Source organism: Rattus norvegicus, chromosome 10, assembly GCF_021556685.1.
Source record: "Rattus norvegicus strain SHRSP/BbbUtx chromosome 10, alternate assembly SHRSP_T2T, whole genome shotgun sequence".
In the NCBI taxonomy this organism is placed as follows: Eukaryota; Metazoa; Chordata; class Mammalia; order Rodentia; family Muridae; genus Rattus; species Rattus norvegicus.
Genome location: NC_141543.1, coordinates 74,583,252 through 74,727,055, shown reverse-complemented (window position 1 = coordinate 74,727,055; position 143,804 = coordinate 74,583,252). Strand labels below are relative to the sequence as shown.

General features: G+C 46.9%; 1 protein-coding gene and 3 long non-coding RNA genes across 32 annotated transcripts; 1 reads left to right on the top strand and 3 right to left on the bottom strand.

Annotated features, from left to right (window-relative positions):
• Nucleotides 1-25,627: 25,627 nt before the first annotated feature.
• Nucleotides 25,628-80,755, bottom strand: Hnf1b (HNF1 homeobox B). 24 transcript variants are annotated; one of them, NM_001308148.1, is made up of 9 exons: nt 79,135-79,629; nt 74,492-74,691; nt 68,745-69,009; nt 66,574-66,809; nt 47,770-47,930; nt 41,945-42,080; nt 37,887-38,081; nt 35,172-35,290; nt 25,628-26,564 (listed from the first exon to the last, which is right to left on the bottom strand). In NM_001308148.1, exons 1-9 carry the CDS (start codon nt 79,476-79,478, stop codon nt 26,544-26,546), a joined length of 1,677 nt encoding a protein of 558 aa, NP_001295077.1. In that variant the 5' UTR covers nt 79,479-79,629; the 3' UTR covers nt 25,628-26,543. The 24 variants fall into 24 exon arrangements, with proteins under 24 accessions (NP_001295077.1, NP_037235.1, NP_001295078.1 ...); NM_013103.2 differs by having other exon boundaries at nt 41,945-42,077; NM_001308149.1 differs by having other exon boundaries at nt 68,745-68,931.
• Nucleotides 79,777-101,741, top strand: LOC148003015 (uncharacterized). Of its 6 annotated transcripts, none has more exons than XR_015631267.1 (4): nt 79,804-80,018; nt 81,886-81,948; nt 95,354-95,805; nt 100,900-101,738. It is a non-coding gene; the product is annotated as an uncharacterized LOC148003015 (long non-coding RNA). The 6 variants fall into 6 exon arrangements; XR_015631268.1 differs by lacking the exon at nt 95,354-95,805 and adding an exon at nt 83,335-83,436 and having other exon boundaries at nt 79,951-80,018; nt 100,900-101,739; XR_015631264.1 differs by lacking the exon at nt 95,354-95,805 and having other exon boundaries at nt 79,796-80,018; nt 100,900-101,741.
• Nucleotides 101,742-106,555: 4,814 nt separating this feature from the next.
• On the bottom strand, nt 106,556-109,839 carry LOC148003014 (uncharacterized). The gene is made up of 2 exons (XR_015631269.1): nt 109,462-109,839; nt 106,556-106,923 (listed from the first exon to the last, which is right to left on the bottom strand). It is a non-coding gene; the product is annotated as an uncharacterized LOC148003014 (long non-coding RNA).
• A 26,544-nt stretch (nt 109,840-136,383) lies between these two features.
• Nucleotides 136,384-139,485, bottom strand: LOC148003013 (uncharacterized). The gene is made up of 2 exons (XR_015631890.1): nt 139,289-139,485; nt 136,384-137,410 (listed from the first exon to the last, which is right to left on the bottom strand). It is a non-coding gene; the product is annotated as an uncharacterized LOC148003013 (long non-coding RNA).
• Nucleotides 139,486-143,804: the final 4,319 nt, after the last annotated feature.

Here is a 143,804-nt window from a genome sequence, read left to right as displayed (position 1 = left end):
TGGCCTCAGCTACACAGTGCCATGTTTGCTTCTCCTTATAGTCCTTATAGTTCTTGGTTTTGATTATGCAACTGCAGAAAACCCAGGTTCGCAAAGGTCTGACCTCATTAGATGGAGAGCAATGACTGGGTATGGTGGCCCGTGCCTTTGATGGTAGCGCTTAGGAGGCAGAGGCAGGTGGATCTCTGTGAGGCCAGCTGTCTACATAGTGAGTTCCAGGACAGCTAGAGCTACATAGAGAAACCCTGTCTCAAAACAAAACAAAATAATGAAAGATGAAGAACAGTCTGCTGCTGAACCATAATGTGTTCTATTAACCAGTGATTTACACAATTCCCAGCAGGCATTGACCGTTACTGTGCCACCTCTCACAGATTTCAACACAGTTTGTTGCCACAGTAGACTTATTGCTGTGCCACCCCAGGGTGTTTGGGGGCCATGACTGTATAGTCACTGGAGAAAAATTCTCAGGGGAATATCCAAATCAGATTGCCCTATTTGATATTATATAATTAGTGTTAATGAATGATTTAGTGCTTTTAAAATCTCTCACATGCATCTTCTCTGTTTCACTTAATTTGCTCTGGAATAGCCTTCTATTTTATTACAACAGAACAGAAATGGAAACATTCAGATGAAACACACACACACATGAGGATACACTTAAACATCTCTCTGCTGGGTGTGGTAGCGCACGACTGTCATCCTACCATTTGGGAGACTGAGGCAGGAAGATTACACATTCAAAACCAGCTTAGTCTACAGTGATGAGTTTGAGGACCACCCAGGTAAGCATAAGGAGACACAGTCTTTAAACAACAACAATTGTTTGTTTTTCTATGTTGCATTTTGAGTTTTCCGTCTTCTAGGATGGGGAGCAAGCATCCCCTCTGCGTGTTTGAAAGGAAAATGAAGATGGAGAAAGATGGTTTGTTTGTGCAGCAGCACTCAGTAGGAAACAGTGGTGTGCTTACCTGGACTCTCAAAAGTCAGGTAATTAACATCTAACATCCAGACCTCTTTGCAATAAGGTGATGTTATGGAATAATCCCTAAGCAAAGTCAAGGGGCCCGTGTTAACATGCTCTTATATCAGCATTTAACAGGTGTGGTTTCCCCCAAAGAACTCAAGTCAGTATGACTGTTAAACTAAACGGTCAGGATGACGGCAGTGAACGCGGCAATGCACGAGTGCCGGAATCAACTCGGGAAGGAGAGCCAAGGATGTGGCTCAGTGGGTAAAACCCCTTGCTGGGCGGGCAAAAGCCTGAAAACCTGAGTTGACTCCTTGACTCAGGTAAAAGCTGGGTCTGTAATCTCTGTGTCCCTGTGGGGAAATGGGAGGCAGAGACAGGAGACTCCTCAGAAGCCAGAGGACAGTCTGTAGAACAGAGCAAAAACACAGCAACAACAACCACACAACAACAATAACAGACTACCACCACCACCACCACCACCACAACAACAGCTCAGGCTGAAATAGGTGGCTCTCTGGACCTCCATATATATGCTGTGTCAGAAACATGGCCATGTTTACACAGAGATGTACACACACACACACACACACACACACACACACACGAAAACACACACATGTACACAGTAAAAATGATTACTTCGATTTTACTCAAATAACCATGATGAAAGTTATTTGGATTTGTTTAATGTCAGCTTACATAATAGGAGGCCTCAAAATATTTTACTTTGGGTTGGGTGCATGTTGTAACTCAGTGAATGAGAGAGCACTTGCCTAGCACATAGGAGGCTCTGTGTTTGATCTCTAGAACTGAAAATAAAATTGACCCAAGAGGGGGGGAGGGCGGCAATGGGGGGAGGGTTGGGAGGGGAACACCCATAAGGAAGGGGAGGGGGGAGGGGGATGTTTTCCCGGAAACCGGGAAAGGGAATAACACTCGAAATGTATATAAGAAATACTCAAGTTAATTAAAAAAATTAATTAATTAAATTGATCCAAGAGAGCTGGAGTTCCTGGGGCACTGAGTAAAATCTATCTCCGGGTTTTCTTTGTGGTGTGGTTTTGTACCCACCCCACCCCCCAGGCCTCATGCATCATCCGTGGACTCAGTACTGCAGTTCCCAGGCAGCTGCAGAACTCGCCTTCAATCCGAGCCTGATAGCTGCATGCTTTTCTCTTTATGATGCTCTGACTGTGCGCTGGATCCTTGGAGAAGCAGAGAAGCTTACGATAGTTTCAACAGTCAGGTGCTCTTTTTCATTTTTAGATCTGAACACCAGGAGTGGTGCGAACAATTGTCCTCAGGACTGAACCACAGTGCACCATCCCAGGCTGTGTTGAAAGACCATGATGAACTGGCTGCAGAATAGAGGGGAAGGAATATGAGAAGATTTGTATAACAAAGCACTATCAGTCATCTCTGGTACCCTCATCACTCAGCCTGGAGGAACTTCAGGGAGGAAGAGAGAGATGAGGGAGAAAGAAAGGGGGTCAAGCTTTGGGGTTGCAGTTCCCTCTAAGCCAGCAAGGCCACCAGTCAAATCCTTCTCAAGGTACCCTTCACTAGATTGGTTGGGAAGTTCCTGTCAAGAGCCTTGTTTGTATATGGCTCTATGCTGGGGCTATTGGGGTGTGATGGACAAGAGGGAAGGGTAGATCATGGTGAATCAGATACAGTCCCTGCCTTATTGCAGTTGGACATGGTTACCACAAGGATGTGGCTTGCTTCTTTAGCATCAACACAGATACCGAGGAGGATGTCCCCATATATTAGCATTGCTAAGCTCTCCTGGCAGTGAGTTCCATCAAGAGAACAGATGGATCTCTAAAGTCCCTGCTACTCTTGATGCCCTCTCTTCCTGTTACCTTATGTATTATTATATTTTCCACAGGCCTTTTAAAAGCATGCATTTACCTTTATTTTATGTGCACTGGTGTATTGCTGTATGTATGTCTATGTGAGAGTGAGATCTTGCTGTATGTATGTCTATGTGAGAGTGAGATCTTGGAGTTACAGACAGTTGTGAGCTGCCATGTGGGTGCTGGGATTTGAACCTGGGTCCTCTGGAAGAGCAGTCAGAGCCTTTAACCGCTAAGCCATCTCTCTAGCACCCTTGAGAAATGTTTTTTTAGAGTAGAAATTGGAAGAAACACAGGATTTGGGAAGTCATGTTCAGATTAGAATCTTAGTTCCTCTACTTAGTAGCTATGTGTGGCCCGGATTGGTTTCTTTTACATTTTTTGAAAGTTTTAATTATGAATATATATGTACAGGTGACCATGTGGATTTGTGCATGTAAGTGCAGTGCCCATGGAGGCCAAAAGAGGGCGCACATTCCCTGAATTTGCCGGCAGTTGTGACCAGCAGGATGTGGGTGCTATGAACAGAACTTGCAAGAGCTATGTCTCTCCACCTACCTGGGTTAGATTCCTAACCTCTCTAAGTCTTAGTTTCCTTCTCTGTAAAATGGGGGAGTACAGCTCCTATGTATGGGAAGTTGTGAGGGCTGACAATAAGGTTTATCAGATGTTTTGCTAGTCATTGCTACCTGATGCTGTCCTGGGTGATTTATGGGGAAGAAAACAGCATCCATCCGTCGGGGTTAAACGCCTTACATACTTTATAAATTGGAGGAAGCATCACACTGGGCTTCAGAGTTCTGGAGCAGTGCCTGCCGCGCCCATGTTCCCTAACTGATCACACAATCCTGAGCTGGGGCGATGACTCAGCACTTAAGAGCTCTTCCTGCTCTTCCCAGCTAACATGAGTTCGCTCCCAGCTCCACACCAGACAGCTCATAACCGCCTGGAATTCCAGCTTCAGCAGATCTGACATCCTCTTCTGGAAGCACAGGCTCATTTATGTATAAATAAAAAACAGTTCTTCAGGGAAAACTCAGAACCAGTAACTTACTTTTTCTTGTGAAATGATTATTAATCATGACATCACCTCATTGTTTATTATGAGAGATCAAGGTGTGTGGGAAGGTGCTCTGTACAGAACATACTCTGAAAATGGGAGGTCACCCGCTTAGCCAGGACCAGGGTTTGGAGTTAAAGTGCCCACACTTGCTGTTTTCAGCTAGGGTGACACTACCAGTATCTTTTCATTCCCAGCTGGAAATCTGAAGGGCTAGTCGGTGCTGTGAACACTTAGAAGGTTTTAAGCAAGAGTAATAAAGTGAGCTGACTTTATTGTTTCGATTATTGCTTTATGCTTAGTCACAAAATATCTGCCTATATGCATAATCTTGAGCTGGATTTCCCCTTTCTAATATCATATATACACACACACACACACACACACACACATATATATATATATATATACATATATGAACATTATATATAAATACATATATCCAAGCTTCACAGAAGCTAAGCCAGGATTGTGATGGGACAATACCGTGGACTTCACCCAGATAGATACTTCAACACATTTGCTTTTCAAAGAAATCATCCTCCCGGGGAGGACGTTACAGCATTTCAAGAAACAAGATCAAAACTTGTTTGTGGAAAGAAATCTAAGGAACAAGGGGAAGCCAAAGCTGGCTCTCTTCCTCCCAGCAAGCCCTGCTTTGGGATGCAGCCTCTCTTCAACCCCAGGAGGGTCGAACATAGGGTCAAGGAGTGGTGACCAGGTTAGAAACAAGGACAACAGAGGGAGGGGACAAAAGAGCAGAGAGTAGAAGCTGTGGGCCCAATGCCTGAGCATGTTTCTTTGCTGCAAGAGAATGGCCAGACAACGGCTCAAACTGTGAGAGAGGAGGGTGGGGAGGGAAGGGGACAGCTAATGGATGAGGTGTCCCAGCAGGGGTCAGAGGTCATGAGGGCACCACAGTGAACTAATTGGTTCACTCTGCGTATTCACTTTCTGCTTCCAGCCTACAGCTGGGTCCTGAGAGAAAGGCCTGGGGAGAAGCTGGCTTTATTTATTTATGCTCCAGATGTGAGGCCAACTCAACTGGTGCCCGCTTGCTGAGCCCCCGAACGGGGGAAGAAGAGAGGCAGGAAGGCTCTTCGCCCTGTCTTAGGCCATCTAACCAAGGGCAGTGTTCTGAAAGGGAGAAACATTCCACTTCCTTCATCCATCCAATCGCTACCACCACCAGCGTCACCTCCGTATGTCGATTGGATGCCCTGAGCATGTGACGGTGGTCCGTACCAGATGGAAGTATTGATCTTTTTATCTTGGAAGCTAGATCACCAGAGGTAAAGCAAACTGATTTGGAAAAACTTGTGCAGGCTTGGTGTGGCTCCAAGTTTGCCTCTGAGCTGAAAGAGCCTGAGGTAGAAGGCCAGCTATTAGCCCCATGGCCTCTGAATAGTGCTTTAATTTTTCAAACATCATTGTGTTCTACCGTTTAAAATAAAGTCAGGTTGTTATGTGGATCAAGCGGGAATCAGGTTGTTATGTGCACCAAGTGGGATAAGTACATGTAAAGTTAGAACATACTTCGAATGCATGTTGAACCATTATTACTTTAGAGGCCAATATGATAGACTTGTGGCACAGGGAATACCAATTGTCTCGTCTTGTAATCTCTAGGATCCTTCTGTCCCAAGACAAAACCTCCTTACCTCTTTAATAAGGCTTCTGAGAGTAGGAGGGAAACCTCAGAGTCTATTGTAGGATTTTGTCTGAACTTCATATAAATCAAGCTTCTTGGAGCAGTCCTTTATATGAACTTAAAACTGGTCCAGGTGCATAGGTAGCCGTGAGGACCAGTCACCATCAGGGTTACTGGGAAGTGGGAATCCCTCTGCCAGCAGAGGGGACCCAAGCGTCTGATAGATCAGCTTATGCTTAGTGATGCGTAGAGAGATAGCCACAGGTGGAACAAGGCGGAGTCTGGGTCTGAGAGAACTTTCTAGCTGCTGTGCGGCTTAATAATATAGAGTGCCCACGTTTCCACAGAGACTCTGACTCTGGAGCACACAGAGAGAGGCAGGGACATGTCAGCCTGGCTATGAACATGGGTCTCCCACCCTGTGTTCTCCATCACAGACATTGCAGGCACAAAAGAGAGGAGACCCTGAGTTCCTACCTAACACTGAATTCTGAAGCTGCTTTTGTCACAAGCTCTTCCCACTTCCTTTCATTTACTTAGTCATTCATTCATTCACTCACTCATTCATCATTCATTCACTCATTCTTGATGTCTAGTTTCTTTTTACTTTAAAATATTTGTTTGTTTGCTTTTATGTGCATGAGTGTTTTGTCTGCATGTATGTGCTGGGGTGTGTGGGGGGTCCATGGTGGAGTTTCAGTCAGTTTTGATCCACCATGTGGGTGCTGGGTCCTCTGCAAGAACAGTTAAGTCTTCTTAACTACTGAGTCCTCTCTCCAGGCTTCTTATTCCTTTTCAAAACATGTCTATTAATTCTTTGAGGATTCCATGCAATGTCTCCTCATCACATTCATGCCCCACTTTCCTCTATCGCCTACAGTTACCCTCACCTCTCCATCCACCTTGGTTTCGTGTCTTCTTAGGTTAATAACTCATTGAGTCCAATTTATGCTGTCCCTGCACTCATGCTTGTGGGGTCACACACCAGAGTGTGGTTGACCTTTACTCTATGGCCCACACCCTTAAAGGAAACCGATTCTCCCTCCTCGAGAAGCCATCAACTGTCACTAGCTTCTCAGTAAGTAACCAAGACCCCCCTGTTTCCATACTAGGATGTGAACTGGCTTCATGGTTTTGTTTTGTATTTTATGTATTTGTTTTTTGTATTTTATGTGTGTGTGTGTGTCTGTGTGTCTGTGTGTTTGTGTGTCTGTATGTGCATACATTCATGCATGTATCATGGCCCACGTGTGGGGGTCAGTTCTGAGTTGGTTCTTTCCTTGCACCTTGGGAATCTAGGGATCAGGGTCAGGTCATCAGGCAAGATCAGCAAGTATCATCGAACTATCTCTCCAGCCTGTGTTCTAGATATTACTTTTACCATTAGCCTTTGCTTGACAGAACTCACATGGCGTTCCCCTCCTTTTCCAAATGCCTTTGCAATCATTTTGTTATTGTCTGGGATTAGGTAGTCCTGCTGTCCTGGAACTCACTGTGTAGAACAGGCTAGCCTTAAACTCAGTGATCAGCCTGCTTCTGCCTCTCTGCCTCTCAGATACTGGGATTAAAGGCCTGGCACTATGCTTGCCTTGTCTTTGCCATTCTTGTTCCCATTTCTAGTTCATATTTTAAGATTTACTTTTAAGTTTCCTATATACTGAAATATCAAAGCTGAGATTTCTATTAAAATTACATCGAATTTATAAATAAATTTGTTTTTTTTAAATAATAATGGATCGCTCCCCTTTTTAAAGAGTCTTTTGGATGTCCTTCAGTGAAGTTTTATGATTTTCTCAGTTTCTGTGAATGCTTCTCTTAGTGGACCCAGTGCCTATAACATTTAGCATTTGTGTATGCAGTAACAGGAGCTCCTAAAGATTACTTTTTCTGCTTGTTTTGCAGGTGCTTAAGAATCCTTTGGATTTGGGGGGCGGGTGCTGTTCCTCAACTCAACAACCTTGCACAACAATTTTAATGGTCTTGATAGCTTGCCTATAAGTCTCTCTGATTCTGGCAGGTCTACAGCATTGAGAGCACAGAGGCTGCCAGCAGGTTACTAGGAAACACCTGCTCGATCAGGGGTGTGTGAGGTCACTGGGACGGCCCCCAACAGAGTAAACAGTCTTCCAGTGTCAGAGCACCCATTCTCTGGGAATTTTTACTGTGGAGCTGAAATTCAATTCTTTACACGAATTAATGACAAGTCTTGCAGTCTTTTCAGACCTTAACTGATAATGGGAGAGGCCTAAGAAGGGACTGTAGAAGTTGGAGGGCTGGGTTTAGCTCAGCCCAGCTTAAGAATGCCTAGTTTAGTAGAGTAGCCTTCTATCCTTCCACTGGATTGGCACAAATCAACTTCCAGGTGCCTCTGAGGCTGAGATTCTAGCTACCCCATCTCCATAACGCCCACCCTTCTTATAACCATCCCTGTGGCTTCATGGACACCCCCCAACTCTAATGCGTGTTCACAGCATTTACCCAACGCTTCAAATTTTACCTGTGTCCTGCACGGTGTTTGTAGAAGCAATGGTGTAGACATCTAGTTTGGGAATTCCATAATAAGAATTGTAAATGTTTATATGGTGCTGTGTGTCACACACACCACTTCTGAGCCCTTGATCTGTGTTAATACATTTCGTTGTAGCCATAGTCCTTTATGGCTGATGCAGTTTTGATCTTTGTTTGATAGATAAGGAAACAAAGCACAGAGACAATGTTTAGTGAAGGGCTCAAGTTAAAATGGATGGACTCCAGGGAGCCCAGCTACAGCATCTGGGCTCTTGGCTGCTGGGCTACACTACCTCTAGCTTCGAAGTCAGCTACTGTGGAGGCCCTCTGTGTGGGGTCTGCAGCCCTCGACCGGGGATTCTAAGAGATATTTCTTATCGTCTTGTTATAATTGTGCTGTATTATAACTATCACATTCAGTACTTTTGTTTTTGTTGTGTGCTTTCTGAGACAGAATCTCATGTAACCCACGCTGGCTTCCCATTCACCATGCAACAGAGATTGACCTTAAAGTCCTGACCTTCCTGCCTCTACCTCCCAGTGCAGGATCATAGTGGTGCCCTCGTTAATTTTTTTTATTTTATTTTTTTATTTTTGTATTTAGAGCATCTAGAACAGTCTTCTAGAACGTCCCAACTCTTTAAAGATGAAGACACAGGGTTAGAACGTTAATGCTCAGCCAGGCAGTGGCAGCTCATTCCTTTAGTCCCAGTACTTAGAAGGCAGAGGCAGGCAGATCTCTGTGTTCGAGGCCAGCCTGGTCTAAAGAGCAAGTTCTAGGATGGTCGGGGCTACACAGAGACACTCTGTTTCAACAAAACAAAACAAAACAAAACAAAACAAAACAAAACAAAACAAAACAAAGGAATGTTAATGCTGTGGGAATCACATGGGGAGTAAGTGGCAGTGTCAGGGTAGGAACCCACTTTTGGAGTGACCCTTGTGTCCATGCACCTCCAAGCTTCCTATCCCACATTTCCTTTATCCTGAGCACATCTTCACAAAGGGCTGGGACACTCTTAGTGCTGCCTTTTGCATGGAGTGGCGAAGGCACAGAAGGTGAGACCTTTTTTAGGGAAGAATTACATCATTATAATCATATAGCTGAGCGCTAAGTCTAGGACACTCTTCTTTCTTTTTATTTTCAGTGTGTGTGTGCGTGTGTGTGTGTGTATTCCAGTGTGGGCACTGGGAACCAATCTCAGGTCCTTTGGAAGAACTTTGAGCTAATGATCTCTCTGGGCCCTAGAACTGCCTTTGCCTTCCATCCTTAAAATAAGAGTTCCTAAAGGATGTATGCTTCGTCTGCTGTTCAGAAGTAGCTGGGGGCGGGGAATAAGCCTATCTCCCGCCTCCAAACAGGTTTCTTCATTTCCAACACTGACTACTGACTGGACTCTCTCTCTCTCTCTCTCTCTCTCTCTCTCTCTCTCTCTCTCTCTCTCTGTGCATGTGGCTGTGTGAGTTTATATGCACTATGTGAGCTCAAGAGCTGGGAAGTATAGGCAGTTTGAAGCAGCCTGATACGGGTGCTGGGATTTGAACTCAGGACCTCTGGAAGAGCAGTAAGTGCACTTAACCACTGAGCCCTCTCTTCAGACCCTGTGCTGTTCTACCACACCCTTCTCTGGCCTTTAAGACCAAGCATGAATATTAGCTTTCAGAATAGAAGTTAAGATCACACTGGTGGCTCTTGGGATGACCGGGATCTGTAGATCTTCACATGCTCGTTTATAGAAATCACGCACGGGGTTGGGGATTTAGCTCAGTGGTAGAGCGCTTGCCTAGGAAGCGCAAGGCCCTGGGTTCGGTCCCCAGCTCCAAAAAAAAAAAAAAAAAAAAAAAAAGAAATCACGCACACCTGGCCCACATCGCCATGTCCCCCAGAGTCCCTGCAAACGGGAACAGCAAGTGCATGCTGTGGTCACCATGCCTGGGTGTGTTGACGAGGCCAGTCACAGCTTGCTTTGGAAGTAGGTGTAGCATGCTCTCTCTGTTTGGAGTCCTGACTAGAGCAGTCTTCTCTAAGGTGTGGGATTGCCTTTCCCATCAGGCCTGACTCACACATTCTCCTGTCCTTGGGTCAGCAGAGTGAGCTATGGGGAATGCCTACCTCAGAGCAGGCTTCCATGCTCAGGTCTGGCCTCCTCCAGTAATGATGCCAGGGATGCTTTCTCAGGTCAAAAGGGAAAGCATTGTTGCTGCTCGGTGGCCAGGCAAACACATGGCTGGCTTTGAAGTCTCAGGGGGGATTTGCTCAGGCTGGAGTTGGGAGGCTGAAGGAGAGGCCTTGCTGTGTTTGTTAACTCCTACTACACATGAGGCCTAGCGTGTTTGATGTCTCTGAAGAGCAGCAGGAGGAGGGAGGCGCACCCTGGGGGTCCCCCTCGTGCTGGGCTCGAAGTCCACCTAGGAGTAGAACATAGAGAAGGTTCAAGTCAAGGACGGTTAGGAACAGGCCTTCACCTGAATGGCCTTTCCCTTTCTTCAGGCTGCTCTGTAGGAGTGTGGTTCAGGGTGAAGTGCTGCTTCCCTTGGACTCTGGAGGCATGAAGTGGGGATGAGGATTACGGGAAGACCTGAAAGCAGAGAGGCAGCAGCAGCTTGTCCTGGCAAGGGACAGACAGATGTACCCACTTTGCCTTGAGGTCCCCACTTGCCATCTCCTTTCCTTTCCCACCCTCCACCTCTCTAACTGTAGCGTTAAGGTCCCCGTCCCTCTCTGCCATCAGTACTGCAGCCTGAGGGGGAAGTTCACCATTTTCCAGGATCTCGCCTCAGTAGCCCTGCCTCAGAAGAGGTAGGTAATGACCAGAAGCACTTGCCAACTGCACGTAAGTCAACAATAAGTAGGAGGCAGGCCAGGACAATGCTCCTATGGCTGGCTCTCTGGGCTTGTCCAGGATCTCACCAGGTGCCAAAGCGTGTTTACCACCTTTGCTTGTGGGAATGGAGCAAGAGGAAAAGCATTGTAATTAATTAGTTCAATGTCCCATAGGACCATTTAGTCAGAAATATCTCCACCCCACCTCCAGCTCTCCCATCAGTGTATCCTCACCCTACGCATTGCTAGATTCTCCCTCCCACCCCCATTTCCAGGCTGCTCCTACCCGTACACCCCTTTACCCAGATGCTGCAGTTGAGAAAAGCTTGTTTACGATAAGGCCTTGGAATCAGGAGTTATAAATCCTGCCCAGGACAGCTGCCCTATCTCTGTAGTAAGGTCTATAAGGAGGCTCACCTGCTTGTGACCCGTTCCTTGCCCCCCCCCTCCAGCTCCCTGCAGCTCCTCTGCAAACACGGGACAATGAACAAATGGGAGTTACCTGTCTCAACAGGTGTCTTCTGGGCCTTACTTTCCTACAGGGTGATGGGAGGGTCACCATCAGCCCACCCACCACGGGCATTCCTGTGATTGTGATGATCTACCTTTGAGCATGACCTTTGCTCCTCCTGATATCTTTAGCTACAGGAAACCGAGCCCGCCTTGATAGCTTTAGGGGTCTTCATTTTGGCTACTTAATCTGAACGAGCAGACAGCTACCGTACTGTTTGTTTCAGAGGTTCCTCTGTTGTGGCACTTTCACAATGGGCACCAGGTAGTAGTGCCCACTGTGGTGCGTGCTTTCTGTGGCAGCTGTAATCCTACTAAACTACAAGGCCCCTGAAGACAGAAACTCTGGGGTGTGTGTGTGTGTGTGTGTGTGTGTGTGTGTGTGTGTGTGTATGTGCCCATGTGAGTTGCTGAGGTCTTCAGCATACTAAGCACGTATTGTACCAGTGAAGCTACATCCCCCAGCCTTAGACTATTTCTTCTCCATCATTGAATCCCTCTGCCCAATGGAATGCCTAAATTATAATCATATAAATATTTGTTATGACCAGATGAACACTGTTGTCTCAGTACCCACAAATAGTTACCCAAAGTGTCCCTGTGTAGTGACTCCACTAAGCAGTAGGGGTACATGGGTTAGTGAGATACTGTTTTATCCTTAAGGAAACCCAGTAGCACTTCACTTGCCTGAAGGTCAGAGGAGGAAGCTGCCTGGGGCTGGGGACCCCAAGGAATATGCTTTGGTGGTCAGGAGTCTGGAATCTTAAGAACATTTGTTTCAGAGTGAACTAACTTAGACAAGATACCCTTGAGCCAGACATATCTACTTATTCCCCTCCTTAAAACATCCCAGAGTAGAGCTGATTTCAATGTTATCCTCTCAAAAATATGGGTAAAAGCCATTTCTGGGGCTAGGGAAATGGCTCAGTGGGAAAACCACTTTCTCCAAAAGCATGAGGACCTGAGTTTGAACTCTTAGCACTCACATAAAGGCTGGGGCATGGCTGTGTGTGCCTGTGTCCTCAGCACTGTGAAGAAGAGACGGGTAGATCCTGGGGAGCTCCTGAGCTAGCAAACCTAGGTAGAGCAACTCAGGTTGAGTGAAGGATAATGTTTCAAGGGAATAAAATAGTGAGAGAGGAAGAGACTCAACTCTCTCTCTCTCTCTCTCTCTCTCTCTCTCTCTCTCACACACACACACACACACACTGAGAGAAACACAGAGGTACACACAGATAGACAGACAAACACAGTCATACAGTCACACCACCAACACCCATACAGACATGCACAGACAGACACACAGACACTCACACACACCGACACACAGACACATACAGACACACATAGACACACAAATACATGTACAGACATACACACAGAGACAAACACACAGACATATATACACATACAGACACACACAAATATTCCCTCAAACACACAGACACACACAGATAAACATATATATAGACAGAGTCATTTCAAATATCTCTACTTGGGAAGAAATTGTCTAATCTTTTGATCCAGGAACCAAAATAAGTGTTAACCTAATTTACAGAGTGAGTTCCAGACAGCCAGGCCTGAATAGTCAGACTGTGTCTCCAACAGCAACAACAGCAACAACATCAATAACAGCAACAACAGCAACAATAGCAACAGCAACAACAGCAACAGCAGCAACAGCAACAACAATAGCAACAACAGCAGCAACAGCAGCAACAACAACAGCCATAGCAGCAACAACAGCAGCAACAACAGCAACAATAGCAACAACAGCAACAATAGCAACAACAGCAGCAACAGCAGCAACAACAACAGCCACAGCAGCAACAACAACAGCCACAGCAGCAACAACAGCAACAGCAGCAATACCAGCAACAACAGCAGCAACAACAGCAACAACAGCAGCAACAACAACAGCAACAACAGCAACAGCAGCAGCAACAACAGCAGCAACAACAACAGCAACAACAGCAACAATAGCAACAACAGCAGCAACAACAGCAACAACAATAGCAACAGCAATAGCAGCAGCAACAACAACAACAGCAGCAGCAACAACAGCAGCAACAACAACAGCAACAACAGCAACAATAGCAACAACAGCAGCAACAACAGCAACAACAACAGCAACAACAACAACAGCAACAATAGCAACAACAACAGCAACAACAGCAACAATAGCAGCAACAACAGCAACAGCAACAACAACAGCAACAACAATAACAACAACAGCAGCAACAGCAGCAGCAACAACAATAAGCCCCCAACACAAACAAAAAACTAAATCAGTGAAACTTCCTTCCCTGGGCCCTGGTTGCCCCTGTCCCTGTCATCTGTACCCATGCTTCCTTGTCTGGGCTTCCTGTCATCTGGAGGCATCAGGAACAAGAAAGGGGAGGTGTCTGTCTGGAGCTCATCCCAAGGCATGCTTACCCAGTGTCTCATTCATGTGGAGAGTTGCTGTGGCCACTGAGACAGGGACTAACACAAAGGTGTACACGACATTACACATGGGAACCTGGGAGGCGAAGGAAAGCAACACTCAGCTCAGATGATGGAGGGGATTTTTGCTCTACCAATGGCATCAGTGCACTGAGGGAACCTTTCCAGTGTGAGGAGAGGCTAGTGGTACATTACATCATATTTTCTGTGTGGCTCCTTTGAGCCAGGGCTTCTGAGGGAATGCCTACTTCTCAATGGACCCAGAGCACTGCAGAAAAGAAATGTCTTTGAAGCTTTGTAGTTTATCTTTAAGGCAAATTTAAACTTTATGTCTTCTTACATAACATATCAGCTTGCTTTTACTTAACAGTATGGCTAAGGATTACTTTGCTCTGGATCAAATCCATAGTCCAGGAAGAGAAGCAGCTTTTCCTGTGGCTTCTTTTTGTTTGTTTTGTTTTTCCAGACAGGCTTTTTCTGTGTAGCCCTGGCTGTCCTGGAACTTGCTCTGTAGACCAGGCTGGCCTCAAACATAGCAATCTGCCTACCTCTGCCTCCCTAGTGCTGGGATTGATTTCTGTGGTTTCTTGGAGACCTTGGCTCACTGTCCTGCACCCTCCCTCGAGAGGCTCACCATTCGTGACATTTGGCCAAATCACATGTACTACGTGCAGGAGTGGGACTTTAACAACTTGAAGGGGCTGCACCTTTGCCTCTCAGACCACATGGTGATTTGATGTGTGGTGGGTCATCAAGACTATACACTCCTCCGGCTGGAAACTACAAGATCATCCCTTTACCTGTGGGTTTATTCTGGTACCTTTAGCAGGGTATAGGAATTACGTGTCCAGGAGGAACTCTGTTCTTCAAATGCCTGGGACAGTGGCTCTTGGCTGTCTGGGTTTGGCGGCCTGTGATCTTAACCCCATTTATGCAGGAAGCTGAGACAGGAGGATCCCTTGAGCTCAAGAGTTCAACACCAGCTTAGATAACATTAGGAGACCCTCCTCAGTCCGTAATGAATGCGTGAACGGATCTTTTTGTGGGGTCTGTCACAAGGAATGAACAGGGCAAGTTAATAGCAAGTCTCTGGGATGCTGAGGAGAATGAAAGCAGCTGGAGTGGATTCTGAATGGATAATTATCTAAGAGTCTTGGGCTGCGGACTGTGCTTAGAGCTACTTTGGTGGGCTTTTTTTTCTGTTGTTTTTTGTTTTGTTTTGATTTTTGAGACAGGGTTTCTCTGTGTAACCTCTGCCTCCTGAGTGCTGGGATAAAAGATGTGTGCCTGGCTCCTTGGTGGCCTTCTTCATGCTTTGCTTTGTCTGACATGGCAGCTTTATATACAGAAGGAAACTAGGAATCCAAGCAGCCTACTTGTTTGAGTCTGTGGAAATTTGCTTTGAATTCAATAGGTCAGTGCTTTAAAATATTAAATATATGCACGCACGTAATCCATTTGTTTATTCATTCATGCATTAATGCATATGCTTATCCACTCGACAAGTCTTCATAGAGAACCTACTACGTAGTGGGCATCATGAGGTCGTAGAGACAGTAAAAATGGCAGGCTGTTAGGTTCATGGCTCAGCCATTAAGAACACTTTTTCCTCTCGTAGAGAATCTGGGTTGAATTCCCAGCACCCACATGGCGGCTCACAACTATCCCTAATCTTAGTTCCAGGGGATCAGATGCTTTCTTTTGACTTCTGTAGATGCCAGGAGCACACATGGTGCACATACATATCAGCAGACAAAATGCTCGCACACATAAAGTAAAAATAAATAAATCTAAACAACAACGAACCAAACCAAACAAACCAAAGCCCAACCCACATGGTCTGTGTTCCCTTATAATTTGCAAGGGAGAGGCAGAATGAAATGGGCAGTCTCCAGGGAAACAGACGACATTTCAGTTGAGAATCATTTCAAGTTCTTCTCCAGGCAGCTGCTCCTGCTTCTGGGTATTCTTCTCAATAGCTTGGATGCACAGATACTAGGTCCCAGACTACGTCAGGGATCATGATAAGTTGTCCATGATTAACCATACAAAGATAGAATTCTTAAAGCAAAATCCCCCCCACCCCCAAGGTCCCCTGCTGCCTCTGCTGTCCCAGAGACCCTTAGTGAGCCTGTGTCCTTACGAATGAGAGTTGTCTTCACATTTCTTTCTTGTGTCAGAGCTGGGAATCGACACAGAACCTTCCACAGCACATATACAGAGCACAAGGCCCAAGAGAACAGAGGGACAAGGCTGTGGCTCAGAGCCCATATAGGACCAAGAGGGGAGCTGCCAGTAGGGTGATGGGGAAAGGTTGAGGGTGTGATCCTTGATTCTACAGAAGGATGCTGGGCTGCCAGCTGCCAAGGACCTGCCAGACAGACCCCTGTGGCTCAGGAGACTCCAGTCATGGCCTCCTATCTCTCCTCCCCATAGCGAATGCAGATTAAACATCTTCAGGTGCTGAAACCTCTGGACTCTGGAACTCAGCTATGGGCTCTCAAGGCTGCTGGGACAATGGAAACAGGGGATTTGGAACATTTCCAAACAATTCACACACACACACACACACACACACACACACACCCCGCACCCCCCACCCCCCACCCCCCACCCCCCCACCCCCCACCCCCACAGCCACCAAGCTGACCAATGGGCTCCAAACCAGGGACAAGCACGGCTCTTGTATCTACTTGACAAAGGATCGCCGACTCTGACACACCTTACTTTCATCTGAGCCCTCACGGCACTAAAGGAAAATGCAACAGAATTTGAACCGAGTTTGGTCGTCTGGCTACTTATGTGGAAGGTCACCTTCCTATGACATTAAGGCCTCCAGGAGGGCCATCACAGCCTGTGCGGTCTGCTAATTCTACTGCAAGCAAGGAATGTGTTTATTCTTCCAAGGGGCAAAGATTCCCCCACTCAAAATGACGCTGCCACATTGTGCAACCAGGAACACCGGCTGTTGCTGATGTAAACAAGTGACCAGGGCAGACTCACCCAGGGTCAGCCACTACTTTTCCCAGAGGTGTTTCTTATGAATGGCTGTGCTCAGTGAAGCAATTTCCTGCCTTGTAAACTTCTGCCCACCAAACCACATCTCCTATCTATCATGGCCTGGCTCAGGGTCATAAAACAATTTCCCTCAAACCAATCAGGGCCCGATCGAGAGTCCTTGAGTAGCAGGAAAATTACCTCTCCACCTGCACATGTAATGACACTCTGCAAGCGAGTGGCTTGCAGTTTCTGAGTGTAAACATCATGCGCCTTACCCCATGCCCTGCCTCTCTGCTCATTTGAGATGTGAAGCCCCTGGATTCGATTCTCGGCCCTTTCGTTGTTCACTCCACCGAGGCGCTGGCTGGCTTGTGACCCCATTACCTTGACCTGAGGATCCCACAGCTGGGAGAACACAATTCACTGTGTTAGATCATGATTTACAAGAGAAGTTCATGTAGGGGCACCGGGCCAGTGGGGGTGGGTGTCAATGTAGACATAAGAAAACAGGTCAAAACAATTTCAGGAGCCCTTTGGTTTGGACATGCACTTTGTAGACTGTGATTCCTCAAGCTAGAATGTCTCCTCTGTTGCCTGTTTTCCTGATGGGCTGCCACTCATTCTATATGGCACAGTCTGTTGTCTACCAAGGAACCTTTTGTACTTCTACCCAGGCAGGGCTTCCTCTAGGATGCTGCTACTCTACTTCCAGAGGTCTACACTTTTGCTCATTTGCCTGTTCTCCTGCTAGGCTAGGACCTCTTTCAGATCATCCTGGAATCCTCTGCCTGATTCAAAGTCAGTAGACACAAAAGGGTCACCGAATGAGTTTGTGAATGAGCGCCTACTGTATGTCTCCTCTCTACACCTACGTAATTTGCATATTGAGCAAGTATGAAGAATATGCTGTAGTCGAAGGAATTAAGACCTGGGTTAGGCTTGTAAAGCAAGGTATAACAGGTTTTCTGTCTTTAAGAAGCCTGGAGAAGGGGTGGGGGACTTAGCTCAGTGGTTGAGCGCTTGCCTAGCAAGCGGAAGGCCCTGGGTTCAGTCCCCAGCTCTGAAAAAAAGAAAAAAGAAAAAAAAGAAAAAGAAAAAAAAGAAGCCTGAAGAAATGGCTCAATAGTTAGGAGTACTTGTTGCTCTTCCAGAGGACCTGGGTTTGGTTCCCAGCACCCGCATGGTGACTCACTTTCTAATGCACATTTAAACATGTAGGCATAGGACTCATTTAGAGATTAAATAAATATTTTCAAACAATACTTTTTAAGAAAGCCTGAGAACCAATCATGTTTCTGCAAATGGTAGAGATGGGATTCAAAGATTGGACCTGAGAGTAGGTGGAGGGTTTTTTCCTTTCTTTTCTCCCTCTTCCTCCCTGTCCTCTTACCCTCCTCTGAGTTGCCTGAACCTCAGGCTTAGAAGTTGATGTAGATTTGAGAGAGGCCATTTTCCTTGTTAGTTCTCCTTATGCTCTGAACTTTCACTTTTGGACTGTCCTAAATAAGTCACAGTTGCCACAGTACTACGGTAGCCATCAAGCACCCCCTAGAACCACCATTTTCCTCTCTCTTGTCTCCTATCCCCATCTACAGAGGGAATAGCCATGACAAGCTCCTTTCTCTGAGTCCTGGAAGCCTCCAGAGAATGGAGGTGTTGGCAGTGGCGACACGAATATTTGCATCAAACTCCACGGCATACTTACATGCACACATTATTACCGAGTGCCTGTTATGTTCCAGGTGCCAGCTGCTGGGGACAAGAGTGAAGAACACACCATGTCTTTGCCTCACTGAGCTTCCTTTCTAGCAGGGAGTGACACCCAAGGTGGGAGGGATAGGGCCTAGCTATCACGACGCCTCCCTTGGTCATCCAAGTGCAACGAGATGCAAAGAGCTTGCATTACATGACACTTTGCTGTGAGCTGGCTGGCTCTATGCACCTGTATCTCCACCAACTCGGTTTTTAGACGTTCAGCTGCCTTCCAATGACCCCTCGGCTAATACGTGTAGAGCCAAGATCGAGTAATCATCTCAGCCTGGGATTATTTATTATACCTTTGAAAGTGTTAGAGATCAGGTCCAGGGTCGGGTGCATGTTAGGCCAGCACCAACCACTGTGCTACCCAAGATCAAGACTCAGCTTTCTGGGGCAGCGGTAAATGTTTACTAGATGAACAAATGAGGGATGAATGGTTAACCCTAACTCCCTCCCATGGCAGCCTGCTGTTCTGTCTCCGTGATACAAGCACGAGCAACATCCTTGAGTTTTTCATTTGCGTACTGATTTGAGCCATTCTTAAGTATTTGGGGCTCCTGACAGATCTCATAAAGATTAAGAAACAAGTACTTTTTTTCTCTCCTTATCAACCCCATTTCCTAAGCCAAAAGAAAAAGAAAAAGAAAAAAAAAAAAAAAAAAAAACCAAACCAGATAAATCGTAATGGGAAGCACTGTAAAAGGAATGAAACGAGCTTCTTAGTTCTCCTACGTCTGAGCTTGGAATTAAAGTCCCCGCATGGGTCTAAATGGTGACCCTGGGAAGCGGTGACTTGTGGACCCTAGTACCCTTGAATGTTAAGAAGAAAAGGGTCCTCTCAAATGTGGTCAAGAAGCTTATCTCAGGTAGTGCTTGTGGACCCTAAGTATACTCAAATATACCTTTAAAATGTGGAAGGATGGACCTGGAGAAGTGGCTCAGTGGTTAAGAGCAATTGTTACCTGGGTTTGGTTCCCAGCACCCACACGGTGGTTCATAGCCATCTGTAACTCCGGTTCTAGGGGCTCCAAGTCCTTCTGACCTCCTAAAGCTCGAAGCTGCAGCATGTGTCATGCAGACAAACATTAATGCAGGCAACACACCCACACATAATGAAATAAATTCATCTAAAAAAGGAGAGAGAGAGAGAGAGAGAGAGAGAGAGAGAGAGAGAGAAGAAGAAGGAGGAGGAGGAGGAGGAGGAGGAGGGAGAGAGGAAGGAAGGAAGGAAGGAAGGAAGGAAACATGAAAGGAGGGAGGTTACAGGGGTAGAGATTGGAATTGTGTGACTACAAGCCAAGAAATGAGAACAGCCACTAGCCTGAAAGGGCACTGAAGGGCACAGAGCTACAGGGCTGCTGGAGGGGAGGCATGCAGCCCTCCTCCTCACGGTTAGCTTGCTGAGGGCTGGTGCACAGCAGTGTGTGCTTATAATCCTAGCTGCTCAGGAGGCGAGGGCAGTAAGATCACCAATTCGGGCCATCTTAGGCGACACAGTGAAAGTCCATCTCAACAAAAGACAATATCAAAACCTCCAAACTACAGGTCTGGGAATATAATTCAGTGCAAAGTGCACAGGACCCTAGGTTGGGGTCCCAGCAGAATACCTCTTCCACCTAAAATCACTCCCCACTCCCAAATGTGATAGCAAAACTCTTTTGTTTCAAGCCATTGCTTCATCTTTTGCTTGAAGCCACCATTCCAACCCCTTTGAGGAGAAAGGGGAAGGGATATGTCTTCTTCAGCTGCCCCCTCAGGTGATCGTTAGTTATTATTTAAATTCTTTATTAACGCATGGGTGTGCATTATGGTCAAAGGGAAACTTTCAGGAGTTGGCGCTCTCCTTCCACCACGTGGGTTCCAGGGAATTGAACTCACGTCATCGCACTTGGCAGCAAGCCCTCTCTTACTGCCTGAACCATCTCACCAGCCATGCACACGACTCTGAAACACACTCAGATCTCTCCCTGGTGGGATGGCCAACGAAGCCCCTGTTGGAACATAAAGGTAAAGGGAGTCCCATTCAGAAATGGGTCCCTGCCCTCCCCTCTCCTTTCTTCTCTGCAGTCGCACTAACACCTGCCGTGCTCATCTACTTCGTGTATCTTTATTATGATGATTATCCAGTTATGGTTGCCTCCCATCCCAGTCCAGTGGAAACCCCAGGGAGAAGTGGCCTTTGAGTATGTTTGAGTGGACCCATGTGCAAGTGACAGAGGTTGGCACTAACTTTTCCCCACTTTTTTTTTTTAATAAGGTCTTTTTTTGTAGCCCTGGCTGTCCTGGAATTCACTATGCAGACCAGGCTGGCCTCAAGCTCAGAGATCCGCCTATCTCTACCTCCCACGTGCTTGGCTTAAGGATGTGCACCACCACTCTGAGTTCTACTAGTTTTTTTTAAAAAAAAGATTTATTTATTTATTTATGTTTTATGTATGTATTTTCCCTGTAGGTGTCTGTGATTGTGGCATGCCAGCAAGAGCCAAAAGAGAGTGTTGGATCCCCTGACACTGGATCTCTACATGGTTGTGGGCTACTGTGTGGGCACTCTGCATTGAGATTGGGTCCTCTGGAAGAATAGCCAGTGCTCCTTTTTCCCATTAATTAACATATATATATATCATATCATATATATAATCATAATATCATAATATCAGCCCCCTCTTCTCTCAGTGCTCCCTCCACCCCTTCCCAACTTCTTCTCTGAGAAGGGAGAGCCACCCAGTATCACCCCACCCTGGCACATCAAGCCACTGCAGGACTAGGCGCATCCTCTCCCACTGAAGCCAGACAAAGCAGCCCAGTTGGGGGAACGGGATCCACAAGCAGGCAACAGATTCCGATTGCTCCAGTTGTTGGGGGACCCCCATGAAGACCAAGGTGCACATCTGCTACATGTGTTGGGGGGGCCTAAGTACAGCCCATGCTGGCTCTTTGGTTGGTGGTTCAGTCTGCGGGAGCCCCCAAGGGTTCAGGTTAGTTGACTCTGTTGGTCTTTCTGTGGAATCCCCATCCTCTTTGGGCCCAGCCAGTCCTCCTAACTGCCGAGCCATCTTTTTAGCTCCCGTTTTAATGTTTGAGAAAGTCATTCACTGAGCCTGGAGCTAATTGATTGGCTAGACCAAGCAAAGCTCCAGGGATCCTCCTGTCTCTGTCTCCCTATTGCCTGGCTTTTTACGTGAGTGCTAGAAATTCAGTTTCAGGGCCTCATACTTGTGTGGCAAGCACTTTAGCAACTGACCTATCTCCCCTGCCCAGAAAATATTTTTTGAATAAATGTAAAGGGAAGATTATTTTGGACTCTATGTTTTCAAAAGCAAAGCTATATGTCAAACGCCCCGGCCTGGCCCAAGAATCACACCCTTTTCCCTTAGGTGGTATTGATTTTGGTCTTAAAGAAAAACAAACCAGGGGTTGGGGATTTGGCTCAGTGGTAGAGCGCTTGCCTAGCAAGCACAAGGCCCTGGGTTCGGTCCCCAGCTCCGGTGGGGGGGGGGGGGGGGAAGAAAAGGAAAGAAGAGAAAAGAAAAACAAACCAAAAACTTTGTATCAAGCTTGGTAGTGGACACCTTTCATCCCGGTACTCAAGAGGCAGGGGCAGGGCAGAGGCAGAGGAGGCAGGCAGGTCATTGAGTTCGAGGCCAGCCTGGTTTACAGAGCAAATCCCAGGACAGCCAGGGCCACACAGAGAAACTCTGTCTCAACGAACAAAAACAAAAACTGCAAATAAACAACCCCCCACCCAAACCCTTTGTATATCCTTTTCATAATGAGTTCTGAGTAGCTTGTATTGTTTTATGATGGATGTTAAGACAATAGGACACAGGAAAGAAATCTTCCTTTGGGAATTTAACAGTATATATAGTGAAAGAAAATAAGATACAAATGAAACATCTTCAACGTTCTTCTGTGATGCGTTGGCATAAATATACATCTGTAGGCCTCAGGGGACTGGTTTTGGTGACCCTGCCTTTGATGTAGCTCCTTCTGTGTTTGCTCTGCCTGCCCTCCCTTAGAAAGTGTTTCTTCTCTCTACACTCAGGAAAGAGTTCATCCAGGTGTGTGTGAAGTCCTGCACACGCCAAAGGTTCAGTAATAAATGGTCATGCTGGAAGTCTCAGCAGACAATTCGGTATTTGCACAATGGAATGACCCCTGCACCCAGGAGGCAGAGGAGGGGAAGAGAGAGGTAGAGACAGAAAGGGGGAGGAGGAGACTTCAGGCAGTCAGTTCAGCTGATGACTATGTTATCAACACGCGGCCTGTGTGATGGGTTGAGGAAGCAAGGTGCTCCCTGTGCAGTCTGCTACTGACAATTGCCCCCTTTTTCCACGGTGGCTTTTGAGGCCTCTAATCCCTGCTACAAAGGGAGCTATCAGCCCAGCTTTACCTCCAGCACAGCTGGCTCCTGTCTCCTCCTGACTTTGCCTTTTCTGGCTCCCTGAGTCTTCCTGGGACCCCTGTCCCCTACCCCCACCACCCTTAAGGGACAAGTTCCAGTCTTCCAGAGCTCTCTGTAGCTTCCCGAGTGTACCATTTTATCTCCTTTTCCTGCAGAAGACCAAACCTCCCCAGTCAAGCCTTCTCTCCTTGGGTTTGCTCTGCCTAAGCCTCAGTTTACCATGTCATTTGCCTTATACCACAGAGACAAAAGCGTTTGACCAAACGCCCAGCACCACACAGGGGATGAGAAAAGTCTTGATTGGCATCTGGAAGCATCAGCCCAGTTCAGGAAACTCTACAATGCAAGAACGCACATCAATACAGTGTGTACAGGTTTCCTAGCTCTCAGCCATTGACGTTAGCCCTGTCATTCCTCAAAGGACCTTAAGAGTCAGGCATGATTATTACCGTGGGGGAGGGGGGTTTTACATAAGAAAGTGGAGCTGATCCCAATCAAGGTATCTGGACTCCAAGAAGCCTACCAAAGTCTGCCCCCCAACTGTGAGTGAAGGACTCAAGACTCTCAGCTGCATTGTGCTCTTATCCACTCGAATTCCTCAGCAAACAGGACGAACTACCTATCTGTACCTTTGGAGGGGAGACGCCACAACCACCCGACTCAGAACGGTTTAGCACAATCTGAGGCAGATCATTAAGGATCTCATTTCATTTCATGGATGTTACAATAAAGAGCATCTGGGTTGGGGATTTAGCTCAGTGGTAGAGCGCTTGCCTAGCAAGCACAAGGCCCTGGGTTCAGTCCTCAGCTCGGGGGGGGGGGGGGGGGAAGCTATCACAATAAAGAGCATCTAACCCAGGACTCTCTCCGGAACATGAGCGGGTCCTGAGAGAGAAGTTTGTGCTCTGTGGGTAAGGAAGGAGCTGGTGTGTAAGGGTGAAATGGATGAGGGTTCTTAGTTGCAAACAAACCTTCAGAATGGGCAGTTTACATCTGGACTCCCACACAGTGGATCCCTTTCTTCATCTTTCCGCTGGTGAAGGGATGTTAGGAAGGACCTGCCAGTTGCCTGGGTCTCTCTCTGTTCTATATATCTTGAGTCACATAGGGTTTGCTTAAGAAAAGTTCCTTAAGACTGTGCCTAATCCACTCTCCCTCCCTCTCCTCTGCCTGTGTTCAGATGACCTCTTGGATCAATAGGACCTCTAGGTTCTCAAGGCTATTGCAACAATACTGAACGATTTAAACCAGCAGCCCTCAACCTGTAGGGTGTGAACCCTTGGGGGGGTGTCAAACAACTCTTTCATAGGGATGCCTAAGACTATCAGAAAACACAGATATTTACATTACAACTCACGACAGTAGCAACATTACAGCTATGAAGTAGCAACAAAACTAATTCTATGGTTGGAGGTTACCACAACAGGAGGAACTGCAGTTAAAGGTTGTAGTATTAGGGAGGTTGAAAACCACTAATCTAAACTCTGCCAAATGCTGCTTGCTGTTCTCCAAAGAGTGTGACCCAGTTACTGGGCTCCAGCCGAGGCATAGGCTTGATGCCATTCCTCCTTGGCTCTTTCTGGAACTGGACATGCCCTTTTCATTCTTTTAATGGAGATTTTATTTTTGTTAGCTCTCCTGCTTAGCTGTGTGCACAGCATCTCACCCGCTGAGGTGACAAGAGGGTGTTTGGTCTCATGGACTTGTATTTCCAGGTGGTTGTGAGCAGACTGATGTGGGTGCTAGGAAATAAAGCCAGATCCTCTGCATGAGACAGTTGAAGCATCTCTCAAGACTTTGCACACCTTTAGGTCTTCTCAAATAGTTTGAAGGCATCTTTGCTGTCTATGTGTGTATGTGTGATGCTTGCCCTTCTCCTGGATTCACCTCAACCTAACTATGAACTTCCTCTTGACTACTTTGGCCTCAAATTACACTGTCTGAGAAACCCAAGAACCAGCAGGGACCAGTATTTTATATCTGCTCCTGCTTTGGGTACACAGGTCTTCAGCAAATTTTCTAGCTCTCTGAGAATGGCCATCTTCTGCTCTATTGGGATATATGAAAACCCTGCCCACCCAGAGACTGGTCCCCATAGTTTTCTTGGCTTTACAATCTCTGGAAATAGTGTGTTGGAGCATTGAAAAGCACTTAGGGAAAAGGAGGCAGCATTGAGCCCAAGGCGAGGTCCTTCCTCCCAAGTTAGCACTGGATTCCTTAGCATCCTCAATAGAGAGAGGACCAAACAACCATAAGAGCCCCTTCTCTAGGCCCAGATAGTTCCATGGGAGGGCAAGAAGGTAGGAAAAAAACCTAGAATTAATGCTTAAAATGAGATTTCAGAAGTATCTCACTGCATTTCTCTCCCTTATACTTTTTGTCTCTGTGACCATAAGTGACCCAGAATTGGGGCCATGATCTTGACCTTGTCCTTGACCTTGTGATGTATGATGATGCAGTCAACGTTTTCCACAATGAAGTGTGAGAAAGCTAACATGAGTGCTCCAAGAAGAAATGAAAGTAGGCCACCCCAGAGGATAACATTTTATCCAGTGGACTCACTGGAAAATCTCAATGAGACCAGGCCTGGGGATTCTTGGCAAAGCCATAGCAGAAGAGATATGAGACTCTAAGCAGTGACAAAATAAATTGCTTTAATGGGAAGCTTCCTGAGATGGCCATCAGCCAGTCAGTGTCCCCGCCTAGGCCCACAGGAAGCTAGGGCGTCTTGCTTCCACCATGTCCCACCCCTCTAGGGATCCAGAGATGTGTCTTAACATGGGGGTGGTGGGTGTTAGCTGGCAGTCTGTCCAAAGTATGTCAGAGGCCTGTGGCATACTTTGCCTGTGGCCAGAGGGGTGCTGGTGAAGAGATTCATTTCCCACTTTGGGTGGTTTTCGGTGGAGAAGGGGGAGGGAGCAAGTCACTCTTGGAATTTCAACTCTGACCTTTACAAAGAAAAGTGATAGACACTTTAGTATTATATACAGGGCAGGGGTAGATATGTGGAAGGAAAATTGCACTTAATTACAGTAGTTGATAGTTTACACCCATTGGACAAATTTACTTCTTTAGAAGAAATCTTGAGATCATCTGGGATGGGAGAGGGGGGTCTGTCAGTTATTTACAGTGTCTGGCTCAGTTCAGTAGCACACACCCTCCTCGGTCCTCATCTTATTTCAGTAACAGATTCAAGTTTTTGCATCAGTTTGTTCAATGACGGATTGCAGTGGAAACTCCATGGGCTTCTCGATTCCTGTTGCACCATTTTGCACCGGCCACCTCTGGGAGAAACAAGGGCACTTGGCATCTTGGGAGAGGCATTACGACAATACTGCAAAGAAGAGAAGCTGGGCTTCGGGCTGCACCTCCTGAGAGTGGCTTGGGCTTGTCGGAGGTCCCCGGCAGGATGTCAGGTAAGCAGGGATCTCTCCTGGCTTCCCAGGTGCCTGTCAGGTCGCTGGACTTCTCTATGACAGATGCCCAGAAACTGATGGTGTGGAAAATGGGGTCCTCGTTGCTGTGCACAAAGTGAGTGGTTATGTGGGTATCACCAGGCTTGCAGTGGACACTGTGGGGGAAGAGAGAGGGGAGAAAGAGCTTAGCTGAATGCACACAGACCATTAGTTGAGCTTCTCCAAGGGAGCTGACACCCAACTGGGCCAGTAAAGTTCTGGAGGTGGAGGGCTGGAATGGGGTGGGCACTTGACTGTATCGTGGATTCTTCTGGAGCTTTCTTTTTAGGAAAGCTTCCCTGGGTACTTTTCAGAAAACCAGCGTGTTGCTGGGGAGCCTGAATTAGTTCTGATTTACTGAGTCTAACCCTGAAGTGGGGTTTTATGAGAATGGCATTTATATAGTGCTCAGGGTCATTACAAAGCATCAGGGTGGGAACTACAGGCCTCTTGTGGAGTAGGTCTCCTCCTTTCCAAACTTAGATGGAATGACCAGGAACAAGGATCCCAGTAGAACATAGATCCATCCCTGGTCTGGGTTAGACCTAGGAGTTTGTATTTGTAGTGTAAAAATTATTTACATTTATGTGTGTGTGTGCGTGCGCACATACACATACACACACACACATGCACACATGCACACACGCACACACGCGCACAGTGGAAGTCAGATGGTAGCTTGTAGGAATCAGTTCTCTCCTCCCACCATGTGAGTTCCATTATCAAACTCCTGTTATCGGGTTTGGCCTCAAGCTCCTCTATTGGGTGAGCGGCCTCACCTGCCCCAGGACTGTGCATCTCTAAGAACTCCTCAGGCTCTGCTCACACCGCTGATCTACCGGGAGCAGCAAGGCCACAAAGTGAGTGAGGGAATGCCCTTTTACTCAAAGTTTCCATCAGGGAGAGGGCTTTGGAAATCCTAAGGAATTTTCTCAAGGGTTGTTATCATTGGGCAAAGATATGAAGAAAAGAAGTCAAAGATTAAAGGTGTTTGATGCCATACATCTGGGTGGACCAGGGAAGGAGACCTCAGAGTATCTGGAGCCACCCTCTGGGAGGAGCCATAGGACCCATGTAGGACAGTTTCCCTCCCCTTTCAGAGCCCCAGGCTTTAAGTGACTGTTTCAGAAAATCATGGCTCCGCTTTCAATCTCTAGAGTCACCCCAATAACCCTCCCACCCACCCCACATGTCTTTTTCCTCATCCTTTTTCTTTTGTCAGTGCTGAAGGTTTTCCTTTCAGCCTAGTAGCTTGTTCTCTCAAGGCTCTCCCTTCAAACACACATGTTCACATGTATACTCACATGTCCACATGTATGCTCATACAAACACAGGCCTATTCTTCCATTATTTTCTTACGATTAGGACTCTCAACCATGATCCCATGAGATAATTGTAGGTCCACTTGACAAATTAAGAAAGCAGGATTCAGAGTGAGCTGGGATGGGTCAGTGGTTTGGAACTGAGAAAACTGTGAAGCCAGAGGCTCCAGTTAGCTTTGGGTAACCTCCTGCCTGTGTCAGAGACCAAGAGTATTCCTTCTACTTAGCTTCGTTCTCAGCCGAATTATTCTTTGCCCTTCAGTTCTTTCCTCCACAGAAAGGAAGGCTGCAGTGGGCTTGGTTGCATTGGTACAGATTACTTTGCCTCAAAGATATTCATGTGGCCATTCTCAATAGTGTCCAACTTGTGGCCCCTTCCTCTATCTTGATGCTGTTAGGACTCCTAAGACTGGCCCCAAGCTGTGCATTTGTGTGAGCAGCTGTGTTTCTGGTCCTCCTACATTCTTGAGGTGTTGGTCAGGACCCTGGGATACCCTTTGCCCCTCTTCCTGCCTCTGCCCACCCCCACTCTCCAGTCTCTTAACGCCCCACTATCAGCCCCTCCTCCCTCTTTTTCCTTCCAATTTTCAGATTTCAGGTGGAAGAGAGAGAAAATGGCTTGTGACCTCTCAGCTTTCAATAGGAGAGCAAACACGAAGGGCCGATAAGGAGACGCCAGTGAGATTCTATGACCTGTCATTAGGGATGGGCTTCCCAGCTATCAGATGTTTGCTCACATAATAAAATGGTGGCAGAGCCCTAAATGTGGTCAAGGGACCTGGAGTTATTTGCTCCTTTCAGAGTCTAAACATAAACATCTGATAAGGTATACACTGGGGTGCCAGTACTCCCAGCTTCATGGGGGTTCAGCCCAGAAGGTCACTGGGTAACCCTCTGTCTATAAGGTGTGGTAACTGGTGACCCTCATCCCCAGAGGACATGTTACATAATGGTGCACACTGAAGTTCCATTGTGTGCAGACACCAGGTATAGGGCTTTGTATGCACAACCCCTATCTATCACCGTTTCTTTTTACATGTATTCATTGCAAGTGTGCGGGCATTCACACGCCACAGCTTGTGTGTGGAGGTTCAGAGGACACCTTGCAGAAGAAGTTAGTTGTCTCTTTCCATCATGTGGGTGCTGGGGATCCAACTCAGGCCACTGGTCTCTACCTACCGAGCCATCTTGCTGGCCTCCATCTACCCTTTGAGGTAAGTGGCTGTTATTAATTTAACCCATAGTTGGGTGCCTGCTAGGTGTCCAGGGCATGCAACAGTGAATACAACCTGCCTATGACTTTACACAGTATATATTCTAGAGAGTTTGGACAACACGCTACTAAACATCGCGTGCACATATCATATGCAAACAGCTCTTAGGTAGAGGTAAATTCTCTTGGAGAGCAAGCATGTTAAGTTAGGCTGACTTGAGGGATCGTTTAGGGAGGTAGTGACATTTGAATTGTGTTCCTGGCAGAAGAGACCCAGTGCACAGTCACTTGCTGGCTGTTGTGAGTCCCTGGTTCCACTTAAGCCCAGGGAGCGAAGGAGGATGGAGTTAGCAGCCCGATCACTTATAAGTCTCCTTCATTTGATTGCAATGAAAACTATCAGGGAATGTTGACAGGGGAAGGATGTGCTTAGTTTCTCTCTTGGGGTCTCTCTGGCTGCTGCAATCAGACTACAATGTTGCACGTAAGAGCGGAAAGGGGAGGGGTTGGGGATTTAGCTCAGTGGTAGAGCGCTTGCCTAGGAAGCACAAGGCCCTGGGTTTGGTCCCCAGCTCCGGAAAAAAAAGAACCCCCCCCCCAAAAAAAAGAGCGGAAGGGGGAGTCAGGGGTCACTTAAAGAGATCAAGTAGAAACAAGAGAAGCCTGGGCTTGAGCTATGATGGTGCCTGGGGTGTGGTGAACAATGTCAGATTTTGGATGAATTCTAAAGGTCTCCTAGCAGAACTTAACTGATGGACAGGATGTGGGGTAATGAAGAAGAGAATTAAAGTCTCTTGAGAGAAAGGAGGGCAGGGGGTTTTAGAAGTAGAATTATAAAACAAGGAAGTGATCTGGGTAAGGAGAAACCCGGGCAAATAAATGAAGAGTTTCTGCTTTAGGTGGGCTCAGTTGGAAAGGTGTGCTGTGTGTATCAGGCATACATGTGTCTCACTAAAGATAACGCTGTCATTGCCCTCTGTGGGCAGGACCAGGACCACCTTGGGGACAGATCACATGTGTCATCAGCCCATGCACTTGGCCCAAAGTCACAGGATTGGTGTGTGACTGAGTGTGAAGAGGCCAAGGAGGGATCCTTGGGCCCTTCAGTGCTCCGATGTTGAAGAGATAAATTGCCAGCTAAGGGTAGGAGGAGTGTTGAATACTACAGAATGAGGTGATGCCTTAAAATCCAAGAGGCAAGGGAGGGAGGGATTGGCTGCAGCATGGTATCAGAAAGCAGCCACTGAATCTATAGCATGGCGGTGGTGGTAGTGAGACACAGTGGAGGGCGAGGCCAGAAGCCTGCACTGGTCTCGAGACTGAACTGGGAGTAAGGAAAGAGAGAAGATTGGTGGGTGAAATAGCTCACTTCTATTGGTAATTTGTTAGGCTAATTGTAGCTCTACTGTGTGAAAGTAATCATTATAGTTATAATTTTAGAGGGGAAGGAACTACAATCTATACAGACTATAAGCAAAATCCATAGGGACCTGTAATGGCAAAGCTATTACACTTAGCTATGGTGTATAATCATTGCCTTGGGGCTGGAGAGATAGCTCAGTGGTTAGGAGCACTTGCTGCTCTTGCCGGGACTGGAGTTCAGTTCCTAGCATTTATCGAGCACTCACAACCAGCTATAACTCCAGTCCCAGGGAATTCAACATCAATTCTGGCCACCTTGGGCACCACATGTACACGATTCACAGAGGTACACATAGTCAGAGCTACAGGAGGAAATAGATGGTATTGGTCATTTATAAACCTCTTTCTCAGACCCAGGAGACACTCGGGGTTACTAGCAGCAGAAACCAGATGTGACCTAGCTTCCATGGACTAGATGTTCCCCTGGATCAAACATAGAGAGGCATGTTCTACTAGGAACTTCTTGTAGTCGGTCCTTGCAATGATCTCATGAAAGAGATTTCAATGTATACAGAAGGAAACTGGAGCTTGACATATTTCCCTGAGGGCTTATGGGTAGAAGGTAGTAGAATTCTGAGTCTGGGTCTGGCCAGCTCCCAGCTCCTAACCATCAGACCTTGCTTCCTTCCCTAACCCCAGCAATGAAGGAAGTTTGACAAGGAGGGGCTGCTGCAGGGGGTTCATGATGAAACAACTCACTTTCTCTTGTTAGCACCTCTGGGGACTTCTCTTGACCTCTCTATAAACTAGGAAGGGAAACAATGGGTAGAGTGTGTTATGTGAACAGGAGTCAGCTTACAGCCTGCCCACTCTGGTTCTTACGGCAGTCATTGCTTGGTGCAATCTTATTCCGAGGTCTTCGGGCTGTGACTACGCAGGAGCTCAGGCACAAACCCTCTCAGAATGTGGCTCGAGACACCCAGGTGTTGAAGAAGAAGAGGCAAATTCTCTGGAAAGGACAGGTGGAAGGAGACTCTTGGCAGCCTAGGAATCCTGAAACTTGATTCTGTTAAGACCCTGAGGCAGGTCTGTAGTAGCAACAGTAAGTCCTGGGATGAGTGACACAACTACGAGTTCACATCTAGATCCAGCCGTGTGCTTGCACAACCCCGCATCATCATTGCGGTGCTTAAGAATGCATAGTTATTGGAAGCCAAGTATGGTGACACACACCTGCAAATCCCAGACCCTGGGAGGTAGAGACAGGAGGATCAATGCAAAAGTGATGCCAGCCTTGTTTGAACAGTGAGTTCCAAGCCAGCCAGGGATCGTCCCTCTAGGATCTAAGTTTCCAATCAGTTTCCTTTCTGCACATAAGCACACTCTCTCCCGCCTTCCAGGAAAGCAGCGACTGGTTCAGAGGCTACCCGAAGGACCCCAAACTGTTACCTCAAAAAGTAAGTTACAATAAAATTAAGAAGAAAGGAAAAGATATTGGGAAGTGAATGCTGTCAGCGAATCTGAGGCAGAAAGATTACAGTCTGGTAGAAGTCTGCTATGGGGTTTATCATTGTGTGAAACTGCTCATCTCCCTCTTCACCTTAGAGCCTTAGTTTTATGCACAAATCTACTTAGCAGGAGGAGGAAGAGAGTTAGCCAGATAATATATGGTAGGACAGCAGATTGAATGCTTGTTGGAAAATTGGAGGTACTAAAAAAAAAACCCCAAAAACAAACAGCATTTCTGAATCCATCTATCCACCTGTCCATCCGTCTGTCCATCCATCCTTCTGCCCATCCACCCACTCACTCACTGAACATTCACAGTGTCCAAGCATTTGGCAAAACACAAAAGGCTCTGATACTGTGGGTGCTTCCTGATCCACTCGCTTTTTGGGGGTAAGGTGGGAAGGTGAGTATCTGTCTGGTAGCAGCAAGGGAAACAGTGATCTAGAGCATACACACAAAACGTTGGGCCTTCAGGAGCAATGGCCCTAATCTTGGGACATTTTGCTGCCAGGGCCTCCTATGACCACATGTAGACCAAGCACTGAGGTGGGTAATAAAGAAGGCAGAAGGGGAGAGAATGGCCTCATAGAGGAGCACAGAGAAGGAGGAATATAAGGGAGCTTCTCCCTGCACCTGACTAGGCACTGGTGAGACAGGGTAGGGTTTTCCTCATTTATAAAGGAAGCAACAGTCCCAGTGAGGAGAAACTGCCCAAGGTTGCACAGCAGGGGCTGGTGGAGTCAGAATTAACGCAGCAGAATAGCACCATCCCGAGTGTGTCCCCAGGGTGTGTCCCTGTGACCCGAGCTGGTTTCACACACATCAGCACATGGGCTGTCCTGAGAAGCCCTTTCCAGAAGGCTCTGCTTAGCCTACAAGTTCCCCTAACATATATGAGCAAGGACCCGTTCTCTCCCACATTTCTCATGGGCCCCAACACCTAGGCATGGTTTTGAAATACCTCGTGGGAAGCAATGCTTTAAAATGAAGAAAGAACGAAAGCTGCTCACATCCTGATGCCTCAGGGAACAGAGAGTTCGTAGATCGTTTTCACTTCAGCTTGCCCTTTCCCACTCTTCCTTCTGCTTTGGTTTGCAGGAAGGAAGTTTTCTGTTTGAAACTTAGCATACGTGTTTAATGTTCGCTCTGGTTCCTAACCACTTCCAACCAGAAAAGGCATTGGTGATTACAATGGGTATTTTTTTCAAGAGAGGGGAAAGGTGTTTAAATGGAAAGAGGTCAGGATTGGAAGCCAAAGACCAAAGTCTGGAGGCCAAGTTCGTCTGCATGACCTTGGGTAGGTCACTTTCCACTCTGGGTTTCAGTTCACATCTTTGGACTTAGAAGGTTGCAATGGAATGAAAACAGCAACTCAATACTATAAAGCCTTCCATTTGTCTTGTGGGACAGTGCTCCTCCCGCCTCAGCCTTCTGCATCCTGCTATCACAAGTATTGTAGCATCATGCCCACCTGAGGCTTTTTATAAAAAAAATTCTTATTAGTATTATCATCATATTCAATGTTGCAGAGATGAGGGTCGGTCACTCATGTGATGTCCTGGAATACAGAGACACCTTCATAATATGTCAAGGAAGCTGCTCAGTCAACTTCATGGTTGACTAGCCACTCTGCCCAGCGGAGGGCAGAAACCACGTGGGGGTTGACGGCAGCATCTCTGGGAGCTTCTTGAAGCAGGTTAAGGGACCATTTCCCGAACCCAGAGGACGCGTTTCAACAAGCAGGCATCAAAGTCAATGTGGGAAAGACAGCGATAATTAATCACTGCCCTGTCCAGGGCTGCCCAAGCAGCAGATGGATTGATAAAACTTTAAAAGAGGAAGGTATTCCCAAGGAGGGCTGCTGCGCCTGGCTAACCCCTTGATTGAGACTGGTGAGCACAGATAAATGTTTTCCCTGATGGCTACAAAGAGTGGGAAATGGCACGGGAGTTGGGAGTCGAAGGGCAGGGCAATGGAGGGTGGTCTTTTAATCTTCACTTGGGTGAGAGAAGACTGGCAGAGCGGGTCCCACACACCTCTCCTTCTCCCTCCCTGACGTCTGAGTCCAGCGACCCAAGCTAGGCACTTAGCATTCGAGATAGGCCAGACACTTAACATACACAACTGCTCCAAATCCTCGAAACAAGTAGACGCTACAACTGTCCTTTTCAAGATGAAACAAAAGTTAAAGTGAATGGCAGAACCTGCCCTACTTTGCTCTAGGGCCTGAAGAGTCAAGGGGAGAGTTGGGACTCCTGAGCCCGTGGAAGAGTCTGATCAGAAGCTAGTGGCAATGGGTGAGGTATGACTTATGGGGGTGTCTGGGGGTGGGGGGGTTACAATCAACACAACCAAACCTTGATGAGTGCTTCTGACACCAAGTTCAAGGTTGTCACCTCCTTATCTAGCAATCGATAGAAGCCAAACAGTTCCCACAGTCATAGACCCCAGCTACTGAAAGGTCTTATTGTGTTCTCTGGAATCCACAACCACGTTCAGACATCTTGTCCTGTTTTCTGGTTCTCGGTATCCTATAGTAGTAGTAGTCCAGCTCTCTGAGCTGCGGCCCTCCCTGTTGGGTAGCTGTCTTTATGACTCCAGCACCTCTTTGGGAGGTGGGAATTACTCATCCACTGAGGCAATGACTAAGCTGCTGTGAATTACCCCGTGCTCTCTGCGCCAGGAAGTTGAATTTAAGTTTCTTGATAAACCATCCAAATGGGCATAGACCTCTGAAAAAGTCACACTGTCCACTGGGGAGTCCTCAAAGGGTTAACATGATTAGGCTATTCCTTGGGCTTCTAGTGCCTGTGGTGGTACGGGTCCTAGACTAAGAGAATCAGTCCCAGGAGCCCTGATTTTCCTTTCCCTTTCCCCACTGACCACCTTTGCAAATCTGGCAGCTCACCAGACATCCCAAGCTTCCCATCCCATTCTGGAAAAACCCTTTGCATGGATCATCAACCCTCCCAGTCAGGAGTGCTCAGTTCCAGTCTAACAGCATTACGTCATCCAGACTCCAGTGACCCATCCAACCTCAGTCTTATTTAATACTCTAGTTGGGGAAAAATAAGCTCTTTTGGTCTGTGGCACATCTATTTTGTCCTCTGACCTCAGGGGTTGATTCATTTTAGGGGCTAACTGAAGAAGAATTTCCTGAGAATAAAATCATGGCTGAGTATGTACTCACTCATTGGTACCTTGAGAGTCTGAGTTATGAGCACATACATGCACACACACACACACACACACACACACACACACACACACACACACACGTGCATACACACACTCTGGCCCCATCCTGCTGGCATTACCTGTTTACTGGAAGACATGCTGGTGAGGGTATTGATGCTACTGGTATCTGTGACCACCATTGCAGATGGGAACCGGGAGGTGTGGGAATACTGAGGGGGCTCCTGCTTATGTGCATACACTGGAGAGACAGAGAGAAGACAAGCTCAGTAAATACACACATTCACATACCCACATAAACCACCCTGTAGCTCCCACTTCCCCGGGGTGGTGATTGTATTTGGGAAAGCATTGTATTAAGGAGACATTTGGCTTCTTAATCAAGGTACTTGATCTTTGCTTGGTTTCCTCCCTTGCAAAATATGGATACCTATTGTAGGAAAATATCACTGCTTTGAACTAAATATTTAGCCTTGTGCACCATTCTGTTTCCCTGACTTTGGGTAAAATATTAGGAGCCTAAGGATCAACAAGTGACCTTATCTATATGGAGAGCACCTGCTGGCCAACATGAAGCATCTGCCCACATGTGTGCATGCTGTTTCTGATACAATTCAAACTCCTTGTTTTCTCTGGGAAACAGTTGTAGACTGATTAATAATTAATAATTAGATATACTAACTAACTGTATAATTCTGAATTATTCCAATTTTCACTACAATGATACCAAAGTCTTATGATGTCACATAAATATGAGGGATAAACAAAAGGAGACAACTGAGATAAGACCTCTAAGAGCATGTGACTCAATATTTAGTTGTTTTAATACTTGCCTACCACATCTGGAACCCCCGTGACTCATGTGAGCTATCCAAAAGAATCATGTCGATTCTAGGTCACCTAGCAAATGAAAACATGTGGATGCTTGACCACGAGGGAGGGACCAGCATGTTCCCAAAACATGGACCCTACCAAGGAGGCCTTCAGTACAAAGTAGAGGTGAAGGTCACTGGCTGCTGGTTATTTCCTGGTCTGGCCCCACTGGGCTCTCTCTTCGTGGCTGGTCAGGTCTACTGTGTCTGGGCAATCTCATGGATCATGGCGACCATTGTGATACTATTCCACCCAGGCCTGTGAGGGGAGGAGGGATGGGGAGCACAGATCCCACAGGAAGAAGAATGAGGCCCTTGTGGGTCCCAAACTCTTCAGGCTGTGGCAGAGTTTTAAAAGCCAAAGATATGTAATTGGAGTGTAAGGTGCTGCTTAGAAACCAGCCCTGCAGGTCCGAGTCAGGACTGAGCCCTGAGGACAGAAGGCTGAATGTGGCTGTTCGACCTCAGAGCATTGTTTATCCAAGGCAGCTGGAGGAATAGCTCAAATCCCCTTTGCCTTCCTTGCCTTTTAAAAGTGACTGAGTAAACACTTGCATTTCTGCAACACTTCATGTTTAGGAAAGGCAGATCACCCATGTTTTTTTTAATAATTTGTTTTTTTATTTTATGTGGTTGGGTGTTTGGCCTTGTAGGTATGTCTGTGTGAGGGTGTCATATTGGACTTACAGACATGTAACTGTGGGTGCTGGGAATTGAACCTGGGTCCTCTGGAAGAGTGCTCAGTGCTCTTAATCACTGACCCATTTCTCCAGCCCGATCACCCATATTTTTATTTCATGTTCATAATGGCCTCATGAATGTACTATTCCTATTGTATGCATGAAGCAAATGAGGCTCAGAGCAGTGGCTATGCTATTTAAGACGAGTCTAGCCTGGATACTTCTTGAAGCAGGCAAGATATCCATCCCTTCTATAACTCCTTCCCAAACTTGGAAATTAATACTACAGCCAGGCTTGGCCAGAACAGTGGAGGCCTGGGTTCAGGATGGAAGGCAGGGGTAGGCAAATGTAGGAGAGGCAGAAAAGCTGAGTGTGGGGACCCTCTGTGTAAGGAACAGAGACTTCTGCTCCTTGACTTGGTAGAGGATAGGTGGTATTTTCTGTGTATGTTGATGGCTTTAATTTGCTTGGTTTTTAGGTTGTATATGTGTTCATGTGTATGTATGGGTATGTGTGCCTGTCTGCATTTGTGCATATGTATAGGTGTGCCAGAGGGTGACCTCAGTTATTGGTCCTCTGGTGAGCTTCACTAACTTAAGCTCACCAAGTATGCTAAGCTATTGGCCAGTGAATCCCGGGGACCTACCTGGCTCCATCTGCCCAGAGCTTGGGGTATAGGTACATGCCAGCACACCCAGATTTTCTATGTGGGTGCTGGAGATCCAAACTTAGGTTCCGATGCTTGCATACCAAGCACATTCCTGATGGAGGTCTCTCTCTAGCCCTGTTTGTTTTCTCCTCAGTGTCAGGGATTGGACCTAGGACCTAATGCTGTTGGGCAAGTGTTTTAGCAAGGACTGTCTTTCTAGTTCAAGTTTCACATTTTCTGATTAGAGATTTTCAGTGTGTATAGACCTTGGGCATGAGGACTCTTGAAAATTCATTTGTTTTAGAGAGACAAATAGATCCCAACCAGCATGCCAACTCTGACCTGTTAGGGATGGCTGCTAATGTTATGCTTAGGGGAAGGCACTGACTGACTGCTGAGACCTTCAAGGGGCTGGGATGGGAAAGTGCCATGTACTCCGTGTGCTTACTGACCCCCTTTGATTATAGGCCTGTACAAACTTCTCCCTTGGAGCCTTGGGGCCAGGGAAGAGGACAGGAAAGCAAGAACAACACTCAAGAGCTGAGCTTGAAAAATGGCCCCGGTTGCTGACAGATAGGGAAGACTAAACCAATAATCTCCCAGGAAACTTGCCACCCCGGCACACGCATCCTTACTGTGGGAGTTCTGTAGCTGAGTCACCGCAGCCATGAAGGGCTGCTGGGCCATGTGACTGCCTGGGCTCTGCTGCATGAGGGGCTGCTGGTGAGGGCTGTGCAGCTGTTGAGAGAACTGGACGGGCTGTAGGGCTGCCAGGCTGCTAGCCACACTGTTGATGACTGGGACACCCTGGGCTTGGGAGGTGTTGAGGCCTGTGAGAGCAAAGGAGAAAAGTCAGAGTGGCACCAGGGGTGAACAGAGGTGATGGGATATCAGTCACAGATGGAGACCCCGCCCAGCGTGTCTATTATAGAAGAGGTCACATGGAAAGTGACTTTAAAAACAAGGGGACTAAGATCTGGAGAGATATACTTCTGAAGCCTAAGAGTCTGCCCAAATCATTCTATAACCTCCCAAAGTCAGCTCCCTGCGGTCACTGGAGCCTTGGGAATGCTATTTGCTGTCTCCATCCATGCTGGGGGATGAGAAGCCTGCCCTTGTGTCCTCTGGCTTAGTTAAGAAGATCTTTTTTAGGGTGTGGCTTGTTACCCACACCTGTCTTTCTAGAAGGAGCAGCAGCCTGCAGCATCTCCTTGTTTCCCACCCTTCCCATCCCCCCTGACTCCACCAACCAATCGCCTGTTGGCTTCCAGTCAAGGAAACCAAACCTTCTTCTACAATCCTGGAAGGAAGAGGTCCGAGGACACACAGCAGAGCTCACAAAGCCCCTGGGGTAGGTCAGATAATGACTCTGTGCACAGTAGCAGAGAGGAAGAAACTACAAGATCTCGCCTGTCTGTGAAGTGGATAGGTACTAGGGAGTTTGGTACCTGAAGAACCAGATTTGAGGAAGAGGAGGAAGCAGTAAATTAAAGACAAGGCAGTAGGCCTGGCCATCTTTCTGCTCTGGGGCATTGAAAGTCTGAGCTTTGGTGTCACGCCTATATCCTGAGGCTTCTTTGAACCCATCCTTCTTCTGAAAGGCCTGGGTCTTTTTGTCACCATACTCTGGCTGCTCCCTGACATGATCATGGGGAGGCGAGAAAAGATCAGAGTAGAGGTCAGAGGTTAAGGACAGAAGGTATCCCAGTCGCTGCCCTGGAGCTGCCAATATCCCTTAGACCCTGCTTTCTGGGAAGTCGGGGTTGTGATGAAGACATCCAGAGAAAGGCTTGTTGTAGGTAAGTGCCAGGTGTTTTGTGTGTGTGTGTGTGTGTGTGTGTGTGTGTGTGTGTGTGTGTGTGTGTGTGTGTGTGAAAGAGAGAGAGAGAGAGAGAGAGAGAGAGAGAGAGAGAGAGAGAGAGAGAGAGCCCTTTCTGAAAGGGAGAACACTTTGAAAGCATAAGCAGGATTGTGGGACGTCCTCCAGGGAGATAGGGCAAAGTCTTCAACAATTGCTCACTTGGAGCTCTAGAAGATACTATTATCAGAAACTTAAAAGGTGAGACTCTTGAACAGAAAGGAAGAACAGATAACCCTCTTCCTGACTCCCTTGGGTGGGACTGGGGGGCTTGGAAAACCTGATCACCCTCAGAATATCACTAGAATATCACCCCCTGGGGGGACACAGATATGCTGAAAGTCCATTTCAATTTCCGTCCTCTTACTGCTGGTTCCTGGCTCCCAAGAAACCTTGAATTTATGCTTATCCAGGAGCCCATGCCCACTGTTCTCTTAGGAAAATCTCTGCCTAGAAAAGAATTTTAGCCTGTCTAGGCCACCCAGAGGACCTCTTTAAGAAACATACATTCTTGAGCCCCGCCCAAGGACTCAGAGTCAAAGCCTGCAGAGGCGGGGCTCAGGAATCTCATTCTCAGTAGTCTGAGATCCCGGTGTGCTTCTGCCCCAGGACAGAGCCTCTGATGTCATTCTAGCTCCCCTGGCGTGTGTGTGACCCTCGGCCCTTTTATCCGGAAGAAACAAGGATAGTGAGGATTTGGCAGTGGCAAGTCACTTGTCCAGGGTCCTTCAGTCCTGAGGGAAGTCCCTGTACACAAGGGAAAACAAGAAATCTCTCTAATCGACTTTCCCTTAAAGGAGGCCCTGGGCCTCAGCCAAGCTTCCTGCCGCTCCTCACCCTTCTTTATGCTCTGTCTACCCCAGTGCACATATGCACATGTGCCTAAGGTCAGTGTGCACCCTGCTTACATGGTTCAGGAGATGCTGTGAGGACGCTGAGACGCATCAGTGCACATGATGGGGAGAACAAACTTGGAAAATACAGCGTGGCCCTAGGGAAAGCTTTAGTTTAGAAAGCACCTAAAATAATACAGTTAAGTGTGTGTGTTGGTCAAACTTAGTACGGGAAGAAAGAAGTCATGTAATCTGTGTGTTAGTTTGTTGGAAAAAATAAGGAAGTAGATATCTTACCCATCCCCCCCCCCCTCTCTCTCTCTTTCTGTGTGTGTGTGTGTGTGTGTGTGTGTGTGTGAGAGAGAGAGAGAGAGAGAGAGAGAGAGAGAGAGAGAGAGAGAGAGAGACCCATGCACATATATAGATCAGAAGATAATTTGCAGGAGTCAGTTCTCTCCTTCCACCTTTATGTGGGTTCTGAGATTAAACTCGGGTTATCAAAAAGCAAGCACTTTTACCTGCTGGGCCAACTCTTCCAAGCCCATGAAATCTTTTAGAAGGTAAACAAGCTGGTTTTAGGCACCTCACTCTTTATCTAACTCCCTAGTATTAGTTTGGTTGCTGAAGTCTGAGGGCCAGTGAAATGGAAATGAATTTGAAGTCGTTTTTAACTTTGGAAATCTTCTTAATAACTTCTTTATTCCCATTTCCCCTTTGCCAATAGAAGTGCTAAGTGTGTTTGCAACCCAGCAGATAAAGACAGGGTGAGAGCTGCACACACAGTCATTCAATAAATCCATGTGCTTTCAATGGGCCCTGATCTGTTCTGCACTCAAAGAAGGCACAAGTCGATCTCTTACATGATTTCAGTTCTTAGAAGACAGGAGGGGAGGGGAGCAGAATGCATCAACAAGACAAGGAAGCAAGCAGCATGGAGACCTGACACAGGGATGCCAAGAGGACCGAGGGGCAGTGTGAAGCTGAAAAATGATGGCCCACGTGCCACCCTCAGGTATCTCTGACTCCATCTGAGGAAATTCTCCCGATGTCACAAAGATGGTCTGAGACAATGACTTTACCTGAGTAGTGACAGTGGAGCCCCAAAACATCAGAACACACAGACAACCTGTGACAGTGAAGCTAAAACACGTCCACACCCTGAGATAACCATCTGTTTCCCAGCCTGCCTCACCAACTTCAGCCTTCCCATCGTCAGCAGTGGCCCACCTCTGATGGGGCAAGGCTGGCTGCAGAACAAGGGCCTCCTTGAGCTCTTCAGGCACGTGTTAAACAACCTATTTCTTTTTAAAGATTTGAAAGCTCAGAGATACTAGGTCACTAGCCCTCTCTGGGTCCTCTCTGTATTTTTAGCACTACCCAAACAAGAGCTGTCTATGACATGAAATGACTTCTTCAGAAACCCATCAAAACCTTGCTCTATCCTAATGACCAACCTCAAGAGTTTTCTAGAGAGCACAAAGGGATAGGAATAAACAGGAAACAAATGGATAAGCCACAGTTACGAGAGGTCTTGCTTTCTAGATTTACAACCATGTCTATATTCCTTATCATTGGATGGTGTTAACAACACTTTTTATAGATGAGGAAGTCAAACCCAGAGAGGTTGAGTGATTTGACCTGGTTACACAACTAGGAAATCATGACCTGGATTCGAAGCCATTAGAACGATGTTTCTTGTGGGATACATGCTCTAAACATTGTAGAGGAGACAAGAGCCAGAGAAGTAAACGTCAAGACTACAAGTGTGCTGGGCACGATTGAGCATGCCTGTGACTCCAACGACGAGGCAAAGGCAGGGAGACAGCTGCAAGTTCAAGGGCAGCGAGATGGCGATGCCCTGTCTCAGCCACCCTACCCTGAAAAAGGTCTAGGAGCAGAAGGGGATCTCACAGGGGGCCTCTTGTGCCTCTTCTTGTCACAATGACTCGCTTTTCATTCTTCCTCCCTGCTCCCAGCCCTACTGACCCAGAGCGGAACTTACTCTGTGCAATGGCCATGACTCCGGACAGGGGAGTCATGATGAGGTTTTGAGATTGCTGGGGATTGTGGTGGGAGAGGCTGTGGATATTCGTCAAGGTGCTGACCGGGGGCAGTCCTCCTCCAGACACCGAGATCTGCTGGAGAGAGCAAAGAAGGGCGATTGAGTCAAGCAACCCCAATGGATTAATCAAGGAGGGCCGCCTTCAGGATGGTATGTATGGCTTTTCAATTTCACTCACCCAGCAACAAAAGTTAAACAGTGGAGAGGGTCGACAGGAAGGGCCCTGTCCTCATGGCACTTGTATTTGTCTGCTCTTAGAGTTGCTGGCCTACTCCAGAAGTTCTTCTGTTCATGTGTTACACGACGGTCACTTGCTCACTATTCCTGTGCCCTCTGTCCTGATTTCCCACATAGGTGACTGTTAAAAATCAGAAACGACCTAGGACTCTCGTGAGGGTAGACTGGGAGCCAGGAAGCATCCAGAGCTCTCCCCGAACCCTGCTCATGCTTCAGCTCAGTCTCAGGAGTTCTGACACGCCCACTTCTCAGAGGAAAAACCAAGGCCAAGAGTAGGTATGCAACTTCCTGAGATCCCGAGGCTTGGAAATGGTTCACCTTGATCAGTCTGACCCAGGATCCATTCTAAAATCTATTTTAGAAGAAAGTCTCCAACTAAGGGTTGGAGAAGTTAAGGTTTTTTCCTGTTTTCCAACATCCTCACCATCCTTTACAATTGTTCTCCCTCTCTCTCCTTCTTTTCCTTCTCCTCCTCCTTCAGTCAAGGAGCTGATGTCACTAAGGACAGAACAACCAGTTCACTGCATTTCACCAGCACATCTTAGTGACAAGCTCAGAGGTGAACACGACCAGTTTTCACAGACAGGTCTGTACATGTCTGTTCTCGTTCGTTCATTCATTTGTCTCCACTAATACATTCTCCTATTCTCCATCTCTCCAAGCATCACATCCTATCAAGGACTTGTCCTTGATTTAACAAACGTGTTTATATGCCCACTGACAGAAACTTTCTCACCAGTGTTAAATAAAAACTCCTATAAAAATGTGTTCTTTTTATCCTAATATTATCAGAAATATTCCTAATGTCCTTATACTAGTTATAGTCATATAAAAGTCAGTTTCATTTGCGGACATATTGCTAGTCACGATTTTAAAATAATTTCTAATTTTTTCCTTTTCTTCCTTTTTTTTTCAGTTTTTTTACAGACAAGGTTTCTACGTGTAGCCCTGGCTGTCCTGGAATTCACTCTATAGACCAGGCTGACCACAAACTCAAGAGATCTGCCTGCCTCTGCCTCCTTAGCGCTGGAATTAAAGGCGTGTGCCACCACCACCAATTTTTTTCTTAAGAAAAGACCACCTCTCCTCCTAAGCCGACCCAAGTATTGCTGAGAGAGTCAGGAACCCTGGAGAGAAGTTAGGGTGTCAGGTCTGTCATACACAAAGCTCTCTAGAGCTCTTTAGATTCTTGGTCTCAAACTTCTACCTGGAAAGATGATAGCTCCTGTCCCGTCCTTCTGGTCAACCCCACACTTTCCAAGGTTAACTTGAAAAAAAAAAATAAAGGAGGTGGGATCTTGAATAGGTTTGTTTGTGTTTTTAAAATGAACATCGAGAAATGAGTTAGAGGTCACATGACCAATAAGGAATTTTGACCACATCAAACAAGAGAGAACCAGCCTGTTTGCTGAACTTGTTTTTCAGAATGTCAGAGTCATTAAAAAAAAAAAAAAAATCTGTGCCCTGCCTTCAGACCAAATCCCTTGGGTAATATGGACTTTTAGGGAAAGTCAGTGGAGCACAGTTCACTTCTGCAGCACTTCAGTTTGATGCTGCCACAAAAATATGGATGTCAGTATAAAAACAATGCATACGTAGCTTTACTGTTTGTAAACCACTTTCCCGGAAGTCGCCAGTTCATAATGACACAAACAGAACAAGCATTATGACTTTTGTCCCTGTGTTACCTATTGAGAGAAACAGATGAGCTGTATGTCACTTGACAGTAAGTGAGGGAGACCATGCTCAAGCCAAGGTTTGCTGGGTTGTTTTAGTCTCACCCACTTACTGTGCTTGGTAACCTTGGTCAAGTGACTTCCCACTTGAAGAAGTAGCCATTACTTCCTGTTTGCTTCCGGGATGGATGGAAGCCAGAGAGTTGCCAAAGATACCATGATGACCCTTAACACAACAATTCAGAGAGCCTGAATTCTGTAATACCTTTGATTCGATGATTTCTTTATGTAGCTATAACACGTAAGGTTAGTGCCATTAGCCCTAGCTTGTGCAGAAAGAAGATAGTCTAGAGAGGTTAAGAAATGTCTCTAAACTTAATTCTTCAAATAAAAAGAAAGACAAGAAAGGCCTTAAGTGGTAGCTGAAAGCAGGTAGTCTGCTTGTAAGGTCCAACTTCACACTGGCAAAGTATTGCAGGAATTAAAAAGAAGTCAGCACACACAAACCACAGCCTTAAAGTAGCTATACCATTCTGGCACACGGTGGCAGGGAGGGTTTACTCCCAAACAGAGCCATAAGCAGTCTTTACACCAACCCTGTCACACAGGCATCATTTCTCTCAGTCTGCAGGCGAAGATGCTGAGGCCAAGCTGAGTCCAAGCAATTCTTTGACCCTGCACTGATAGAGCCAAGACCGCACATTTGTGCTCTCTTGCCCATGTTCCTGTTTTATTTATTTATTTCTAAATATGTATGTGGTGTGTGTGTGTGTATGTGTGTGTGTGTGTGTGATGCATTTATGTGATATGTGGTATGTATATATGTGTGTATATGTGTTGGTGTGTATGTACACATGGTGTGTTTGTGTGATTTGTGATATGGTGTGTGTGGTATGTATATGTGTGTGTGCGTTTGGGTATATGTATGTGTGGTGTGTTCGGGTGATGTGTGGTATGGTGTGGGTGTGGGGTGTGTATGTGTGGTATGGTGTGTGTAGTGTGTATCTGTGGGGTGCTTGTGAGATGTGTGGTATGGTATGTTTGGTGTGTATATGTATGTGTGTGTTTGTATATATGTATGTGTGGTGTGTTTGTGTGATGTATGGTATGGTGTATATGTGTGGTTTGTGAAGTGTTTCTGTGTATGTGTGCATGCGCATGTGTATATGACATGTGTGTATGACTGTGTGGTCCTTATCTTCTACCTTGTTCGAAACAGGGTCTCCTGTTGTTTGCCATTCTATGGCCAGGCTAGCTGGATGAGCTGGCTTTTGAACTTCCAGGAACTCCCTTGGTCTTTCATCTCCCTATCCCCCTACCATGCTCAGTTTTAGGTGACTTCTAGGGATCCACATTCAGTCCCTTATGCTCATGTAGCAGTCCATCTCCACATCCCACCATGTCCTTTAAACCATATTCCACTTTTGTGCCGGGGGACCACAGTTTGGGATGCACTTGTTATACATTAACAGGGAACAGACTCTTGACTTTGAGCAACAGTGACAAAACATATGAACCAGGGTGTTGGAGACAAGCGAGAAGCTGGTCCCTGCAAACAAGCTTCCAGATGTTTGCTAACACTGAGGTGTGCTTTCTTGGTCAATCATCAATCTAGCACATGGCCTAGCAAGGGTAATGCTGAGGAAAGCTTAAGAGTGTGTCTGTAGACTGTGTATGGGACAGCCTGGATGTGGGCAATGTAGCTTGTACCTCAGAAGGAAGATCAAGAGAGCACAAAAAGAGACTCCAGGGGTCTTTAAGAAGTAAGAGCTAAGACTTGGAATTTTACTTTTTTTGGTGCGTGTTCTTCTAGGTAAAGCACCTCTACCACTGAGCTACATCCCTAACCCAGAACCTGGGAATTTTATTCTGTGTGTCTTAATGTTTTGCCTGTATGTACGTCTGTGCATTACACATGTATCCATGGACATGGTATTGAATTCCACAGAACTGGGGTTCCAAACAGTTGTGAGCCACTATGTAGGTACTGAGGATTAAACTACGGTCCTCTGAAAGAATAACCAAGTTGTCCTAAACACTGAACTACCTCCCTGGTCACATTTAGGAGATTTTAATTCATTGAGAAGTAAAGGCCTCTTTTCCAAGGTATCCTGAACAATGCTTCAACCCTAACTTGTGTTTCGACTATCAAGAAATCATAAAAACTGGGGAGCTGGAGAGATGGCTCAGGGGTCAAGGAGCATTGGTTACTTTTCTAGAGGACCTGGGTTAAATTCCCAACACCTGCCTGGCAGTTCACAACTCTCTGTAATTCCAGGCCCAGGGGGTCCAACACACACAGTGTATAAAACACACACATGTAAGCAGAATATTCATTCACATACAAAAGAAACCACAAAGGCAGTGTGCACACATTGCTGTCATGGTCTCTTAGGGATTGGGGAGAGCACAGAGAAATGCTTCCTACTTGCTTGCCCCATCTGGTTTGTTTACAAAGACTCCCATGAGGGAGGCCAGCTCAGGTCTCCTGAAACTGGAGTTGTCCAGACCAGGGCTCCCCTCAAGACCTACATGTTGTTTTTCTTCTAAGGAACTGGAGACTTGGTCACCTGTGACTCACTTCTCCTGTGTTGCCTACACACCACACACGTCAAGGTCTAAAATGGCAAATGCTCCCTGCCACCTTCCAGCCCCCACCAGCCATGGTCACAGGTGGGGATCGGGCACCTTGCGGGAATGTGTGCAACTCCGCCTTCGGCGTGGAAGTCAGGAACCCTCAGCTCCTCCCTCCCATGAAACAGAGCATGACCCAGAGAATGAAGTTTTCCATTTCCTGCCCTCACGGTTAGTGTTGTAATACACCTGTTGTCTCAAAAGCCCTCTCCCGTGCCCTTGTGTGCGCAAAGCCATGAATTGGAGAGTAGGTCTAAGGTGGGGGTGGGAGGGCATAAGGAGGGGTTCACAGAGACTGGGGGTAACAGGAATCAGAATGTCCTATAATACATGTATGAAACTGTCAAAGGACAATTTCAATAAAAGTTAGGTGTGTGTGTATGACTCAGAACTCAGAACACTCAGATGAGCCTTACTGATCAGGATAAGGGTTCATCTGGTTGTGGGGCTCTGGTTAGAGCCACATAAAACTTCAGTAAAAATGCCATCAAACCTGAAGGGACAGCACAACCATTCATGAAACAGTCACTGTGCTGAGCGTTCTCATATATGCTATCACACTTCCCCAACAACCTGATGGCGGCTACCCCTATTTTATAGATGAGGAGGGAGAACCAAAGTCATAATTTGCCCAAGACTGTACCACTCTGAGGTGCCAGAGCTGAGATCTGAGAGTTGGTAACTGAACCTTTGAAGTCACTGTTTCTTACTCCAGCCACCACACCTGCCATAATGTCCTCCCTCCCAGCTTAGGAGTCCCATTTCCTGCTGTCCTCTACATCCTGACACTGTCCTCATCAGGACCAAAGGAGTCAGGAAAGGAGTTGGGGGCTTGTTTCACAGTGAGGTGCTTTCTGGGTTAAAAAAAAATCTGGTTTTTGAGGCCTTGGACGGGAAGGATGAATGAACATTTTATCAACACAAATGTCATTGGCAGCCCCAAAACAAATAGCGTCCCACCCGGCTTGCTCCTTTATGAGGCATTCAATCAATAAAACAAGAGCAGGGCTCTGTCAGATTTATTGGCTGGGTTCAAACTGAACACCTCTTCTACCCGCCAAAGGCTGGGTCACCAGCCTACCTTTTGGTTCCTGCTCTGTACAGCCCCCATTTTCCCTGGTGGGGCTACAATGGTTCATTGTTTGAGGCAGGCCTTGTGAGAAGTTCTGTTTGTCTTGCCTCTTATCTTATCAGCTCCAGTGGCCTAGGAGTACTCACCATTTTACTGTCAGGTGAGAGGAGACTGTGGCCTGGGTCCAGGCTGGCCGGGGAGACTTGTTGTAAAACTGACTGGCTGGTCACCATGGCACTGTTACCATGGTGACTGATTGTCGAAGAGGAAGTGACCTCATTGTTTCCCGGTTGGCTGTAGCGTACTCCTGCAAAACATGAACCCAATATGGAAATTAGTGTCACCAGGGCCCCTGGACAATGACTCAGTGTCTCCTGTTTTCAGTGGTGGGTGACAAGAAAACAACATTGTTTTTTCCTCCATGTTCACTCATAAGAATGATCAGCAATCTTCTCTGGAATGAGGGTGGCATGATCTCTACTTTAATTGCAGAATATAAGATTATATATGAATATCATATACAAATATAATGTTTTGCCTTTTTGGTTGGGAGCCAGCACAGTGTAAGACACTTGGGTCCATTTTGGCTTGTTCTTTATTGTATTGCCAGGGTTGTGGCATTTGATAGCCATCTAGTCAACTTCTATTGAAGGACGAAGGGGTGGGATGGGCAGATGGAAAGCAGGAGAAAGAGTTGAACCTTCTGAAAGCATGGATCTCTCTGAAGGCAGAGGCAGACCAACCCACAAGGGTGAGGCACATTTCCAACTAGGAAGAATTTTCTAGCAAGAAGGGGACAGACTTTAGGATTTATGAACAAACAGGTTCAAATCCTGCCTTCGCTCTGCACCTCTGCCTCCTCCCATGGGAATATTTCCACTCTGGGGCTATTTAAGGATTGGAGGCAACCTCTTTCCAGCTCCTAGCATTATGCTAAATGCCCCTGAACTGCAAGCAAAGATACATGGCAGGATGAGCTGGTAGTAGGATAGACCTCAAGACATGGATATGAAGATTCTCAAATTCTAGGACTCCTAAGGTCATCCTTAGCACAGATGGAATGTTCTGGTAGAGAGCAATTTTTTGAGGCTCCTGCTCTGGCAAGACTGCTTGCTGCATTACCCAGGAAGCTACTTGGCAGACCTGGCTGCTGTCCTGCTGCTCTTTCCTTTGGAAGCATCTGGACTTCACTCTGATTTCACCTGCATATTTTGACTCCCTGACCAGCTATTTACCTTCCCAAGATACCCTGCTCCCAAGAGAGCGGTGATAACACTGGGAGTCAGGTATGTGCTCACCTCCCAGCCTGTCCCCACCATCGATTTGGTCTCAAGTCAAACAGTCTCTGGACTTAGCCTATTTAATTTGGCTGAAGGAAAAGAGTCAGTCCTCTGATGATCAAATATGGGCCACACAGAGGCTTCTCCCCTACCACAGGCTACACGATTATTTATTTTAAAATAATTAACTAAGGATACCCATGGGAAACAAAAGCCTTCACAAGGTTGGTATGGTAAGAGTTCAGAACCTCTTGTTAGAGACTAGTTGGCAGAACACATTTGTCGTGTTCTAGCATTTGTATTAAGCACAGATGGGTCTCTAAATTCCCCCTTTATGATGTCTGGCTGAGAGCTGGAGGATCCCTGTTTTGATCACAGCTTTGCCATCTATCTACTGGGTGAGTCCCATGTCCCTTATCTAGAAGCTGGAGGATGGTGGCAAGGGGACTGTCATCAGTGCAGTGTGAAGGGAACCAGGCAGAAGGCCTGCCAGCTCTAGGTCCATTTACATCCTTCCTCACGGGTACTCCTCTCAGATGTTACAGGCACTGGAGTGATCTTCTAGGAGTGGGAATGGACAGATATGATGAGATTGTGCACAGGCCACACACCAGGAAGAGATGCTCTTATTAGAGAAAATAGAGCCCAGGTCTTCATATATTCCATGAATTCAGAAGAGCACTGGCAGAAGTGCTTCAGAAGAGAGAAATGGTAATGAACGAGGAAAGCAGAATGTGTAGGCTCTGGAGCTGGGTGACCTGGGCTTAAATCCTGGCTCCATCAGGCCATAGCCATGTATGCTCAGGGACATTATTAGCCTCCCTTGGGCTTCGATTTCCTCATTGTTAACAAGGTCCACCCCTTAGGTCACAATGAATTAGCGAATGTGCAAGTACTCAGGGCATATACTGTACAATGGACACATAGCAGTTGCTCCAAGTATCCCACCCACTCCCCTGCTCTCAGACTGTATTCATCCAAACATTGGAAACTTCATTAAGTGACTGTTCTTTATTTCTTCAATTGCTGTCCTAGCTCTGGCCATGGAGATAGGTGACAAGGCCTCTGGGTTAACCTTGATTTACCAAAGATACCAGATTAACTGTCACAAAGACATTTGGGAGAAATGGCTGTGGCAGACCATGACCAGAAGCCTTCCACTCGCTACTTGGCTTAAGTCACTATTTGGTCATGTTTCTATCATGGACCCTGTGGGTCACAGAAAGAACCCAAGTGCAATCTAGAGACCTCCCCAAGGTGCTGGATGCTGTTGTTCTCTGGGCATCATGGACCTAGGGTGATTACTGAATTTCCAGCAACCTATGAAACAGACAGAGTGGTTTCCACCCAACAAGACTAACTAGAAGTATCAAAAGAACATAAGAAATGTACAGTTCCAAGAGACAGCAACCCTGGCCTTGACTTCCTAGGCCAGTATCCATCTCTAGGGTACTCTTCACCAACCTGTACCCTGGGATTTCTGTGTGTATGTGTGCCATCCCATAATTAACTTTTCTTTTTCTGAGAAGGTCTCTCACCAGCCTGGAACACATCAAATATGCTAAGGTAGCTAGGCAGCAAGCCCCAGGAATCTGCCTGCCTCTGCTTCCCTCCAACTGGGCTTATAAAACTTGGTCAACATACCCAGATTTTGCACGGGGTCAGGGGAGGTAATTGGGGATCAAACTCAGGTCCTCCGTCTTGCAAGGCCTTTCTATCTTCTGCTCAGAAGCTTCTGATGACCCCTTGCTGCTTTCTGAGGGATCCCAAATACCTGTGACAGAATGGGGTCCTTACATCTATCTGCATCCTGCCGTATTTAAAATGAACCACCTCTCACCACAGTTCATGGGGTCACCTCAGATCTGATGGCTCTGCCATCGACTCTGTGCCTTGCCTATGTGGTTCCCTGTCCCCTCTACAGTTCTTTTCTCTACAGTACCTCTGGGAACAAGTTCTTCATTTACTCTGTTACTTAATGGTCCTGTCCTCAAGGCTTTGAAGGCTCTAGAGCAGTGGTTCTGACCCTTCCTAAAGCTGCAACCCTTTAATACCGTTCTTCACATTGTGGCGATCCCACAACCATAAAATTATTTTTGTTGCTACTTCATAACAGTAACTTTGCTATTGTTATGAATCAGAATATAAATATCTAATATGAAGGACATCTGATATTTGACCCCTGTGAAAAAGTCATTGGACCCCCAAAGGGGTCATGACCCACAGGTTGAGAACTGCGGCTCTAGAGATTTACATCAGGAGCCTCCCTGAGCTCCGATGCGTTTACTTTTCCTCTCAAAGGAAGAGATGCCTTAGTTATTGTTGCTAAAAGAGCATTTTGCGTATTTACAGGTTGAAGGAGGAAGACCACAGCCGCTTTGATCAAGGAACAAGCAGAAAGAGAAAGTATGGTCAGTTCTGTATTGAAGGTGTGAATTGCTCCGGGCCTGTTACCAGGGGATCGCTGGGAAGTCACACAGATTTCACAGTTGAGAAGCACTGGATGAATTCAGAAATTTGCACAAAGCCGAATAGGACCACACAGAATATAATAAACGGCCCTGTGCATGCACGCACGCCGCCTGAATATCAGCCAGCCGCCTCGATCCCTCAAGGGCTATAAGCCACATCTGTGCTCATCAGGAATCATAATTCCTTCTGGCTGCAGACAATCCTTTGTCCTGCATGTCTCAATAGTGACCTGTGACCTCCTGACACCTACATCCTTAGGCAAACTTCAGGACCCTTTCAGGCCCAACTGCCATGATTGTTATTGGACAGCATTTATGCTTTGAGCCACCCAACAACTGCAGACTCTGCTCATGTTTTGATGGAAAGCTTGCTCTTTCATAACGCATCACCGATGGTGCGATTCCCCCACCAGCCCTGTGTCTATTCTTATGCAACGTAGGTGACGTGTGTGTGTGTGTGTGTGTGTGTGTGTGTGTGTGTAGATGCATGTGCTGGTTTATATGAGACCAGCAGTGCCTCCTGTGTTCAAAGCCAACCCTGATTACCTTACAGGAGGACTCCAGAGAAGGTCCAGTATCTTACAAGTCTGTTTCAGGGGTTTCTACCTGTAGCTCATAGAGCTAACCGTAGCCCACCTCTCTAAGATACTCAAAAAACAGCAAAGACTTCAATTCTGGAAACCAGAAAAAGCATAAGTCCCTAGACATTTAACACACTCTCTCTCTCTCTCTCTCTCTCTCTCTCTCTCTCTCTCTCTCTCTCTCTCTCTCTTCCCATCTTCCCTTTAAGTCCATTATGATTCTGGATCAGTCAACTCTTTAGACTTTGGTCTTTTTTTTTTTTTTCTAAAGAACTTTAGAGACTTTCTGAGCTTTCCTACCTCTGGTGATAGAAGCTGGATTAATATAATAATGTTAAAAGAGGCAGTGGCTTTCCTGGGAGACAAAATGCTAGGTGAGGAGAAGAGCCATGCCAACCAGGAAATTGTGTCTGGAATTCCTCTCGTATAAGGAGAGAGGTGAGAGTGGGCACTCTTGGGTAATATGGGTTCTGCTTGTCCTTCACATGGCCTTTGGTACTGAAGCCTGGGGGCTCTCTTGACTGGGATCTGTAAGCTGAACCCCAAACCTGGTGGGATGCCTTCACCCCTGGCACTTCATTTTGAAGCCAGCTCCTATTCGTGATAATGGAGGAATGTTCCTCCAGTTAGTGGACCTATGCCAGCTCGAGTGAGCGCCCCAGCCACTGGCAGAGTAAACATTACTCAGCTGGCTAGGGCTCTGTCACACACATTCTTCCTCTGTGTTCCTAACCTCATGCAGAGCGCAGCCCAAACCCACTGGGTCTGAAAACTAGATATCTGAACTGGGGTAGAAGGGAGCATGAAAGGAGAAAGTTCTTCCAAACTGAAGCCATTGTGCCCATTAACCATGGGCAGACAGAACTGTTTCCGAAGAAGTCCCAACCTTGTACTGTGCCCGAAGTGGAGGGTGGGGGCATTAAACTAGTCTTGGTGGCCTAGCCATGTGTCCTCATAACCCCTCATCTCCCTCACCTAAACACCAGCCACTTTTATTGAGGACAGAGGCAAGAGAGACTACAGTCTGGTGAATTCCTCAGATACTCATTTATCATTGAAAGAATGTGAACAATTTCCTTCCCTAGCTTCAAACCGAGGACTCGAGAAATCAAAGCTTCCAAATGAATTGGCACAGCTGCCTCAGTTTCTCCATGGGAAGCAGGGGACTTTTGCCATTCTGCATACCGTTTCGCCCTAAGGATAAAGACCCATGTTTGCATGGGGTTTAGGAGATTGAAAGTCTGAAAGCCTAAGAAGAAAAAAAATTGATGTAAAATGAAAGCAATTTAAACACTAGGTGGGTCTCAGTTCTAGATCCTAAAGACCTCAGGTGGAAGCCACATTCATGGCAGGAGAGACACAGACAGGCCTGGGAGGACTGCAAACATTCTTGATTCAAGGGGTATAAAGCACTGAATGACACTTCAGGGAGGCCCACACACTGATTTCTTATAGAAATCAAAGTAAACAGGAGCAGCAGGGAAAAGAAGAGAGAGAGAGAGAGAGAGAGAGAGAGAGAGAGAGAGAGAGAGAGAGAGAGAGAGAGAGAGCAAGCAGTTGCAAAGAGGTGCTAGCATGCATGGTGCCTTCAGACATAACTTTTAGGCAAGGAGGAGGGCGGGACAGACACCCACAGCCTTCCTTTCAGAGTGTTGGTCTTAGTACTCTGTCCTCGTGTCCTTGCCAGAGAGCTGGTTTCTGCAAGCAAACATCAGGTGGTTTGTAAGATCACTTCAGCCTGGAGCCCAAGGCCATAGCCAAAAGAGCCTGGCATTGAAGAACCCTGGCAGGCCTCACCCAGATGAGTGTCTATACTGGTTTCCCAGTGGCCACAGGCCCATGTGACACACTGGACAGCAGAAGTTCTGAGGTGATTTAAAATGCCTCTTGCTGAGGGCCACCTAGCAAGTCTGACATTCTGCAGTTGACTCCCTTTTCTCTCCCCTACAATCCCCAAGTGGACTCCTGATATGGTAAGCCACTTTATCATGACCCACAGATAGTCTCAAATAATTTTATAGGTTTTCACCCGTGTTTCTTGGCTGCATTTATCATGAGAATATATGTATCTGAGGATATACACATCCTGAGGCAGGCTATAGTCCCCTCAGCAACTTCCTTTTACAGATTTATTTATTTTATGCATATAAGGGCTCTGTTTCCATGCACACCAAAGGAGGCAGTCAGGACCTCTGGAAGAGCAGTCCGTGCGCTTAACTACAGAACCATCTTTCCACTTCCTCCTCAGCAACTTTTACATGGAACAGGAACTACGTCAGGGACCCAAGGATTTGCAGAAGGAATCAATAAGAAAGAATGGTTAGACTGAGGGCTCCATGAGAAGCAACTGTGGGATATATATAGAGAGGTGAGGAGAAAGAGAGAGAGATTATTGACAGGTCTGAGCAATTTCATGTTGGGAGGCATCAGACAAGGGCATGGATGGGTATGGGGGATGCAGCAGGCTACTTTCTTCTGCACCTGAGATCTCATCCTGTGCAGAATAGTATGTATGTGTGTGTGTGTGTGTGTGTGTGTGTGTGTGTGTGTGTGTGGTGTGTATGTGTATGTGGTGTGTTTGTGTGTGGTGTACAAAGTGTGTGTGTGGTATGTATAGTGTGTGCAATGTGTGTGTATGTGTGGTATGTGTGGTGTGTGTGGTGTGTGTGTATGTGCTGTGTACGGTATGTGTGTGTGCTGTGTATGGTGTGTGTGATGTGTATATGTGTATGTGTGTGTGTGGTATGTGGTGTATGTGGTGTGTATGGTATGTGTATGTGCTGTGTATGGTGTGTGGTGTGTGTTTGTATGTGTGTGTATGTATGTGTATGGTATGTGTGTGTATGTGTGTGTGTATGTGTGTGTATGGTATGAATGTGTGTGTATATATGTGTGTGGTATGTATGTGTGCTGTGTATGGTGTGTGTGGTGTGTATATGTGTATGTGTGTGTATGGTGTATATGTGTGTGTGTATTTGTGTGGTGTGTGGTATGTGTATGTGCTGTGTATGGTATATGGTGTGTGGTGTGGGGTGTGTGATATGTGTGTGTGCTGTGTGTATGGTGTGTGTGTGTGTGTGTGTGGTGTGTGGTGTGTGGTGTGTGGTGTGTGTGGTATGTGTGTGTGCTGTGTGGTGTGTGTGTGTGTGTGTGTGTGTGTGTTTCATTCTCTAGTCTTGCTACCCAAGCTTAACATCTGATCCAGGGCTCTTTAGGACAAATGCTTTTATTAGTATAAGCTGACTGTTTATAAACTGAGGCTTGAGAGTGATGGCACATGCCCCATATCATCTTATTGCTCGGCAAGGAAGCCTCACTGCTCCTGTAGATGTCTAAGTTCATACTTAGCAAGCTAGAAGCCAGTTTGTAGTCCACCGGGTTGACTTTTGAGATAAGGAAAAGGATCTGTTTGTGGGCATTCACTGTGGCAACATGCCATGCTTTTTAAGAAAAAGAAACCAAGGTAAGGACCTAAGAAGGGTTAATGCTGGGTATGTCAGTCTAATGCCTGTGGGGGCAGACGGTGTCCTGATACAGTCTGGCTTCTGGGGTCTTGTCTTTTCTAAGAGGCTGCCTTTGCAGGCAGGGGTAATATGGCTGCAACAAAGGCTCTGGCGCTTTGCTGACAAGGAGAATGGTGATACTCCTAGTGGGCTGGGCGATGTGAGGAGGCTGTAAAGCCATCAGAGGACTGAGCCGCTGGGTGTCCACACAAAGTAAGGATCTATAAACAGACATCTGTATTGTGACTGAAGGGCTAATAAAGTTGCCTTAGAAAAGAGAGGGTCTTCCACTGTGACCTATTCATAAGCCATACGCCCACTGGGAGGGGATGCCCAGGGACAAGATCTTTTGAGGCCTGACAAGTATTAGAGCTGCCTCTCTATGGGGCCTGGTCAAACCCCAGCCTCTTTATCATTGCCACTGGGACAGTTCCATCAGCATCATCACCATCATCATCACTATCATCATCAGCATCATCATGACAAATCACCGCTGATCACCCAGCGAGCTTATGAGTAGATGCTCACTCCAGGGAGCCCTGGGTACCAGACACTGAGCCGTTGGCAGGAGGAACACCGAACACCGGGTGAGCGTTTGGGGAACACCATCAGAGATGCTCAGAGTCTGGCGGATTCTCTTCTGTCTCTTGGCAGCTCAGACACACGGAGAGTCTAGACCTCAGTCACTCAGTGGAAACTCGGAATGACTCAGTCTAACACTTTTCTTGTCCAAGGAGTATTGATTAGTAAGAGATCATAAAAGGCTCTAAAATGGTAGACCATGGTACTAACTAATACAACTAAACTAGGTGAATGGGCTAAATCAGTAGAAACAGAGCTAGGAGGACATTAGGGAGAAAGCCAAGTGGTGCTCTTGGAGAAGTTTCTGGGAGCATTTAATGTTGCCACTAGTTTATAAACTGTAAACTTGAGATAAGAGATGGGACACTGTTTCCAGATGAGAGAAGCTAGGCTTCAAATACTATTTATAGATGCCATAGAAAAATTAATGTTAAGCTCAGCTCTAAAATGGAATAACAAATCTACAATGCCTCAGAGCATTTAGGCCTTTAGCTTTTTTGTCATAACCAGACACATCATTTCATAATGAAGGAGAGTGGCTACCGCCATGCCAGGCCTAGCAGGAGAGACAGTGAAGAATCCAGCAGAGACTTGGATATAGCTCAATTCAGGGTTCTATCATTCTGAATACATGCGCAGTGAGCCAGGCGTCCAAAGGCCCTGCTTCACTATGGAAACAAGGCAGACCATTCTTGTTTTGTTTTTCTTTGACCGGAAGGGATGCAAGCTGTGAAGTAGAATTCTAGATAACAAAGAAGATAGACCGCACATCTCTGCTCCCACCTTAAAATACCTAGAGATCAACGAAGCACTTGCTTCTCACGCACTCTGCAAACTGCAGGCGTTGTTTGGAGAGTTTCTGTCCTTGCTGCTCAAGTACTCAATCAGGCTTCATGGCCACCATAGTCCAACAGGTGCTGAGCAAGAAGAGGCATTCTGCCACAGACAAGGTTCCAACGCAAGGGCATACAGATTGCCACTCAAAAGCCCCGGAAGTGTTAACCTCTGGCAGTTATAGGTGTCTTGTTTATACCCAGTATAAATCTGTTTATTGTGACGGGCCCCACCCAATCTGCCAATGTTGTAAAGCCCTAATGGTCCCTAATAAAGGTGGAAGGCTTCTAACAGCACAGAGTTCCTGAAACAGGGATGGAGTGAGGGAGAGAAAAAGAGAGAGGGAGGGAGATAGATGATGAGCTTAACAATAAAGTAGCACAATGACAAACCTCTCTCTGTACACGAGCGGCAGAGTTTGGGGCCTCAAGACTGGAAGCAACACACAGTCTCCAAGTAATGAAAGGTCAGAACCCTCAATTAGCTTAATGCTTTGTCCAAATGTTACCTCTGGGGTTCAGGGCTCCCCAACTTTAGCTGCCTCTCATTTTCTAGCTGAGTAGAGAACCACTAGAGCATTGTCAGTCCTTCAGAATACTCTCCTGTTCTGTCTGGCTGAGTGACAGGCAACTCCCGGTTGTGCATCCAGTGTCTTGGGACAGGTGTTGCAATGCTCTACATCCACATAACAACAATCTCGATCCTATAGATGTGTGTGGAGCCTACCATGCCCGTTTTTAATGAGCTCCCCAGATGACTCTGATGTGCTCTAGGAAGGAGATAGGAGAACCCCAGCTTTCGCCAGTGCTTCAGTTGCATGGTTCTGGTTGTCTCAAATGATGACCAAAGTTCATAGAAACGTCAAAGCCACGCCCTTAACAAGAACCCAATGAGACCTGCAGCCCTTCCTTGGGGAGCTCAGGAGCTCTGCAAGGGCAGTGAATTTTCCCTGCTCAGTCATAAGACGACCTGGAGTCTATGTTATCACCTCAAAGCCTTGTGACAACCCTATGTATGCAGTAGGACCCCCTACAGAGCTGATGAAGTAAAGGAACTTATTTGAGGACAGGATGCCAGGTGGTGACAGAACCTCCGTTTCGATGAACTATGTTTCGAGTATTACACCTTGCTTCTAGGCACGTCTAGCTCAGTGTGGTCTTAAGTGAGGGGAAGGGCTATCTGTAAGCAGCAAATCTCACAGCACCCCACATTACATAGATTCCTCTTGGAAAAGCAATTAAGTTCCCAAGCCCACCTCCAAGATGTGTCTCCAACATCCGGAGTATGCTGCTCTAGAAACTTAGCTCTTGATGTCCCCAGAGTTCTCGAAGGATTAAGTTTTCCCTGATGAGGCTGAAGCTAGTCTGAGGTGACCAGAGCTACCCACTGTGCTATGTTGAGGCTGCTGAGTCAGAGCACAGGGTAAGAGTACGGAGGTACTAAAGGGGAGTGCAGTGGCTTCTCAGGAATTTTGAGGCTTCCTGTGCTCACCCGCAGGCTAGAGTCCACCCTCCCTCTTTTGTGCACACTCTGCCTGAAGTTGGAGTCAGCTCCCTTTCTCAGAACAAAGGGCAGGAAGCCTCTCAGGTGCGCCTTCCATCGGGAAAGCATCCAACCTCCCTCTAATTGGGCAGCGTCCGTGGCCCAGTTATAGACAAGCAGTACATATTAGTGAGGAACTCACACCTACTTTCATTAAAGGAGAAAAATATGCTGCCAGGCACAGGAAACGTTAATCATCTGCTGCCCCTGACCTCCTGATGTATAGTCCTGAGCTTTAATCCCAACCTCAGTCCATGCATCCCAATAGCAGCTTCTCACTGTACTGAATGCCCGTGACGCTGGATACACCTTATAGGTGTCACTGAGCAGTCCTAGGGAAGATGAGAAACTGCTTCGCATCCACCGTGTGACCAGAAACCAGCCTGAGTCTACGGCAGACACCAAGATGAATATCTAGTTGGAAATACCCAAGTTCTCTGAAAATCAAGATTGAACAAGACTCCAACAGAGACAGGCACCGAAGGGGACCCCTTGCCATATAACAAACAACATCAACAAACAAACCCTCTTCCAAATAACACACAATACCAAATAACGATAGCTATCATTTATGAGAGCCGACCATGTCTGGGTGTTTTCCCTGTATACATAGGCATCACACCATTTCCTCCTTGAGCTTTTGTGCAAGTGGGTGTGTCCATTGTACACTGAGAAACTGAGGCTCAGATTCCAGAAGCTTGCCTAGGGTCACACAGAAATAAGTGACTACGGTGAGGCTGGAATTGAGGTCTCCTCCGTGACCCGTGGTTCTGTTGTAGAGAACTTTATAAAGACATATTAAGCAGGATTGTCAGCCAAGGGGAGGGTGGGAGACAGGGGGAGATTAGTTACTAATGGAGTTGCCCAGATGCTCACTACTGGTAGTGAGGCCCCTGAGCCATCCATCTCCTTTGCCAACACCGAAATACAGAAACTCAGGCTACCCCTCCTGCCCCTTGACCCCTAACCAGGGGTCATTTTGACACATACCCAGTAACAGACATGCACTTTAACATGGAGAAGCTTTAGAGTTAATTTTCAACTCATGGTGGTCACACTGGGCTCACCTGGAAAGTTTTAGTCACTACTGATGCCTGGCTTAACTCTCTAGAGAGTCTAACGTAATCAGGCTGGGCTGTATTTGCTGACCTAAGCAGCCTATTTTCATATAATGTGTGAATCAAGAATTATATGTGTGTATGTGTGTATGGACATTATATACATGTATATATACACATGTTAATTACATGTGTAAATCAGAAGTGTTGATGCCCCTGGAGCTGGGGTTACACAGCGGTCATGAGCTGCTTGACATGAGTGATGGGAATTGAATTCAAGTCTCACTCCTAATCACCGAGCCATCTCTTTAGCCCTGGTTTTTCTATTTTTAATTTTATATAGTTTGGAAAAAATCCAAAGGAAGATATGTCATGATACATGAAAATGCCATGAACTCAAATTTCAGAGGCCATAAATAAAGCTGTGTTGGGAGATAGCCACACACTCATGCATGCATAGTTGATGGCAGCATTTGTGTTATAGAGGCAGGCTTGAAAGGCTGTGGCTGAAACTGTATTGGTTGAAAAGCTCGAACTATTCCCTTTTTGGCTCTTTAGTGAAAATTTTACCTGACTCTGTTCTTTAGTACCTGTGAATAGCCCAGGATGATAATTAGGAGTAAATGCTTTATTGTAAAGATATGTTATATTATATTAATATACATTATAAATATTATATAAAATGTACACATATATGTTCATGTGTATGCACATTATATGTGTAGATATACACACATACATGCATACACATATGTGCACATACACACACAGGCATAACCACAGATACACTTGCATACACATACATATATACACATATGTGGGTGCACACACACACAAACACATTTGAGCATGCACACACACATTCACAGACACACAGGCACATATAAGATACACACTTCCATACACATACATACATGCACATACACAGGCAGGTGCATGCGAGCACGTGTATACACACACACACACACACACACACAGGTTTCCCTCCTTGCTTCCACATTTGTGTTTTTACTTCCTGTTGAGAAGTGGGTAGGTGGATAGGGTGAGCTCTTGTGCATCTATTAAGCAGGTGGCTTCAAAGGCCCTTTGCCCAGACCTCTGCTTCTCTCTGCCTCCCAATGCTTCATTCTCTCCAAGTTCCTGTTACTTCCTATCAAACATTCTACAAACAGATTCCAAGAGCACTTCTCCTGTAAGCTGCAGGCTGGACTCTATGCTTCCTGGCAGCCTCCTTCCTCTCCAAAAGTTACTGTGGTAGCAAGAAGTCCTCAGATCCTCTAAGGATCCTTCAGAGGGATTAGGCATAGCCAGCAGGCTGCCTCAGGTGATAGGAGTTTGTTATCAGCTGGGGGCCCTGTTGTGCTGAGGCCAGAGCCCACCAGACCTGCCCCCCCCACCCCCGTGTCTTTGTATTCAGACCAGGGTTGGCCCCTTAGGGGGCTGGGCAGCAGAATACCTTGAAGACTGGACCTCTTAATCTCATTAATATCCTGATTGTCTTCCCCAATCTAGTGGGAGTTGATGGGGTGGTACTCACAAGATAAAATGACCTCCAAATTCAGGAGATAAAATGACAGTCAGATTAAGTCCCCTGAGAAGCAGAACGTTGGAGCCGAGTCCACCTCTGAACCACTAGAGCAAGCCAGGATCCCGGGCAATTTTGTTTCTCCTCCTAAAGGACAATAGGACTGGCTCATTTACTCTGGGAACCCTTGCTGCTGAGATGAATATTTTTTACAGCTGCCCTCATAAACCCCTCCTCTTGTCTGCTGCCCAGGGAGGGGGTGGAGCTCCCAGAGGTGAGCTGAGGTGCCTACCCTGTCTCACAGGCCCCATTAAGTTGTTAAAGCTTTTAAGTGCCCCAGACAGGGCCCAATGCAAGGGCAGTTCAAATCCCCACACAGATAGGAATGGGCTTGGGAAAGAGAAGCCTCGGTTTCTTTCCACAGAATTCACCTTGCTCAGGGGCAGCAGCTGGGAGAGAAACAGTGAACTAGCTAGGTTCTGAGTCTTCTCCCTGCCTCAGCTCTGTCATTCAGATGAGAACAGCAGTATAGAAGGGGAGAGCTGTCTGTCTCTGTCTCTGTCTCTCTGTCTCTCTGTCTCTCTGTCTCTCTGTCTCTGCCTCTCTCTCTCTCTCTCTCTCTCTCTCTCTCTGTGTGTGTGTGTGTGTGTGTGTGTGTGTGTATTAGTATTAGTTCTCAAGTTTAAAAGTTGTGTCTGTATAGAATAAATAAGGACAGATGGACAGTGTATTGGAGGTCAAAACCTGTCCCACTGCTGACTAACTGCGAACTTGGGTAAATCACTCCACATTCTGACCATCTTTACTTTCCTTAGTTGACAGATAGGGGGAGGTGACAGCACCCATCCTAGGTCTTGGGAAAGGTTAAGTGAGATGAAGCACAGAGGTGACCAGTGCAGGGCCTGGCACCAGGAAAGTGAACATCCTAATTTCTCCTCTCCGGTCTGTGACCTGCTTCTGGCTCTGTTTGAGGTCTCCTCGGGTACAATATGCATTTTGTGCCATGGAGAAGTACACCTATACAGGCCATTTGTACCCGGGCCAGGAGTGAATCTGCTTTGTCTAAGCCGTGGGATTGGATTCCTGCAGCCATCGAGATGCTGAGGAAGAGGTAGGAGGCAGGGCTCTGTTTTCAAGTTCTGACACATGTCACGGAAGCCAAGTCTGCCGGGCTGGGAAAGGGAGGGATGAGTTCAAAGGCAGGGGAAGCAGCAGCCACAGAAACAACATGTCCTTTTAGGCTGTGGCCCAGAGGTCTAAAACTTATCCTGGGGAGGTGTCTTCTCCCTTCTGTGACTCACTGACTTTGCTGAAGAACGAGTCCCCATTTCCTTATGAAAAGATCATTTAAGAGTAAGGACATGTGTGGGAGAGCAAAGGCTGCTGGGAACCTCGTGTCCCTCCCTGCCTCCTTGGGGAGGCAGCCAGGTGACTTAGACTGGATCAAGGTGTACAAAGAGCAAGGCCACCCAGATCGGGCTGCAGATACCAGCCTTGGGCCAAGGCTAGCCCAGCTCCCATCCCCAGCTTCCTCCTCCTCTGAGGCAATCAATACAAGCACCAGTCTCCAACCTGCTCCTTTTTCTTGCCACAGCCCTGCCCTCTGACCTTTTGGGGGCCTTTTCCTTGATTCAGCTCCAGAATGGAGGTAAAGGCCATCACTCCGGGCCTGCTCAATGGCCCCAGAATGGGTTGTCATGGGGCCCTATAACCAGGGACAGCTCCTGCTGGCCAGAGCTGGAGCAGGGAGGGCAACAGATAAAGGCCTTCCAGTCTGAAGATAAATGGCCGCCTGCAGCCTTGCTACAGTAACTTTAGGCCCCCAAGAAGAAGAGACAAAGGGTGCCCCTGTGACACACACTGGAAAGATGAAGGCCCGTCAGCAGCAGCCAGGCTGGTTCAAAGCCCCGGCTTAATTGTCAATTAAGCATGCATAAGGGGAGACAAAGCCATGACAACCCTTGGCTGCATGCTGGTGTGTGATTGTAAGGGCAAAGAGGGGTAAGGCTGAAAACAGCTGATTCTGCTGAGTGTGTTTGTAGGATACCTTGTAACCGACTAGCCGCTGACAGGGGCAAAGTGCTTCTCCTGCCATCTCTATTGTGTAGGACATTCCAGGACCAGGGTCACATTGTGGTCATCGTGGGCAAGTGGGGCACAAGGAAGCATGGCTGGGAAGGAGAGGGCTTGCGTAGGAAAAGGAGGTACAACTCTGCAGGAAGAGGGCTCTGGGGAAGACTCTTCTCTTTGATGCTGCCAGAGCTCCCGGCTTAGGTGCTGGGGCTTGGAGACGGCACCGTGTAGAGCAGGGGCCTTAGATCTTGGGGTTGTGTCCCTACCCAGCTCAACCTTAGAGATTGCCAGTGTTAGGGGTAAAAGTGTCCTGTACAAGCGTGAGGACCGGCGTTCAGAGCTCCACACCTATGTAAATGCTGATCGGGGAAAGGGTTTGTCTGTGATTATGGCACAGCGGGAGATGGATGGATACGGGGATCCTCAGAGTTAAGAGAGCTACCCAGAGTAATCAAATCAGTGAGTTATGGGTTCAAGTAAGAGACTCTGGCCGATAAGTAAGGTAGGGAACCATCAAGAAAGACACTGGGCATCAAACTGCTACTTCTCTCCTAGCTTCCTTTGTATTGCATCCTTATTGGCTTGCAGCAATGTCTAACCCTGTGGCTTAGACACCACACACACACACACACACACACACACACACACACACACACAGGTACACATACATGTACATGGAGAGCAAGAGAGAATTAGCAAGACATAGTCAGACAGATAAACAGACAGACAGACAACCAGTGCTGATGCTGGTGTTGGTTCCAAGTTATCTATGTTTTTGGCATGGGACTGAGGAGGCCCCACTACAGAGTAGGTAGGGGAGGCTCTGTAGACCAAAGCCTTTTTTTTTTTTTTTTTTAGTTCTTTTTTTTTTTCAGAGCTGGGGCTCGAACCCAGGGCCTTGCGCTTGCTAGGCAAGCGCTCTACCACTGAGCTAAATCCCCAACCCCGCCCAAAGCCTTTCTTGAGCATGCCTGTCTGCCTAGACCTGGGCACAGTCCTAAGAGCCATCTTGGCAGCCTGAGAAGGGCAGGGTTCTAATTCCAGCACAGTGGTCACTTCTTTGTCGGTCCCAGGATGAGAACGCATCTCATCTCACTGCTGTTAGGATTAATGTTGAAGCGTGTGGAATTAAAAAGAAAACAGTTTTTGTTTTGTTTTGTTTTTGTGGCTGTCCTTGGTCCCATTGGCTCCAGTTATCCTTTTCAGTTACTGAGGGGAATGGGGTGGATTTCACTGGGGTTTGTTGGGAAAGGTGGCATTTATAAGGTCCACCCCTTTAATCATTGCATGCACTCAACATCCATTTGATAGATAAGAAACTCAGAATTTATGTGAATTAGTCACACTCATCACATATCTACTTAGAACTGAGGTTCAAAAGTATGTCCAGAGAATCCAGTCTCTGGGTATGAGTCCCCTGATAGACTTTGAGTAGAAAGGAAGGTCTAAAAAGCTACTAAAAACATCCAGCGTACCTCAAGGATCCTCCCGAGACAGCTGTAGGAGCTTTCTCTCCCTAGAAAAGCCCATGGTGCTCCCAGAGATGACCTTGATGCCTGCTGGTTCTGGAGGCTCCCTACAGAATACAAATCCTGGGGATGCAGGGGCTATGTGTCCCAGCATTTTCCTTTTCCTTCTTCACATTCTGGCTAGGCACACGCTCCACCACTGAGCTACATCGCAATTCATGTCGCCAGGACTTGGTTTTGCATTTAACGTGTGTTTGTTTTGCAAGAATCAGCAGACCGGATGTCTAATCACCATCATGTGAGTGTCAGCAAATTATCTCTACCTGGGTTTCAGCTTCTTTCTTTGAAGGCCTTCTGGGGTCTATCCTTTTTTATTTTAATTTTATAAAGATCCAGAGTTTCAGAGCAGCACAGAGATCCGATTTTCAGTGGACCATACTCTTCTCAGACTGTCTCTGGCCCTGTCCCTGCCTCTGCTCTGTTTCTAACACCTGGCCCTGCCACCTTAGTTCTTTGGCTCCCCAGCCAGGGCATGGAGAACCTAAACTAGCGACCCTGCAGTGACCTCAGCACAACCCCAGCTTGTCAGAAATCCGCTGGCCCTTTGTTTGGCTTGCGGGCTCCCTGACTTTGGTGTGGAGATCACAGGTCCCAGCACAATGACCATTGTCTTCTCAACAATGCTCCTTGCCCTAACCACGCCCCCACAGCTTCCAGATTCAGCTCCATGGATCACCATAGTGGGCAAATTCTCCAGCCCTGCTCAGTACCAGCCATAGGCCATCCACCACCTATCTGCTGAACCTTCCTTTGTATCACTGTAAGGGGGTTAAGTGACTCTTCAGTCAGGCCAACACTTTCTCTCCTCACTACCCTCAGCTTCTTTGCCTTTTTTATGAATAAGCCAATTTTCTTCTGGAGTGTCTGAGCCCTCCCTTACTCTCAGAGCACGTCTCAGAGAAACCCTAGCCTGGTGTCATGCTTCATGCTGATCAATTTCAGGTCTCAAAAACCATACCTGCTATGAGTCGCAGGCCTGGAACAAATGCCTGCATATTGCCCAACTGCTGGCTCGGACCCTGTCCTGATGTCTTGGATAACCCAACATGTGGGTCATCTTGCAGCTCTTGGGCCTTTCTCACCAAAAAGGTAACTCTCAGGGGAGGGGAGGAAGGGACCTCGGAGGACTGTAGATGACAGCAATGAATGGCTGGCTTTCTTTTCTCAAGCTTTCCTCCAGAAAGCTGGGTTGGGTTTGGTATACAGAGGTTTCAAACAAGCATGGGTACCAAAAATCTCATTTCTGGTGAGCCAGTTTTCTAAGGAGAATTAAGACCTAGGAGAAGACATGACTGGCACAGTGCTTAGCACATAGGGGTCCTTTTTCATGTGAGGATATAGGCATCCATCTTGACATATTCAAACCCCATCACAGAGACATTCTGATCCAGGCCAACATGCTACAAACTCTTTAGCCAACTCATCACAGACAATCTCAGATGATGGACCCCATCTTAACCCTGGCTTAGCACAGCCGAGGTTACCACCCAAGTGGCCTTTCCCTAACAACCATTTGACTCCTGCTGAAACTGGAGAGTGGCGGGTAGGATATGGTCCGACACACCGAGGGGTCATAGTGACCGGTGATACATCACTGTGATCTCCCTGCCTGCAGCTTAGACCTGGCATCCCCCAAAAGGCAGCCTTCTGAGGAGATAATCAGTGTGGCTGAATCAGCAGCCACACAGAGAGAAGGAAGAGAGAGAAGAAAAGGGCAAAGGGCTCCTTTGAGGTCCAAGCAGCTGAGCAAGGGATGGGAAGAAACCTGACCAGAGGCACACACTCTTTCATGAGCTCATTCTGGCAACGGGAAGAAACCATGTCTGTCACCATCCCAAGGCGTTCACTCCTCTGAAGCACCATGAACAGCCAGCCAGACTGGAGACTGGCGTGAAGCACCATGGTAAACAGTGAGACTGGTGAGGACAGCGGCAGCCAGTTCTGAGGCAGTGAGAGCCTGACCTCTACTTACCTGACAACTTGTTGGGTGGAGAGGAGCTTGGCTGGTGGTGAGGGGAGCCATGGGTGAGCAGGGGGTTCAAGTTGTGCGTCTGGTTGGAGCTATAGGCATCCATGGCCAGCTTCTGTCTGAATGCCTCTTCCTTCCGGCGGTTTGCAAACCAGTTGTAGACACGGACCTCCGTGACCAAGTTGGAGCCTAGGCCATGGGCTTTGGAGGGGGAGACCCCTCGTTGCAAACATTCTGCCCTACAAAGGACGGAGAGGAGAGACGGTGAATGAGGGTGGCTGGGGATTGTGTGTGTTAGGCCCCAAACGAAAAATCTAAGGGGCTGAAGGTCAGTTGGGGTGGGGGAAAAGCCTGTCCAGATAAAGGATCATCCTCACAGTATTTGAGAAGGCTCAGCAGAAGCTATAGTGCAGGCCCTGAGCAAGCCGTGTTGCCTCAAAGGCAGAGCACAGGCCCCTATGTGGCGCCTATTAAAGGAGGGCAAACCAAGGATGGGCAATTTCAAGACAGTCCCGTGATTGGCCTCTTGGCGCCTCCTTTGCTGCTTCATGAAAGGCAGAGTCCTTTGCTGGCTCTGTCTGAGTCTCTTCCAGGCACTGTGAGAGACATCTGGGGCTGGAGAGATGGCTCAGCCATTGAGATGGCTCACAACCAAAAATATAAGAGAGACATCTGGACTTTGGGGGGTTGCACCCTAAAAGGGTGCAGGGAATCCAGATCCCATATTCTTGCTCTGAGGCCAAGAACTAGCAAAGAGGAACCGGGTGTTAAGAAGGGGAGGGGTGGGGTTGGGGATTTGGCTCAGTGGTAGAGCGCTTGCCTAGCAAGCGCAAGGCCCTGGGTTCGGTCCCCAGCTCCGAAGGAAAAAAAAAAAAAAAAAAAGAAGGGTAGGGGTGTCTCTGGTTCTAAGCACCAGTGAAATCCCCAGACCACCAGGACCCCTGTTCTTGGACACACCACTTGCTGGTGAAGGCTTGCAGCCTGAAGACCTGGTGCCAAACCTGGCCTGTTTCCCCACCTGGCCTTCCTGACTTTATATTTTCACTGCCAAAGCTGCTGGACTTGGAGACTTAGCAAGGACTCCACAGGCTTCCCCTATAGCAAGGAGTAAATGTTTTTTGGAGAATCCATATAAGAATGAAAAAAAAATATGGAAAAAGAATACAGCCAAAGGATTCTCCAAGGACTTCCAGTGTTTGCATATATATATATATATATATATATATATATATATATATATATATATATATATATATATATATATGATACAAAAAGGAGTCTGTTGAGTCAGTGTGCACAGAGCGGACCAAACAGATCCAACCAAGTCTTACTCGCCTGCCAAATTTCCTTGATTGCTTGCTTGAGACAGAGTCTCATGCTGCTGTAGCCCAGATGGCCTCAAATCCTTGATCCTCCCCCTCCCTCTGCCTCCTGAGTGCTGGGATCACAGGTATGTTCCGGTGTGCCAAGCTTTCTTATAAAACCTGTGCCAGGTCCCAGATTCTTTCTGGTCTCATGGGGTTACAATTAGTGGAGGCCAGAGTTAAGGAACAGTTTAGTGTTGCCTCTGTGGAGTGGAAACATCTCTCCAGCATCATGTTTTATGTCAGAAGTTCTAGAGTGTCTTGCTTAAAATAAGCACTCACAGGAATAATAATTTAGCATTTCACAAAGGGGAGATTCCATGATTGAAAAAGTCAGTGCTAAGCAGGCTTCTTAAATGCAGGTTTTTTCGGTCTTTTTCTTCTTTTGAACATTATTTTATTTGTGTGTGTGTGTGTGTGTGTGTGTGTGTGTGTGTGTGTGTGTGTGTGTGTTGTAGCAAATATACTGAGTTTTGAGGACAACTCTCGAGACTTGGTTCTCTCTCTCTATCATGTAGATTCTAGGGATCAAACCCAGGCAGTCAGGCTTGGCAGCAAGTGCCTTAGCCCTCTAAATCACCTTGCCCATTTTCCTCAGAGGTTTTACAATACTAAAATATGCTCTGACTCCTGAAGCACTCTCATGACGTGTCTCAAACCTATTTATTAGTAAATTAAATTGGGGTTCTGTAGAATACACTTTGGGAGGCCCTGATTTAGTCGCACTTAGCTGGGTAATGAATATTTCAACATCTCAGGACCAAGGGGCTGAACCTTTGCCCTCCTGCTCCAGGGGGCTCCTGGCATTACCTGTTACACTCCTCCACTAAGGCCTCCCTCTCTTCCTTGCTGGGATTCTTTTGCCGGTCGTAGGCCTGGTACAAAATTTGCTGGGATGCGGGCCCCCATTTGAACCGGTTGCGGCGCATCTTCTTGTTGGTGGGCTCAGAGCAGGCGTCCTCCGACTGCCCAGGGCCCTGGTTCTGTTGACTGAACTCTGGAAAGAGAAATAGCAGCTGATCCTGACTGCTTTTGTCTGTCATGTTTCCAGAGCTCTGGACTGTCTGGTTGAACTCTGAAAAGAGAAAGGAGTAGACTTGGTAGAGCCTGTAGCCTTCACTCTATAGACAGACAGGCAGACAGACAGACACACTAGACAGAGACAGACAGCCACTAGACAGACAGACAGGTGGACCAATGGACAAAGACGCCTTAATTCTTCTCCCTTAAGTTTTACAGTTCACCCCAGTTTTATGTGGGGATACAGAGGGGGACACCTTACAACAGGCCCCTCCCTGCTCATCTTGTGTCCCTCAGCAAAGCCACCCTCTCCTTTCTTGGACAAATGTCACCATGTCAATGTTTTGAGAAAATTAATTATTTTCCTTTGTTTTGGCGACCTTCTGACATTGAAGTAACACTCTGAATCCAAAATGCTTGTTGCTATCTATCTATCTATCTATCTATCTATCTATCTATCTATCTATTTAGAGACGGGGTTTCCTGTGTGTCCCTGGCTGTCCAGGAACTTGCTCTGTAGACCTGGTTGGCCTAGAACTCAAAGTTCCACCTGTCTCTGCCTCCTGAGTATTGGGATTAAAGTCATGAGCCACCATCCCCTGGATCTGAATGCTTGTATTTTGATGACAGGGGGATGAGTGCAGTCAAGTCTCAGGCCAGGGGAAAATTGTTCAAAGGTACAACTCAGACTTATCTACCATATTCAGAGGCACGTGTGGGCCTTTCTGCCCTCCACTCTTCATCTACTCTGGGTACCTGCATTCTAATGTTAGGTTCTTTGAAAACCATGAAACTCCAAACCTTTAAAATCATGCCTTGAAATAAATCTACCTACATCTTTGAATTTGAAAGAGAAGATGCTCCTTAGACTTCTAGTATAGTGTGTGTGATACATGTGTCATGTGTGTGCACGTGTGCATATGTGTGTGTGTATACGCATATGTGTGTGAGGTGTCTTTGTCTCTATGTATGGTATATATGTGATATGCTTGTCGTGTATGTACGTGTGTGTGTGTGTTGTGTGAGGTGTCTGTGTGTGATATATATGAGGTATGTGTGTCATGTATATGGGATATGTTTGTCATGTCTGTCTGTGTGAGTGTGTGTGGTATATATATGATATGTGTGTTATGTATGTGCATTTGTGTGTGTGTGTGTGTGTGTGTGTGTGTGTGTGTGGTGTGTCCCAGGGGCCCTTTTATGAGGGAGTTGGCTATGATCTGCCTACACAATTTGAAAGATGGCAAGTACAAAGTCCAAAACAGAAGACCTCTGCAGGAATGACAGGGAAGGAGCTGGAGAAAGGCAGAAGGACAAACCTATCTGTCAGACTCAGGCAGAACTATCTTCAAGTCACTTTCATCGAACGAATGAAAGGCAGAAGCCTGGCCCAGTGGCAGCATGTTGACTCGTGTGGTTGGACTGAGGTTTGATATCCACTTTAAGAAGGGAGCTATGGGGGCTGGGGATTTAGCTCAGTGGTAGAGCGCTTACCTAGGAAGCGCAAGGCCCTGGGTTCAGTCCCCAGCTCCAAAAAAAAGAACCAAAAAAAAAAAAGAAGGGAGCTATGTGCCTAGGAAGTGCAAGGCCCTGGGTTCGGCCCCCAGCTCCGAAAAAAAAGAAGAAGAAGGGAGCTATGTTGTTTTCTTCCCTGTGTCTGCACAGAGCAGGGTTCGTGGGGGTGCAGGACACATAAATTCATTTCCTAGTCCCTACTGCCCTTGTTCTGGACCTTGGTGTTCTCCTTTCTCTGTCCTATTGTTCTCAGTGTCCAGTCACAACCTCCAGAGCGCTACAGGAATGCCTCTGGACATGACGTAAATTTAAAATGCTATCTGGGACAACTGGATCACAGAGTCTCACTACTTAATGTTTGAACCACAACCACAAACCCTTCCTGGTGTCTCCGGTCTGTATTCCTGGGATTTTATGACCTGTCTTGGGCTCTCTTTCTATTTTGGCCCATTAGAAGAAAATGGTGGCTTCCCGAACTTAGATCCCAGTAGTGGTCATGGTTGGCTTTTTTTAACCAGTGGCCAATGGCCAAATCAGAAACATCTCCCAGGTGGATAAATGGCAGCTGTCACTGGAGCCTTGATTTGGATGTCCTCAGGCCACCTGTGCATGGTAGCCCATGCTGTTTTTAGAAATCTGAAATGGTCTCTGCTAAATGTAAAAGCAGACTGTCACCAGCTTTCGTGAGACAATGTGGGCAAAATAACTCCTCCCACAGTCAGATAACTCCTCCCATAGTCTAACTTCTCCCACATTCAGTTAACTCCTCCCGCAGTCAGATAACCCCTCCCACAGTCAAATAACCCCTCCCACAGCCAGATAACTCCTCCTACAGTCAGATAACTCCTCCCATAGTCTAACTTCTCCCACAGTCAAATGACTCCTCCCACAGTCAGATTTTTTTTCCAGGTGTTTTCTTCACCCTTTATATTGCTTGGTCTTTACAGCAACTCTTTAAGTGCTGTTACTTGAGGGTGAAGGTGGAGACAGAAGTCCCTTGTTCAGTGGGGAGGGGACTATTTAATATCTCCTCCTCTTCCTCCTCTTCTCCCGCCTCCTCCTCCTTCTCCTCTTCCCCCCATGGGCCCTGCAGAGCCTATAGCCCTAAAGGACCTGGCCCAGCCACACCCAGTGTTTGAAGAACGAGACTCCCACAGGCCCTCCAGCTACCACCGATTTTCCTCCACTTGCTTTCAAAGTAAAGGGAACAGAAAATGTTTGATGCCCATAAGAATGACATTGGAACGTTTGCTTCAGTAGCCTTATCCAGGGCTCAGGAGCTAGTCAGGAAAGTTCTATGTGTACAGACAAGCCCTTGAAGAATACTATTTATTAGTTTGGTTTGTTTTTTTTTTTCATGAAACTTTTGTGTATAATTTTATTTTTCATATTCTTCTATTTCCACTCAATTCGTTCATTTGGTCTTTCTTTTATTTATCTCCTCTCTTTCCCCCCCTTTGGTCCCATGCTAGTGTGTCTTTTCTTTATCCTTTAAGACTTGCTACAAATGGGGTTGGGGATTTAGCTCAGTGGTAGAGCACTTGCCTAGCAAGCCCAAGGCCCTGGGTTCAGTCCCCAGCTCTGGGAAAAAAAAAAAAAAGTCTTGCTACAAATGCTACCTCCTCCAATAAGTCCTCCAGGATTTCTCCAGGTTCTATAGCAGCTGCCCTGTTGCCCGCTGCATGCCTTTTAGAGGGCTTGGAAAGCTGCTCTCACGAATTACTCGGGTTTCTCCATTCCTTCAGGAGAGTGTGAGTCTGCATCCCCCCACAGACTAGCATAGTGCTTGGGGTACCACGGCAGGTGCATGTCTGATAATTACAGGAGGAGGAATAGGCCCTTAAGTTCTGTCTCCTGTAAACTATAAGCCAGTAACAACTAATAATAACACTGAACAAAAATGTCCCTTGTAGCCTGCCATCCACTTGGTCAATTATCCCTTCTTGAGCACCCTGAGGCTCTGGGACTTGCGTCTGATTAGACCAGTGTCTTCTGTGTCTCCCTGTCTGTCCTGGGGTTGCTGAGTGAGTATCATTCTGACTGCTAAGCCGCTTCTCCCTCAGTGCTCTGGCCTTTGCAGACTGTGGCTCCTGAGGATGTTTTTAGGTTTTGCAGGAACTGTAGAGATGCCTCATGTCAGGAGGTCAGTTCCTTGAATATGACCACCATGAAGCGGAGCCAGCCCAGACTTTAAGGGTTGCTCCTCTACACAGCAAAGAGCTCCACGGAGTCTTCTACTCTGCCCATACAATGTTCCAAGTCAAGGGTTAACCTCAGCCAGAGACAAGTGCCCCAAACCTTTCCTTCCATGGATGGCCTTTCTGACCACAGGCACAACAAACTCAGACACAGTCATTTTGAAGCAGTGTGTAGAAAAAAAAAATCCAAGAGCAATTTTAAAGTGACTGACCATCCAGAAAGAAAGATTCCTACCCAGAAAATGCAGAAAATGATGGGAATGAACATGCTGGCAAAAACACAGAGGCTCACAGCAGAGGGGAGAGAGAGAGAGAGAGAGAGAGAGAGAGAGAGAGAGAGAGAGAGAGAGAGAGAGAGAGAGAATAGTTGGGGATGTTGGCAGCTAAAACAGTTCTAAAGAATGGGCTGGAACCAAAGAGTTCAAGTTTAATGGCAAGGTAGAATATCCCCAAATAAAAACAGCTCGAGGTTCAAACTCCCCTCAGTGTAAAGACCCAAGTTTCTCAGAATTCTTGGGTAGAAGGAATCTTGGGACAGAAAGAAGACTTTGGGTTAAGAACTGAAACTATAAACTGAGTATAGAGGTGCAGGCCTTTAATCTCAGCACTTGGGAGGCAGATGGATCTCTGAGTTCAAAGCTAGCCTGGTCTACAGAGCAAGTTCCAGGAGAGCCAAGGCTACACAGGGAGATTCTGTCTCAAAAACCAAAACCAAAACCAAACCAAAACAAAACAAAAACTAAAGAAAGAACCCTAAAACTGCAACGTCAACAATGACACACACACAAAATCCAAACAAATAACCCTGAAGTGATGAGAATTGAGTCAGCATACCACACCAGTCACTTCGAATCAGGTAGCCCCATAAACATTATTGTGGGTATAACAGAGGGCATTCTAAGGGCTTCTGAGTTTTACATGGTAGTAGCATTTCAAAGGTAACCTGGTAAATTTAGACGTTGTATGAAAAGTGTGTGGAATAACATGTATACAACACATACAGTATAGGGAGATGGGTCATGTGGGTTGTGTAGGCAACTTGATGCAAAATAGTTCAGAATCCCTTGTTTCCCTGTAATGATTTCTTTTAAACTAAAAACATTTCATTGAAATTATGTACAAAACAAAACAACAACCAAATCCAATTGGTCAGAGTTCTAAGTGCACTTTAACTGTATCCTGCCTCAAACAGAAAGGGTGTCTTCACTAGATGGAGTCATTCTCAGCTGAGCCCAAATTCTAATCTTGGTAAACGGGAGTGATTGCTTTAAATTGCTTCTGAACTCAGTGTCCCACCCCTGCCACCACCCCACCACCATTTCCAAGGAACAGGGTCAGGTTCTGATGATCTTAGCTACCTATACTTTAGCTAAGTATAAATTTAACTATTTATAAGGGGACGGACACCTTAGCTATTTATACTTTTTCCAGAGGGGAAGAAAATTTCAGTAGTGACCATCTATCTATATTGTTGACCATCAGGTAATCTCTTCTTTGGAAACTCAAGACTGTCTTCATATGTCAACCAGAGACAATGAAAGGAGTGGGAAGAAGGACTTAAAACATTCAGAGTACACTGCACACACTGAAGGCCTTTTCAGTGTTGTTAGCAGTTTTGTAGCAGAGGGGCTGTGTGAGAGAGAAATGATACAAGATAACCCACCGTGTAGTAACTATAAGGCTAAATCTACTTGTCAACTTCTTAGAATTGCCAACTACTTTAACAGGCCTTCTTGATGGAGGGGAAACTAAGGCATCCCATGAGGTAGGAGTGAAGGCAAAAGTCCCTGTTGGTTGAAGCAGAGGCAAGGTTAAAACACTTACGTCGGAGGATCTCCCGTTGCTTTCTGACGTACCAGGTGTACAGGGCAGCTCGCTTCTGGGTCTTCATGGGGGTGCCCTTGTTGAGGTGTTGAGAAAGGTGGGATTGGTTCAGGCCTGTGACATCAACCACCTCCCTCTGGGGGATGTTGTGCTGTTGCATGTATCCCTTGATCATTTTGGCGGCCCTCCATGGGTCCTCACTAGACAGAGAAACAGAGCATTAGGATGCTGATGAGTGCCAGATGCCCAAGGGAAAGTATTCACCTGCTAGGAGCAAACTCATTTCCCCATACTGTCAGAACTGCAGCCTTGAGAGAGGTAGAGGGTAAAAGCAAACTGAGAGCAGTAGGTACCTCCCGCCTTGTGGTGCAAGACTTAGCTTTTCCTTCTGACGTAGGCTCATCCCTACTCCCCATACCCCATCCCCTAAGCTGTGGAAGAAAATGCTTGTGCTTTGTTCTGCTCTCTCTTGGATGTCAAGAGACGTAAAGACAAGAGTCCCACGGGAGAGTGGAGATGCCTGGAGCCCAAGCTAGCTAAGATGACCCTACATGGAGCCAAATCAGTTTTAAAGGTTTTAAAAGTTTTAGTCGAAACCTCTCCAACATTATTATCCTTCTGATGAGGTCCAGTCTGTTAAAACAGGGGTAGGTCTGTGTGCACACCTCCTGGGACACAAGCAACAGTCTTCTAAAGACTGCCTATATATTAAACAAAATTATTTTTGTTTGATGTGTCTAGAAACCTCCAGCAATCAAACTGAAATATTTCATAAGCACTTGTATAGTTGTGATCCCTTTTGTAGTCGAATAATACATTGGTTTTGGAGTTTTAGAAAAGTGTTCTCAAATATGCTCTCTCTGAGTTGAACAGGACACTTGCAAAGCGGTATGCTTTTTTTTTTTTTTTTAAATTATCCACAACCCCACCTCCGAAATAAAACCCATCAAGGAAAAGTAATTTCAGTATTGGGAGGGAGACATTAATGATCCCAAATACTCTGTTTGCCTGTATGATTGCATCTCTTTGATATAGAAAGGCCACCTGGGAGGCAGCAGTTCTCCTGGATTTCAAGTTTGGACTAAGAATCAACATGCTTCTTATTTCTCACAAATACAGGCACAGCTTGCACTATAAACAAGACACGAGGGTATCTCCTAGGCTTTTTTTTTAAACAATGTTTTTAACTTCACTGTTACTTTTTCTTGCTTGTTAAACAGGTGACTTAGAATGAGATCTGTCATTTTAATTAAGAGACAAAGAAAGCCTCAGAGTCAAAAGAGACTAAGTCTCATAATGCACAGCAGAGATCAAAAGAATTAAAGGAACATTACAAATGTATATGATTAATTTAATACAGCTATAGAAACAATTCTTCACTACATGTTGATATAATATATATATAATATATATGTAATATATTACCTTAACGAAACATCAAAAAGCAAAGAGAAAATTGGGTTCAGATGAAATAAAAATTGGTATTAAAGCTGAGACCAAATTAGATACAGTGGTAAAACAATTATTTTTCAATGGTGCCTGAAAAATCAATTAGTTTGTTTAGCGTGTTTAAAATCTCCAGCAATCAAGGGAGATATTTTAAAGGAATTTGAATTGTGACAATTTCAGAAAGCCTGGGCTATGGAATTTGCGAGAAAGCCAGGCTTTGAATGAGATGTTTTTGAGAATTGTAAACGTTCACATTAGTTATACATAAATTAACGAATTTCTCAAGCATTTATAAAGGCCCAGAAAGTAAAATGACACAATGAAATAGTAAAAACAAAAGCAGAAGAAATGTCAGACCTGGAGAATTCACACTGAGCAGGAGAAAAACACGGCAATCAACATTTTAGACATAACCACGTAAATACCAGCGATCGTCTAAAAGCACATTGTTGGTTAACATTCCCATAGATATTTTTAGGGTGGAAAAAAAACATTTCTAACAGATATGAACGCTAGCTTCAAAAGTTAGAGAAAACAGTATTTGGGTTTTAAAAATTAATACTGTATCGCTTTAACAGATCATTTGGCCATTTTCCCTTTGTTTAGCGTCTTTACCAGTTATTCTACGTGCCTAAAAAAAAGACCAACAACAAAACCACCTAGTGTAATAGTGGTTCCGGGAAAGGAGGAATTAACAGCGAGATAATTAAGAAAAAGAAAAACAAAACAAAACAAAAACCGTTGAGACAAAACCTTGAGGCCCGGAATTAAAAGATTTGAACTGGAGGTAAGATGGCGTAGTTACACCTTATAAAAGAAAAAAAAAACTAAAAAGCTAAAAAAACCTCTTGGATCCTAGAATGTCCTTCATATTCCCTAAAGGAGAGCTCTGAGGCCCAAGTAAAGAGTTATTAGGAAACACAGTTTCCTCACCAGGATAAGTTCGGGGTAGTGAGAAGCGCTCGGCTTTTGTAGAGCCAGCGCAGGTGTCAAATGCAAACCCACAGTGGCCACAATGTCTGGTTCGCTCCTTCCTCAATGGTGACTTTGCTGCCCGGGAACAGAGAATCCCTGGGCCCCAGCTCACGGGGAACCATGAGCCTTGGTCTCTAGGGCACACCAGCCTCCGGTCACAGCCGGGGAGCACAGGATACCGCAGTTTGCAACCTTCCTCTCTGGCTAGGCTCTTCCAGACAGGGCGAAGGCGACCGGGCGCTCCGACGAGTGACCCCCCTCCCCCGCACACCTTTCTTTTCTTTCTGACTTACGGGGAACAAGGGGGTGGAGCGGGGAGAGAAAAACAAAAGAGAGTGCCTGGTACCCTGTAGTCGGCTGTGCAGTGACCTGAGAGCCGCTAGCAATTTCTTGAAAAATTACTTTAATAAAGTCGGACGCTCCAGGCCCAGGGGAGGGAAGGCGGCACCAGCTTGCGAATGGGACAAAGCTTCAGGGTGTGTCCTGGGTCCTCACCCCAGCTACAGTCTGAGCTCCTCTCCTTCTGCTCCCCATGGCTTGGGGGTGGGAAGAAGGCCCAGGTCCTAAGACTCCCGATTCCGACTGGCTCTGCACCCGCAGAGCTCTGCGGGTGTCGGCTTCCTGGAGCAACCCGGGGACCTGGGGGAGCTCCCCGTAGCTCCGTGCGTGTGCCCTGCGAGCACCCCCTCCTGCGTTTTGATTTCCTTCCCTTTCTAAGCCGCGTTTACAACTTCACCAATGAATAACCCGCCTCTCTTTTCAACCTAATCACGTTCTTTGTGTACTTTCTGTTGATGATTTATAGAAATAAATTAATAACACCCCAACTCCACGTGCTGAAGTTTATGTTACATCTCTGCTGTGTCCAGCCCGGCGTGGGGACCACGGTGCAGAGGCGCCCTAGGCCTCCTGGGCTTCCTTAAGTCGGCTTCCGAAGTGAGCTAGACGTGGCTCTCAGGAGGAAGGACCTAGGCCCCAGGGGGCTGGCGACTGACTGAGCCAGGCCCCTGGACAACTTCCCTGCCAGCCTGTCGTCCCAGACCTTCCGAGGAGCTCGGTACCCCAGTCTGTACTCTCTATGCCTGGCACCATCCAGGCCCCTAAACCCAGCCAGCGAGAAATCATTGCTACATGGAGAAACAGCAACGAAAAAAGCCCAAGCTTCTGAACTAGAGCAATAACATTTTAGGGGGTTAAAAATATATATATTTTTTAGAAGTTCTCCAGATTGCTTTGGCTAGAGGGCAAGTGGCCGGGTCCCCAAAGCGCAAATTCAAATGCAAGGTCATATCCCACCCGAAACGCGCGCTGCGGGAGAGGAAGCCGAGCCGCTGAGGCCACCGCAGTCACTCCGGAACTCTGAAACTTTGAAGCCGCAGGGCTTAAGAGTCAAGAGGCCACGCGAGGGGCTCCTTTCTGAAGCCAAGTGGCCCCGGAGCGACGTGTAGTCTAAGGGAGCTGCTTGGCTCCTTGGATAATTAGTAACTAGCTGTCAAAGCGTAGGCCCGGGAGAGAGGACCGGCAAGTGATCGCAGCCACCCGAGAGACCGCCAGCCAGCCTGGGTTCCCCCAGGACCGCTGGGGTGTCGCTAGTAAGATGCGTACACGCCCACCTTTGCAAAAAGGGGTGGTGGTCTTAGAAGCACGTTCCCCACTTATTCTCTCTCCCTTGCGTTCGTGGTTCTTTTGCCCGGCACTGGTGACCCTACTGCAAACTTTCCACCTCATAATTCTAAACCTGGAGCTCACACTGGCGCTGCTAGGACCCAACCAGAGAACTTGCTTCCCAGGCCTCGGCCACCGATGCTGTCAGGCCCTCTGCAAAGAACTGCAGGTCTCTGGGAGAAATGCGTGGCTTGAGGTTTGGGAAATGTGGTGGGTTCTGGGGGAATCGCAGCTGTATCGCTGCACCCACCTGCCCCTCTGGTCATGTGACCTAAGGCTCCGCACCTTCGGTTCTCCTGCCTGGGTACCGCCAGCAAGGTGCTTGGGTCCAAGCTGCCCGCCTAGGTAGAGGCAGATGAAGCCTCGAGGTTCCTGGTCGCCCGGCGGAGGGCCAGGTTCAGTTGTTAGCAGAGAAGCGGAGCGCCCCCGGGATATTTTTCCTGTGGGAAAGGGGCTTGTGGGACAGCAGTCTGCACCGCATGGCTCTGGCCGGGACCGGGGACTCCAGAGACTGCGCGGGCTCCAGGGCGTAACTCGCTCGCTCGCTCGCTTACCTGAGCATCCGGTCCACCTCGGCCCGCTGCTCCGCGGCCTCCTCGGTGTTGAGCGCCTGGAGCTCTTTGAGGATGGGAGGAGTGTCATAGTCGTCGCCGTCCTCTGAGCCCTCGTCCCCAGACAAGCGGCCCTTGGCGTGGCCATTGGTGAGAGTATGGAAAACCGGCTTGGTGTCGAGATCCGCCCCGCTCCCGGGGGACAGGGGCAGTGTCTCCAGCTTCACCCCGAAATTCGGGGACGGCAGTAATTCCTCCAAGGCCTGGATCAGCACTTCCTTGGTGACTCCGGAGCTCAGCAGGGCACTCAGGAGTTCTTGCTGGAGAGACGTGAGCTTGGACACCATTTTCCAAGAACGGAAAAAGAAGGGGTTGTGGGGATGGGTGGGTGTGAGAGAGGAGGGTGGAGGGGAGTTTTACAAAGAACCCCAAGTCCTGGAACCCCTCCACCCTTTAGCTTTCAGACACCTGTTACTCTCTGGGGTCCCGGAGACTCCTCCGAGAGGAGTCAGAAAACTTCTAACTTGCCATGATCGCCACCATTAGGCCATATAAGATATGCAAATGAGTGGGAAGGGCTCGGCTTTCGGCAAGATGCAAATGGTGGTGGGGAGGGGGAAAAACCGAGAAAGTGGGAGAGCCTAAGGGACAGTCCAACGGAGCCAGAGACTTGGGCCGGGATTGGGACTTGCCAGAGCCCATTGTACTCACGCTGGGGGGCTCCAAATCTTCTCTACCGATTCTGTTTATCAATCAAACTTTAGGTGACCTTTGGACTTTAAAGCAAGTGGCTTGCGGCCTAGGCTGGGTGGGGGTGGGGGGGCCTTTCCACTGGCGACAGGTTCGGCTTTAGTCCAGAAAGAAGAAACTGCGCTTCTGGGTTTCAGGTGAGAGAGCTGGAGAAAGTTGGGGTGCCTTGGAAAGGGGGAGTGGGGGAGGATGAGGAGAGCAGAGAGTCTCCAAGGTGTCTTCAGGTAGCAAGCCTGGAGATGTAGCCAGAATCCGATCGTTTGGGAATGGGCGCCAGTTAGAACGAATTGGAGGGACCCCATTTCTTTTTTTTACCTCGGTTACTGTTCTCCAGGCCCCCCTCAGATGGCCTGGTAGTTTGGATTTGCAGAATTGCCTGACCGGGGCCGTGCGTTGTTAGCGTGCTAGAGGCCTGCGGGACCCTTGAAAGGAGACACCGATTCATTTATGGCCAGAGGGAGTAGCGAAAGTGGAGCTCTGCGGCTGCGGGACTGCACCAGCCACTTGCCCCGCCAAGCCAAGGGGGAGCAGGATTCCTGGGGCTCGCCCTCTGCCTAAACCCGGAACATAACCGCGCCAGGGCTCTGCACCCAAAACTAGGGCTGCGGAATCTCCTTTCTAGTAGTGAGTGCGTAGCTTGACCAGTGGCTCGACTGACTATTGCAGCTGTGGGCTACCCAGGCCCACTTTTTCAGGTTCTTAATTCTAGGATGTCCGCTGTGCCGGGAGTCGCGCTCTATAAGCACAAGTTCACTGTGGTGGCGGCGGCAGGAGTCTTGTATGACACCTAAAGCAGGCACCCCCAAAGTCATTGAAGAAAAAAAAATTATTTTTCCCACCCAGGTCTGGCCCGGAAGGAAGCCCTGAGCCTTTCGGCAAGGCAGGAGTTTCGGTCCTACATTTCCCCTGGGACCCAGAGAGGAAGGAAGGAGGCACAGGCCGCACCCAGACCTCCAGGCTGGGACCTGACCTGCGGGGAAAGGCTCTGCTTAGATCCACACACACACTCCCGGGGCAGAGGCCATTTTGAACCTCGGTTCCCTCATTTGTGAAATATTCTCCTAATATTCAGGAGGCAGGAAGGCTGTAGACACTGAGGAAGACCACCTGTGCAAAGCTGGCTAACACCTGTGTACACACTTCCCAGTCTGTAAAGACCGGAGGCCGCCGTTGCCAGTGGTCAAACCTAGTCCACTGCAAGCTTAGGGTTCTTAGAATCGGAGACGCTGGGGTTGGAAGAACTGGGCAAAGGACAAACGTTCAGAACCGGTCGGGAGGGCAAAGGAACTTCGATGGACATTCTCTTACTGCGTGCACTTTCAAACACAACCAGTTGGGAGGAACTGTGGTTGGGTCAGAGATAGAGATGAATATTAACGAGGGATAGGCTGGCAGCCCTTGTCTGCTAGGCACAGGATCAGACCTCCCGATGGTGCGTAGACTCTGCTGGTTTTGATTCAGTCTGGTTAGGGTGACGATTCACTGAAAGACAGCTGGTGGCAGGTGCTAGGTACCTGGATCACCTGTGGGAAGGGAGGACTCTGGGAGCAGGAAGGAGGTGGTTGTATGCATGGGATCCCACGCAAGGTTTGCACCTATTGCTGTTTATCTGAGAAAGGGGTCATAAGTTCACAGAAGTGGGGGCCCTTCATTTCACCTTCTTGCTTCCTAGTTTGTTGTGACAGGTGACAGATCCCTGATTCTTATGGTTGTGCCCAGTAGGAGGACTCTTTCTGCCTCACAGCTCCAAACAGAATAATGAAGTGTTCCGAATAAATGTCTTTTTGTTTCTCCTGTCTCTTACTTAATATCATCATGACTGAAGTAATGAACATCGGTTTCTGTCTTGAGCTGGGAAAACCCATTAAAAAGCCACCATCACCAGCACTGCCCACTAATCAATGCAGTTTTAATTTGTAGCCCTAACTGTGCTGTGCCACCAGATACTCAAACCTCTCCCTCTCAAAAAACTCCAGTGTTAACCCCTTCTTCCCCCACCACCAGCCACCCATGTGAATGAACAGGAAGCTGCACTTCGAGTCCAGGGAACAGCTTATGAGAGTGCAGGTAGGTCTTCAAGGTGTTCATACCCTGAGATTGTCCTACCCAGACTCTTCATTTACTCAGAGCAATATAGGGCACTATCAAGTAATTGCAATTACAGATGTGTGTGCAGATGGGATGCCCATGAACATGTAATTATTATTTTATTTTCAGTTTTTATTTGTATGAGTGATTTGCTTGTGTGTATGTGTGTGCACCACGTGTGTGCCTGATGCCCTTGGAAGACAGAAGAGGGTGTTGGATCCCCTGGAACTGGAGTTACAGGCAGTTTTAAGCTGTCATGTGGATTCCTGGACTAAAACCTGGGAATGGGGGTGGGGGATTTAGCTCAGCGGTAGAGCGCTTGCTGGGTTCGGTCCCCAGCTCCGAAAAAAAAAAAAAAAAAAGAAAAAGAAAAAGAAAAAAAGAAAGAAAGAAAAAACCTGGGAATGGGGGTCCTCTGGAAGAATAGCCAATGCTTTTAACCACCAAGCCATCTCTCCATGTTTATTTATTTTTAATGTGAGTGTGCCTGAATGTCTGTGTAGTATGTGTATGCAGTGTCTAGCGAGGCCAGAAGAGGGCATCTGATACTGGAGCCCGGGTTACAGGTGGTTGTGAGCCTCAGTGTGGGCACTGGAACCGAATCCAGGGTCTCTGCAAGGGCAGCAGGTGCTCTTAACTATTAAACCATTTCTCCAGTCCCCCATTCAAAATAATTTATTTTTATTTTATGTGTAAAAGTGTTTTTAACTGCATGTATGTTTACATATCACATGTGTGCTTGGCGCTTTTAGAGACAGAAGTGGGTACTAGATCTCCTGGAATAGGAGTTACAAACAGTTGTGATCCACCTCGAATCAAGCCAGAACTCCTGCAAGAGCAACTCGTGCTTTTAGCTGCTGAGGGATTCTCTTGAATTCCCGAAGAGTCTATGTTTTTGTTTTTGACTTGAAACTCACTATGTAGGCCAGGCTAGCCCTGAACTCCTGGGATCCACCTGCATCTATTTCCCTCGTACTGGGATTAAAGGTGATTACATCAGCAGGACTTGTATATATTGTTCTGTGTGTGCATATTCCTGTACATAAATTATACTTTAATTAGGAGAATAATTTTTTTCCAAAGCTGTTTATGGTGGCACTTTCGAGGTAGAAGCAGAAGAATCAGAAGTTCAAGCCCAGTTTGGGAGAGTTCGAGGCTTGCTCTATGAAACCCTGCCTCAATCAACAACATGAAAGGAATTCCAATGTATACAGTGGTGGTCATTAACTTGTTTACCAATTGTTTATAATTGGTTAGTGATCTTCTAGAATCTTTTCTATTCACCACATATATAGTCCATTATTATTAAAATCCATTGGGTGGCCAGGTGGGGTGGTTTATGCCTCTAATCTCATCTCTGAGCAGGAGGATCCAGAGTTTGAGGCCAGCCTGGACTACACAGCAAGAACTTGTCTCAAAAATGAAAACCAAGCCAAACAAAAACCTAGAAATGTAGTAGGTTATCAGGTATGTCCCAATAGTCAACAATCCTTTCTCATGAATGGTTAGATAGTAAATATTTTAGGCTCTATGGGCATTCAAGTCTCTGTGGTGGCAACTACTCAATTCTGTTGCATACAATGCACAAATGAGTATCTGTAGTTGTTCCAATAAAACTTTATTTATTTAAAAACATCGGCTGCCGTGTGGTAATGGGGCCTGCTTTACCTTTAATCCTAGCACTTGAGAGGCAGAAGCAGGTGGAGGTCAGAGTGAGTTCCAGGACAGCCAAGGCTACACAGAGAAACCCTGTTGGGTGTGTGTGCTTGGGGGGTGGGGTGAGAAAACAAAAACAAACAAACAAAAAACCCCACACAATAACAACATTGGCTGACAATGTTTTTGGTTCATGGGCCACACATCATTAAACCTGGGTAAGTGCTTCTGTAGGTCAGGACCTGTGTTTACAAATCGACCTTAAAATGGTCTCCTGTCCTTTCTTCCCTCTCCGGGATGAGGAAGCAGATGCCTTATTTGGGAGGAGAAATGACTTTCCAAGAAATATAACCCAGGACATTAGGAAGTCCTGGAGACAGATGCACCAGCTCCTTTCTGGGAATGCCTAGTTTGACTTGGATACATTATTCTAATTCTTTTTGTTTTTCTATCATGAACATGTGGAAGTGTTGATGACAATGGAATTTATGCCTCATCCAGTTGCTGGAAGAGTTCAATGATTTGGCTCAGAGAAATATCTTGAATGGGTCAGCTCCAGCAAGACTTGAATCAAGTGCTTGCTCAGTCATAACTCATAGCTCAGGAGTTCTCTCTCTCTCTCTCTCTCTCTCTCTCTCTCTCTCTCTCTCTCTCTCTCCCTCTCTCTCTCTTCCTCTCTCCCTCTCTCTCCCTCTCTCTCCCCCTCTCTCCCTCTCTCCCTCCTTTCCTCTCTCTCCCTCTCTCTCTCTTCCTCTCTCTCCCTCTCTCTCCCCCCTCTCTCCCTCTCTCCCTCCTTTCCTCTCTCTCCCTCTCTCCCTCCTTTCCTCTCTCCCCCCTTTCCTCTCTCCCTCTCTCCCTCTCTCTACCTCTCTCCCTCTCTCCTCTCTCTCTCCCTCTCTCCCTCTCTCCTCTCTCTCTCTCTCCCTCTCTCCCTCTCTCTCTCTCCCTCTCTCGCTCTCTCCCTCTCTCCCTCTCTCTCTCCCTTCCTTTCCTTCTTTTCTAACTACCCAGCATGCAGTTAAGCTCACTACCAACACTGCTAAATATTCCCTATGCGTGAAGCCCTTTGAATGAATCAGCAAATCCAAACCTACATGGCCCACCCCCCACCTTTCAAAAAAAAATCACTTCCAGCTCCAAGCCCCTATTCCCCAGACCTGCTGCTATGAAATCACTTAGCCAGGGAAACTCCTAAGGGCAGACATTTCTTGTCTTTTGATTCAACAACCCACATTCTCCTGCTGGGTCATTTTTAGAAATAGGGTGTTTCCAGTAGCTTGTAAAAGATTAAATTAAAAACCAGCAGTCTAGTATGATATTAAACTAATAAATACTACACCTAGCATAGAGAACCTTCATTACAGAACAGTAGAGCACACTGCTTCCTCCCTCTGTAACACCTGTATCAAGACTGATGGTGAGCCCAGCACACAGTGGATAATCCTTGGATGTTTATAGAATATATCATGGGTTCTGCATATAGTAGGTATGCCATGGCTATTTATTCATAATGATATGATAGGTCAAAGTGTAAAGGAAACAAAAACCTGTAACTTTTACCAACATTTCTTGGAATCAGTCCTCAGAGTACTATTAAATTAAGTTCTGAGAGTTTGCTTTGAGGTTCTAGCAGGTGAGTGCTGCTACCCTTAAACCCTTGACTCAAGACTTATTTTCTGTTAGGAGCCGGTTTTTCTTCCAGCACATAGCTACTGCAGGGAAGCACATGGCATGGTGAGGAAGAAAGGAGACAGTCCACTAGCCAGCCAGATCAACCTCTTAACCCAGGTGGATCACCCTCAAACATCCAAATGTGATGGGATTGTGTGTGTGTGTGTGTGTGTGTGTGTGTGTGTGTGTGTATGCGCGTGCTTATTGAAAAGTTTTTAATATTAAAATTTATTAAAAAATACATATAAGCTGAATCACCTAGCAAATGAAGTAAGGTCTGGACTATGGAGATGGCTCAGTATGTAAAGGCACCTGCTGTGGAGCTTAAGAATGTGAGTTTGATCCCCAGGACCCACAAAGTGAAAAGAGAGAGCTGAATTCTGCAGGTTGTCCTTTGATGTCCACCCTCAGGCTGTGGCACAATTATACCTCAACACACACACACACAGACACCCACCCACCCACACACACACACACAGATACACACACACAGATTCACAGACACACAGATTCACAGACACACAGACACCCACACACACAGACACACACACACACACAGATACACACAGACACACACACAGACACCCACACACACAGACACACACAGACACAGACATAGACACACAGACACATACACAGACACATATACACACACACACAGACACACACACAGACACACAGACACACACACACAGACACACACAGACACAGACATAGACACACAGACACATACACAGACACATATACACAGACACACACACACAGACACACAGACACACACAAATAATAAAAAAATAATAATAAAGTTTTAATGAGATAAACTGTCAAGTCACTCCCACACTTTTCCTCTCATAGACCTGTAGAACTGGATGCACCCTTCTCACTTTGATAGGGAGGAAACAAAAGCCCCAAGAGGGTAAGACTTGACCCAAGACCCTACGCATGGCTATGGCCTGGAACCTGCGATTTGAATTGAAGACCATCAAGGCCCTACTAAGCAATTATTTCCTAATGGCACTGTCCATATGCCAGGCTGAGCACAAGGCACAGCCTAGGTGTAGGAATAAGGTCTCTGAGTAAGACACAAATGTTGCCCATTTCACACCTCAGGCCACACTCTGGAAATAGAATGGCTCTTCCTTATTTCTGCTTCAGAAAATGTGCCAGGAAAGGGCCTGTCGAATGAGCTAGGCATCTCTACCCATTAGCATTTCCCTGTGTCTCCGTCCTTTAACCCTGGAGTCTTAGTTCTGAGTAGCTGTCTACACTCTGCCTACAGTGCCTGGTGAGGGTTCTGGCTGCGACTTGTCCCCTGTACATGCATGTGGCCACTCATCCTTGCACTAAGAGATGACCAAGGTACCCTTTTATGCCCCCGTGACCAGATGCAGACTCAGCTCTCAGGCCTGGGGGTAAAGAGCCTCTGCGGATGCTGACTCAGCCAAGCAAACATTTCCTAAGTGTGAGTCACATGCTGGGCAGTGTGTTAGGGGTCTGGGATCATTTGGGACAAGTTAGATTCAATTTCTGCTGTAAACTGAGTTGGGATGAGAGATACAGACAGGTGTGCATTTCTTTTTATGCTGGGTGGGAGGAAGCAGGTTTTACAATGTAAAGCAGTTATCCATTTACTCCTTATAGCTGTCCCCAGGGCAGCATTCTTCTTTCTAGTTTCCCTGTCTGTCTGTCTGTCTGTCTGTCATCTATCTATCATCTGTCTATCATCTATCTATATCTATCTATCATCTATCTATCATCTATCTATATCTATCATCTATCTATCTACTATCTATCTATCTTTCTATCATCTCTCTATATCTATCTCTCTATCATCTATCATCTATCTCATCTATCATCTATCTATATCTATCATCTGTCTATCATCTGTCTATCATCTATCTATATCTATCTATCATCTATCTATCTATCATCTATCATCTATCTCATCTATCATCTATCTATATCTATCATCTGTCTATCATCTATCTATATCTATCTATCATCTATCTATCTATCATCTATCTATATCTATCTATCTATCTATCTATCTATCTATCTATCTCTATCATCTATCTCATCTATCATCTATCTATATCTATCATCTATCTATCTACTATCTATCTTTCTATCATCTCTCTATATCTATCTATCTCTCTATCATCTATCATCTATCTATATCTATCCCTATCTATCTATCTATCTATCTATCTATCTATCTATCTATCTATCATCTGTCTGTCTTTCTGTCTGTCTGTCTACCTATCCCCCAAAGGAAGAAGCAGGATTCTAGCACCGAAGAAAAGCTCAACAGCATTTCAGGCAGAAAGAAAAGCTGAACCAAAGCTTAGCTTTGAAAGCAGGCAAGAAGGGGATGGGTGTGGGGCCATCTGGCATCGTGGATCAGGGAGACACCAGATACTAAGGGCGGAGCTGATGATGACCAACAGTGACTGCCAGGCCAGTGCTTCTGAACTGCTCCCAATGGGTAATGAGAACTTTGAAAGTTTTCATGAAGGTGTGTTTTTAGAAATGGCTCATTAGGAGCTGGATGTGGCTGCACACACCTACAATTCCAGCACTTGGGTGCTGGAGGCTGGAAGATCAGGAGTTCAAGGCCAGCCTTGGCTACATAGAGTTTGAGGTTAGCCTGGTTATACAAGACCTTTCTAACATCAGTAACTGTGGTGGTGACTGCATGCCGCGTGCTTTCATCACTTTGCAGAGACTTGTGTGGTAATCTTGGGTGATTCTTAGGGACCTGTGGTCCATTTTACCAAATCAGAGGGCAGAATAGGGACGTGATTTCTGATCTTTTTTTCTGGAGTTAAATATGTCAAGATTCAGCCTTCAGACTCACTAATTACACATAGAAATGTCATTTAACCTGTGGGTGTCTTATTGCTGTGAAGGATTTCTCTTGTTGTAAAGAGACACCATAACCAGGGCAACTCCTATAAAGGAAAACATTTAATTGGGACTGGCTTACAGTTTCAGAGGTTCAGTCCATTGTGATCATGGTGAGAAGCATGGTGGCATGCAGGCAGATGATGCTGGAGAAGGAGATAGGAATTATATATTTTGATCTGCAGGCAGCAGAAGGAGACTGTGAGCCTCACTAGGTATGGCTTGAGCATAGAAGACTTCAAAGTCCACCCCCACAGTGATACACTTCCTCCAGCAAGGCTATCTCCTAATAGTTCCACTCCATATGGGCTTATGGGGGCCAATTACATTTGAACCACCACACTGGGCCTCAGTATTTCCATCTTTAAAATGGGGATGGAGCAATGGCTCTGTTGGTAAAGTGCTTAGTGTACTTGCCTGAGGACCTGGATTTTGATCCTAGCACCTGTGTCAAAGTATGGCTTTGGATTTGTCGTCTTACTGGGGTGTGCTCACTGGTCAGGCAGACAAGTCAATTGCCTAACTGGAGGCTCAACGTGATACTTTGTGTCAAGAAATAAAATAAGTTGGAGAGAAATAGAGGAAGACACCTGACACCAGCCGCTCACTCCCACATGCACGCACACCCAGGCAGGCATAGAAGTGCACAGGACACACACACACACACACACACACACACACACACACACACACACACACGGGGGGGAGAGAGAGAGAGAGAGAGAGAGAGAGAGAGAGAGAGAGAGAGAGAGAGAAAACCACTGACATTTCTTTTAAATGTAAATAATAGTAAGATCCACCTAGGAGGAAGGCTGTGAGGAAGAAGTGACTCAACACATGTATAAGAATTGGAAGACACTTGTCCAGGCTGCATGGCACATCTACAGGCAGAGGGACCCAAGGGCATCTTTGACAGGGAGTATCCAGGGACCATCTGCCTTCCTAGGAAGGAGGTGGTGAAGGTTCGTTGGCAGAGCAGGTGCAGTTAAAACTGAGAAACCAGGCGAGCACCCGTTCCTGGTATTGGTACTAATTAACCTATGTCACGCTCCACTGTGCCGATCTTTTGTGTATAGTATAAAACTAATGTAAAAACAAAGGAGTTGACAAACATGAAGGAGGCTTAAGATTTCCTCCCATCTCTTCTGTGTATTCTCCTGCACATCGCCACTTGGAGACTCCTATCCTCCGGCACAAAATTGGCAACGTTTAGTGGTCTTGTCTTTTTCAGGTTAGCAGAGGAAGGGGTGGGCTTCCTGGGGACTTTTCATGCACAGATGCCATCCCACGTTTTATGTTCCTTTAGAAGACTGTCATCTTATTTACATCATGTGCATACGTGTCTGCTTACATGGGCATCACCTGAGTGCCTGGTACCCCAGGAGGGTAGAAAAGGGTATCAGATGCCCTGGAACTGCAGTTGCAGGAGCTTATGTGGGTTCTGGGAGCTGAACCTGGGTCCTCAGCACAGCATCCTGTGCTCTGACCACCGAGTCGTCTCTTTAGCCCCTTATTTTACTTTTGGATAAACAGAAACCTACATAGAAGTTATCAGATAGCTACTTCTCAGGAACCTTGAAAAATCTGAAGAAAAAAAATGTGTGTGCATATGTGTGTGTACACGTGTGTGTGTGTGTGTGTATGCGTGTGTGTGTGTGTGTGTGTGTGTGTGTGTGTGTGTGTGTGTGTGATTATTTAACAGTAAGAGAAGCCGGGAAGGGGGAGAAAGATACTGAAAAAAAGAGAAAAGGCAATAAACTTTAAAAAAAGGATCAAAGTAGGAGATAAGGGAGGAAGGAGAAAAGATTAAAAGGAAGAGAGGGAGGTCAGAGCAGAGGAGAAGGAAAAGGGAATCAAGGAAAGGGAGGGAGGGGAGAGGAAGGGAGAGGGAAAGAGAGGGGAAGAGAGGGGAGGATAAGGAGGGGAGGAGGGGAGAAATGCCCCTAGATGCCACTGCTCAGAGGCGGCTGTCCAGTTCCAGCCCAGCCTTTGCGCAGAGCCCTTTTGTTTCCAGGAAGGGGGGTCACAGTCTATAGGTAGCACCCTGGCCTCTTTCCACATGCTCAAAACCACCTGGCATGGACATTGCTTTCTGGTCCGCATCTCTTTCCCTATAGCTAGTTTCCCTCGGTGGCCTCTCTCGACAGTTGTGTCAGCAGCGGTGGAGAACTTGACCTTTCCCATCCTTGGCCCACACACCTCATTAATTTTTCTGTGCACCTGGTGCTGGCCACGATGGAGCGGTGAAGTGGCCGGATCTGCGGAGAAAGGAGCAGTGCTCAGTTCCCAGAAGCTAGGCCTGAGAGTTCACTGGAGTTATAGGGTCATGCTCCAGGATCCTTGGACCTTTGATATCAGAACATTGTTTAGAAAAACAATAAGTCTCATAGATGCATAGCGACTCTACAAATAGAAAAGAAAATAATGTAAAAAAAGTACTAAAATAATGAAATGAAAATACACTCAATGCTCACTGGATGAAAATTATTTTGGATTTGATGGAGCCCTGGACTGGATTATTTAGACTGAATTAGGAAAAGGCGAACCTTTGCAATAATACCCTGATGTAGGAAGTGGTCAGTGTCGCTGGGCCTGGTGGCTTAGGCCTATAACTCCGGTTACTTGGGAGGGCAGGGAAGGAGGATCATAAGATCAATGCCTGCCTGGGCTCAGGGTGAGTTTGAGGTAAGGTTGGTGACTTAGTGAGACTGTCTTGAATAAAATGAGCAAACAGCTGGAGCTATGGCGTAATGGCGGATGCTTCCTTAGCAGGGCAAGGCTCCAGGCGGGGAGGCTGAAGCAATGGGGCTCTAGAACTTAAGACCATGGTCACAAGGTGGGTACTCGGTGCTGACCCACTCTCTGTTATCACAGCTGCACTGCTCCTATGTGTCCCTTTGACTTTATTTGGGAAGTTCTGTCACTTGCCTAGGTGCTCTGGTAAAGTCATTCCTTTTAGACAATGGGATTTAGTTCCTGTTCATTAAGGACCAATGGGAAGAAAGACATAGTCTAGTCTATGGGAGCCCTCATTAAAACAAAACAAAACGAAACAAAACACCCAAACTTATCAAAGATTACAAATGCAGGGCTGGAGAGACAGCTCGGTTAGGAGCTCTTGCTACTCCTTTCCCAGGGGACCCGGCTAGGTTCTGACCCCAGCATCGGTCAGGCAGTTCATAACTATCTATCCAGCTCCAGTGGATTTAACAACTCTGGTCTCCACAGGTGCTTGCACACGCACAGAGATACACATATACACATATACACAGATACACACATACACACTCACATATACACATTTGCTTGTGCACACACACAACACACATACATATACATACACACAGATATACATACAGATACACATACAAGCACATACACAGATACATACACACACACAAATATACATACACACACACTCACATACACACAGACACACACATACAAACACACACACACAAACCTGACTTTAGACACACACACACACACAGATACACTCAGACACATATACACATATACACAGATACACAGATACACACGCACACACTCACTCACATATACACATTTGCCTGTGCACACACACAACACACATACACACATACATATACATACACACAGATATACACATATACAGATATACATACAAACACACACACAGATACACATACAAACACACACACTCACATACATACAGACAACACATACAAACACACAAACCTGACTTTAGCCACACACACACACACACACACACACACACACACACACACACACACACCTGACTTTAGCCACAACAAAAATACACCATTTTTTTTTTTAAGGTTTGGGGAGTTTCTTTGGAAGTCTGCTTTGAGGAAGAAGCCAGCTTGAGCTGTTTTTTTTTTATCCCTCTGATCCCTGCTGGCTGACCAAGGACTTCAGGCTGTTTACACTGTGGGGCTTTAGATATGGTTATTTGTGTGGCATTGTATCGGAGCCTTCAAATATTTGCCGGGAGGTTTGGTGGAAAATGTCTAGACCAATGCAAACACTGCAGGCCCCAGGGCAATCCCAGAAGCTCGAGGGGGTCATTCAAGACCCCAGCTCTATCCGACCAGCATCACAGGGAAGCCCCTCTGATTCTCCTTAGAGGCAATGAGCCCATCAAAGGGTCCACGGCCACTTCCCCTCCCCCCAGATCCTGATTTCCCACTAACCTGATTCATTCATTCCTGATCCCAGAGAGGTACACTTGAGAGCCACTGACCTAAGAATCAGGAGCCTAAACACTAACTCTCGGTTGCCTCCTGCCCACTGGGTCACCAGGGCATGCAAATGACCTCTCTAGGCTCTGGTTTTCTTGGTTTTAATGAAAGCCATTGAGAAAAAAAAAAAGTGGTTTCTAAGGCCCCTTTGAACCAATCTATCTCTTCCTTAAGCACCTCTCAGACAGGGCTAAGAAACCAGGTTTGCTGTGGAAGATTAAGAAAAAAAGAACGAGATGAAGTCTCCTGCCTCTACACTTTTAATGGCGTTCCTCTCTTAGCGACTTCTTGGGCACGCAAAATGTACAGAGTGTAGGGTAGCTAGAGGCGGGTGTGTGTGATAAATCACTTATTCGTGCTCCATATAGTGCAGGGTAAAAAAAATCTGTCACTATGTCTCAAGATTGTGGGCCACCTGATTTCCTGGACAGGCGCTTACATACTTAAATAAACCTCTCACAGCAAGCCAGGAGCTCTATGTGTGGCAAGCACCGTATATGCTGAGCTCTTATTGTGGACCAAAGTCTGGCAGATACCTGCAAGTTCTTTAGCTTGGAAAGCCCCCAGGACAACCTGGTGAGGTAGCAGACTTTACCTGACACCATGAGGATCCATCCCCCCTGGGATCTGAAGCCATTCTTCCGGATCTCTGCTTCTGGGGGTTGCATTTTCAAAGCACAGAATGCCGGGTTTAGAGTTAGGCAGAAGCACAGCCCCCATAGATAATGTGTACCTAATCTCTTGGTTAGAGAGAGAAGTGAGACTTGAAGCCAGGTGTTCTCACTCAAAAAATTAGAACCACTCCCCCCCCCCCCCATCCTGCCCTGCCCTGCTCGATACATTGCTTGGACAGCACACTGGCCGTGACTCTTGTGTTGGAACCCCAGCTCCACTACCCGGCCCCCAACCCTACCCCACCCCTGCACATGGTAGGTGGACACTAATACTGAGCTACACCTGCAGCCTGCTGGCGTGTGTTTATATGTAACAGTTTGGAAACCCTCAGAACGGACACACATACCAACAACGTGCATCCTTGACCCCTTGACCCCTTGCTTTATGCACAGCCTTTTGTTTCTTTTCCTTTGCGGGCTCCATTCACAATTCCATCTTTCTAGAGCCTCATCCTTTCCCATTAGAAGCCATCCTCAGGCCTGAGGCAAATGCTTACGAAACGTTTTAATTAAATTTATTCTTTACTTTGTGTGTTTAGGGTGGGGGGGCACATGCCGTAGTGCACGTGTGGAGATTAGAGAACAACTTCCCTTTCAAGACTTGGTTATTCCCTTCTACTAGGTGGGTCCTCCTTGCTCCTAGGGAGCAAACCCCAGATAGGCAGGCTTGGAGGCAAGCACCTTTACCCATTGAGCCATCTCGCAGGCCCCTGTAGCAAATCATTAGCAGACCCTATCAGCGCCTATCTTCTCCTTATAAGCTGAGGGGCTGGCCGGTCCTCAGGTCCTCATCCACCCCTGCCCCCCAGTCAGGCCGGCCAGTTTTATCTACAATCATCTGTCCTCACATCTGGTGCTTCTCCAGCTTCCTTACCACCTGCAAGGCACAGGAGCCTGAGGGATTGTATTCAATCAATGTTGGATCATGCCTGGCTGATAAATATTCTAATAGTCTCCCAAGTCACCCAGAGCAAAAGCCCTGTGTGCTGCGCCGACTCCAGCTTCTCTGCCTCCTTGCTATTCTTGGAAAGACTCTGACACAGGTCTGCCCCAGGGCCTTTGCATCTGCCATTTCTCAGAGCACTATTCCCTAGCTGCCTGCACAGCCCCCCTTCAAGTCTACAAACTTGTCATTGCCTCCGTGAGGAATTTCCTTCCTATCCTTATTAAAATTTCAGCCTCAATGTTTTAGCTTTATATCCTGGCTTCCCCCCCAACCCCGTTTACCTTTAAAACATTGATCACCACCAGCCAGAATATGAATTGAATCAGCTAATTCTGTTTGCTGTCTGTCCTCCCGACTTTATAGTGCATGAGCCTCACCCGGACAGGGATTATTTTAAGGGGGAAAGTGCTGTGGCTCCTGAGTTGCCATAACCACTGGTGCCACATTTAGTAGAGGTCAGTAGATGTTTGTTGACTGAATATTGAAACTTCCTGCCTCGGCGGGTATCTGCGTTTTGGTTGCTCTTACAGGTCTGCAAGTGAAATCTCTATGTCAGCTCCACCACCACTCCCCTGAGGCTGAGGCTGCTCACTCTTTCCCTGAGCTGCCTCCTACCAAAGGCACTCTCCAAAGAGGCGTGCATGACAAGCTGAAGAAGGCAACTCCCAAGTGTCCTACGTTCTGGGATTTTCCACAGACCGCCACACAAGCCTCATCCCCAGCTTCTGGAGAACCTCCCTACCTTCACAGATCTCACTCTGAGTTTTAATAGTCCCGACTACGAAAGGCTAGCCATTTGGCTTACCGAATATTACTTATTCAAATACATCTGCTTGTTCGAGAAATGCCCATTCTTTTTTTTTTTTTTTTTTTTCGGAGCTGGGGACCGAACCCAGGGCCTTGCGCTTCCTAGGTAAGCGCTCTACCACTGAGCTAAATCCCCAGCCCCGAAATGCCCAGTCTTAAAGAGGTGAAAATGAATCATGGTGAGACGGAGAGCCCAGCGAACACCCCCATCACTGCCGCACATGCCTTCCAACGATCCCCTGAGATTCCAGGACAAAGAGAGGGTCGGGGTACACTTTGTAATTTGCAAAGAAGAGTTGGTTATCCAACTTTCTGCCCAAGACATCTAACAAGTTCTATTTACTTCATTTGTTTCTTTGTTTGGTGTGTGTGTGTGTGTGTGTGTGTGTGTGTGTGTGTGTGTGTGTGTACACATGTGTACTGTGGCATGTTTGTGGAGATCAGAGGACATCTTGAGGGATAAGTTCTCCTCTTCCACTATGTAGGTCCCACAGGTCTTTATCCATGAAGCCATATGCCCAGCTGTGCTTGAGTTAGGGGAGACTTCCGGGGCAGAGGGTAACGCCGCTGACTAAGGACAAAGCATGCCCTTCTGTTTTGTGATGGAGAAGAAACAACTATACAGAAAGACGGTGATTATTCCAAGGAGTACAAGTCCCAGTGGATTCTTCCCCTTGTATAAGGGACAGTCATGTTCACCTTCAAGCACCTGAATTTCCCAGTCACCTCAGCAGGGCCATGTCATCATGAAAGTTCCCACCATTGAGAAGACGAAAGAGAGAGAGAGAGAAGCGAAACTCACCCACCACTTCACCCCCAATGTTGAGTCAGGATGGAGCAACTTTAGAAGTGGCGTGGGTGTCCCACATTAGCAGTCCTCAGAGGTCACCTAGAGCAACCCCCGAAGACATCTGCATTCAGAGAAGCTAAACCACAGGTGGGACATATGACTCTGGGGTCATGGTGCACTGGGAGTATGGCTGGAAAGGAGCCGTGATCCTCACTGGGAGCCTGTCTCAGGCGCTCTGTCCCAGGGTCCTTAAAAGACCTTGGTGAACTGCTGCTGTTACCCTCATGTTCCAGATGAGGGAACAGAGATGCATCTGGCTGAAAGGGTAATGAGGCCAGGGTGGCCTCCGGAGGCCACAGAATATACTTCAAATAGACCTTTGCCCTCTTGTCTCTCTTGCATTTGTTTAAGTGGGGCTTCTGGCTTTCTCTCCATCTTCCCTCAGTGTCACAGTCACTTATACACCAGTTTCACCCTGTCCCTCAGGAAATGGTCTTGTGAACCTGGAAAAATAAAAAACCCACATGGCCTAAATGCACTCAACCAAGTTAGTTTCTTGTACTGTCCCTTCTGTTCCATGCCAGTGTTTCTGTCCAGGGCTAGGGTCAGTTTAGTCAGAGTCAACATACTCCCCCAGAGCCCTGGCTTAGACCGAGAGCAGAGGGTCATCCAGGACAGCCTCTCCAGACCTGCAGTTGCTCTGTGAATCAGTGCTGGATTGCCTTGTCACGCCCCCGCACTGAAGGTGGTTAGGTTATTGGGTTCACTGCAGATCCACGACCAGGAGTCTCGATCACACAACTGCTGCCCGTCTAGAGTTACAGCTGGAATTGTGCGAAAAGTCAAAACTCGTGTCTGTGTTCCTCAGTCTTAGTCCTAAGGGCTTTGGAATTTCATCAAGAACCCAGGGCTATCACCCACTCCACACATTGAACAACAGAGGAGACCCTAATCTTGATGCTAACTAAAACAGTAGCAAACCCTCTTCATTACCATGGGACTGTGACAAGTGACAGTTACATTATGCTTGTCTTTTTTGGAGCAGTTACTGTGGTTACTAGTAGCAACATGCTAAGATCTTTGCAGCTATTGTCTTATTCAACCTGCAACACACTAGCTCACTCAGTAACATTTTTCCTCCCCCAAGCTTGTGTGGCTATAGGAGTAGAGGTGGAATTTGAAGCCAGCCTCCTATACACTCCAACACCGTGAGCTTTGATTCATGTCACCATAGCTCAGCCTTTTGCCCCACTCTAATCCTGTGTTCAAGATTTCTCAAAGCAGGACTATCTTTTAAACCCTTTTCATCTTCTGGTCACCAGGTTTGGGTCCAGGTCAGCGGTTCTCAAATTCTGTTGACACGTCTCATATAATGGAGGGCTGAGATGCGTGATAGATAAAGTGGACCTTCTCATGATCTGTGACCCATTGCCGCCACCCCGACTGGATGTGAGGGGAGCAGTGAACTCTGACCCCAGCATCTTATATTTCGTGGAAAGGGATGGAGGTGTTCCTTGCGCCTCTCTTCCCTCCCTGTGCATGCCCTTTCTGTGGCTAATCTTGCTTTCCTGAGCCTCATCTTAAATGCTAAGGATGAATCCCCGTGAAGATCTGATAGCCAGCTCTTGCTAACCGATGAAGGGTAGAGGGGAGCTTTCTTAATTCCTTGGAACTGTTCCCACTTCCTTCCTAACACAGCCATTTTACCCCAGGGGGGACTCAGGTACCATGAATTCCAAAGCCTTGCCCCACCTTGTGGTGGTGTCTGGGATTTGCCACCATTGTACTTAGGAGACCAGTGGTAAATCCTGAGGATTTGAATCCAGATCCTACTCCTGTTCTCAGATTCCCAGAGTAGAGTCATTTGAACTGGAAAGACTAGAGGTGACCATCACCCTGGCACTACTGTGACTCCCCCTGCTTCTGCTGTGGCTGCAAAAGTCTTACTGTGTGCCTGGCTTGTAGCAACTGAGTTACTTTAATCTCAATTTTCGCCACCTGGAAGTTGGAAACATTTTTGCCATTTTAGAGATGAGGTAATGAAGACTGGAATCATCAGAGCTCCCACTGCTGGCAAGAAGTGGACTGGGAGATGAATCTGAAGTGACAATGACCTTGGGTCTTTGGGTTAGCATCTCCATTGATCTAGGTAATCACGTTCATTTTGCCTGGAGAATGGGTTTCCATGAGCACAAAGGCTCTTTGGAGTACTAAATGAGATGATGCTTGTGAAACAGGAGACAGGAAGGCTGCACACAGTAGGCCCTTGCTTATTCTCACAAAGCCTACCTGACTCCCCCACCCCCTTCTCTTTGTATGTGTATTGTATGTGTTTCTTTGTGTGAATGGATGTGAAGGCCAGGGTCAATGCCAGTGTTTCTATTGCTCCACCTTTTTTTGAGATAGGGTCTCTCACTGAACTTGGAGCTCACCAGCGAGTCCCTAGGATTCTTCTGTCTCTGCCACCCCAGTCCTGGGGTTATAGGTGTACACCCCACAGCTTTGGACTTGGTTTTGGTCCTCCTGCTTGCACAACAAGCCCTTCACTGACTGAGCCATTTCCCCAGCCTCAAGCTTCCAGGTCTGGTAGCTTACCCACAGCCTACTACTCAGTAAGACATAGCCTCTTTCCACTCAGACCATGGGAGCTTCTTGCTAACCATTTACTCACTCGCTCACTCCTTAAAGATTTAGTTACTTTATCTCAGGTGTGGCTGTATGTCTGTATGTACCTAAGTGTGCACCTGGTGCCCATGGAGGCCAGAAGAGGGCATAGGACTCCTCGGAAATGGAGTTAGGTACAGTTGTACGTCATCATGTAGGTTCTGGGAACCAAACCCAGGTCCTCTGCAAGAGCTGGAGGTGCTCTTAACCACTGGGCCATCTCCCCAGCACTCCATTCGGTAATTTAAAATATTATTTTTAAGGGGCATGTGCATGTGTGTATAATATGTATATATACATGTGTGTGTATGCATATGTATATATGTATGAATGAGAGAGAGAGAGAAAGAGAAAGAGGGAGAGAGGAAGAGGGAGAGAGGGAGAGGGAGAGAGAGAGAGAGAGAGAGAGAGAGAGAGAGAGAGAGAGAGAATATGTTTACCTGAAAGCAGGTGCCCCCAGAGTCCAGAAGAGTGTCTGGGCCCCTGGAGCTAGAGTTACAGGCAATTGTGTTGTGATCTATGAGTTGTGGGTACCGGGACCCACCCTTAACCACTGAGATACCATTCCTCCACTCACTCATTCATGGAATGCCTACCGTATGTCACAACATACTGCGTGGGCCCTTGGAACTCAAGCAATTAAGAGTTACATTGGTTTGTTCTGGAAACAAGAAGGTAAGGACAGTAAAGTGGCCTCATGGAGGGTAGAAAAGCCTGGTGACATTTTCTGCCATCTGTACTAGACCCAAGGGACAGTGTTCAGCGTCAAAGCACACCACATTGTGTGCACCTGGAAAGGAACACAGAAGCAGGGCATCAAAGGCAGGTTACAATGAAGACTTAGATAAATGCCTTAAGATTTAGAGGAATGGATGGTCAGAAGACAGAAAATGCCCTCCCTTCAAAGGAAAGTGATATCGAATTGGCAAATGGGTCAGACAAAGCAATCTGAAGGGGAAGGATGTGGCCAAAGGTAGTGTCCTGGAGGTGCATTCTGGTACCCAGTGCCTGTTGCCATGAGGTTGTGGAACTTCTCAGTCCTATTTTGCTACTCACCTTTGTTAGACCTTAGAGGTTCTCTAGAAGTGTAACCAAGAGCAAAGCTTTTGTCAGAGTCAGGCACTGTGTTGGACTCCAGTTTTCAGCCCTGACAGAGTCCCCAACTTCCCAGATTGGAACCTTAAGGTCAAGGCGTTCCATGACTCCCTTAAGCTCCTAAATACAGAAGTCAAAAGGCAGGCCTGGACAGATTAACCTCTAAGGAACAAATTCTTTCTGTCACATGTCATAGTGTCTCTTTTTCCCACTAACAAGGGCTGCAGGGATAGGGCTAGCTTGATGGGGTCCGGAGCATGCTGATCTGAGCTTGAATCCCCAACACCCATGTGTCTTTAACCCAGAATTTGGAGGCAGATAGGCAGCTATCCCAGTAGCTCTCTGGCCATCCAGGTTAGCCATAAGGGCAGCTGCAAGGTGAGTGAGAGATCCTGACTGAAAGCCATAAGGTGGAAAGTAGAGAGAAACAGGAATCTGACACTCTATGCCCTACTCTAGCCTCAGCACACATGTTGAAGGGTATTTACACATGAACACACAGTCACATCACACAGACATACACACATAATCTATCCTCTATCAATTATCTATTCATCTTCAGTAATTTATCAACTGTCTATCTATCTACCTATCATCTATCCATCTGTCTATCTGTCATCTACCTATTATCTATCTATCTATCTATCTATCTATCTATCTATCTATCTATCATTTATCTATCATCTGCCTATCCATCTGTCATCTATCTATCTACTACTATAGATAGTAGTATCTATAACATATATATATATATATATATATATATATATATATATATATATATATCAGGAGAAGGTTTGTCTAGAGTCTGACAAAGTCCTGACCTTGGTACCCCTAACCTATATGGTCAAATAATTTTTTAATGAGCTTATGAATTTTTATGAGGTTCTATTTTTACAATTCTATGTAATGCTCCAGTGCTAGTGGACACAGCAGCACCTGACCTTTCAACTAGCCAGGCACTTCCCTGCCGTGAAGCCCAAAGCCATGGGTTTTCTCCTGTCCGGTGAGGTCCCCTGACCCCTACCCTCCACCATTTGCATTGTGAGTTTATTATTTTAGTCTCCTCCAGCCTATATTGAGAACGAGCTGGCTGTGATTCCCTCCTGGGCACTCAGCAATCCCCAGTGGGGAAGTTGTGGTTTCACCAAGGTGCGGGCATCATGAAACCGAGAGAGAGGTGGTGGCGCAGAGCGTTACCCAAAGGTAGGAGAGAGAAAACTCGCCCGTGCTTTAGTAAACGGAAGCCACATTAGTCTTTTTTTTCTTTGCTTTAAAAAAAAAAAAAGACTCGTTGTTGAGATCTCAATACAACCACATTTAAGGAAATACAAGTATACTAAAGCCCCTACCCTTTCCCTGACTTCTAAAATGCTTGCCTAGCGATTTCCCTCTGTGAGTACTTTCAGTTTTAAAATGACAGTTCGCGAAAATGTCAAACAACTGCTTAATCTGCGCCCATCTCTTTCTCTGAATATTTAGACGCTGCTACGACTCCTCTATGCTACGACTCCTCTATGCTTGTCTCCTGCGGGGACCATGGTGGAGATCCACTCCTGCGATGTCTCGGTGCCAACCAATCCCAGGGGCAGGGGTGGGAAGGACGGAACCATCAGTGCCACCGAAGGTCACTAAGCCTTGTGTCTGCCATTTGCTGTTCCTGACACCTCGACGCAGTTACTGCCTTTGTATTTGCAGCCTCAGTTTCCCCACCGCGAAGCAGATACGCTACAAACACAAGACGGGAGTCGAGAGGGTTAGAAGGAGAGCCTATGCACACTGGATGAGAGAGTGAGCGTCTCATAGCTGCTATTGGAGATGAGCGGTCTCAAGCGCCCTGATGGGCCCCTTTTACAACATTTCTTCTCCTTTGACATTCTTCTTGGGAGAAGAGGCCAGAAGTGGTGCTGCTAAGCTCACAAGTACAGATGTTTTTGTGTTTGTTTTTTTTGTTTTGTTTTGTTTTGTTTTTTAGGATGCATTGCCTATGCCATCCAGGATTTCGGATGTGGTAGTGTACACAGCATTTGATCCAAAGTTAGCAACCGGAGCAGGCTTGAGAGGAGGCCTATTATCATGAGAACTTTGTGAGGACAGCAGGGTCTTCAGGATGAAGGACGAAGCAGGGGATAGGAGCAGGGATTCAGCCGAACAGAGTGCTGTTGAAGAAGATGTCCTGGGTGTGTCTAAGACCATATCCACCACCTGGGCCTTTAGGGATTTGACACTAAAACATGGCTCTTCCCAAACTGACTTCTGCTATTCACCCACGATGGAATTTGCCCAAGTCTTGAGTTTATAGTAAATTTTCTCCCTTCATTCATTTGTTTCTCTGGTTCTTTTCTTGAGGAATCTGGTAAGCTGCAAAAAGAAGGTCCTTGTCAAGTATAGTGTGGGCCAAGCCTGTGACCTCAGCACTTGAGAAGTTGAGGCAGGAAGATCATGAGTTCAAAGCCATTGTAGGCTACATAGTGACCCCTGTCTCAAAGAAAGGCTGGGGATGTGATACAGTGGGAGACCCCTTGTCCCTCATCTAGAACATTCTGGATTTAACCCCAGCATTGGGGGGAAAAAGCCCTCCACTTATCTAATTTTGATCCTTTGGGTGTTTTGTTTTATTTCTTTGAGATGGGGGTCTCTCTACATAGTTCCAGCTCTCCTGGTACTCACTGTGTAGACCAGGCTGGCCTCGAACTCATGGAGATCCAACTGTCTCTGCCTCCAGAGTGCTGGGATTAAAGGTGGGCACCACCACACGTGTGTAATATTGATCCTTATAACCCATCAAAGCTTGGCTTCTCCAAGCCACCAGTTTGCTTGTTTTCCTTCAGGTGTCAGTAAGCCTTGATACACAATTTGCATGCTCTTCTTTGGGGTGTGCAGTTGGGACTGTATTATTTTCACAAATGCCTTGGTATTTATGGCCTATCTCTGCAAGTGGGCAGCATCCAGGTGAGGACAAGAGTCATCTGGGTTCAGGGCTGGGTCTTTTGCCACTACATGTCATCTGAGAGAGGAACCCATGCTGGTGGCCATGCTTCTAGTGATGGATATAGCTTTTGAGCTTTCATGAGTCAGTTCTTAAGTTCTTATGATAACATGCCAAGCAGATTTTAATAAAAGAATCCATCTTTCTGTAGATGCAATCATGGGCCAGAGAGATGGCTCATTGGATAAAGGCATCTATTACCAACCCCCGGGGACCTGAGATTGGTCCCCAGGACCTATTCGACTGAAGGAGAGAACTGACTTCTACAAGTTGTCCTCTGATACACACGCATGCGCGCGCGTACACACACACACACACACACACACACACACACACACACACACCAAATAAATGTACTTAAAGCACTCTATGGGTATCCTCAGGGAAGGTGCCCTTCCTCTCTCCTTGCTCCCATACTAATGTTGAGCATAGCTGTACCATGTGGCCACTGATCTGCCTCTGACTCTGTACTTGGGGTCTATGGTTTAGATCTCCACTTAGCTTAACTTTTTACCCCATTGGTCTTCCAGAAAGGAAGGATTAAATACACAGACCTGGAGCTGGACCCTATGAACTAATGGAGTTTGGCTGGACAGGCCTCTAGACAGCTTCCTTTTCCTTTCTGTTCTCTTTCTTAGACCAACTTCAGGAGCTATTTGGGGACCTCATGGGTAGATCTGGTGTGTGCCCCAACCCCCATCAGGGGCCAGTGTAGGCGCTGCACAGCTCTGAGCTCTCAGGGGACCCAATCAGGAAGTGACTGCAAGCCCCAGACAGAATCTGGAGACTACGTTTATTGCTAGTGAAAGAAAAGTCCCTAGGGCAATCTAGTCAAATACAGATGAAACTATTGCAAAACATTAAAAAAAAAACCTCTTTAAGATAATATATATATGTATATATGTGTGTGTGTGTGTGTGTGTGTGTGTGTGTGTGTGTGTGTGTGTGTGTAACAAACAGGTTCATGGCATCAGAGTAGCACACTGAGAGGTTGGGGGGGTCTTCACTGGAACACTGCAGCTTTTAAGGCATGACAATTCATAAAGACTCAGATTTCCAACTAGATCCCTGGAAGTCCTCCCCATCCCAAAAATTCACGGCTTTTATAGAATGGCAGCTATTTATGAACAAGGGAGTTTGGAGGGCCTGTCATGCGCTCAAAGGATCTAGTGTCCTTAAGGCTGTGAATGCCATGGCAGCATTTGTAAGAGCATGTGGAGATGGAGTCCCTGGCTGGGGAGGGCACATGATGAGGAAGGCCACCTGGCTCTGTGCGTTCAGTTTGAGGACTCAGCATGGGGTGCTCAATCTTAACATTAGTCACTGACTTGTAAGGGAATAGGTGAAGGTTCTTTATCGATGGTTCACCCAGGGAAAAAAGGTGACCTGTTCATCCCTTTGGGGAGTGTTTAGGATATTATATGTGGATAAGAAATCTCCATTATCTCTGTCCCGATGTCTGGCCTGTGTCTTTTCCTGAAGCCTCTGGGAATTTTGAGCTTTGAGGGTCTGGATCTTCCTTTATGCTGTCCTTTTCTACCCATCACTCTTAACTCCCAGTGTTTCTGCATCTAGCACAGTGTGGCTTGCATGATCCCTGGCCCCAACATCATCTGGGAACAGGTTAAATTGTATATGCAGAGCATCAGGCCCCAGGTAGACCCATGCAGGGTTGGTGTTTCACCAAGCTCTTTAGGGAGGTGGTGGTTCATTAACGTGTGAGAAGTACCGAATTAAGGAACTGATATTTAATGACTGTGTCAGGGCAGGGTCAACAAGAGACACAGGTCATCCATTAGCTACCGCTATCTACACACAAGGCTAAGCAAGCCACTGAATGGTGTTAGGCCTTGGGTATTTTCACGTGATGTGGGGTGTTTGGATTGCACAAAATGATACACAAGTAATTTCTGAGCATCTATAAAAGATGGACCAGCACGAAGCCTACCTTCAAGGAACTTAACAATGCAGGGGTACAGATAAAGGAGACATACAAGAAATGATGATGCAAGGCAAAAGATGAAAGTGGCCTGGGTGAGGAGCCAGGACTCAAGGGAGGAGTAGCCCTGCCAGCTCAGCCTGAAATCCTGCTCAGAAAAAAGAGGTTCATGTGGAACATGTGCTTGAGGCCACCAACCACTGCTCAGACTGTCTGTGCTAAGGACCACAGAAGTCGTAGTGGGACTGATCATTGACGGAAGGGCATCATATAGGTTCACGTCATGGATCCTATCTGGTGAGTAAATGGAAGTGAAAAGAAAAATGAAAGGCCAGGAAAGCTTTCACGTTCTACCATGTTTGGTCACATCTAACCTGTGGCTACTGTCCTTGATTACCTCCGTGATCCCTGGGTGTGGCACGGGACAAGATCTGACACATTCAGTCAATGTGTACAGAATGGGACCAAACTGGGATGGAAATGTAGTTCTCTGGTGGCAGGGTGTTTGCCTGGCTGGTTTTCATGGGCAAGCCAAGGACACCCTGGGACCCAGGGAACATGGGTCCTTCTTTGGCAGTTTCAGGACAGTGGGAACAAAATCCTTTGGCCCAGCAAATGGCTCTTCCATCTTCAGTTTAGAAAGCACATCTTTAGTCTCTTAAAAACGGATTTGGGTTCTCTGGGGACTATATTTTAGTCTCTCTCTCTCTGGTGGCCTAGGGCATTCCTAAAGCCCATGAAGACTACCAGGGTGTGTGGGGGGTGGGGGGATGTCGAACTGTTAGCACTGTTGGGGAGAAATCACAGGGCACAAAACTTTCATGCGGAGACTTCTTTTAAAAAGTCCTTCAGGTTTCCTAGGGACAGTCTATGTCCATTTCCCCCCCCCAAATATGGCTGGGGAGAAGCATGGTCTGTGGACTTTACGTTAACTTCCCCTCACGTGGACTTCCCGTGTTCTCACTAGAAGAGCAATGCAGAAAGACAGCAGCTCTTGGATTTCTAGCTCTGATGGGAAGCTTTGTTTTTGGACACGTGGAAAAACAGACTGTCAGACCTAAAGGAAACATGTATGGGAGCAGATGTCTGGAGACTGCAGGTTAACGAGACACACAGACCGATAGGCCCTAATTTCTGCTACAAAAATCTGAATTAAGGAAAATAACAGGAGACTTTTTTTTTTTATTTCCAAATACGTTAAGTAGGAAGAAAGGTGTGTCTCAGATTCAGTGACAGGTAGTGGGAGTTAAAAATGTAAGATTATTGTTTTAATTTAGCATGGTGTGTGTGTGAGTGTGTGTGTGTGTGTGTGTGTGTGTGTGTGTGTGTGTGTGTTGTCCTGAAGGACCAGGACACCGGTCTGGCTGGAGAGAGGAGTCATTTCTCCAGCCCTAGAAGTTGTTTTAGATGGTTGGTAGATACACAGAGGACAGACTCTGAGGACAGAGAGAAGTGAGGGAGGGGCTTAGGTTGCTGAGGTTAGGACTGGAAAAGCTCTCCAGCGTGTACAACATGCAAGAAGCCTCGGTGCCTGTGACTGAAGCAGAAAAACAGACCCTGGGCAAACTAACGTGAAGGTGTGGTGTGTGAATCACAACGGCCAGGCCGGGGAGTAAAGCAACGGATGCAGATGCCTGAACTCACCGGGGCCCAGAAGAGGTGAAGCAGTGCTGTGAGTGTCCGCTGAAAAAGAGCCTCCCAAATTACAAACTGGGCTGAACCGGAAGGTAGATCAAGGGTAGAGCATGTCCCCCAGCCCCAGGCTCTCTGTCTTTTTGTCTGTCTGTCTCTCAGGAGCAAGCACTCTGATGGGTCATTGCTAAGAGTTGGCAGAAGCTCACTATTGATAGAACAGCAGGATATTCTGAGATTATGAAATGCATGGATTCGAAATATTTAAAGTGAGCCGAGAATGGAATAGTAAAAAAGAACAGGAAAAAGGTGAACATTCAAAAGAGAAAATACAGTTACCGAACTCCAAACTTAATAGAGCAGCAAGACGATAGTTACAAATGAAGAAAGAGTTGGTGAGATGTTGTTGTTGGATACGGCGGACAGGCCTATAATCCCAGTGCTGAGGAGATTAAGGCAGGAGTTTCAATACCAGGCTGTTGAGTGACAAAACTTTTTTCTAGGGAGATGCAGCACATACCCATCTATCACCCCAGATAGGGATCCCATGACAGACTCAAGTATGGATACCACCAAAGTCCAATTTTGTAAACTATGAGTTTTATTGGGGTTACTTATAGGAATATGGGTGAGGGGTTACCTACAGGGGCAGAAATGACTCAATGACAGCTGCAGCCCCACCCCCGCCCACCAGCATGGATGACGACAGCTCACAGAAGCTGGGAACCTGGAGCACACTGCACAGCCTGTGGCAGATCAACAGATTGGAGAGTATCCTTTCCAAGAGACTCTGGTCTACACCTCTTGCAGGCAGCTAGGCGGCTTCTGTTTCTCCTAGGCAGTTGGTCTGGTCTCAGAGACTTCAGCTTGGCTCCTCTGAGTCTTCTTTGCTTTTGCTGCAGTTCTGGTTGTCTGAGAATCTTGTTGGTGGCTCTTTTCCCCAAGCCTTAAAGGGATGTTCAATTTTTATTTATTGCTTACTTGGATAGGGAGGGGCCTAGTGAATCTGGTTAGTTTCAGGGACTTCCTGGAGCTATTTTGAGTTATTTACCTTCCTGTTTAAGGAGCTTCCCCGAAGGATAGATTGTTTCAATCTCAAAGGAAACTGTTACAGAACATGCGCTAATCTAGGCTACAAGATCCTATCTCAAAAGAAAAAAAAAGAAAGAAAAGGAAAAAAAGCAAAGCAAACATTTTTTTATAAAGTGGGTCTGGTGGTGAAGGTCTGTAATCCCTACTACTAAGGAGGTTGAGGCACAGAGATTTAAAAGTTCAAGGTCTAACTGAGCTACAGAATGAGTTCGAGACTGGCCCAGGCAACTTGGTGAGATACACACACACACACACACACACACACACACACACACACACACACACACAAAACTGGGCCTAGAGTTGTGGGCTCGGTGGTTAAGACTATGTACTGATCTTGCAGAGGACCTGAGTTCTATCCATATCCCAGTGGCTTCCAATTGCTTCTGACCCCATCTGCTGCCCACTTCTGGCTTCCTTGGGCACTTGCGCTCTCTCTGTCTCTGTCTCTCTGTCTCTCTGTCTCTCTCTCTCTCTCTCACACACACACAGTCACACACTCATACTCACAGTTACTTTTATTCTAAAAAAAAAAAACTATAAACACTACTGCCCATATGAACTGGAGGGATGTCATCTCATAAAGCATGGGTGGCTAAGGAGGAGTGAGTCATGAAAAGGTTAGGAGCTGGAAAGACAGAACGAGAAGGTCCTGCACTCTTCTGTTAGATATTTCAAGAGATCACATAGAGAAAATGGACAGATGACAAACCCTGGTTTCCAAAAAGATGAAATATGATGTGAGGAAATTCAGGTAAAAGAATGTACTGAGTCTCACACAGGAATATAAAAAACAAACAAAAACAAAACCAAAAACAAACAAAAAACCTTACAGTTGCATACAGCACAAGGAAGCGGTAGAAATAACAGAGACAAAACAAAACCTCTAAAAACTGGTGGTGTGTGCTTAAGAAGGTGGAAACACAAGGATTGACTTGAGTTCAAGACCAGCCTGGGGCTATATAGAAAATGTGTGTGTGTGTGTGTGTGTGTGTGTGTGTGTGTGTGTACGCAAATGCACACATTTATACATTTGAGATAGGGTCTCAATGTGTAGCCTTGGTTGACCTCAAACTCTCTCTCTGTAGTTCGCTCTGGCCTTGAAATCTCAGACAGCCACTTGCCTATTTCCTGAGTGCTGGGATAAAAGATGTGCTCCACCACAGTCAGCCTCTAAACACATTTCTTACACAGCAGTGTCAGACTGCCAGCAGAGTTCTTATCAGCTACTAAGATGCCAGTGGGAGTGTTCTTTAAAATGCACAAGAAGAATAGCCATTAATGTATAAACTCATGTCTAGCTAAGGTACAGTCAAGACTGAGAACAATATAAAGAAATTTTTCACATAGAGAAGAGCTTATCTGTCATACTCCCCCAATGAGAGGATCACTAAAGGATGTGCTCTGAAGACAACTGTCCCCGTGTGGAGTGGCATTGTAAGAAGCAATAATAAAAATACACATATAGGGGTTGGGGATTTAGCTCAGTGGTAGAGCGATTGCCTAGGAAGCGCAAGGCCCTGGGTTTGGTCCCCAGCTCCGAAAAAAAGAACCAAAAAAAAAATACACATATAATCATACATTTATAACATTGACTATAAATTATTTCATACAATAATTTTGTTATTAAAAAAAATAAGATGACGCCAAAGAACTAAAACTCTGTACAAACTTGGGAAGGACTAAAGTTTTTATGTTTGGGGGGAAGAAGTTGGAGGTACTAACATTACATTAATATTTCACCTTAGGTGGGGTGGAGGGGCAAGAAATAGAAAGGAGTGTTTCAAACTAAAAGGAAATAAAGTAAATAAGATTGCATTGTTAAAGTGGAAAGGGAGACGTGGACCAAAGAAAGAAAGATAAAATAAATAGAGGCTGGAAGGATGGCTCAGTGCTTAAGAGCAATGGATGCTCTTCCAGAGGACTCAAGTTTGATTCCCAGCACCCATACGTTGGCACACAAAGATCTTTAACTCTAGTCCCACCCTCTTCTGGCAAACTTGGTGACCAGGCATGAATATGGTGTTCAGATATACAGGTAGGCAAAGCAAAACATGTGTACACGTTAAATAAATATAAATATAATTAAATTATAAATAAATTCCTTTTTAAAAAAATATTAAAATGGATTCCACTAATGGAGACAATGCTAATCAGATAAAACCTGACATTTCTGAGCTCACACTTGATGCCAGACGTTACGTTGGGATAGAACAGATACACAATTTCTTCGTTCTAGCAAGGGACACCTAGAAGTGATCATGAAAGAACAAGCGTTGCCCGTACGCTAAGGGGAGGGGCATAGGGATGGCCAGGGATGGCTTTCTGAAGACGGTGACCCCTTTGCTTCATCCTGAAGGATGAGGGAAAAGTCAGAAGAAATAGCACGTACCAGGCCAGCGTGACAGCTCAGCTCGTGGCAAAGGCATGGAACGGGGCCCAGTCTGCTCATAGTCTTCTTTCGTTACGGATGAGGAGTTTGAAGCTCCAGAAAGGTAAGGAGATTGCCCCTGAGGTCACCCGGCTAATTGCTAGCAGAACCGGAATCTGTCCTAAAGACTCATTCACACACACACACACCTCAGAGGGCCCCCAGTGCCTTAGGTTTGCTCCAGAAGGGCTAGAGACGGCATGGTGTTGAGGTTTCAGACGACTTTGAGAAGGGACTGCCTGTGGGTGTGGGTACTGGATCTGTCTCTGGCCTGTGCCGGGCTGGAGCCGAGCCAGGAACCCCGGGCAGTTTTCAAGACTGAGCTACCTGGCTCACCCCAAGGAAGCCTCGGCCTCCAGCCACCTCACCGACGCTGGGTTTAATCATTAACTCCAGGTTCACAGGGCTGAAGCTGGAGTGCACAGGATCTGGGGAACAGCCTGGGTCTCTGGAAGCCAGGAGAAAGATGGCTCTGGAGGAGGTGAAGGGGGCAAAGTTTAGAATGGACTTGCTCATTCCTGAATGAAGACACCCTGAGCACAGGGACAAGATTCTGATTGGGACTGTCGATTTTGCTGGAGTTTATACAGTATTTTGTAAGCTTGATTTCAGGGTGTCCTTTCGATGTTTGTGGAGCATTGTGCTTCTGTCTACTGCAGCCTTCAGCCTGTGGGATAAGGATTTACCTACCCATTTGTCCCACTAAATGTAGCTCATAGAGGGCAGGACTCTTTCTTCCCAACAGCCTCAGTGCCTGGCACAGTCTGGACAGAATATGATAAATGCTGATTAAATATTTGCTGAATGAATGAAACCCCAACTCTGTCTAAAAGTGTTTCTAAAATGTCCCCTTTTAAATGGGAACTTGTTGTTGTTATTTTATTATTACTATTACTATTATTATTATTATTATTATTATTATTATTATTATTATTATTGATAAAGTCTGACTCTGTAGCCCAGGGTGCCTTGGAATAGCAACTTACCTGCTTCAGCTCTTGAAGCACTGGGGTTACAGAGATGAAGTATTACACTAACTTGTTTTTTTCTTTTGAGGCAGAGCCCAGGCTACAGTCAAACCTGCTATTCTCCTGCCTTAGCTTCTTCAGTGCTGGGATTACATGTTTGCACCCTCAAGCCAAACGGCTGATTTTATTTAAAAATTTCAATAGAGCGGAGCATGATGGAGCATTCTTTTTATCCCAACACTCAGGAGACAAAGGCAGGTGGATCCCTGTGAGTTCAAGGCCAGCCTGGTCTACATAGAGTCCCAGGCCAGCCAGGGGCCCAGTGAGACCCTGTCTAACAAACAAACAAACAAACAAACAAACAAACAAACAAAAAACCAGCAGCAATGATAAAACGTTCAGTGGAAGTTTGCAAACATCTCTTGTATAGTAACAGAGCCTGGGGGAGTCCCCTGGTCTCAAACAGGTGGCAGTCTTCTTCCCTTTGTCCCTAACATCTGAGAAAGACTGCTTGTGTCTGATGCTGCCTTAGTGTTCTCTGGACACGGGTGTTACTCAAGCATGGGGCCACATTTGGTTGAGGAAACGAAAGCCCCGTAGGGGCAATAAAGGTAACTGCCCCTCTTCATTTCTGAGATCTTGGGCTGGGAAGGACTGTTGGCAAAAATGTTGCTACATCCCGGGAGTGCAACCCTTTGAAAGGTATTTGTGTATTCTACCAAAACAAAAGTCCCAAACCAGACAAACAAGCACCACCTTCCGCTTGGGAAGTAAGATGCAGGTGGTAACAAGACTTCTGTCTCTAGCTGATTCACCGACTTCCTGGTGGGTAGATATGGCCATCTTCTTCTTCCCAAGGTTATTTGTGAGGGAGGGCTTAATGGCTGGATGGCATGGGAAGTCCTTGGCAGCTAGAAGATGCTCACACGTGGTGCGAATACCTTCTGCCTCTTGAAAGTACGACCCCTGACTGTCTCATGGAGCCAAGAGTGGAGACACAGTCTGCTCCCAGAAGCCGTGTGAACATGGGCGTCAGGTCAGAGCTGAGGCTCGCTCTGCTGATGTGGCTTCAAATGTAAACCTTTGTTGGTAGTGCGGCTGTAGGGGATGCTGGGAGGAGAAATTCTCTTTGCAGGGGTAGTCACTGTCCTGGAAGTGCCAGCAACCTCGGTGGATCTCGGCCAGGAAAGCTGACTCTCCTCCCCAGCAAAACCCGTCTCAGGCCAGGGGCCCAGACTGTGGAGGAAACCGGCCAATGTCAGGGAGCCTCCATTCGTGCTACCTCTGGGTGGTTTACCTTAGCAGGGCAGCGGCACATGTGGTGTGACCAATTTGCCTTCACCTCATTTTACCACTGGAACTTCCTCAGAGTTCTGAAAGTCTTTTAAGGTTCTAGCTCTCCACTGTAGCCATGTCAGGAGGTAAATCTGTTCAGAGAGGACGCTGGTATCCCCCTTACCCTCATCTCAGACCATGGTCTCTGTAAAGAGAACTCTCCAGCCACCTGAGATCTCTCCCTGCCCCTCCCCCTTTAAATCTCACTCTCTCGCCCTAAAACCTGAGATGAAATGAAAGGTGAATTGCCAAGGGAGGTCCTCTCCTGGAGCAGATTTCCTGTCTTTGCTTGTGAGCATAGAGACCCCCGAGAGGGGAGGCCATTGGCAGAGCACTCTCCCAGAACCAGCCCTGGGGTGACAGGTGTATCAGAGATTACTCCTTCAATGGTGGGGGAGGGAGAAATTTAAAAAAAAAAAAAGGCAGTAGAAAGATCCTAAGGGCTGCCCTTGTTTTTCTCTATGCCACCCAACTTGAAACTGCCTCCAGGAACAGAGAGAAAGAGAGGGGGGAATAGGAAGGAGAAAGGAGAGAGAGAGAGAGAGAGAGAGAGAGAGAGAGAGAGAGAGAGAGAGAGAGAGAGAGAGAGAGAGGTGTGGGAGTGGGAGAGAGAGACAGGGAGGGGGAAATCAAAGAAAATTGCAAAAGTCAATGGCCTGGAACCAGAGGCAGCCTCAGCAACTGCAGTGTGACTTTGATTCTCCTATCATAACTCTGAATTAAAAATTCAGGCAATTATCTGCATGGCTTCCTTCTGATTAGAATGAGCCGGAGCCTCATTAATGCATAGGCACAGAGGAAAACCATTAGGGTCTGTGAAATGGAATGTTTCTCTGAGAACAGGTTCCGCTTGATGTAAAATGCCTGGCAAAAAGAAATTTCACACATTTTTAAGCTCAGAGTCACAGGACGGCACCCTGCTTCAGGGCTACAGACCATGCCACAGCCATCCCTTCTCAGCTGGTGCTGGGTGAAAGCCACCTTTGTCTCCCAGCCTCTCTGGGACCTCCACGAATGCTATTGGGGGCAGGGAGGCGAGGGACTTGATGTGTCAACTCAGCCTGGATCCCCCAGTCTCAAGGACTTTGAGCCATGATGAGTACCTGAGCTGTCTGGGAACTTATTGTCCTCCTCTGCAGAAGAACTAGAAGCCTGCCCAGGACAGCGAAGGTTCTAGACTCCAGGAAAGATCAAAATAGCTGCACAGCCCCAGTCAAATCGGTATTTCCTTGATCCTCTCGGTGACCTGGGCATCCCAAAAGTAACTCATGCAGGATCTGGGGAGGCTGGTCGATTGAGAGAGGGTGACAGGTCGGAGGTAAGGAAGGAAGGAATTTTTGGGGTCATCCCTCAGGTTATAAGGAACGAGCTGCTGGATATATACAATATGATTGTCCGGTGCCTGTATGAGTAGCTATTCTTTAATCTTTCGAATAGAAAACAAAACACAAAACAAAAGGAAAACCTGTAGCCTAGGATAACCTGTAGCCTTGAACATCTGATAACTCCTGCCTCCGCCTCAGATGAACATTACCACGTCTGGTTTACAAAGAGGATCAAACGCCATTCCCTCCCGCAACTAACTCATTCATGGGAAGCACTTCTGTGCATCTCTGGGAGTAGCTTTCTTCTGTGGATTACATATAGGTACTCAAAGAGCACCTGCCAGTAAAAGTTCTCTACCATTTCTTTTGCAGCTCCCCCTGAAGTCATTTGGAAGAGGGTGAAAACTTTATAGACAAGTGTCTAAACCAGTGGTTCTCAACCTGTGGGTCTCAACCCCAACAGGGGTTGCACATCAGACATCCTGCATATCCGATTATGATTCATAGTAGTAGCAAAATGACACTTACAAAGTAGCAACAAAAAATAATTTTATGGCTGGGGTCACCACGACAAGAGGACCTGTATTAAATGGTCACGGCCTTAGGAAGGTTGAAAACCACTGGTCTTCAGGCTAGTGAGTAGGACTTGGGTTCCCTCATCCCAGATAGCTCAACACTCCAACATAAAGATTCTTAAGTCACCAAATGTTTGGCCTCTAGACAAATAACATCAGTAACTTCTTCAGGAGAGAGGCAAATCTTTGTGTGGCAAAATTCAAAACAATAGTGGAACAATTTTTGTAGGAATATAGCAGGCTCCAGCCAATAGGATGCCAGAAAAAAGTTATCTTTCAAACTGAGAGAGCCACATTCTTCTCCTGGAACAACTGCTAACTTCTCAGAGTGAAGAATCCGGAATTGTGCGTTGTAAACACAAGTCCATAGTCCCTGGGATGGAGTAAGAGGTTACTGATATACTTTGTATCAACAGCACCCCCTACCGGACGCCCGTGCAATGCAACAAGCACTGGTCACTTAGCTTAGTGTGTGTGTGTGTGTGTGTGTGTGTGTGTGTGTGTGTGTGTGTGTGTGTGTGTTCTTTTTAAAGCATTTTCAGCTGACTCCCACCTTAGAAGGGTGCATTCCTGGTCACCAGGGAGGTTTTGTTTTTGTTTTTGTTTGACTTGGTGATTTAACCATCCCTCCCCCCAACCCCACTTCCCAAGCTCTGAGCCACACATTTCCCCAACACTTTGCTGGACCAATTCACAACACAACTGGATGCACCTGAGAGCCACCAGTGACTTCAGATGATCTTCAGTCAAGGGCCAACTTCCAGGCACCCAAGTCTAGGATGGGTGGGGGTTGTCTCTCTGGGCTCACCCGCTGCAATGAATATTTGAAAGGAGCCAGCCAATGGTCAGGAATGTGGACCTTCCAGACCAGGCAGTCTGTCCCCAGTTCTGCAGAACAGGCTCCCTTCTGGCTCTAGAAAGAGTCTCTTAACCCATCCACCGAATCCCTCACTATTTTGGACATGGTCCCTTCTTCTCTTCAGATCATTCTTTTTTTCCTTGGAAAGGCTTACCTTTTACTACAAGACAGATGAGTGTATCAGGCATTATGGTGTGAGCAAACATATCTGGGTAAGGCGCACAGGGTGAAGACAGGGGCAACCCTCTACTTTCTCTTTGCCTCATCTGTAAAATGGGGATAAAATGGTGCTAACTTTTTACTGAGAGCAGATGTCTGTGAAGTTTCCTAGCAGTCAGTGTTGCTGCTCCCACTCTGACCCAACACTTCCTTTACCTGCCTCAGATTTAGGTGCCCCAGGTCTGTGAGGAAAAGATGGGACTCCCACCGAGTGCAACAGGGACCTGATAGAAATTACGCCAATGGATTTAAAATACTTAAGTATTGCCTGGGCATGTGCATCTGTCGTGGGCCACATGAGTTAGAGGACACCTAACTCTTTCCACCATGTGGTTTTTAGGAATTAAACTCCGCACTTCGGGTTTGGTGGCAAATACCTTTATCTGCTTACCCATCTCGTGTGTGTGTGTGTGTGTGTGTGTGTGTGTGTGTGTGTGTGTGTAGAATCCTACCTTTATCTGCTTACCCATCTCGTGTGTGTGTGTGTGTATGTGTGTATGTGTGTGTGTGTAGAATCCATACCTTTATCTACTTACCCATCTCGTGTGTGTGTGTGTGTGTGTGTGTGTGTGTGTGTGTGTAGAATCCATAAGTCAACCTCAGATATCAAACCCAGGAGGTGTCCATCTTGTTTTTTGACACAGTGACTTTCACTGACACCTGGGGCTCATTGATTAGGGTAGGATGGTTGGCCAGTGAGTCCCAAGGGAACCTTCTGTCTCCACTTCCCCAAGGCTGACATCACTAGACTTCTTTTTTCTAAGTAAGATGCTGGGGACTGAGCCGGAGAGCTCCTGCTTACTGGATGTTAATTGTCAACTTGACAGAATCCAGACTCACCTGAGGGGTGGGGCTCTGGGCCTGTCTGTGGGTGAGGGATTATCTTGATTATGTTAACAGATGTGAAAAGACTTGTTCTCTGGGCAGGGCAGCCTGGACTGTACTGAGAAAGCCAACTGGGCCCTTCTTGTGCATCTTCACCCTCTGCTTTCCTATTGCAGATTCAGTGTGACCAGTTGGTTCACGTTCTTGCCGACTTGGCCTCCCTACCTTGGACCCTGAGCCAGAATACACCTTCCCCCCCGCCCCTCTCGTAAATTGCTTCCCTCCGGATCTTTTATCACAGCGACAGGAAAACAAACTAAGACGTGGTCAGCACTTTACCTACTAAGCTGTCTCTCTTCGAATCCTTTTAAACAAAACATTTACTCAATTTTGCACAATTGGTTTTGTGTGGTAGTCATATCCTGCTAGGGACATCAGGTGTCCCAGGGGAGCCTTGCTAACATTTAAAATTAAACAATTGAGTGTTCTCCTTACTAGACATGCTCATATACAGGACAATGTACCTGTCACCTGATGGACTTCCTAGAAAACCAAGTCCTCAGGTGAGTTGTCACTCGCAAGCCTGTTTACAAAGAGCTCAGCCCCAAAGCAGGGAGGTAAAGGAAATCAGGACTACCTTTTCCATACGCCCTGAAGGGAGGTCAATGGAGAGATGTGGTTCTCGTTAACGCGGGATTTCCTGAAGGCAGGTGGAGTATTTAGATTTTTTTTTTATTAGCCAATCAGCTCCAAGGCCATATGAGAGACCCAGCCGTGTGGGCAGTGAGATTTGAGGCTGGGTTCTCAAGACCATAACGTTGTTTCCAGCGGCCAAACTTGGGCAACAAACTTTCCTACTGACTGGCTGGCTGGAATCTTGGCTTCTTACCCCAAATCTGAGCATCAGCCTGGCATAGCAGAGAAGAGAATCTTCTCCTTCTTCAACTGACTGGTTTTATGTCAACTGGATACAAGCTAGAGTTATCAGAGAGGAGGGAGCCTCAATTGAGAAAAAGCTCCCATAAGATCTAGCATTTTCTTAATTAGCCCATGGTGCATGCTACCTACCATGCCAGGGCTGGTCGTTCTGGGTTCTGTACAGTAGTGGGTGGAACAAGACCTACATGGGAAGCAAGCCAGTAAGCAGCACCCTCCATGGCCTCTGCATCAGCTCCTGCCTCCAGGCTCCTGCCCTGTGTGAGTTCCGGCCCTGACTTTCTTTAGTGATGAACAGTAATGTGGAAATGTAAGCTGAATAAACCTTTTCTCTCCAACTTGTCTTTTGGTCATGGTGCTTCATTGAGTCAATAGAAACCCAAAGACACCTTCCTTTCCTGGCGACCACAGGGCAGATTCCTTTCAAACTCACAGGTTTTCAAAACTTTGGTAATGTTAGGAACGGTTCTTCATGGGTGAAATGAACAGGCCTGGGTGCCTAATGTGTGGGGCTGAGGATAAGAGAAAAAGCAAGGGGCAAGAGAGACTCAGCTTGCTATACAAGCCTGATGACCTGAGTTCCACCCAGGAATATCACCAAATCCAGGGTCTTACGTAACCTACTCTCTGCGTGCTGAGCTGACCTGGAGCTCCTCATGTCCTTCCCAAGTGCTGGGATTTCAGGAGCACGCCACCGTACCACCACGGCTGCCTCTGACTGCACAATTCCCATCATTGTTTAAAGTGACAATAGATCTGTCTTGTTTTTATTCTTGGAAGAGAAAGATCATTGCACTTTAGATAGCACAGTGGATCCAAATTTGGTTTTGATTGAGAGCCTCTCTCTCAGCCTCACAGCTCATCACACACACTTTGAAGGTTGTAGTGAAATTTTGGAACCTTGTTCCCGGAAGTACAGTGCAGCATGGACGAATTAGTCAGGAATAGGAGACCTCCCTCATCTCCCTGCCCCGTTATTTCCTACAGAGTCAGAACTGTCACTTTCTCCTAGGGTTAGCTAGTCCCTTCTCTTGTAGCTCCTTTTGGCCCTGAGAAAACAGATGAACATGTCATTGCTATGGATGCAGAGAGAAGAACTCTGGGCTGCGCTGTGTGACTCTGGGCAACTTCCACCATCTTTCTGTGTCAGGTTCCTTGTCTCTGGGCTGGGTTTGTGGTTTTAGGGATGACTAGCTGGATCAAATAGAAGCGCGCTTTGAGAATTGCCAAGCAATTTTACTAATGTGAAGAATTTTTATTTGGGTACTGGGGCATCAGATGGGATATTATCCAATGTCTGTGAACATCTTGCTTCCTTTGTTCCTGGAGGCCTGAAGGAATTGCAAACTCAAATTTTGGATTTTAATCAAATTTGACCTAAAGACACAGACAGCAAAATAAGTCAGCAATTGCTACGAAAATATGTATCTCGCCTCAAGCCATTGGCTATAATCTGTACTCAGAGATATCGAAGACACAGTCTTAACCTTTTGGGGGTGGGGTGGCTCTGGCAAGTGGAACCCCAGATGGCATTTCTGCATGTGGGTTCAGCTCCCATCATCCAGCTAAATTTACAACCTGGGCATCACTGAACTTCAGCGTCTCCTCCAGAGTCCCAGCTGACTGTACAAGCCTCGGCAGACAAATGATTTGAGCTCTGCAAGTTTTGGCGACTATGTGAACCCCTGTCTGAGATAACTGGAGAGGCCAGAGGATACCTCCTGCTGAAACCAGCCCTTCTCCGTGGGGGGCTTTTTGGCAAGCTTTGAAGTATCTTCTAGGAGAAGAGGCTGCCCCATCTGGTTGGTTCCATCACTTGTAATTTACTCCTCTGTTGACGCTTGGGAGGCTGTGTTCATAAATACAGACCCCCACGAAGTCCTGCCCTGTGTAAGGGACAAGCTACAGAGGCCCAAGCCACAGGGGAGGACTCGCTGAATTAAGAAGGTCGCTGGGAGCAAGTGGACCAATGACACCAGTGAGACTCCTGAGTTTCTCTCCTTGGAGCACAAATATTTCCAACTCTGATCACAGACTCCCTTTCCATAAACCGCAAGGAAAATGGTGTCCCGCATGACTGCCCCACAGATATCTCAGTCTTTTCCCCTCCCCAAGACGAGTGCACAGGGTCTCAGGATGTAAAACCCGTCCTGTGTAGAGATTAAGCTGTGGGGACTTCCGGTGGGCTAGTCCACGTCAGTCTCAATGTACCTGCAGAATCGAGAGCAGAAGCTGCATGTTGTGCGGGATGGTCTCCGCCCCTCCTCACTGCAACTCTGCCTTGCGTTAGAGGCCTGGGCTCAGGCTTTCTGTCTGTGACTACCGATTTAGTGTTTCAGGGCAAAGCAGACATTCTCCAAGCTCTATTTCATGTGTTAGAGAAAGACAGTTGCTTAAATCTTACCTGTCTTATTAGAGAGGCAAAGAGATCAAAAGACATCTGCTTATGTAAGCATCCTTTTTTAATTGTAATCTCCCAATAATTTTATTTCAACAATTAAGCCACTGATTTGTTTTAAGATATTTATTTATTTATTTATTTATTTGGTTCTTTTTTTCGGAGCTGGGGACCGAACCCAGGGCCTTGCGCTTCCTAGGCAAGCGCTCTACCACTGAGCTAAATCCCCTTTTTTAAAAAAAAGTATTCTTCTCCCATATAATAGATCCCTACCACAGTTTTCCCCTTCCCCCACGCCTCCCAGTATCCCCCCACCAGCCCTCTCCCCAAGTTCCACTCCCTCCCCCCACCTTCCCCCAGAAAAGAGCAGTCCTCCCAAGGACATCAATTATGGCAAAATACAATAAGACCAGGCATAAACCCTCACATCAAGGATGGAGGAGGAAATCCAAGAAATCCAGGGTCTCAAGGAGGGAAAGGGTCTCAAGAGCAGGCAAAAGAACTGGAGGAGCTCCACTCCCCCTGTCAGGAGCTCCTGCACACCAAGCCAACAACTATAACATACATGCAGAGGACCAAGCTCAGGCCCATGCAGGCTCCGAGATCGTCCCTTGAGCCTCGGTGAACCCCTGTGCTCAGTTGATTCTGCTGTCTGTGCTCTTCAGGTATCCTCGACACCTCTGGCTAGCAGGTTTTACGACAAGATAATTGTTGAAAGAACGAAAAAGTACTTAGAATACTAATGTTCCTGCTACAACGTCTTGTAATGTGTCTGGAGTTTGAAGGCTTGGCCTTCAGCAAGAAGATTTTTTGACTTAACCCATTGAGAAGAGCAGAGATGGGGGCGCTCAGGTGAGACTAAGCTCAAGCAATGTCCCCACAGTCTTCTCCTCATCTCTCTGCCTTCTGTGGTATCTGTCACCCTCTGACTTCAGCCATGTCCTTAGGGTCACACATACCCATAGTGACTGTAAGTCTCATGCCATGCCATTAGGGGGAGAGAGCCTTCTCCTTAATAATTTCCTTGCAGGAGAGATGGAGAAAGTAAAGACATTTCTTTTCCAGACTTAGCTTCTGTTTCAGATTTTACAAGCTCTGTTCATTAGCCAGGGGTAGCACAGGCTATCAAAGCCTGGTCCAAGATCTGTAGACAGGATGGGGATGCCAACGTATCTGCATTTGAAGGCACTTTATCAGAGGAGTAATGCTAACTTGTAAAATTCACGTATATCCCATAGAGTCAGTCCACCATTTAGCTGGCCCAGATCCATACTAGCAACACCTTTCTGTCCCCAGAAGTAGGGTATAATTTCATCTGATTGTGACTGTCTGGGTGACTGGCATTCCTAACATTGGTCCTGTGAGGCTAAATGGTTAACTCTAATCACCACCTATGCACTCCATTAACAGCAGTGGCAGAGACACAAGGAGATTGTGATTAAAGATTCTCAAGGGTACTGGGCGATGATGGCTCAGTTAAAAGCATGAGGAACTGAGTTCAGATCTCTAGCACCCATGTAAACACCAGTCTGGTGTAGTGGCCCACCTAGAATCCCAGCACTCAGGAGGCAGAGACAGGAGGTCCCCAGAACAAGTTGGCCAGCTAGGCTAGTTGAGGAAGCGACTCTGGGTTCCAGTGAGAGACTGTCTCAGTAGATAGAGTGTGTCAAGGAAGACTTCCAATGCCATTATCTGGCCTCTGCATACATGCAACATGCACACATACTTGTACATTGTACGATGGGTGCCCACATGCAACACGTATACCACACGAATGCTCCCAAGCCCTGACCTCATTTGGGAAATGAAACTGTTCATGGTGGTCACTGGTTCACTGCCTACTGTATTCTGCTGGAAACCACATAGATGTCATAGATGTCATAAATGTCATAGATGTTCTGGGTGTAAGGACATACCTTTCTTCAAGTCTTTCCTGCCAAAAGCTCCCTCCCTGTGGTCCCAGCTTTTCTCTTTAGGAAAATCTCTCTTGTGGATGGTCTTTCCTAGGATTACACAACATGCACACCTAGGGGAACATCTGGGGACTATACTATTCTTTGAGGCATCTTCCTGCCAATGTGAGTTTGGTGGTCTGAAATAATTTTCACAGACCGTTGTGCCCAAGGCTTGAAGTTTCTTTGGCCAAACGACACTCTTAAAACATTTGTGAGATTCTGGCTTTTGGGGCTTCTGGCCGACACTGTAGATCGTCCCTGGAATCAGAGATCTTATCTCATCCTGGCTTTGAAAGAAGAGCCTTCCTGGCCTTGCCCTTCTGCTAGAATTGGCCCAGGTGTCCTGGCATCCCCTTGTGCCTCCAGCATAATGTTTCTTTCTTGGCTTCTAGTCAAAAATATGCAAAACCATAGTCTGGGTGGGAATAGCTCCCAATGAGCACACAAATATTGAGGGTGACATTTATCCATCACTCAGTGTTGGCTTTCCTTCTCTTGAGCCTCACAACCACCCCGTAAGACAGGAAAGTGTTGGCATTGGCAGGTTCTGAAACTAGTCACAAACAGAGATTGGCTGTCAGGGCTCCATGTTTCCAATTCCTTCCCATTTTAACCTGAAGGGGAAGAACACAGTCCCTTCTCTCTCCCCAGCTCTCAGAGAACTGCTGGCCATTGGCAAATAGGCAGCTCTCAGGTACCTGTGCCTCCTCCTCAGGCGTTCAAAGCAGCCTGTTTCCGTCTGCTCTTACTCTTCCCTCTCTTCGGAAAAATGGAAGACCTTTCCTACAGTGTCCTTCAGTGTCACAGCCCAGGGAAACCAGGAGAGTCTTATAGGACAATGTTTTATTTGTTCACTGTAGCATAACAGAGGATGGCCAAATTCTCATGGATCAATTCCTATCCTTCTGCTCAAACACCAGAGCTTAGCCTTGTAACACCCACTTCATCTGTCAATCAGGAGTCTTTAAATTGCCACTCAAATGAACTTAAGCAAAAAAGTTTACTAGAAGGCATGGTGGTATGGCTTCTTGGGTGGCTGAGGGAGGAGGCTTACTTGAGCTTGGGAATTTGAGGCCAGCTTGGGCAATGGAAGGAGATGAGAGAGGATGGGAAAGAAAGAGAAAAGGAGACTGTGGTAGTCTGAATAAAAATGGTCCCCTATGGGGTTGGGGATTTAGCTCAGTGGTAGAGCACTTGCCTAGCAAGCACAAGGCCCTGGGTTCGGTCCCTAGGCTCACAGGGAATGACTATTTGAAAAGACTAGGAGGTGTGGCCTTGTGGAGGGAGTGTGTCAGTGGGAATGGGCTTTAAGATTTCAAATACTCGGGGTTGGGGATTTAGCTCAGTGGTAGAGCGCTTGCCTAGGAAGCGCAAGGCCCTGGGTTTGGTCCCCAGCTCCGAAAAAACAAAAAAAACAAACAAACAAAAAAAAAGATTTCAAATACTCAAGGCAAACCTAGTGTCTCTCTGTCTTCCTGCTGCCTGCAGATCTGGATGTAGAACCCTCAGTTTCCTCTACAGCACTCTGCCATGCTTCCCACCATGACAAGAATGGACAAAGCCTCTGAACCTGTGGCCGTTCCCAATGAAATGTTTTCCTTTTTAAGAGCTGCTGTGGTCATAGTGTCTCTTCACAGAATGACCTTAGAAACCCTGAGATAGAGACAGAAGGATAAAAGGCTGTCTATCTGTTTGTATTTCATGGCAGGCTACTAGGGGCTGAAAACATTAGCTAGAGAATGAGGCTGGGAAATCTCGTCAGGGGCCCAGGGAGGGGCTGTGCTTGCCGGTGCTTACCAGAGTGCCACAGGCAATCCCCACTTATTTTCTCTTTGCTCAAGTTCCAATCCAAGTAAAGAACATGAGCTGGATCAGTCACCTCCTAAGCTGCTCAGCCAAAGATCGGGAGGACCCACCAGACTGCCTGGCGCAGAAGAGGAAAACGCAGTAAAGGGGACGAAGAGGAGGAGAGAGGATAAGGCTCAGTCAGCGATGTGCAGACATGAAGACCTGAGGTCAGATTCCCAGCACCCACGTCAAAAGCAGATGTGGTAGTGCACATCTGTAATCCCAGCACCAGGAAGGCGGAGACACGAGGATTCCTGGGGGTTACTGGCCAACTAGTCTAGCCAGTCTGAAAGTGAGCTCCAGGTTCAGTGAGTCTCAAAAACTAAGGAGTAGGCACTGGAGTGATAGTTCAGTGGTGCTAGCTTACCTCACGCAGAGGACCTGGGTTTGGTTCCCAACACCCACATGCAGGCTTGCAACTCTCTGTAACTCCAGTTCCAGAAGGAACCAACACCTTCTTCTGTCCTCTGTGGGTACCAGGCACACTCAAGTTACACATACATGACTGCAGTCAAAACATTCATATTCATAAAATAAGAATGAAAAAATTCAATCAGAAAGAGAAGAAAGTGGGGGTAAGTTGAAGACAACACCAAGAGTGACATCTGGCTTCCATACTCACATGCACACTTGTGCAACACCACAGACACACACAGACACACACACACACACACACATACACACATACACTCAGAAGATCTGGCTTTCGTACCTACCTGCATACTTGTGTAGCACACACACATTCAGAAGATATGGATTCCATACCCATGTGCACACTTGTGGAACAACACACACACACTCAGAAGGATAAATACTAAATATGGGTGTCGTTAGAGGGTAAGGGGATACAGGGCAGCTGGTCCAAATGCAGCCAAGTTCTCTTATGCCTGGTTCCACTGGTCTCCTGACAGCATGGTTGCTGCTCCACATCAGCCGTGGCAGGGGAGGAGCTGCACAGAGGCCTAAAGGGCATCAGATAGTCAGGTAGTAAGAGTTAGGTTCTTAGGGGTCATCATTTTTGTTTAACGCTGTCATTTGTTAAGCACATAAGAAATCATTTAAGTACTGGGGGGTTTTCTTAGTCTTAGGACCTGGCTGGGAGCTGAGAAGATATAACTGTGCATAACATGTGTCTTTCAGGTGGCAGTGGGCGACAGCGGCAGTAGATGTACTTTAGTCTACCAATGTGAAGGGCTCTAAGGTCAGATGTGGAAAAGAGCAGTGTTGGGCTCAAACCTTGATCATGTGACTTACACAAGTTACCTCATCTCTCTGAACTCCGATTTTCTCATTTCTGTACTTGGCATGGCGCCAAATGCAAGGCAGTATGTTTTCTGGGAGTTGATGGCCAGAATAAATATGACTCCAATCAAAATACCAACCCATAAAATGTGTGTGTGTCTGCACACATGTGGGGACACTTGCTTTGACACATGTAAAGACCAGAGGAGGATGTCAGGTCTCCTGCTCTGTCACTTTCTTCTTGTTCCCTTGAGATGGGAACTCTGGCTGAACATGGAATTAGCCATTTTCCCTATCAGGTGGCAGCCAGCCAGCCAGCCAGCTAGCCCCAGTGACCCTGTCTGCTGTCCTTCCATCCCCCAAATACTGGGATTACGGGAGCATGTGCTGAGGGATGCTCCTTGAACTCCAGAGATCTTACCTGCTAAGCCATCTCTCCAGCCCTGAACATCCCTTTCCCTGCTGAATGTCCTTTTAATAAATATATTTTAATAAACACATGAATACCCAGGAGCACAATTGCTACGTCATAGAATATATATTCTATATAAAACATAGCTTCTTTTGTGCTGTAATGTCCCCTGATACTGTCTCTTGTTGGGTTTTCAATTGGTATAGGTTTGTTGTCTATCCTTTTCAAATTAATTATGAAAAATGCTTGGTGTATTTTAAGGATGTGTGTGTGTCTGTTCGTGCGCACACTGTATATTACATGATTCAGCATCTTACTTTTACTTGTCTACATGACGACTACTTCTGTTTTATTCTAGACTATTTAGAATAGTTCCTTTTATGTTTAGGATGATACAGCATTTGAGTTCATTTTTATGTATTGTGGGAGATAGGGATTTGAGATTCTATGTTGTTAGTTTTTTTTTTCTTTTATGAATAGAAAAACAAATCAGTGAGACTGTGAATTTTGTATAACCTAAACACCAGTTTCCTTTTAAATCATTTCCACAAAATGATTAATTCCTAATTAGATTTAACTTTATTTTATTTTTTTAAAAAGATTTATTCATTTATTATATATAAGTACACTGTAGCTGTCTTTAGACACACTAGAAGAGGGTATCAGATCTTTTTACAGATGGTTGTGAGCCACCATGTGGTTGCTGTGATTTGAACTCAGGACCTCTGGAAGAGCAGTCGGGGCTCAACCACTAAGCCATCTCTCCAGCCCTAGATTTAACTTTATTTTAAATGAATTTTAAAACTCACACCTATCATTTACTAATTTATCTCAGTTGGTATATTAGTGACATTCAATGGAGTGGGGAGGGTCATTGTGACAAAATTTCTGACAGAGGCAACTTCTGGGAAGAAGGACTGACTTTAGCTCACAGTTTGAAGAGACACAGTCATGGACACGAAGGACATAGAGAAGGCGCTGCAGTAGGAGCCGCTCGGTCTGTGTTGGTTACAGTGGTAGAGCAGTAGCTTGTTTCCTGGCTGACTAGGATTCAGAGCTGGGCTATCACCAGCAAAGGATCCCCTCCAATCACCTTCGACCACCAAAGGTTTCACAGCCTCCCTCCCCCCAACAGCACCACCAGCTGGGATCAAAGGTTCAGCACATGAGCCCACGGGAATTTTTTCGGGTTCAAAAACATAACACTTTGCCTGTAGCACCCCTAGGCTCAAGGCCATCTCCTAACACATGATGCATTCAGTCCTACTTAAAGAGCCTCCACAATGGACCCAGCGCTGTTCGAAAAGTTCAAAGCTCAAAGCTCTTCAGGAAGACTCAAAACTCTTAGCTGAGAGTCTCCCTAAAATTGGGGGAAAAATTAGTCCACCTCAATCCAAGGTACTTATTCTAATATTCAATGTCACAGAGCAAGCACTTTGCACTCAAATACAGAGATTGGGGTCGTATCAAGGAAAGACCCAACTAAAGCAAGACAGAAAGCAACCCAGGAGGGCACACATACTGTAGTTCTACGTCTGCCGTCTGGGGCGCACGATGGCAGCATGAGGGACCAAACAGACTTGGGGAGCCTCACCCCTGTGGCTCTGCCGCCTTCAGCACACCTGGCCTCTCTCTTAGGCCAGTTCCACTCAGTGTCTGCTACTTTCCCTGGCCCTGGGATTTCCAGGGGTCCACTACAACTTGGGAAGGCCTTCTGGGTCTCCCCGCAGGGGGCCTTACTCTGCACATCACCTAAGAGCAAGGTCTGGCCGTGCCAGTGCCTGTTCGGAAATCCCAGTATTCAGGCAGTGCAGGCCAACCTAGGATACAGAGGGAAGGCCCGGCTTCAGAGAGGACAAAAGGACAAGCTAAAGACAGTTCAGGAATTTAGAAAATTTACCTATAAAGCAGAAGAGAGGAGCTGATGCAGGAAGGCGGTGAAGCCAAATGCCACCATGCAACAGTTCATGTCCCTGGAGAACAGCTGGAGGGGGAGGGGGCCACAAGTGGAGCAGGTATGGGAGACCTTTTTGAATACTATCATGAGTTTCTACTTCTGTAGCGTCTAATCTGTTTCCCACAGTGTGACTCCAATGGACTCGGTCACGTTTTTGAAGACCTTACTCACTCCGTTTAACATCCTCAAGTGGCTCCTTGCGGCTTTCAAAATCAAATCTAATCTTCCATGTATATAAAAGGCCCTTTGTTACCGACTCCTGGCGTGCCTCTTCATCTCCGGCCGCTGGTTGAGCCTCCTCGGCCTCTCTGTATTCCTCATCTCTAGCGCTGATACAGCTTTACTTAATTATTGACTGGTTTATCTGTATTCCCTAGATTATGATCTCCTTGAAAAGAGGATCTGAATTCGAATCGCTGTGGAAGTCAGACTGCTGAGGCCACTGTCTCCGCCGCCTCTCTTGCTATGCTATCTTCCGAACCCCGGTCTGTCTTCCTACTTGTAGTCCGGTATTTTTATCTGTGGCACATGGCATAGAAAAGGTACTCAGAAAATGTGTGCAGAATGATTCCCTGCGGATCGGGGAAGTTCCCAGAACAGGAAGGAATTTCTCAGAGGGGAGTGAGAATAGTCTACTCCAGTCTGTCAGGATGTGCAATTCACTTCCAGAGCAGGGGTCCTGACCTTCCGCTTAGTCTGTGTGCCTTGAGAGCTGTGAAGATGGTCTGGTAACTTCTGACCTTATTCCCTCTCATTATCCACGTGTTCATCTAAGTTCGTGGCTCTCAATCTTTTAAATGCTGCAACCCTTTAATACAGTTCCTCATGTTGTGGTGACCCCTCAACCATGAGGACCAGGTTGTCTCCTGCAACTTAAACAGCAACTCCCACTCTTCCACTTTTGACGCTGCGGCTGGCATTGCTCTCAATGACAACTTTGTAAAGCTCATTTCCTGGTATGACAATGAATACAGCTACAGCAACAGGGTGGTGGACCTCATGGCCTACATGGTTTCCAAGGAGTAAGAAGCCCTGGATCACCCACCCCAGCCCAGTGAGAATCTGAGAGCAAGAGAGAGGCCCTCAGTTGCTGAGGAGTCCCCATCCCAACTCAGCCCCCAACACTGAGCACCTCCCTCACAATTCCATCCCAGACCCCCATAATAACAGGAGGGGCCTGGGGAGCCCTCCCTTCTCTCTTGAATACCATCAATAAAGTTCGCTGCAACACTCCCTCCAGGTTTTTGCTACTTCATTGTAATTTTGTTACTGTTATGAATCATAATGTAAATATATGTTTTCTGATGGTCTTAGGTCACCTCCATGAAGGGGTCTCCGCCCACAGGTTGAAAATCACTGATCTAAGGCATCCAGATACTCACAGATCATTCTTAGATTTTTTTTTTAAATTACATTTGTTTATTTGTCTCTGTGTATGGAGGAAGGTGTAGGCATGCCCTTTGGGACCCAATTTTTTTCCGAGTGTGAGTCTGCTAATTTATTATCAGTCCCTGTGAGGGGTGAGGGTGTAGCTCAATGGGAGAGCAGTTGTCCAGCATATGAAAGGACCTGAGTTTAGTTCCCAACTCTATAAGGGAAGGGAAACAGAGGACCAGGGAAAGCACAGGAATGTGCACCCATTCTGTGGATGGCAACCTCGTGATTCTCCTCAGAGCCTGAAAAATGTGCACAGCTTGTCAGCAGTCTACCAAGAGGTCCCTGCCCCACCAGCGCCCTACTCCCTTGTCAAATGGAGGTTATCTTTCCTTTTGTCCTGATATTGAAAGCAGAATCCTATGGGGGCTGTTCTACTTTGAATAGGTTTCAGGATACAAGTGAGTGGATTCCTCTGGTAAGGGATGGGTGTTCTGCCATGCATCCTGTAAAAAGGCAGATGTAGTAGTTCAGATGGAGGAGGCTTCAGACCCTTAGGCCTTCTTCTTCTTTAAAAGAGAGTAGTCCTGTAGCAGAGCTGGTGTGACTGGGTGACTTCCAAGGGGTTCTTTCATGTAAACTTTTCTCAGCTTGCTTCTTCTGTCTCATCCCTCTTCTCTCTCTCCCCTGTGACACAGCATTCACACAGGTAGAGCCCATCGGGGTCTCACCTGTGACATAGTTGTGTGGGCGGCATAGTGAGTGTGACCCTGAGTTGGGGTGGGATGCTGCGAATTTGAGGATGTGTTATAGCTTTTGTCTTTGACCCTGTAGAGATCCTGTGGTCAGGGAGGGAGAGTAGCCAATGCATGTGGAGAAAGAGCCTGGGGTTCAGGTCAATTTCCTACTCCCTCCCCCACCCCCCATTAAGTGTTAAACTTGAGGCTGGCCAAGAGGCTGGCTAAGGGCAGGCATGGGATACAAAGATTTACATCATGTGCCATTTATATTTCGATCAACATAGGCTCTGTCTTACACATGGCCTATCTATGCTGTTCTCTGTCAAACTGAACACCGAGGTTGTGGGCCTCAGACTAGCGCAGGAGGTGTGAGGTAAACTACCCCAAGCTGTTGCCAAAGAAAGCAAAGGAGGCCAGTGGAGCAATCCAGACCTTTGCCTTGATTATACAAGAGATGTAGTCAGGGCAGGAGCATGGTGACAGGAGACAAGCCGGGGAGTAGAGGCTTAGGGTGTGTTAAGGCTTTGGGGCACTTGAGATGTCTCACAAGAGTGGTGACTACATGGTCATAATTGCTGGCTCACTCATGTCACTCTGAACGTTTTTCAAGCACGCCATCCCTAAATCCTAGTCATAGGAGAAACTGACGGCTGTTTACACCCACCCCGAAGTTGCCAGTGAATTAGAATTTCAGGTGAACATCGAGTAAATTTTTTTAGTATACGTAAGTTCCGCACTACATTCTGCTTACTCGAGATTCTAGTTTAACTGGGAGTCATAAACTTTCATTTGCTAAATCTGGCCCACATCCTCCACTCCCTTGGATTGACTTCTAATAGAGACAAAAGGAGGCCTACAGAAGGCTAACTTTTGAGACGTGCGCCACCTAATGGTTACAGGAGCAAGGAGGTGACCAAGAGACCAAAACCCAGCTGTAAACCACAACAGAAAGATTAAGAAGAAAAAAAAAATTACTCTTCAATTAAAAACAATTTTAAACATTTTTCTTTACTTTCTCCTTCGGATTTACATTTTTCTTTCTTTATTTTATATGGCCTAGAACTTCCTAGGTAGACCAGGCAGGCCTTGAACTCACAGAGGCTTCTGCCTCCTGAGAGAGCTGAGATTAAAAGGCATGCACCTCCCTATCTGGCTTTGGCTGATTAGATCAACAGCTTAGACTGAGTAGTGAATATGTAAATCCCTTATGGGTCAAGCATTTGAACAGCCAAAGGCCCTGGGCTCTTCCGTTGGCACATAAAGGCTGGCATGCAGTCCTGGCCATGTTCTACTAGGGTTCTTAGTGATTATCTTGCAATAAGTACAAGACATCCCTGCTGTAGCTGTCAGATACAGTGTCAGGCAGGCATGATTTTATTAAAGCCGTGGGGGTGAGGAGGGAGACAGAGAAGCAAATATATCCAGTATACTGTCATGCTGTACTGCGGTGGAGTTTGGTGTCAAAGGTCTTGTCTCTGGCTCCTAGTTAGTATCACCTGGGGTGGGAAGCAAGCGCAGGGAATTAACCCTGGCGTGCGGTGACGTCATTGTTTTTTTTCCTTTTCCTTTTTCTCTCTTTGTTTTCTTTTGTTGCTTGAGGTAGTGTCCTCCCTAGGCAGCCCTGGTTGTCCTGAAACTCATATAGATCAGACTGGCCTAAAACTCACAGAAATCTGCCTGCCGTGGAATGCTGGGATTAAAGGCTTTTACCACTATGTCTCTTTCTTTCTTTTTAAACAGGTTTCCCAGAAGCCTTGAAATGAAGTCGAGGTTGAAGGATTCTACTAGTTGAAGTGTCATGGGCTGAAAAAGAGGTATGATCTTTGAACAAGGTACTCACCCTCCTGAGTTTCTCATTTAACCCACCAGTTGGAGTCCCTTGGTGTGACAGCCGTGCTCAGTATTTAGCCGGAGCACAGGGCAAATTCTCAGAAAATGTGGCTGTGCTCTTCACTCCGCAGAGTGGAGGGGTAGATTCCTCCAGGAGGCCACCCCTGCCGAGGCAGAAGTGAGAGCTGCTTTTGGCAGCAAGGAGGCTGAAGTGGGACGGAGGACCGGAAGTAACGAGGAAGGAAACTGAGTTTGGCTATCCAGCCAACAACAGAATCTGCGAACAGACTGCTACCAGTCACCCCAGCAGTTCAGCAGGGTGCCACGGGTGGTGGGGGAATTCTGCAGAATACAGGGCGGGTCAGAAACAACAAAAACCAACCATCTACTTCCTGCGTTAACCTCAAGGTTTGTCGATTGCGTTCGGCCAAGCCAAAGCATGATGGGTAATACTGCGGGCTTGTTCCTTAAGGATGGCTCAGATCCAGAAGGCTGGCAGAAGACAACGTCAAACCTCTGGGGATTTGTGGAGAAGTGCACGTTAATTGGTTGAGTTGGGTAAAACCAACCTGGCCAACCTGGTTTCTGGAATTCTGCCTGTGACGCATCACCCTCGACTTTTCTGGAAACATCTGATATTATATAGATGTTCTTCACAAGGGATGGCGAGGGCTTGCCCTCGCTCCTCTCTCTGCTTTCTCTTTCTATTTAAACCATCTGCATTCCCACATATTTAAGGTGTTGCTTCATGCAATGTAGAAGACATACGAAATGGACTTTGAGGAGCCAAAGAGATGACTCAGTGATTAAGAGCACTGACTGCTCTTCTAGGGGACCACGTTTCAGTTCCCAGCACCCACGTGGCAGTTCACAACTGTCTGTAGCTCCAGTTCCAGGATATCTGACACCCTCACAGAGACATACATGCAAGCAAAACACCATTGCACATTAAAAAAAACCCCACAATGATTAAAAAAACATTCTGAGAAGAAATGAACATGGATATTCAATTCTGCTTTAAAACTTGAAATATTTGAGTGTCAGAATCCCTCACCCCAACCATATCTACCAAGACCAGCAGGATTTGTTTCATTTTGTTTTATTTGCTTAGTTATTTAATTTTTGAGACAGTCCCTTGTAGCACTGGAAGTGGTGGGAGCCAACCCAGGTCTTCATGAATACTGGACAAGCTCTTCCCACTGAGCCACACTCCCAGTCCTCTTTTGTTTTATAGACAAAGGGGAAAGGCAGAGGGGTTTTACCACCTAAAATTCAGCTGATAGTTTTAGGCTTTTCTTTCAATGTATTCAGTACAAAACACTCCTTGGCCATTTAGTCCATAATTTAAAAAAAGACAAAAAACCCCCCAAAACAAAACATAAACAGAACAACAAAACCAACTCAATTGCTTCTATGAGTAGGTTTTATGATAAATTGGAGAGAGGGAATTAAATTTTTAAAATTATGTTTTCATGGTTTGTGTGTGTGTGTGTGTGTGTGTGTGTGTGTGTGTGTGTGTGTGTGTGTGTGATGCATGTGGCACAGTGCTTGTGTGGAGGCCAGAGGACAACTTGGGGGAGTTGCTCTCGCCTGCGTGTGGGTCCTGGTGATTGAACTCAGGTTGTCAGCTTGGAGGCTAATACCCTTGTCTGCTGAGCCATCTCAACAGCCCCGGGGAGGGTTTTCTTTGATGAAGACTTATTTTTGGGGGGAGGTTTGGGTTTTGAAACAGGATTTTACTATGTGGCCGAGACTGACCTGGAAAAGTATGCAGCCCAGGCTGGTCTTGAATGCAGAATCTTTCTATAAGAGTGTACCACGACACCCAGCATGGAAATGTGTTTTTAAATGATCCAAACTCACAAAGTGCCTTTATAATTGCAATAATCATGAGATGCCCATAGCATATTGAGTCTCTTACTTGGCTGACATCAATCAGGGCAATTTTTTTTTCTTTTTTTCGGAGCTGAGGACTGAACCCAGGGTCTTGCACTTGCTAGGCAAGCGCTCTACCACTGAGCTAAATCCCCAACCCCAATCAGGACAATTATTATACATTCCCTTTCTCTTTCCCTCCCTCCCTCCCTCCCTCCCTCCTTCCATCTCTTTTTCTTGAGATGGGGGTCTTTCCATGTGGTCCTAGCTGTGCACTAGGTAAATAACAGAGCCTTTAATTGACATATAAGTGTGATTTGACACTTATTCTTGTTCCTTTCATTGTCTCTTTGGAGTGATGTTAGGCCAGTCCAGGTCTCTCTCTCTCTTGGGTCCTATAGAATTGGAAAGTTGGCTACAAGCTAGGCCTATTCCCCTTCCCACACTGTGCAGCTTATGAACTACAAAATGACCCCCACCTCCCCTCCATGACCAGTGACCACCACTGCCCGGGTTCCCTTTTCTTCTATATCAACCCAGGCTGTTTTATTCACCAACTTCAGACTCCAACTTCACCCCAACCTCATTTCACAACCCCCAGAATGTGGTTCCCCACCTCCAGGGACCCAGTGAGCCTCTCAGGACAGCAGCATCCAGATTAGGACCCATGTCTTGGCTGTCCCCACACCCCTGCTGACAGAGCACAAAGGGCAGAGTGACTCGGGTCACAGACAGATCCACGCACACATTTCACCACAGAGGAGACTCTTTCGCCCCAAGGGGCTGTTTTGGTTCAGCAGCTCCTGTGGCTCGGATAAGTTAATCACTGATGACACGAGATTAATTTATAACTGGACAGCAGACAAGATAGTTCAGGTCTCAGCGGGCGGCACTGAACTGTGGCGGGGCATGGCTCAGAAGACACCTGGGTGTGCAGCTCGGTGCTGAGGCTGGGAACTCCCAGATCCCCAGTTTCCTCACGGGCACCTGCTCTCCCTTCCTGTACCCAGTGTAGCTGTTTGTCTTAGAAAACCTGTCCAGGCAGCAGTCAGGACGGCTAGGTTGGCATGCTAGCCTAGCCAGATGTAGGGGCCACCTTTGTGGGTCTGAGTGTAGGGAGGAAGGAGGTGACTAGAAGATGTGGAGGGAGGAATGGGAGGCAGACAGCTTGTGGGTTCCCTAGGAAAGCAGGTCTCTGAGGCCATGGGCCCCATTCATTCCCCGGGTCTCCCTGTTTTCCCTCCCAGCCTCGGCTGTCTAATTCTGGCCTCCCCAAAGACAGAAGTGAGAACAGATGAGCAGATCTGTCTGTGGCCTGCTCTCATGTTGAATAAAATGACTCTTTCTGCCACACTGGAACTGTGTGACTGTGGGTGTCAGGGATGGCTGCCACCCTACTGCCTGCTGTGCCATCTTGGATTCATCACTGTGTAGTCCTGGCTGGCCTTGAACTCCCAGCCTGCCTCTGTCTGCCTTTAGAGTGCTGGGATTAAAGGTGCATGCCACCACATCTGGTGGGTTTGGGATTTTTAAGTCAGGTTTGAACTGATAATGAGGGTCCCAGATTAGGCTGGGCCAGAGGGCCAGGCTGAGCCTTGAGTGAGAGGGAACCCTTTGGGGATCTAATTTTGGAGGCATCCAGGGAGAGCAAGTCTCTCAAGGCAAACACGACCACTTTTAAAACAGTATCTTATACAGACCCCACCTCACCTGTGCTTCTGGTTCAAGCCTTTTGAAAACAGCATATATATATACATACATACATGTAGGCAAAGACACGTTTCTTCTTGCTGGAGCAGCCTGCTAGCACAAACAAGTGCCCTTGCTGAGTTCCACCTGTACCTCCACCCAAATGGACAGACCTAGGTGCAGGACTTGGCCAGTGGATCCCACTCCCTATTCACCATCTCCCATCGGCTCCCCTCAGCCAGGCACCAGCCTCTGAGGTAGACCTGCTGATGTCTCTTAAGCGTAACAGGTTGGCTCTTGGCCCTTTGCCACTACTAGAGAGCTCTTTTATCTCACAAGGACACGATTACGTCTTCTATGGGTATAAATTGGCTTGGCTATTTAGGAAGGCATTTATATGTGTTTTTCTGAAGAACTAGTTGTTTTTCTTCACTAAGTTGAAATGGTGATTCTTTGAAATGGGGTCCAACCAGGTTCTTTCATATGGTAATTCATACACTCGCTGGCTGATAAGCCTTAGACTTGGCATAAGGTTCAAAGCGGAAATTGAGTTCAGATGAGGAAGAGGGTTGCTTTTGGTCACTGCCACTGGGGCCAGTTTGGTCTCTGTGGTAGGTGCAGGGTTGGGGAAGAAAAACCTTGTAAAACCAGATTTTGTAAAAAGAACCCCAACATGGTACCCAGAAAGCAGAGAGGAGGTGTTGCTGTTTGGAAGAGATAGAAAAGGAAACACTTTCTGGAGAGAGATGATGTTTTTTCATATTGCAGGCTAAAGTGGCACCTCTTCCAAATCCATCCATCCAACAGTGGAGAAACCGGCTCAGGGACATAGGGGGGACAGGGCTTGGCTTAGGTCACAGGGTGAGTGGGGGAACCTGGTTGGTGTCTAGTAGGTGCCTGCTTCTACACCTGACTGCAGTACTGGTGGCTTCTTCAGAGAGGGGCCATGGTCTGTCCATCATGAGGGTGGTGGGTTCTAAGACTGATGGCTCATCAGTCTCATTGTGGCATCAGGGACAGAGTGCCCTCTGGGGGGGAGGAAGAGGAAGACAGAGGCTACCCTCACAGACACAAGAGTGTCTCTGAGTTCTACGATACACCCATCCCTATTCTGTGAGTTCTATGATACACCCATCCCCATTTCCCAAGACACTGTAATGATTGATTCTTGGATGTTGGAGGCTTGGAGGAGTCAAGATGGCACCCACCCTTGAGTCCAATCATTTTTGGAGAAGCATCTTCAGTGGTAAACCAGCACCCAGCACCTACGGGTGCTTTGTTAACAGTAGCCTCTCCATGGAGATCCCATTAAGGAAAGAGACGGAGGAACTCCAGAAGCTGCAAACAAAAATCCACCCAAAGGTGCTTTAAAAAGTATTATTTTCTGTATCTCACAGTGGAGCAGGCAGGCTACATCCCCTGTCCAAAGTCAACCCAGTTCTCCTGGTTCTGTGCCATTTCTTCAGGGCCAGGCCGGTGTCTTTAAGACTCAACTTCTGTTTTCCACCCCCCAGAGGACCTGCATGCATTTGAACAGAAGTGTGGGTCAGCGAGACAGTTGCCCAGGTGGCTCCAGTATTTGACAATGCTGAACATGGGAATCCTTGTCCTAAAGCAGTGTGATCTGGGAGCATTGTCAGATGGTACCCAGGCATGTACTTACTTTACACGGATACCACCCTGTTTTTGTAGGCCTGAGCTCCATTGGTAAGACAGAACCCTTTGTAAGTCATCCTCTGAGGTCGGGGCAGGGACTGGGGGCATGGCTTGGTGGTAGAATTCTTGTCTGTAATGCACAGGGTCCTGGGTCCGGTCCCCAGCACCACACACAACAACTACTGGGTCAACATAGGCTCTTCTGCGAGGTTGCTTCTTGTCAGTCAGTAACACTGTCCCTTGTAGCCAGGGCCTCGTCCTTCCCTTGTCTCCTAGTTACTGTATGTCCCAGGGAGGGACAACTTCAAGTGAAGACCACTAAGATTTCTTTAGCAAAGCTGTTTGAGAGAAGGGGCAAGGCTCACTTTACCAATGAGCCCTAAAGCCCAGCAATATTTCCAGCCTGCTTAAGTGAATATATCAGACATGCAGAGATCTAACACTGAAGGACACAGGCAGGAATATTCCAGGCGAGGAGGGAGGAAACTCACATCATGGGCTTGATTCAGCAGGTTGCATAACTTCTCTGGGTCCAAATGCCTGTTAAAGATCCTTCTTATACAAATACAGGTTATGAATGCTGACAGAATCTTTTCACTAATCCAGTTCCTTTGTGATACCAAGCTTCATACATTTCAGCTATGCTTAGAATCTTTCTTAATTTCGTTTTGTTTTGTATGTTTTGTTTGCTTGTTTTTGTTTGTTTTAGGGTAGGGTCTCACTATGTGCCCTGCATGCCTTGGAACTTACTTTGTAGACCAAACAATAAAAGAACCCTAGGCCCTACCAAAAGTCAATCCTCAGGACCCACACGGCGGAAGGCAAGAACTGACTCCCAAAGGTGGTCTTCTGACATCCATGCGAGTGCTGTATGTATGAACTCTTTATGTGTGTGTAAACGGTAATTCAAGAGAAAAAACATTCAACAAGGCAGAATCACAGCCATGTACTAAGAAAGGCGGGATTTGGGTAAGGTCAAGCAAGAAAGCGATGACTGCAGTAAGATCCTAACTGTCTAGAGAGGACCAAGGGAGTGAAGAGTACTTGTCAATTGTTGTTTCTGGGGGAAAAAAATAAAAAGAACAAGAAGATCGAAGGCCCCCCCAGCCCTACACCCTGCCCTCACATTCTCCATTTAAAAGAAAAGCCCAGGAAATTCCAAGCAGGAATGCCTTGCCAGATAAGACAGACACCGAAGAGGACCAAACTTCTAAAAAGTAAGCATTTTGATCTCCATGCAAACATGGAGTTAATCCGGGGACGGCTAAGCACAATTGCGCAGATGGATTCGGGGTGCGGAATGGTCACTGAGCTCAGAGAATGCCAGTTCTGTCCAGAGTCCACGCTCTGTAGGGGTCAAAGCTGAACCTGCTGAGTGAGGCACGTGGAAGGCTCCGTGTGCAGTCAGCCTTGACCATGCTGTCTACATCTGTTTCCCAGTTTGCTCACCTGGTGGTTTCAGGAAATGCAAATCAAGGATCCAGAGTGGTATTCGAAGATGTGTGTTACGCTGAACACATAAATCAAACTCTCTGGGCCTCTGTTTGCAGCAGGGAGGGGGTAAAGCTGTTCTGGCTGTGCGGCCTCCCACATCCTTTTCTCCTCTAGCCAGGGACACTTGGGTTATACAGAGAAGCCACTGGTCCTCTCTGCACATTTCTGCTTCAATTGTGTCTTCAAGTTCATAGCTATCTGGCAGTGAGAGGTCTGCTCTGGGCTTTTCCAAGGGTAGGTGCTGTACAGGGAGGAGGAGCCAGTAGACATCCCTAGTGACGGGGCAGGGCAGGATCCAAATCAGCAGGGCTCACAGACTCTGCAGGATCTCAGATCACCTGTACTCCAGTTGTTGGGGAATGTTGGCAGCACGTGGTCCTTGGGTCCTCATTGGCGCTCTGTAGGGAAAAGTGAGCTACTGAGTGGGGTAGAGTGTTTCCACTTAATCATTACACTGCTGACATCATGAAAAGTAAGGAATGCGTGACCCCGGCATAGGACCACAACGAGCGGAAAGAAGGCCAGATTCTGAGTAAGTGATGGGGTAGAGGCTGGGGAAGCAGCCTGGCGTGAATCGTGAATCTCAGCCTTCCCTGCCACTATCTTTCATGGTTAAAGGTTGCAAGTGGCCCTGGCTATTTCAAAACCCCAGCGGGAGAGCAGAAGCATGAATTTTCACCATCCCGGAGGGTGAGGGTAGCCTTGAAAACAAACACATCTTCTATCTAAATAGGAAGCTGGCTGTTTGCTTATGCTACGGATGCTATAAAAAGGCTGCATAAGCTGAGAAGTGACTCTTGAGCCTTGGACTGACCCCTGACATGTCCTGGAGGCTCCTTCTGGAGGAAGGATTCTAGGCTCTTGTGTTGAGTGCTGCCCCAAGAGCGTGTCAAGAGGAAGCAGTCCAGCCAAGGCTACAAAGATAGCTTTCTTACACAGATGATGATCACATATGAGTGCCTGTAAAACTACAAAATTACCAAGGCTGTGCCAGTTCTGAGTCTGAAGCTGCCCAGGTGAAGTAGAAGTCACTATAATCTAGCTTCAAAATTTATTTTGTCACATGTTAAAAATTGGACAAGGGGGCTGGAAAGATGGCTCAGTGGTTAAGAGCATTGGTTGTTCTTCCAGAGGACCCAGGTTCGATTCCCAGCCACCCACATGGTGGCTTACAATGGTCTATAACTCCAGTTCCGGGAGACTCAATGCCTTCTGCTAGACTCTGCAGGCACCAGCATGACTTAGTGCACAGATAGACATGCAGGAAAAGCACCTATACACATAAAATAAAAAAATAAAAATGAACTGGGCACAGACATGGTAATATATGGCAGATGCTTCCTGGAGTTTAGAAGATACTAGGGATAGTATTTCCCAATATGGGTAGACCAGTTTGATCCACTGGGTTCTGACACTTCCCAGTAACTCAGCTCTTGATCTTTTAAGGTAATTTACCTTTTCCTTACCACTTAGGAATTCAGAAAAGCATTTGTGTAAGGGATAAACAGCAGGGGCCGGAGAGTTGGCTCAGTGGTTAAGAGCACTAAAGTAAATCACCACATAGAGCCAGGCCAGCCAAGGCTGCACAGTGAGGCCCTGACTCAACAAACAAACAAACAAACAAACAAACAAACAAACAAAGAGAGAAACAAACGAGAGCTTTGGCTGCTCTTGCAGAAGATCCAGCTCCCACATCGGGGTTCACAAACCACCTATCGCTCCAGACCCAGGGGACCTGATGCCTTTTGGCCTTCCTGGACTCCACACATAGTACATAGATACTCGTGCAAAACACACAGACACGGGGTTGGGGATTTAGCTCAGTGGTAGAGCGCTTGCCTAGGAAGCACAAGGCCCTGGGTTCGGTCCCCAGCTCCGAAAAAAAAAAAAAAAAAAAACACACAGACACATACAAAATTTAAAAAGAAAGACAAAATTACCTATTCTCTCAGCTTTCAGAAATAACCTAATACATTGGAAAAAATTTCTTTGTAAATTGTCAAATATATATATATATATATATATATATATATTTATGTGTGTGTGTGTACATTATTACATTACATTAATGCACACACATATAAAATCTTATTTTATTTCCTTAACATTATTGTCCAAGTATAGTCCCTCCCCGCTTTTGAGTTTATAAACAGGGTCTCACTCTGTAGCCCAGGCTAGCCTGGAACTCTCTATGCAAATCAGGCTGGCCTTGAACTCAGAGATCCCGCCTGCTCCTGCCTACAGAGTCCTGGGATTTAAGGTGTGCACCACCATACCTGGTAATTTAAAAGTTTTCTTTTTCCGAACCACTCTAATGTATTGAGAGTAGAGAAACGTCATAAAAGTTTAGCCCCAGCTGTTGGACTGCCTTTGATTTCATCTTGTCAAACAGAATGAAGTGTGTGTTCACCCGAGTGTCTTGGTCTCCATTCCTGGAGAATGCTGGCCAAAGTATTCCTGGGTAGGAGGGATTTCTTTTCTTTCTTTTTCTTTTTCTTTTTTCTTTTTTCTTTTTTCTTTTTTCTTTTTTTGCATTGGGATGCTGGCAGGCTTTTCTCGGGATGGAACCCGAGTTTCCTCAGATCTGAAGGTCATGGCAGGATACATTCTGTATGCAAATGGGGTTCGAGCTGGAAATGACTCAGACTCTGTGGTTTTGGCCAGTCCGTTACCTTCATCATCTTCTGCTGACACAAAACAAAACAACACAAACAATGACACAAAACCGACCATCTCAGAAGTCCTAGCATGTCTCCTGTTACTGCGTGGAAAGGGTCTATGTCATCAGGCCCATTCTGGGAGATTTTTCTCTTCATGTAAAGAGGTCAGAAGAGACTTCTGGAAAAGCACCTGTCATAGCCCAAGATGATTCTGTGTCGGCATCTGGCTCAGGGAAAAAGTTCAAAAAGAGCTCACATTACTAGGTGGTGCCCGGGGTACCACCAGTGGTCTACTTAGCCTATCAGTTCCCAAGCATCGGCCCTGCCCTGTTACTGAGCACTATTACACAGGACACTAATGAGAGAGAGAGAGAGAGAGAGAGAGAGAGAGAGAGAGAGAGAGAGAGAGAGAGAGAGAATGAGAGAATGAGAGAGAGAAAGAATGAGAGAGAATGAGAGAGAGAGAGAGAAAGAGAGAGAGAATGAGAGAATGAGAGAGAGAAAGAATGAGGGAGAGAGAGAATGAGAGAGAGAGAGAGAGAGAGAGAGAGAGAGAGAGAGAGAGAGAGAGAGAGATTGTTGCTTGGAGAAGTTTGTGGGTAAACTGTGCCAAGCCTGATGACCTGAGTTCAATCCCTGGGACCACAGGGTAGGAAAGAACGCTTATACATTGTCCTCTGACCTGCACAAGCATCCTTTAAAGCTCTCTCACCCCCAAGTAAAATTGATATTATTGAGCTCTATGCTTTAAGACTAGCCCCGCCTAAACTCCTGTAATTTACTCCCCATCCCAGCTCCATTCAAGCAGCTGGGTCGTCAGCTCCATTTCCCAGCCCCACAGCCCCACTTCAACCTGCGCTGCCTTCAATGCTAGCATAAGCCACACTTAGACGCTTCAAGGAGCCAGCATCGGGCATTGACATGAAGGCGCATGCGTCCCCACAGTGATCTGAGAATGTTACTCAGAAGTTTCTGAGTCACAAAACAGGAAGGATAACATTTGCCTCACTGTTAAATGTTATTCTCAGATGACACAGTGTTAGCGAAACTGCCTCACATATGGGAGATACTCATGAAAGGCTTCAAGGATCGATGAGCTTCCCTCCCAGACAGCTGGGACTCCCTCTCCCTTTTCTCCAGCCCCCAACCACTCTCTTTCTTATACTCTTCCCTTGCTATGCTTGTGAGGTGGGGCTGAAAGCTCAAGAGATCCTTCTGGCCCCTTCTCTTACACACCACCATCCTTGTCCAAGGCATTGAGTGTAACCAAGCCTTTGGGTGTTGCTGTGTGTGTGTGTGTGTGTGTGTGTGTGTGTGTGTGTGTGTGTGCTGTGTGTGTGAGAGACTCTCAGTCCAGGGTGAAAGTTGTCTTACTGCTTGAGAGACATGTTATCCTACAGGTCTCGTGGTCACTCCAAATCCAGCCTTTTAGAACCAGAGCCCCCTGGGCCCATGCCCCTACAACCTAGGGCTCAGAGAAGAGCAATACTTCTCCACTTTGGGCTTCTAGGCCTCCAGGGCACATTTTTTCAAAGCATGAGATACGTTGTGTTGTCACAGTTAGGGGGAGGGATTCTTCCTGGCATCCGGTAGGACGTTTGGGCTGTTGACAAACATCCCACAATGCACCACAAGGAGCCAACCTGCCCCCAGGAATCAGTGCCACGGCTGAAAACCTTGGCTTAGAGGGGACCTTCCATAAGAAGGGTCAGGTCACAGCAAAGCTCTGCTCACAGACGCCCCCCCCCCCCCCATGGTTCCTATGCTCCTCCTCTTCACGGTGGAGGGATGAGGCCAGGGGCGTCCCATACCCCAGTTACCACACTCACCCTCCTCCTGTTCCCAGCTGATGTTCTGCTCTGCTGCCTTCTGCCCCTCCAAGATGGCCCGCGTGCCCTACGTGCCACCTGCCTATATGTCTCTTCTGTGTTCACCCTAAGTTCACCCCCTGTCTGCCTCTGCTCAAAGGTCATCTTCCCGGGGAGAACTCCCCTCATACCCCATGCCAAGCCACAATCTGCCCAGAGCTTTCTATGCTGCCATGGTCTGTTTTTCCTTGCCTCTTACAACGGAGACCTTAGGTCACTGTTAGTTTACTGTCCTGATCAAGTGTGACATCTGCAGGGATGCCTTCCCCCCCCCCCCCCTTGTTCCCTGATATTTTCTCCTGCCAGGTTCTTTTTTTTTTTTTTTTTTTTTTTTGGTTCTTTTTTTCAGAGCTGGGGACCGAACCCAGGGCCTTGTGCTTCCTAGGCAAGCGCTCTACCACTGAGCTAAATCCCCAACCCCTCCTGCCAGGTTCTTACAATATATTTGATAAATTCTCCAGGTATCTTCTCCAGTAAATGGATGAATGAATAAATGAATGAAAGTCATACTGTTCCGGAGGAAATCAAGTTTGTCTGACACTTGTGTCATGTGAGTGCAGTGGTCCTCACAGTCCAGAAGAGGGCGCTGGATCCCCTGGAGTGACAGGTGGCCGAGAGTCACTGGATATGGGTCTTGGGAACCCAACTCAGGTACTTTCCCTTAGCGTCCCCAACACCTGTTCCCCCTAGGCTCAGGCGAACACTTGAATGTTTCCAACTGTGGGGGGTTTGCCAATTCTGGACATCTTATGTAGATGAAAACCTGCAGTATATGTGGCTGGCTTCTTTGACTTAGCATAGCATTTAAAGGCTCCCCCACGATGTGGAGTATATTGACGTTTCACCTTTTTTACAGCCCAATACTATTCCATCAGGTAGACACACACCATGTGGTTCTCCAGGTGCCCCCGAGCAGCTGTTGCTAGTTTGGGGCTGTCCCACTGCAGCAGCTGTGGACACAGCATTTTCCTCCTAGCTTTGTGGATTCACAATCCAGCATTTTCTTCCCTTAGTTATGGCTCCACATCCAGCCAAAGGCTTCTTCAGTCGGTCCTGCCTTTGGCTCTACCTAACCTCTGCACCTCACACCTCACTCCCGTGCCTCCTGAGGGGGAGCCCTCTATAGCCAACACCACAGTCACAAGGACCGAAGTCTCAGTATTCCAGGGCTCAGGCTACAACGTGCCACAGGTAACAGTAACTTCCCTCAGGCGGGACTGGGTGCTGGTGCTCCTCACACTTCAGAATTACTACAGCGAAGCCTCAGGTGAGAGCCCTCGCTTCCTCCCTTCTGTTCGTGCTCTACCTGCTGTCCGAGTGCTCCTTAAAGCAAATCTATCCCAGACAACTACAGGTCTAGGGAGCCTACCCGCCGCTGCCCATGGCCTCTTTACTGGCTCATCTCGCTGAGCACCACAAACTAACACAGCAGAGGCCGTCTGCTCTGCCAAACCTCCCTGCCTTGGGGTAGGCCACTCCCTTCTCAACTGTGTTTCTTCCCTTTCCACCCTAGTCAGGAAGAACTGCCTGACTGCCTCTCCTCCTTGGTCCTGTGCTGGCCCCTGTCCAGCCCTCACCACCCTCATCTGGGAGTGCCTCTTGGCTTGAACTGGTTTGACATTCACCTTTGAATCTGCAAAACTTGGACCTGCCTGGTTTTTTAGTAGGTTACTCTTGCTGTGAGTTGGGGGTGGGGTGACAAATGAAGGGGTAAAGGAGGCTGAGTGTCCACTGCTTAGGTAGGAGAGGGGCCATCAGGGCGACCTTGCCAGCTGCCCCAAGTCTCTGTGATAATGGGAGGGTGGGGCAGGCACTCCCTTGACTGTGAATTGTACTTTATTTTCCTGCCACCTGCCTGCATTTCCCTATGCTTGAGTGTGTGTCTGTCACTGCTCTAGCCATTAGCACAAGTACTAAGCACGTGTTACAAAGGCAGGGGTAGGACAGTTCAGGGAGAAGGTCCAAGGTAAAGATTCAGGCCACCACGAGTCTCCATTCAGAGAGCTGGGGTGAGTGGAAGGCCTCCTGTCCCTTGTCTCACCACCAATCTCTAGGCTTGGACGGGTGATAGCTTCCTCTGGACACAGCAGAGATGACTCAGCAGTTAAGAGCACTGGCTGCTCTCACAGAAGACCTGGGTTCGATTCCCAGTACACACATGGCAGCTTACAACCATCTGTAACTCAGGTTCTAGGAGATCCAATGCCCCTTTCTGGACTCTGCATGCATGTGGGCAAAACGCCCATATACATAAAATAAAGTGT

Bases quoted from the DNA above. Each gene is read 5' to 3' on its own strand.
- Hnf1b (NM_001308148.1), bottom strand. From the start codon at position 79,478: ATGGTGTCCAAGCTCACGTCTCTCCAGCAAGAACTCCTGAGTGCCCTG. The intron at 69,010-74,491 runs GTAAGTGTTTTA...TTCTCTTTTCAG, and splicing joins GCAACGGGAGATCCTCCGAC to AGTTCAACCAGACAGTCCAG. The intron at 26,565-35,171 runs GTAATGCCAGCA...CTTCCCCCACAG, and splicing joins GCATGTCTTCCAGTAAACAG to TGTCCACTGCAAGCCTGGTG.